This window comes from Balaenoptera borealis (genome assembly GCF_965194805.1).
Source record: "Balaenoptera borealis genome assembly, chromosome: 12".
NCBI lineage: Eukaryota > Metazoa > Chordata > Mammalia > Artiodactyla > Balaenopteridae > Balaenoptera > Balaenoptera borealis.
Genome location: NC_138869.1, coordinates 84,871,649 through 84,996,790, shown reverse-complemented (window position 1 = coordinate 84,996,790; position 125,142 = coordinate 84,871,649). Strand labels below are relative to the sequence as shown.

Genomic DNA, 125,142 nt, shown 5'->3' with positions numbered 1-125,142 from the left:
AAAAATCATCAAATAGCTGTAGTTTTAAACCACTAAGTTTGAGAATGATTTGTTAATGCAGAAATAGATCATGAAATTTGTTGTCTTTCAATAAATTTCATCTAAAATATCAAATCTGCTGCCACAAAATTCTTTTTTTTAAGTTTTTTTCTTTTTATTTTATTTATTTATTTATTTATTTTTGGCTGTGTTGGGTCTTCATTGCTGCACGTGGGCTTTCTCTAGTTGCGGTGAGTGGAAGCTACTCTTCACTGTGGTGCGTGGGCTTCTCATTGCGGTGGCTTCTCTTGTTGTGGGGCATGGGCTCTAGGAGCACAGGCTTCAGTAGTTGTGGCCCACGGGCTCAGTAGCTGTGGCCCACGGGCTCAGTTGCTCCACGGCATGTGGGATCTTCCCGGACCAGGGCATGAACCTGTGTCCCTTGTGTTGGCAGGTGGATTCTTAACCACTGCGCCACCAGGGAAACCCCACAAAATTCTTTATAATATTCTCTTAGTATCTTTTTAATGCCTATAGGATCTGTAAGAGTGGCATCTTTTTCATTCCAGATGTTAATAATTTGTAATTTGGATTTTTTCTGTTTTTCTTCCTTATCAGTCTTGCAAGTTTATCTGAAAAAGAAAAGGAAAATCTTCTGGCTCTGTTGATTGTCTTTAATATACATTGATTTTCAATTGTATTAATTTCCTCTCTTACTTTTTCTGTTTCAGTTCTTCTACTTTTTTTTAGTTAAATTCACTTTTTCCTGATTCTTTTTTTAATTTATTTTTAATTTTTTAAAACATCTTTATTGGAGTATAATTGCTTTACAATGTTGTGTTATTTTCTACTGTATGACAAAGTGAATCAGCTATATGTATACATATATCTCCATATCCCTCCCTCTTGTGTCTCCCTCCCACCCTCGCTATCCCACCCCTCTAGGTGGTCACAAAGCACCGAGCTGCTCTCCTTGTGCTATGTGGCTGCTTCCCACTAGCTACCTATTTTTCCTGATTCTTAACTTAAGCTTTCAGATCTCTGATTTTTATATATTTCTCCTTTTATAATTTAAGCATTTAAACCTATAAATTTCTCTCTAGGGACAGTTTTGGTTTCATGTCACAAATTTTGAAAATCTGTTTTAATATTTCTTTAAAATATTTTCTAATTTCTCATCTGATGTATTCTTTCATAAGCCATGGATTATTTACAAGTGTTTACTTCACTTCCAAAAACTTGGCTATTTTCTTAGTCTTATTGATTGTAATTTAATTGGATTGTTGTCAGAGAATATATTCTGTGAGATTTTATTCCTGTGAAGTTTTGTGCAACTTGTTTTATGGCCATAAAGTATGGTTTATTTTGTAGATATTCTTTGTAAAACTTAAAGAAATACATACCCTGTGGTTATTGGATGTAGTCAAAATATGTGTCAATTATAAATAAAAATTTGGTAAAGATGGTTCGCATCTTTAATTTCTTTACTTATATTTGTTTGCATGAATCTATAGAGATGTTTTTCTGCCTTCTATCTACTTCCCAATTTCCCACGCCACCACAATGAATGTTACCAAACTTAGGTTTGGCTGCTCACTGCTCAAGAGCCAATACTTGGACGACAAGTGTTGGATGGAAAGGAAAATTTGCTTTATTCAGGAGGCTGGCAACTTGTGGTGGGAGTAGGCGGACTCGTGTTCAAGCAAAAACTCTGAAGATTCTGCTTGGCCATGACAGTTTTTAAAGGGAAAAGGGGAAATAATCTCAGTCGATCATTAAGGTAGGGGGTTAGCTTCTTCATCATTTTCCATTCTGTGCAGACTTGCTGCCTCCTGTGATCTTCCTCTAGATGTTATCTTGTTCACATAGTTTTCTCACAGGATTACTGAAGGGGAAGCTGTGGAAAGGGTCTAGTCACCCATTATTTGTTTATTATTCTTTCCAACTTCTTTAGTCTAAGAAAAGAATCAACAATGTTAGGTGAGGCAGTGTGTGATCAAAAGATTTGAGAGGTATGCTTTTAGGGGCTGCTTACAAATCCCCACTATCAGACATTATTCCATTTCTGTGAGATTAGGGGCCAAGATCCATCTTCTGTAGCTAACAGATAATAGACTTCACCAAGCTATATTTTAACTTAATCTTTACACCAGGTGCCCCATGCTTCACTAACCTCTGGCCCTAGCATACCTCTCAAATCTTTTGATCACACAATTCCTGTTTTTTGACTTTGACATTGTGTTCAAATGACCATCACTTTAAAATAAACTTCTGAATTATCTACTCTTTAGAGTTGATTTACATTTGAAACTGACTCTTAGGATGGAATATGATAGCAGAAGCCACCATCTTCTTAACCCATTTAGTGTTTTCTTTGAAACCTATCCAATTCCTTTATATTATTGAAGTCTTTGGAATTTAGAACTATATACTGATTTACAGTTGTAGATCCACAGTGTTTTATGAAAGGTCAAAGAAAGTTTGATTTACTTTTCTAGCTTGTTTCCCATCATATACTTTTTGTCAAGTTTCTTTTGATGGAACGAAATTGTAATAGGAAAGAACAAGTCTGATTCCATATTTGGGTCTTTTTCTTTAACCTTTGCATTCTACTGCCTTTGCTCAAGGTAATCACTAAAGGGAGGTTGCCTATAGCTTAAAACATGCATAATGGCCCATCTCTAAGAACCCTGGCCCCCAGGCCTGAGCATTAAGCTAAAATACCTTAGTTTAACTCACAGGAAACATCCTGACCAGACCCAGCTGTGAATGGCTGCAGGAAAGAATTTTAACACATCCCCTCCAGAGTCTGGCTGGAACCAGGAAGCATTTGCAGCAACCTATTGCCTTTTTAACTTTACCTCCTCACCTCCCCCTCTTTGCTTTATAAAAGAAACTAGCATGCAAAACCAGGCAAGATGGGTCTTTAGGACATTAGTCCACCATCTTCTTGGGCTGCTGGCTTTTTCCAAATAAAGTCCCTACTCCTGGCTCCAACACCTTGTCTCTCAATTGACTGGCCTGTTGTGTGGCAAGCTGTGTGAGCTTAGACTCAGTAACAAAATTATTTTAAGACAGGACAGGAAAAATTTGACATAAAATCTTTCTGCCATTTGAGCCACTATCTCTCCCCCTTATGTGTGCATTGTGCATTATACATTAGCTAGATCCCATTATAAGACATCGGAATGCCTATTCACCCAAAAAGAAAAAAAAAAAGCAATTTTCTCCTGGTGTCAGCAAGGTAGCTCCTTAGGAAGTAACATTCATTCCTTAATTCTGTAAGGGGTCACAATGACCCATTACTTGCCTTGCTGGACTCTGTAAACTGACAATATGTTACTTTGATATATAACCCTTTGTCTCAAAAATTTATATAACTGTGCTTTGACCTCTAACAGGTGGAACAGTCCTCAGAGGTATCTGAAAGACTATCTCTCAGGTTATAATCATCAGTTTGGCTGGAATAAAATTCTCTTTCTTAGATTGACTATTGATTAGTTATTTTTCCATCAACAGTTTATATCCTTGCAGTTTGTTTTCAGTTTTTATGTATCACCTTTTTAAACTTTTGATTTAAATTTTTTATTACATAAAATATTTGAATGTGCCTCAAGTTAAAACTATTAAAAAGACATAATAGGAAAAGTCCAGCTCTCATCTCTGTCCTATTTAACCTATTCCTTTCTTTTGCCTTATAGGCAACCATTTAAAAAATCCTTCCATTATTTCTATTTACAAACAAAACCAGATGATAGATAGATGATAGATAGAAAAATAGATAAACAGATAAAATGAATGGTGTATCTATATATTCCTATTCTCCTCCTCTATCTTATTAAACAAAATGTTGTGTACTATACACACAGCCCTGTACATACTGAAAGGGCATTTTGGATATTATTCCACAGCAGGTTATTCTATTTTTTCCTCCAACTGCAGAGTATTTCACTGTTTGGATGTACATCAGTGAATTTATATAATCCCTTTTCTTTCCCAGAACTGTCCCTGATTTCTGCTAAGATAAGGTCCATTAAGGATTTTCCTGTAACAGACAGTAGGTTTACTGCACAATCTGGAGGGTCTCAGAAATGTACCTTTTCCAATAGTTTCAGCTTTGTCCTGAAGGCCTTCTGAACCCTATTTATGGGGAAGAATGCATCTCAGCCAAAGAGCCAGCATGCCACTGCCTTTTATCTGAGAGACAGTAAAAGACTGAAGTGTTGAAGCCCACCATTAGTCTAATAAAAGAGGAGTGCAAGAAGTACCCAGGATTAGATATTTTCTTCAAAAAAAACAAAAAAAAAAACAGGGAAAAAGAGAAAAAAGAACATGATTACAAAAATTGTCAGGGCATCACATCCTTACAAGTCACCTGTATTTCTTATATTTTTTGCCCCTTTCTGTATCCCATGGTGTGAAGAAACTTGCATGCTTGTCTTTGAGAATGCAAAGATGTAGGAGACAACCATGAAATGGGTTCAACAAGGTTTTTATTCTAGTTCAGGAAAACATTCCTAATTAGAGAATACAGAAAACCCAAGAAAAAAACAGGGAAGGAAGCAAGGAAATCTTTCAGATCCCCAAGTGACCAAATTTCAGTAATGTTAATGAAAACCATTATTGTTATATGATGCAATTCTCCTTTTTTCTTTTCTTTCTACTTCCTTCCTTGGAACTGTATGAAGCAGATGATTTTCATCCATATTTATTTGAGAAAGACTTTAAAAAGAAAAGTGGGCAGAAGATGAGTTCAGATGCACAGGAGGCAGTAATGGTTAAAAACAAAAGGGACCAGGAAAAAATGAAGATAAGGTATTGCAATCAATATTGGGGACTTCCAGGTCAAGGATAGGGGCTGAGGAAGCCATCAAGAAGGACATTTTCTGCAGGGTCACTCAACCAAGAGCAAACTAGATCCTGAGAAGTACTATCGTTGTGGAAGAATTACAGCAAAGCAGGAAACATTTTCATGCTGCGAAGAAGCCGGGACAGAAGGTTTTTGCTTGAGTGTCACCATCCTCCCTTCAGCTCAGGAGTCCTGCAAAAGACAGAGGAGAGGGTTGTTTCCAGATCTAACTCTGCAAGCAGTTTTTTTCTCCTCTTTCAGGGTCTCATGTTAAAGCATTGAATTAAGAAGGAAAACAAATTCTTAAGTCTCCCTGAGCCAAAGTTACTTCAGAGCACAGGCCTTCTGTTTAGTGGACAGAAGAAGCTTTAGTGGAAACTGCCTGATCCAAAGTCAGATCCAAGGTCTTTCCCATTATTTCTGTCACCTGTCTTGTCACCTCTACCATCTGTTCTAGGGAGACTAAGTATGTCTCTAAAAGAGAGTTAAAGAGCATTACCTGTTGGCTGAAGTCCAGAGTGTCCTGGGAAAGAGAAGGGAAGATATATACTTAAAATATATGGAGGTTAATCTGTCCCCAGACACAATGTTCCCAACCCCCGACCCCCACCTCAGATTCCCCTAATACCACAACCTAATCACACGACGCCAGGGCAGGGAGGAGAGCAGACACTGAGAGTTGGTAAGCTATGAAGCTTCTGTCACACAAATCCAGTATAACTTCATCAGTCTTAGTGTCTCTTCCTGCATTTGCCCCAGGATCTCCACCCAAAATCTCCAAGCATGTTAACATTTTTCTTATCTCTGCAGGCCATCACCTCTTATATTTTAACCGTAGCTAACCATGGACTGTCAATTTCTGGATTTTCAGGAAATTGGAGGTCAACTAAGCAAAGAAAGACTTTACACAGGGTCATTGATATACAGAGAACTAACTGAGTAAAGTCATATTTCTTCCCCCAAAAGTCTGTGGGGAGGCTCAGCTGCCAACAGGCTCCTTACCTTTCTGATTCCTGAAGTAGATGAACAGCCCCACCCCAAGGAAGAGCAGACCCAGAACAAAGCCTCCGATTCCACTCATCATCTTGCTCTGAGCAGATTCAGACTGTGCCCCTGAGAAAAGAAGCTAGTTTTAGTGATATTTTACCCCAGTTCTTACTTCTCTAATTGAGACTCTGAGATTCAGAACTGTGACAATGGGGGAAAAAAGCCTGCCCTGGAAGAAATAGAATAATTGGCCATTTCTGGAAAAGAGGTTTAAGAATCACACTAAGTAGATACACACTGAGAATTAAACTCATTTAAATATCACAGCCTTGACATAAGGCCACTACTTCAACATCTTAAGGGTGAAGTGCCAGGAACTCAATGAGGTTAAGTAGGTTGCCTAGGGTGGCAGAGCTAATAAAAGGCAGAGCTGAGGTTGGACTCCCTTCATGTCAGGAAGGTCCCTACATCGTAGAGGACACACCTCTTCTCAGATCACAATGAACAACTCAGAGCAACAATGTGAGAAGTACGAGCCCAGCCTGAAGAAGGGGACTGGTGCCCAGGGCCAAAGAGGTGTCCATGACCTGAGATAAGATGGGAGGCTCAAAACAGGGACACCTCTATTCTGCTTGTCAGGCATAACTGCCTTCTCAGGGGGTACAGGTCTTTGTACAAACTATCACAGGATATCTAAAAATATCAGAGGATCTCTATCACAGGATATTCACATGACTACCCTCCTAACCTAAGCTGAAGGATAGGAGAGAATAGAGCAAATGAACATATGCTGTGGGGAGAGGAGAAACCTGACACTCAGGGGTAAGCAAGCCCCCTCCATGGTGGGTGAGGAACTTATGAGGTCAGAAAGCTTCTCACTCCATTCCACTGTGAGAGGGCTCGTCCGGCTGGGGTGCTCCACATGGCAGGTGTAGACCTCTCCACTCTGAGGGACTGTTTCAAGCATCACCATGGTCTGGAAGGTCCAGTCCCCATTAGGGATCAGGCCTGTGGACACCACCCCAGCCTCCTCTTCCTGGCCGTTCCGGAACCACCTGACTTCAATGTGGCCTGGATAGAAACCATTCACAGAGCAGACCAGGAGGTTGTGGTGCTGCAGGGGCTGTGTCTTTGCAGGATACACAGTGACTGTAGGCGCCACTAGGAGAGAAAATGGTAGAGGGGATAAGTGAGGGAGACAGAGTAAGTCTCGTTGGTTGGCTGCCTTTCTGCATCCACTCTCCAGTCCCAGACTGCAGCCTTGGGCAGGTCTCCCTCAAAGGTGGCCACGTGGCCCAACTTTAGGAGTTAGTACCATGATCCTTAATTTAACCCTTACCGCATGGACCCATTAGATTTTATAGATGCTGAGGATACTTGTGTGTCTTTTTTTCCCATTGCATGAAACAGTTTTTTATTGTTGACATGTTTACAAATCTTTGCAAGGCATTTAATTAGAAGTGTCATTTCTGAATTCATGTTGCATGGGTTCAAATCCAGGCTCTGTCTCTTACAGATTCATCCCAGGAGAATTTTTCCATTCCTCTGTGTCTCATCTTTCTCACCTATAAAAAGGAATAATAATTCTAATTCACCTCATAGGGTTATGTGAGGATTAATGAACCTGAAGTATATAAAATCGTAACTGGAATTTAGCCTTCAATATATCAGAGCTATTTATTACCCTTGTTTTATTTGAAAGAATATATGATTCAAAGCAGTGTGGATAAATTAGGGAACAGCGGGGGGGGGGGGGGCACTGTGTGGAGACAGAGGATGAAATCCTGGGAAAGCTGTCTCCAGGCACTCACACCTTAGAACACCTCAGAAAAGGTTCTACCCCAGGAAGAAGGAAAGACGCAAGTGAATCTCTAACTCTGAGTTGAATTCCAAAAAAACCCATGAGTCCTGAAGGAGAAGGAAAGAAGGAAGAAAAGTCATTGTTTAAAAAAATTTTTTCTTATAATTAAACTCTGCTAATCAATCCCTCTCCTTTGCAAAACAAGTGAATTTACTACTGGAATTGTTATCAGTTTGCAATTGTCTCTCTTTTTAAGCTGACACATAAGTTCAGGCAAGGGTCTGGGACTCATTAAATATGTGTGCTTAGTGCCTGAGACAATCTGACAGTATCAGCCTTAATAAACACAATTTTTTTTAAATGATGGAGAAACTTGGTGAAAAACATTTTTACAATACTCTAAAATGGTAAGTTTAAAATTGATGGTAAATCTTTCCTAACAATTTTGCAGTTTATTTTATTAAGTAAAATGTTTAAATTTCTATCATGGAAAATAATAAACTGAATCAAGATATAAACCTCGAACTGGACAGAAAGCTGAATCAAATATCAACAGAGTTAATTTTGCTGCATAGAGAATCTATATCACTGAGAAAAACACCAGGACCCCAGAAATAATAGAGAATAAATAATAGTTAGAGCAGTAACAAGGGGCCAATAAATATGTGAGAGATATTCAAGAACTTTAGGAATCAAAGAAATATAAATTTAAAATAAAAAATGTAACTTTTAAACTGAGTACTTGGCACTATATATCTTTGAAAAAAGATCTGATAAAGGAGATTGTGAGGTGAATTGTTACACTTATAAAAAGAAATATTATGTAACTACTCGAATACTATTAGCGTTATAAAAATAGTAACATCAGTGTGTTAACATAATTATAATTCAAAAGCTGATTACACAGTCATCTCAACTATGTAAAAATATATAGGCTAAGGGAAAAAAAAAAAAAAAAGGCGAAAAATTTAGACCTAGAAGAAGTCTCAGGAAGATCAGAGGTGCCTCAGAGGCTCCCCTGCCCGCACCTGTCAAAAAGTAGTCTGACACCTTTTTCTCAGTGAAGTGCTCCTGCACACAGACAGACGCGGCACACTTATTTCTGGGGTGTCAGGAGTAAGAGGGTGTGTGCCCAGAGCACGCTGTGACTCTTCTCCTCACAGGCTCCCAATCCTTTCACTTTCCTCACCTCTCCTCCCCCAAACCTTCCCCCAACCACAGACACCTTGAAGTCCCTCCCGCATCTCTAACCGCCCACCCCAGTGGGGGTTTCCTCCCCTCCCCTCCTCTCCCCTCCCCTCCTCTCCCCTCCCCTCCCCTCCTCTCCCCTCCCCTCCCCTCCTCTCCCCTCCCCTCCCCCTCCCCTCCCCCTCCCCTCCCCCACAGGGACCACCAAGGACGCCCGGAGCCTCCCTCCTGCACCCCTCCCGCCACAGCTCCCCTCCCTCCCGGGCCTCCCCACACCACACACGCTCTGTCCCCTCTCACAGTCACTGACAAAATCACACACTGTCTCCAGACAACAGGAACCCGCCTAACTCGTACTTGCTCGCAGTCTTACACACCCCCGCCCCCCGAACGCAGTCTCCTCTGTCCCCGTCTCTGTGTCTCCCTGTCTCTGTCTCTGTCTCAAACACACACCCACATACACTGCCCCCCGCCCGCTGGCCGCCCAGCCCCGCGCTCACCTCGCCGCTGCACCGTGAAGCTCTCCACAGCCCCGTAGTTGTGTCTGCAGTACGTGTCCACCTTGGCCCGTTTCTGCTCCAGGAGGTCCTTCTGGCTGTTCCAGTACTCGGCGGACGGCCGGCCCAGCTCGCTCACCGCCCGGTACTCGCCCACGTCGCTGTCGAAGCTCACGTACTCCTCCCGGTTATAGATGTATCTGGTCACGTACCGCACCCGCTCCGTGCCGTTGGTGAAGTAACAGTAGCTCTTAAACTGGTACAGGAAATCCTCTGCGGGAGACACCGCCGCTCAGTCAGGCCTCAGCCCCACGCGGCAGCCGACATTACATTTGTTGAAAATCTTGGTCCCACTGAAATTTATATTTTTTAAGAATCTGGACCCACTGAAGAGCTGTTTTTCCAGGAAAATTAAGTTGTTCGGGACCCAGGCTTATTTATTTCTTTGCTTGCCAACCAATTGCAAAGTCATAGTTTATCCTTCACATCATCTTTTTTCTTAATTTCTCTGCCTCTGGTCCACTACTTATCTGTAGTAGTAAATTACAGCCACAGACATCTTATTCCTGTTCGTGCCTCAACGATTTCATTTTCTAACTTTGTCTCCTAGTTCCAACAATACAAGTAGGCATCAAATTACCACCCTTGGCCAGATGTACAACTTGTTTCTGTAGTCAAGCCTCCTCAGGGGAGAGAAGGGGAGAAACTAAGAAGAAGATGACATTCTCATATAGACAGTTTACAAAAAACTGAGCAGGTCCCCAGACTTTAAGTAGAGACCATCACCTAGAAATGATGGCGGAAAGAAGGGTACTCTGGGTCAGACCAGGTCTATTTTACTATTCAGAAATTCTCAAGTATCTTATCGACACATGACACCAACGTTACAAAATTAAAAAGTGTGAAGTTACTGTTCACTGTAGCTTGTATGGTTAGCACTGTTTGTCCAGTTCTCGTCCCCAACTTAAGGTTGCCAGATTTAGCAAATAAAAATACAGGATTCCCAGTGAAATTTCCATTTTGATAAATTACTGTTGTTTATCAGAACTTCAGATTTAACTGAGCATCCTGTATTTAATTTGGCAACCTTAGCCCAACTTGCTAATGTAGCCTCAGAAGGAGGAGGATATTTAATACTTCTTCTTTGTATTCTTTAACACATGCCCATGGCAGGCTGCAGGAAGTGTGAACACATATGGACTTTTCAACTAATAAATGCAGAATGAATGTAAATGTCTCTTTTTTGTCAACAACAACAAAAAAGATACATTTACATCTTATTTTTTATTTTATTATTTTATTTATTTAACTTTTTATTTTATATAAGAGCATAACCGATTAACAATTTGTGATAGTTTCAGGTGCACAGCAAAGAGACTCAGCCCTACATATACATGTATCCGTTCTCCCCCAAACGCCCCTCCCATCCAGGCTGCCACGTAACATTGAGCAGAGTTCCCTGTGCTATACAGTAGGTATGTCTCTTTTGTATTGGATCTAGCAGCCCTTGCAGCGCCCCTCCACACACACACACACACACACACACACGCCCAAGACACACACTGTGCATATGAACATCAGAAATTTTGTCAGTAATTCAGACACAATCAAGCCACTATCCGCTAATGGGGGTTAGAATCCCAAGCTGTAGAATCAGAACTTCTGAATTTGAACATGAGCTCTTCTACTTAGGTCAGTTTTAGCATCCATGAGCCTTTTTTCTTGATCTCCAAAACAGATCTGATGATAGTATATCCCTCACAGTATATTTTTAAGTGTGAAATTAAAGAGTGGCACTTCCTAGTGCTGATCATATAATAAATACTCAATAAATATATTGACATTTTTATTTTTATAACCCTATGAAAGCAAGCTCACAAGATCTTTCTATTCCTTAACTTCCTAAAGCAAGTAATATCTTCATCATCATTTGGCAATTGTCTTCAATTAATATAATCACTAATTACCATTTTGAGCAAATAAGAGCAGAACATTTTATATATAATGATGTGGTATATATAAATCTAACACAAAAGGGGTATGCTGACTTAGAAGAAAGGGAATTTCTATATACTCAGACTTGATAATATAATCTAAGTTCTAGAACTAACAATGTGGCACTGGGTAAATAACTCAAACTTTTTGAATTTTAGATTCCATAGATATACATGTTTTTTGTTTTTTGGGTTTTTTTAACACCTTTCTTGGAGTATAATTGCTTTACAATGTTGTGTTAGTCTCTGCTGTATAACAAAGTGAATCAGATATATGTATACATGTATCCCCATATCCCCTCCCTCTTGCGTCTCCCTCCCACCCTCCCTATCCCACCCCTCTAGGTGGTCACAAAGCACTGAGCTGATCTCCCTGTGCTGTGCAGCTGCTTCCCACTAGCTAGCTATTTTACATTTGGTAGTGTATATATGTCCATGCCACTCTCTCGCTTCATCCCAGCTTACCTGCCCCGTGTCCTCAAGTCCATTCTCTACATCTGCGTCTTTATTCCTGTCCTGCCCCTAGGTTCATAAGAAGCATTTTTTTTTTTTTTTTAGATTCTATATATGTTCATTAGCATACGGTATTTGTTTTCCTCTTTCTGACTTACTTCACTCTGTATGACAGACTCTAGGTCCATCCACCTCACTACAAATAACTCAATTTCGTTTCTTTTATGGCTGAGTAATGTTCTATTGTATATATGTGCCACATCTTCTTTATCCATTCATCTGTCGATGGACGCTTAGGTTGCTTCCATGTGATATATATGTTTTTAATTGCTACAGATATGATAGGATAGTTATAAGAATTACATACTGAAATTTATAGGCCTGGTACAGAGTAGCTGCAAAATGTTATGAGGCTCCACGTTGACAGAAGCCAGATTTGTTTGGTGTGTTACTCCAACATTACCGCCTAAGGTAAAATAACTGGTGTATTCTAGGACATGAATAAATACTGGCTGCATTAATTAATGTTTTTTTGCATAACCTTGGCATTCAAGGGCACTCTAATGCTTCCTTGCTGATGACTAACTAAACACGTCTGATTCTCAGGTTTTCCCAGCTTCTCATCGGGCTCTTATTTTTATACTTTAGGTCCAGCTGATTCCCTTATGCTAGAGCACAGTCTGTCCCTGAGGACAGCTAGTCGAAAGAGTCATCTGTCATCCATTCTTCAGTTCTCCAGCTCCCATTCTCTCCTCAAACGATCCAATCTAGCTCCTGTCTTGTATACTCAACTGACAGCAAATGCCAGGTCCACCATACCCAGTGCTCACTTCTCTGTCATGTTTTCTCATTTCACCCACCTCTTTGTCATACTCACCACAAATCGCCACTCTCTCCATCCTTGAAAAATCTAAGTTCCCTCACTCTCTGCATCACATTCTCTTGGTTTTTGTCACTATCCCTGGTACTCCTTCCCACTCCCCTTTGCTGACTTACTGACCCTGGCCCTCTCTTTGCCTTCTACTACATTCTCCCACACTCCTTCTTTATGTGCAACCTCTTCTACTTTCCTGAAATTTAACACAGTTGTCAATGACTGCAACATATATGTCTCCAGCCCTGGTCTCCCCCTGAATTCGTCTCATAAATTCAATTGGCCTCTTGACAGCTCCACAAAAATGTCAAAAAATCATTTTAAACTTAAACAAAACTTTTATTCCTAACCACCCACCTCAAAGTTTTTCCTCCCATAGTCTTCCTTACCTCAATAAGCAGCACCATTATGTTTATTCCAGTAATTCAAGACAAAATCCTGAGGGATAAGCTTAATTTTCTACCCCTTCCTAATATAATTTATTAACAAGTCATACAAATATCTATTTCAAATCTGTTGCCTTTCTCTTTATTACTGTCTTTGTCACTACTACACTAAATCAGGCCACAAGCACGTCTTCCCTGGAGAATTCTACCATGATCCTAAAAGGTCTCCCTGATGAATCCGTACAATCCAATCTCCACATGGTAGCTAGAATTGTTTTTTTAATAAACATAAACTGACACTCCTTGTAACCCCTCAGTAGCTTCACATATCTTTTTCAATAAAATTCAAAAATCCTACCTTAGCCATCAGGGCCAAAATGATTTGGCTCCTGATTTCCTCTCCGATCTCATTTTATTCCACGTGCTAACTTGCTTGCTCTGTTTCAGCCACTCTAGCCTTTTTCTGTCCCTTAAACACAGCAAATATCTTTCCACACTTTGTTCTTTCCCTGTTCCCTTGCACCCTTTACGTAACTGCCTCCTTCTCATCACTCATGTTTCAACTAAAGGTCACTTTCTCAGGGAGACCTCCCTAGCCACTTGAACCAACGTCAAGTGAATCCCATTTTCTCTGTCCCATAGCCCTGATACATTTTTTTCAGAGCACTTACTGCTCTTTGAAATGTTTTTCTTTGTTAATTGGGTTGTTATCTTTCTCTCCTGTCATTAGGTAAGTTCCATGATAATTGAGACTTTTCTAGCTTTTATTCATATAGAATTCTGAGTCTAGACAGAGCCTAGTATATAATAGCTGCTCAAATAAACATTTGTGGTCTAAATGAATGAACTCATGGTTTGGGGAATTGATTATTGTGAGGATCTTGGAAAGCAAGAAGGGGCTCCAGCTCCAACACTCTTTTATTCTGATGACACATTATATCCCTTCCACTTTCTGTGACAAATTCAGACAAACGTCCTCTTTCTTCTTCTACTAGTTGTAAGAGGCATTCACAGGAAAGAAAAAGGTGATTTTAAGCAAGAGGGAAAATTTCATAAGTTTTAGCTCATCCAATGGATCTATTATAGTGCTGGGGTCTGTGCAAACGTTGGGGACTTTCAGTAATGCTGATGACATAGCTGGGGAAAAATAGGGACAAACTTGAAGGAGAGGTAACCAAACATGGCTAATTAAGGAACATAGACAGCACAATGGATGAACCTATAATTTATCCTCTACTAGTTGAATCTCTTCTCATATGCTCGGGCCAAAGAACGGGGAGATGTAGGAGAAACTGATCATCTAGAAAGGTTCAAAATAGATTCACAGTGAACACTAACCTGTGTCAGGTTTTCAGAAGATGTCCTAAGTTCTTTAAGGCATCAAAGAACACCCCATGGATGCTCCTGATCTAAAGAGTCATTTCAAGTACTAAGGATTACGAAGAGTCGTTTCAGCTCCAGGGTGTTTTACCCAGGAGAAATAGAGAGAAAACGAATCCCAGCTTCTGTCAGAGAACCTCCAGGGCAGGGATACAGGCATTTTAAACATTGGGGTTCAGGAGAAAGAAAAGATATGGGGGAAGACCCTTTGATACATTCTCACATATTAGAGAGAGGCACCAACATCACAGGTCTTCTTGAGGATATAACACAGGATCTTCTAGGAGGGATCTTTCTAATTCCTTGCGATTTCCCATAAAATTCTCAGAGAAACTTTCCCTTTTCCTGGCATAACTCAACATAATAAAGGGAAATGCCAAATGGGGAGTTATCTTTATTTCTAAATCCTCTTAAGACAATGAAAGAATGGGATGCAAGGCTAGGGAGGTTTCATTGGAGGAGAATTGAGAAAAATAAATGTCTTATACATATGGAAGTCCCTGATGCAGCTCTCATAGAGAGGACAAATATCTAGACACCTTTTGTTGTGGAAAGAATTGGGGATCCCTATGGTAAAGATAGCTGGTCACTGAAGAATATATCACAATTTTTAAGGGACATGGCCTGGACACAGTGACAAAACTAAGTACCTTCCATCCCCCACCCCATGATAGCTCACCATCCAAGGTATACACTTACGTTGGGTCTCCCTGGCCCAGGCCAGGGGAGGGCTCAGCACCATCAGTATCACTGTCAGAGCTGCCATCCAGGAGCCTCCGGAGAAATACAGAGACACCATGCTGGAGAACAGGAGAGGACAGGGTGTGAGGGGAGCAGGCAAGCCCCACTCAAATGGGTACTGTGACTCTCCTCCACCCAAGTGACACCAACCAAGGAATTCAGTATTTGATCCTGGATTGGATGTTCTCGGTGTTAGAGAACCAATCAGCATCACAGACGAGAAGCATCATCAGTGACTGGTCAGAGATTCAGTAGGAAGGTCCTCTTCTGAAGCTTAGAATTTCCTCCACTAAAAAGATTTTTTTTTTTTAAAGGGAATTCAGTGGATTTTTTTTTTTTAAGGAATTCCTTTATTTTTATTTATTTTTATTCATTTATTATTATTTTTTTTGGCTGTGTTGGGTCTTCGTTTCTGTGCGAGGGCTTTCTCTAGTTGCGGCAAGCGGGGGCCACTCTTCATCGCGGTGCGCGGGCCTCTCACTATCGTGGCCTCTCTTGTTGCGGAGCACAGGCTCCAGACGCGTAGGCTCAGTAGTTGTGGCACACGGGCTTAGTTGCTCTGCGGCATGTGGGATCTTCCCAGACCAGGGCTCGAACCCGTGTCCCCTGCATTCGTAGGCAGATTCTCAACCACTGCGCCACCAGGGAAGCCCCCTAAAAGGATTGTTTTAATTTAGTGCTTTAGAGGTTTGATCCAGCTGCATCTGAAACACTTTAACTGGGCCTCTATTGTGAGCCAGCTCCATGCTGGTCAGTGATGTGTCTGTCACACGTTTGAGCCTTTTAGAAGCATTCATTCCTCTCTGCTTGAGACAAAGCTATTTTGACAAATGTATGTGTGATTGTGTTTAGGAGTTGAGTTCCTGGAGAGAAAATGATTGCAAGTTAATCATTCAACTTGGAGACCTTTAATCCGGTCCTTATTGCACCGTAACCTAGTGTTGTAGATTTGGGGAAGTTACTTAAGCTCTACAGTTGAAATGAAGGCACTGTGATCTTGCAGTTATTTCAATACTGAAAGATTCTGTGGACTCCTCAAGGAACAGCATCCCCTGGTAACGGATGATGTGACAGAATTATAGCTGTTGATTGGAGAATAGTCTGTACCTCCTTACAGGTCGAGATGTCCCTGATAAACTAAAGGAAATTTAAAGTTAGTGAATAATTTAACCTGAGTGAAAAGGTTTTTCAGGTCTGTCTTCTGGTGCTGTCACTGAGTTTAGTGGCACCTCCAGAAAACACTTAGAGAAAGGGCTTAGAGGAGACAATTTATGTGGAATGGAGGGTCTTGAAGGTACCTTTGTAGAGCACATAATGTAACAAGGTGGGAAGGCCAACTGTCCAAAGCAAAATGTGCAGGGGGCTGAGAGGTGGATAAAGGACTCAAAGTCACCCTTTGGCACAGCAACTCTGCCTTAGAATAACAAATATTTTATGTGAAAATGTGTTCAACCCCTTACTTCTGCGTTCCATTTTGATTTCCACATTTTATTGGAGATGTGTCTCCTTATTATTCAACATCTTTTGCTTTATTCTAAGAAAAGATATAAGAAGACCTTGCTAATGAATACATTACAGAATGTTCAGGAAATAGAACACTTTGGAAAAGCTATGAGTTGCATCCTTTGATATAATCATATAATTTAACATGTAATTCTATTTTTAGATAAATATTACACATTAATGTAAATGTAATATCTCAGATTTAGAATGGAATTCAAAAGTCAACTATCATCCTGAAATTCTGCATTAATTCATGCTCCACTGCAGTTCTTATAAGCAGCCCTTCTTTATGTACCTCAATAGTTCTTGTAACAGTACCAACCATGCCACAATAAAAATTACTAAAATTTATTGAACAAATTTAAGCATTTTACTTTCTACCAGGAATTAATTATACAAGGGCTTTTTTATACATCTTTTAAAAATTTAATTCTCACATCATCTCAGTGATTTAAGTACACTTTCATTCCTACAGATAGAGATAATAAAATGATGGGTGGAAGATAAACAGCTTTTGCAAGGATGCAAAGCTGGTAAATGGTACACTCCAGATTGAGCAAGTTATATGTGATTCCAAACCCCACAAGCTCGGACATTACACCATACCAACTCACATTCAATTTCTGAAGAGAATAGTGTCCCTTATATTGAATCTATTTTTGTCACTTTAATGCAGAGATATGCGTATCAATAAAACTACTCCTTTTAATGAATGACAGCATTTGATATAAATTGAAGCAGCTACTTGTAGCAATTCTAGTTACTTAAAAGACTCCTTTCATCAGCTTTGTTACTCTCCTCTGGAAATAACAAAATTTGCATTGATCTTATGTAGTGATACCCACAGCTCCCCACAAGTCTCCTTCTTATTGAAGACAACAGAGGCCTTAAAATTCCTAAATCCAATCTATTGTTCTCAATCATTATTTCAGACTTCTCAGCATAATGTAATGCAAGTTTGAACATTTTTGAAGAGAATATAAATAGTATGTCCCTTATTTTGGAAAAATATATTTCTATTAATATGGAAAGTTCAACATTTCTTAGAGAGGTTGGGTAAAAGTCACCATTGTTTCTGGATTTGAGAAGAATCTATGTCCCTAGATGCCAACAATAATTAGTACTATTGGAAGTTGTGCAGTTGCAGCCATGGGAAAGAATATCATGTTGAATTTGACAAACGGAAAATCATAATTTACTCAGAATTCACTACTTGTGACATGGTAATCAGGGAAAGCCAAGCTAAGGTTCACCATATATTACAGGATAATAGGAATGGCCAAAAAAAAGTAGTTCTATATCAAGCACATACTGAAATATAGTAAAAGAGAACACTATCAAAACTTGTTTAGATAAATTTCACATACAATTTACAAATCATACAAATTTATTTTTAAAAAGAATGAGCCAATGACTATGACCTAAATTCTGTATGTTGTATACATTTATGAGTAACAAAAATGTGCTGTCTTAAATATTATATATCTCACACTTTTCTGCAATACTGATTCAACGTAAGGACAGTTCGGGTGAAATAATGCAGCAACTGTCACCAAAGTTGCTTTGGTGACAACTGTATCTTACAGGTGATCTCAAGGCAGAGCTTCTTCCCTGAAAGCAAGAGAAGAAATTCTGCACAACTCTTGTATGTAAAACAGGTGTCAAATAAAGGCCTATTTCCTGAGTAAAAGGCAGTTAAATTGGTTTTTGGAAGAAAATGTTTCTTGGTACTAAAGTTCTAATCTCTGTTCTTGAGGCATGAGAGCATAGTCTTGCTTTTACGAAAAATAAATCACAACACTATTAGGAACAATCAAGTGACATCAGATGCACAGAATTTTGTTGAACAACAGGTAGGTTGAAATTTGTAGCATTATGGGATGTCTTGAGTCCTACCAATTGTCACAGAGTGGGAAGCCTGAAAGGTCACAATACACCTGGGGTAAAGTGGGCTCTTAGATATCAGCAAGCCATTTAGTATAGAATGTCTCTCTCTTGTCCGAGTAGTCTGGATATATTCTCTGTAATTTTCAGAAGCTACCACCACTAATCTGGAACTTAGTGAGAAGCAGGTCCGTGGTCCCTTTATCTAAGGAAAAAATATTAATAAGAAGAAATGAATAAACAGGTCCAATTTTTTCTTACCATGAAAGACATGTATCCTCAACAGATGACTGTGCCATTTACAGGCCATATCATCCCTCTGCAGGCTTGGTAAGACCCTTTCCAGTTAGATCTCAGGGATCTCCTCCATTAGTAACTTCGGATGGAGCCAGTATTTACACCATGGTGCTATCTAAGTCAGTTGACAGGGTTTCTTTAACTTCCCAATGTCATTCTTTGATTCAACTTACCTGTGTTTTATAAAACTTTAAAACAGCACTTAAAAAAAACCCAGAATGTTTGCAATTGAGTCGTCACAGATAGACAACTGGAATTTTCATAGGCCCATCCTTTAATGTTGTATGTAGGAAGAGTTTTAGTTTTCTTTCTCTGTGATCTAGATCTTGTGTTAATTGTGTTGTAGCCACCTCTTTATCCAGTACAAATACTGGCCAGATTATTTTTCAAACTTTCACTTTGCTTTTCCACTGGCAACTACCTAGTGATTCCAGGTGTGTGTCTGGAATGTTGTCTGCTTTATTCAAAATATATTAAAAAAATCTTTCAACAGTTCTTCTGCTATTGGTCCATTCTTATAGATAAACAAGTTTCTACCCTCAAAAAGTAAACTTACTAGTAATTATTCTTTCACAGTGAGAGAAGGAGCTACTCCCTCTGTATTGACATCGCTTTCTACATTGTGTGCCTGTCAAATGAATCAATTCTTTCAATATTGTAGACCAATTTTGAGAATATTGAAGCATATGACCCTCACAAATTGTTGCTAGCATCCATATTTATGCGAGATAAAATAGGAAAACTTGTTGCTATTACACATCCACCTAGAGATGCTAAAGATAATCTGGGTGTGAAAAATGGCCTATCAGCCTCTATAGTTCAGAATATGGGACCTGGTCTTAAAAACACAAAAACAAAACAAAGCAAAACAAAAACTTTCAGAGGAGAAAGGAGTATGGTCATGTGTTAAAATAAAAACAAAGGGGCCAGTTAATAAAAAAAAATTATCTACACCATGGCTACATTATTAACCAGAGGAAAAAAGCTATCTAATTACCAAAGCAGAAGATAGTACAATGACTATGAGCAATAATCAGCTTCTCCAGAAATGAGAAATACTTGCTGCTTTTATGAATTGTAAGGTATGAAAAACACAAAGGCCTAACAAGAATTAGTCCTACAGAAATTGGTTCTGCTTCCTAGGCAAAATACATAGTTGTTAGTTTATTTTCCACTCCGAACAGGAGTTAAACACGAAAATCTTTTAACCATTAACATTTTCTTCAATGCTATTGCTGTTATGAACTACAGTATCTCTAATTTGACCATAGTAGTTTCACCTATAATTCTTTTTTTTTAAACATCTTTATTGGAGTATAATTGCTTTACAATGGGGTGTTAGTTTCTGCTTTATAACAAAGTGAATCAGCTATACATATACATATAACCCTATATCTCCTCCCTCTTGCGTCGCCCTCCCATCCTCCCTATCCCACCCCTCTAGGTGGTCACAAAGCACAGAGCTGATCTCCCTGTGCTATGCGGCTGCTTCCCACTAGCTATCTATTTTGTATTTGGTAGTATATATAAGTCCATGCCACTCTCTCACTTCATCCCAGCTTACCCTTCCCCATCGCCGTGTCCTCAACTCCATTCTCAACATCTGCGGCTTTATTCCTGTCCTGCCCCTAGGTTCTTCCAAACCATTTTTTTTTTTTTTTTAGATTCTATATATGTGTGTTAGCATACAGTATTTGTTTTTCTCTTTCTGACTTACTTCAGTCTGTAGGACAGTCTCTAGGTCCATCCACCTCACTACAAATAATTCAATTTCTTTTCTTTTTATGGCTGAGTAATAGTCCATTGTACATATGTGCCACACTTTCTTTATCCATTCATCTGTCGATGGACAATTAGGTTGCTTCCACGTCCTGGCTATTGTAAATAGAGCTGCAATGAACATTGTGGTACATGTCTCTTTTTAAATTATGGTTTTCTCAGGGTATATGCCCAGTAGTGGGATTGCTGGGTCGTATGGTAGTTCTATTTTCAGTTTTTTAAGGAACCTCCATACTGTTCTCCATAGTGGCCATATCAATTTTCATTCCCACCAACAGTGCAAGTGGGTTCCCTTTTCTCCACACCCTCTCCAGCATTTATTGTTTGTACATTTTTTGATGATGGCCATTCTGACTGGTGTGAGGTGATACCTCATTGTAGTTTTGATTTGCATTTCTCCAATGATTAGTGATGTTGAGCATCCTTTCATGTGTTTGTTGGCAATCGTATATCTTCTTTGGAGAAATGTCTATTTAGGTCTTCTGCCCATTTTTGGATTGGGTTGTTTGTTTGATATTGAGCTGCATGAGCTGCTTGTATATTTTGGAGATGAATCCTTTGTCAGTTGCTTCATTTGCAAATATTTTCTCCCATTCTGAGGGTTGTCTTTTCGTCTTCTTCATGGTTTCCTTTGCTGTGCAAAAGCTTTGAAGTTTCATTAGGTCCCATTTGTTTATTTTTGTTTTTATTTCCATTTTTCTAGGAGGTGGGTCATAAAGGATCTTGCTGTGATTTATGTCATAGAGTGTTCTGCCTATGTTTTCCTCTAAGAGTTTGATAGTGTCTGGCCTTCCATTTAGGTCTTTAATCCATTTTGAGTTTATTTTTGAGTGTGGTGTTAGGGAGTGTTCTAATTTCATTCTTTTACATGTAGCTGTCCAGTTTTCCCAGCATCACTTATTGAAGAGGCTGTCGTTTTTCCATTGTATATTCTTGCATCCTTTGTCAAAAGTAAGGTGACCATATCTGCATGGGTTATCTCTGGGCTTTCTATCCTGTTCCAATGATCTATAGTTCTGTTTTTGTACCAGGACCACACTGTCTTGATTACTGTAACTTTGTAGTATAGTCTGAAGTCTGGGAGCCTGATTCCTCCAGCTTTGTTTTTCTTTCTTAAGATTGCTTTGGCTATTCGGGGTCTTTTGTGTTTCCATACAAATTGTGAAATTCTTTGTTCTAGTTCTGTGAACAATGCCATTGGCAGTTTGATAGGGATTGCATTGAATCTGTAGCTTGCTATGGGTAGTATAGTCATTTTCACAAAGTTAATTCTTCTAATCCAGGAACATGGTATCTCTCTCCATCTGTTTGTATCATTTTTAATTTCTTTCATCAATCAGTGTCATAGTTTTCTGCATACAGGTCTTTTGTCTCCTTAGGTAGGTTTATTCCTAGGTATTTTATTCTTTTTGTTGCAATGGTAAATGGGAGTGTTTCCTTAATTTCTCTTTCAGATTTTTCATCATTAGTGCATAGGAATGCAAGAGATTTCTGTGCATTAATTTCATATCCTGCTACTTTACCAAATTCATTGATTAGCTTTAGTAGTTTTCTGGTAACATCTTTAGGAGTCTGTATGTATAGTATCAGGTCATCTGCAAACAGTGACAGCTTTACTTCTTCTTTTCCGATTTGGATTCCTTTTATTTCTTTTTCTTCTCTGATTGCCATGGCTAAAACTTCCAAAACTATGTTGAGTAATAGTGGTGAGAGTGGACAACCTTGTCTTGTTCCTGATCTTAGAGGAAATGGTTTCAGTTTTTCACCATTGAGAATGATGTTGGCTGTGGTTTTGTCATATATGGCCTTCATTATGTTGAGGTAAGTTCCCTCTATGCCTACTTTCTGGAGGGTTTTTATCATAAATGGCTGTTGAATTTTGTCGAAAGCTTTTTCTGCATCTATTGAGATAGTCATATGGTTTTTCTCCTTTAATTTGTTAATTTGGTTTATCACATTGATTGATTTGTGTATATTGAAGAATCCTCACATTTCTGAGATAAACCCCACGTGATCATGGTGTGTGATCCTTTTAATGTGCTGTTGGATTCTGTTTGCTAGTATTCTGTTGAGGATTTTCACATCTATGTTCATCAGTGGTATTGGCCTGTAGTTTTCTTTCTTTGTGACATCTCTATTGGCTTTGGTATCAGGGTGTTGGTGGCCTTGTAGAATGAGTTTGGGAGTGTTCCTCCCTCTGCTATATTTTGGAAGAGCTTGAGAAGGATGGGTGTTAGCTCTTCTCTAAATATTTGATAGAATTCACCTGGGAAGCCATCTGGTCCTGGGCTTTTGTTTGTTGGAAGATTTTTCATCACAGTCTCAATTTCAGTGCTTGTGATTGGTCTGTTGATATTTTCTATTTCTTCCTGGTTCAGTCTCGGAAGGTTGTGCTTTGCTAAGAATTTGTCCATTTCTTCCAGGTTGTCCATTTTATTGGTATATAGTTGCTTGTAGTAATCTCTCATGATCCTTTGTATTTCTGCCCCGTCAACTGTTAGTTCTCCTTTTTCATTTCTAATTCTACTGATTTGAGTCTTCTCCCTTTCTTTCTCGATGAGTCTGGCTAATGGTTTATCAATTTTGTTTATCTTCTCAAAGAACCAGCTTTTAGTTTTATTGATCTTTGCGATTGTTTCCTTCATTTCTTTTTCATTTATTTCTGATCTGATCTTTATGAGTTCTTTCCTTCTGCTAACGTTGGGGGTTTTTTGTTTTTCTTTCTCTAATTGCTTTAGGTGTAAGCTTAGGTTGTTTATTTGAGATGATTCTTGTTTCTTGATCCACCTATAATTTTATAGCCATGTTACTTCAGACTACAAAAATGGAACTTCCTGTTATGCTCCTCTATGGACAATTCACTGAAGTTTTTGCCTGGATCAGCTTCTAAGGGAACCTGTATTTTCCCTGTCTATTAGTTAATGATAGAAGCACTAACATGATAAAGATTTGAACTGTTAAGTAAGTTGTAAAATTCTAGTTTCAAGAATGTTCAAGTAGGCAAAAAAAACCAAAAAACAGAAAACGTTGGTACTAACTTGTGACATTCGGGAATCTTTGGCACAACTCTGGCAGATCAGTGTTATGATATCACCTGTGAAGTCCAAATAGAAACTTCTTGGAATAATGAAGAGATGTTCTCAGACTCTCCACAGGTTTCCTAACCAAGAAGTGTTGGAAATTGTGGCTGTACAAACTTACCAAAAATAAAATCAGGAAATTTGGCACAATTCAGGCTGATCTCTTGGGGCACAAACTGATCATGACAATCCTCTCTGTAGTAGACCTCAAGTTTATAATTTACACCTAGGTAGAAACTCAGAAACTTTCGAGAATTGCAGTCTGATATAGTCTCCAGAGAGTTCAGTGACAATGTTCTTGAAATGCAAAACTTCAAATATCTTCATGTCCCTGTTACCTTTGTGAGAGATGCATCGAGTTCCACTAGAAAGCAGGTTTCTGTCATTTAGTCCTTAAGGTGTTTTCTAAGGGTCTCTGCATGAGTTAACAGAGTAAACATCAGCTTGCCATATACCCTAATCAGAACAATGAAAAACATCCTTGGTAGGTATATCATTATCCCTTACTGTGCCCTAAATATTATCCGCAAAACCACACCCAAAAAAAGATTTCTAATATGGACAGCAGGATAGTAATAAAGGGTTTCCTGTGTTAAGAAGCCTTATATAAAAGGAAATCCTTTGGGTAAATCCATCAAGACGCACCTCTGGTCTCAGCTCCCATGAAACCCTGAAGTTGAGAGTTGTCTTCAGGAATCATCTTCAATTTCTTTTTCCACCTAAAACATGTAGCTCTGCAGATCATATATTTTAATAATATTTATGTTATAAAACTACCCCAGAGGAACTGGGCCACAATGTTCTCATCTTTTTACAATGGTAGATGTGGTCAAAATGAAAAGAAACAGCCATTAAATTCAAAGGCAGTTTTGTTACCGTTAATCATTATAGCAGCATCCTCCAAACAGGGGCCACGAGCCATCCCAGTGGCATGAAAAGCCTTCTATAGCCCTAAAGCCATATACAATAGCCATTAGACAGAAGGTGCAGAACTCCTCTGTGGTAACCATGGTAGCCATCAGCTGGTGATAGGTCAATTGCTTCTCTAGTAAAAACCATAAATAGATAGTTTTCTTAATTTCTCTTACTGACAGTTTGTTATTAGTATAAAAATGCAATATATTTGTGTGTATTGATTTTGTATCCTGCCACTGTACTGAATTTATTTATTAATTCTAACAATTTTTGGTGGTGTCTTTAGCGATTTCTATATATAAAATTATGTCATCTGCAAATAGTGAGAGTGTTACTTTCCTTTCCTATTTGGATGACTTTTTTTTCCTGGCCTAATTGCTCTGGCTAAGACTTCCAGTACTATGCTGAATAAAAGTGGTGACTATCGGCATTCTTGTCTTGTTTCTGCTCCTAGAGGAGAAACTCTCAGATTTTCACCATTGAATATGATGTTAGCTGTGGGCTTGTAATATATGGCCTTTATTCTGTGAAGGTACGTTCCTTCTATTCCCGCTTTGTTAAGAGTTTTTATCATAAATGGATGTTGAATTTCGCCCAATACCTTTTCTGCATCTATTGAGACTATCATTTAATCATCATCTACCTCTCCCAGTCTGGAAGAAGTAGCTTTGGGTAGGAGATGAAGTTTATGGTTCAACCTTATCCTAGCTCTTGGCTGTCTCTCAAACCTTTGTGATTTCTAAACAGCCTATTATATTTTTACAGCTCTCAGTAGTTGAGGGTGTGCCAAGTCCTGCCAGTGTCCCAGTGGGGGGATCTGAATCAGCACCTAGATTCAGACCGATTGGAAGTCAGACCCTCAGGTAGCAGCTTTTAAAGTATGCAAATATATATAGTCCTGTAGGACCACAAGCTAAGCTCTGCTGGCCATCAGACCAGGTGAACTGGAGGTGTCTCCTGAGCAACAGTCACAAAAATCAGGGCTCCCTTTCTGGGAGATCTGTAGCAAGGCAGAGGAAGAGTGCAAAGATGGCATCCCCAGGCCTACATTCCCTGAGAGCACATCCATAACCTCTAGATGGGGACCAAACCTGAAGCTTGCCCCTAAGGCTGAAGGTCCAGGATAAGAAAATAGGCCTTTTCCATAAAAAGGCTGGGGTACATTTCAGTCTGGCGTGTGTGTAGTGCCCTGGGGGTGGTAGCCCCTCAAGGACTGTCTCTGATTGTTACAGTCCCATAGGAACCTGGAACACAAGTCCCCCTAGCAGAGCCAAGAGATGAAAGGGTGTCTCCTGAGTTACAGCTACAAAAGCCAGGGAACCAGATGAGAAACCAGAGCACCAGACATGTGTAAGAGCTCCCCTCCAAGAGATACTGGCACTCTGGAGTGTGGCAGAGTGCAAGATAGTGCCTGAGTTTTGAGGTCCTTGGAAAGGTCTACAGTTAGCCCTTTGATGTGTGTTTAATTTAAAAACCCTGCCCCTCAGGCCGAAGCCATGATGATAAACATACAGGCTTCTTTCACATAAAGACTCAGCTCCTGAGTCTGTTGCCTCTTGCTGTGCCCTGAGGGTGGGAGCTGGTTAAGAAATCTCTCTGTTGGTTACCGTCCTGTGGGACCTGTGAGCATAAGCCCTGATGGCCACCAGAGCCAGACAACGTAGAGGTGTTTCCTGGCCATAGTTGTACAAACTGGAGCACCAGACGTGTGTAAGAGCTCCCCTCGGGAGATACTGGCACTATGGAGAGTGGCAGAGGCAGGGCATGAAGATGGCACTTCCTGAGGGAAAATATATATATGGTGCCTACCAGCTTTAGCAAGGCAGAGGGAGAGCTCAACAATGGTGCTGGCCCATGCTTCTGTCCCCAAGAGTAACCCAACAGGCTTCTGCACCTCCAGCCAAAGCTTTAAGATATGTGACCACCTAGAGGGGTGGGATAGGGAGTGTGGGAGGGAGACGCAAGAGGAAGGGGATATGGGGATATACGTATACATATAGCTGATTCACTTTGTTATACAGCAGCAACTAACACACCATTGTAAAGCAATTATACTCCAATAAAGATGTTAAAAAAAAAAAAAGATTAGCAATAAATCTTTTTCAGTAAAGTCTGGGCCCTTTTGAAATGACTGCGTCTGTGTTAGACCCTGGCCACGTGAACCTGTGCATAAGCCCTTTAAGGGTGTCTTCTCAGTTTGCCACTGCCCCACAGGTCTTGTTGGTTCTCAAAGCCAGATGTTTTGGAGGATTGTCTGTCAGGTACAGGTCCTAAAAGTTGGATGCCTTATTGAGGTACGAACACTTTGCTTCTCAGAAAGAAGCTCTAAGCCTGTGGGTTCCCTCCCTGTTACGGTTGCTGTGTCAGGGTTGGGGTTTATGGCGAGACCTGTCTCAGCCTCTCCTACCCACCTCCATGTGGCCCTTTTCTTGTCTGCAACGTGAAGTAGCTGCTCAGCTAGTCTTCAGGTCTTTTTCAGAGGGAACTGTTTCATATGGAGCGGTAGATTCGGTGTGTTCATGGGAGGTGAGTTCAGGGTCTTCCTACATGGGCATCTTGGACTGCCTCAGCATGTTTTTTTCATGAAAGGTCCCAAGAGAACTGGAAATATTTTTGTGAATACTAGGGCAGATAAAAGAAGGTAAGTGTAGAAAAGGGAGATAGAGAAGAAACATTTCTTTAAATGCAAATGTTTGGGAGAAGGAATAGGACCTGGGGAAAAAGCTGAGCATTGTGTTCTGTGACCAAGAGCACAGATGGTTCACAGGAAGTAGCACATGTGAGCCACAGAAGGACAATAAGATATGGAGAGTGAACCAAGATGGTGCCATGGGCCAGGATTACTAAAGTCTAGTCAAGAAAAGAAGAAATACCTCAGCAGCAGCATTAAATAGGGATAGTGAATAATGGGAAAATAACGGGAAAACACTGGGACAAGGCTACTGATTCCCACAGGATATTCTAGGAAAGCTCCTGACCAGAGGCCCAAAATAAGCACATGGCTAACACTAGCCCCTTTGCACTTCATGGACTCCAGCATTTGGTACAGGAGAATGAGGAGATGAGAGATCACTCTCAAGAGGGTCTGAAATAGGTAATTCTATAAAATATCAGAATACAGTTTTGATGAGACCTTCTGTGGATATATTGAGGACTGGGAGAAAGTAGAATAAAGGACATTCAAAAGACCCAAAGAGTAAGCATCCAGAAAATCTTTTGTGATTAATAATAAACTATGAAATAAGGAGCACAGAGTATCATCTGGGACATGATACTGGGACTGGTTCACCCTTGGTCACTAGTCAGTTCATCCTCTCATTTTCTAGGAAGAAATAGTTATCTGTGTCTATGTAGGAGAAATTGTTGGAGCCACATGCTAGGGATGAAAAGATATATATGATTTAGATCGTACTTGTAAGAAAACTAGAACCCACAATAAAGATAGACATATAAAATTAAAGGAAAACAATGTTACAAGACCTACAGTAGAAACATCTATAAAAAAAAAAACAATCAAAACACAAATTGATACAACAAAATAATTAAAACCAAGTAAAAACATAATTTACAATAACAAGGAAGCATTTGCAGAGACGTGAGTTCTGGAGGAAGTGAGACTTAGAACATAGAGGAAGGGGTTATGTTTCGGGTTGTTTAGAGACATCTGGGGAATAGGAACCACAGTGAAATCATATGTGTAGGAGGGAGGGAGTGGTCAGGAGGCAGTAGATGGTGAAGAGTCCTTTTTGAAAGAATTGTAATCCTACCTAAATAATGTTGGGCAATATGAGAGAGTGGCTATGCAGAGTTAAACGATGCTAGGTAAGTCATTGTAAAAATGGTAAAATTACATCTTTTAGAAAGATGGGAATGAGGTTAGAAAAAAATATTAACTAGGAAAACTTTCAGCAACCCAAGGTTAGTTATGAGGGGTTGGGCAAAGAGATTAGTGTGATGACAGTAGGAATAAACAATATAGGACTGCTAGACATGTATAATATAAAAAACTGATATTTGATGAATAAGGGAGGAGCATGAGATCTTTTAGAAGTATCTTTTCTTTCCTTTTGGAGATAGAAAGATCATCCCTTTTATCAGCCTGGGAGTTGGTTCTTTCCTTCTGAGTGAGACATTTTGGAGAAAGAAAGAGATAGAGAAAGATTTGCTGGAAAAACCACATCCTTCCTCAGATAACTGTTTGGTTTCTTTTTTCCTATAACCAATAGGGGTAAAGAATGAGGCAGCATCACTTATCTCCAGCAGATACATCTGACCAGAAGGTCTTATTTAAAGTCTTGGGTAGAAATCAGGAAAGGACAGAATGACTAAGTTAGATATTGATAATAAAAGCCAAAAATATCCTTTAGTGGAATGAATTAGGACATGATTAAGTGGTTAGCGAGGAAAGAGTATTTGCAGAGTAAAGCAAAGTGTGGAGTGAGGATTGGAGGAGATAGGCGTTTTGATAGAGATATGATGCCTGACTTTTCATACCTATGTAGGAAGTCCCTGGCTATGATTAAAAAGCACAAATAAAAAGCTATGATGCTGGTATCTCCCTGCTGTTCCTGACCTAGAAGAGATGGGGACTGTGAATGAGATCTACTATCCCAACTCTGGTTGCACAGACAAATGAAGGGAAAATCAAAGAATGAATTATCATTTATTTTCTACAAGGCACTGATTATGTACTTCCAGACACTTTAGTTCATTTAGTTCTCATCATAGCCTCGAAATGGCTATGTTGTATCACACTGTATTTTCAGTTAACTGCTGCATCCCCAACACACGGAAAAATGCTGATCACTTAGTGATACTCAATAATATTGACTACAAGGGTCTAGTCAGGAAATTAAACATTTTACATTTTTGATACTTTGTAGTGAAGTAGAACACACATATAGAAAAACACAGAAAGCATAAATGTACAACTTAATTTTTATAGTGCCAATATTCATGGAACCACTGCCCAGATCAAGAAATAGAACATTGGGGACATTGGGCCAACACCCTGTAAGTGCATAATGTGCCTCTTTCCATCCACACTCCTCTCTCTCTCTCCACCAGGATAATTCATTACCCAGATGTCTATACCAATCACTTCCTTGATTTTCCACGTACTTTCCCAACCTGACATTTATTTCTAAACGTGCTTAGTAGCATTATATAAATTGAATTATTACAGTATGTTCTCTTTTGTGCCTCTTTTGTGACCTAATCGTTTTCAACTGAGCAGCTAGGAAAGGATGGTCTTGTCAATAAATGCTGCTGAATCAGTTGGATACCCTTATTTAAAAAAAAGAAAGAAATTTGACACCTATCTCACACCATACACAAAATTAATTCCAGTTGAATTGTATATCTATATATAAAAACGCAATGCAATAAGATCTTTAGAAGATAATGTTAGGTGATATCTTTATGACCTTGAAGTATAAAAAGATTTTAAAAATAGGATACAAAGTTCACTAGTCATAAAGAAAAAGATTACCCGGAAGTCAGAAGTATAACATTTAAATAGGGATAGTAAGAATTTATTGGGTACAACTAGTGAGTATCATGGGATGTACTAGGAAAACTCCTGATGAGGACCTTCAACAAGCATATCATGCTGATTCTAGAAGCCTCTCACTAGCTGGGCTCCAGTTTCTATCGTTCTAGGAAAAAGAGGAAAAAGAACGACAGAGGAACACACTCTCGAATACTTTGGAAATCACTGGAAGGAAAGAGGCAGTTAAATCTGGGAAACAAGGTGACCTTTAGGAAGGTGATGAACCAAAGTGTGAAAATGCAAAGAGGGGAAGGAGAGTGGCGTGGCAGAGATTACCCCCCAAATCATCACTTCCAACGTCAGAAAAGAAAAGTCTTCCTTAATGTTCATCTTAATTTCTCCTTGACTCGATGATATCAATTAAACAGCAAATTTAATCCTGCTCACCTATGAACGTCAAGCATCACGCTAAGTGCTACGTGGACATAGAAGCATGGAGTACAACTGGTGAAATTCAAAGCGCAAACACTTACTGGATACCTCTTATATTCAGAAGAGTGCTAGTGGCTAGCAATACCAAGATAAAGATCTCAGGATTATCAATCTCCACCGGGAAAGAAAGAAAGACACGGAGAATAATCGCTCTGTGAGTCGGAGACTTTATCTTCTTTGTGTACCGTTCTTTCTCAGTTCCTGGAGAAACACCTGGTTCAGAGGAGGTAATCATAAATAGTTGTTGAATTAATAAACAATACATTATGAATAAACACAGTGAAGGGGAGGGGCAACATAGGGGTAAGGGATTTAGAGGTACAAACTATTAGGTGTAAAATAAGCTGCAAGAATATACAACCCGGGGAATATAGTTAATATTTTATAATAACTATAAAGGAAGTACAACCTTTAAAAATTGTGAATCACTGTACTGTACACATGTAACATATAATATTGTACAGCAGCTATACTTCAATTTAAAAAAAGAAAAAAGAAGACAGGCATTTATAATTACAATGAAAATACAAATGGGTATTATTTTAAAGTAATCAAGTTTAAACATAGTAGAAAAAGGGTATATTCATATAGGTTGGAGTATTTAGAAGAAACTTGAAAATGTAGTTCGTTTGCAGAAGTGAGACTTGAATCAGAGAAGGAGGAAGAAATGATTCAGAACAGCAGTGCAAAAGGAACAATCATGAATCATATGAGCAAAAACAGTACTGGCTTAGGGTTGGAAGTACTGGGGGAAAAAAAAAAAAGAACTGCCTCTTTTCTTTTTTCAGGAGTAATATCAAAAGACCCAGTCCTTCAATCTCAGGCTGCTTCTCTAGCCTGGGTCCTAGGCTCTTTCTTCTAGGACAAAGCAGGTCAATTTGCTGAACAAAGATACTTTATGGAAATTCTCATTTCTATCACTTTCCTTCCTATACAACCAATAAGTGAAGTAACATCATTTGTCTCCACCAAATAATGTTACTGTAATGGTCCTAGTATTACTCTGGTTTCAAGATCCTGTGAGAAAGTGGAGTCAGGACAAGTTATGAGTTATGTGGTGAGAGGAAGGTCTAATACCTAGAGTTTGTGAGAAGAAACAGGATATGGCTATGTGGATTGCCAAGAACTCTCTCCTTTTGGTTTTCAAGTATGATTTAGATGGGTCTAGAGTGCTACTTAAAAAATCCTTCCATTATTTCTATTTACAAACAAAATCAGATGATAGATAGATGATAGATAGAAAAATAGATAAACAGATAAAATGAATGGTGTATCTATATATTCCTATTCTCCTCCTCTATCTTATTAAACAAAATGTTGTGTACTATACACACAGCCCTGTACATACTGAAAGGGCATTTTGGATATTATTCCACAGCAGGTTATTCTCATTTTTTCCTCCAGCTGCAGAGTATTTCACTGTTTGGATGTACATCAGCGAATTTATATAATCCCTTTTCTTTCCCAGAACTGTCCCTGATTTCTGCTAAGATAAGGTCCATTAAGGATTTTCCTGTAACAGACAGTAAGTTTACTGCACAATCTGGAGGGTCTCAGAAATGTACCTTTTCCAATAGTTTCGGCTTTGTCCTGAAGGCCTTCTGAACCCTATTTATGGGGAAGAATGCATCTCAGCCAAAGAGCCAGCATGCCACTGCCTTTTATCTGAGAGACAGTAAAAGACTGAAGTGTTGAAGCCCACCATTAGTCTAATAAAAGAGGAGTGCAAGAAGTACCCAGGATTAGATATTTTCTTCAAAAAAAACAAAAAAAAAAACAGGGAAAAAGAGAAAAAAGAACATGATTACAAAAATTGTCAGGGCATCACATCCTTACAAGTCACCTGTATTTCTTATATTTTTTGCCCCTTTCTGTATCCCATGGTGTGAAGAAACTTGCATGCTTGTCTTTGAGAATGCAAAGATGTAGGAGACAACCATGAAATGGGTTCAACAAGGTTTTTATTCTAGTTCAGGAAAACATTCCTAATTAGAGAATACAGAAAACCCAAGAAAAAAACAGGGAAGGAAGCAAGGAAATCTTTCAGATCCCCAAGTGACCAAATTTCAGTAATGTTAATGAAAACCATTATTGTTATATGATGCAATTCTCCTTTTTTCTTTTCTTTCTACTTCCTTCCTCGGAACTGTATGAAGCAGATGATTTTCATCCATATTTATTTGAGAAAGACTTTAAAAAGAAAAGTGGGCAGAAGATGAGTTCAGATGCACAGGAGGCAGTAATGGTTAAAAACAAAAGGGACCAGGAAAAAATGAAGATAAGGTATTGCAATCAATATTGGGGACTTCCAGGTCAAGGATAGGGGCTGAGGAAGCCATCAAGAAGGACATTTTCTGCAGGGTCACTCAACCAAGAGCAAACTAGATCCTGAGAAGTACTATCGTTGTGGAAGAATTACAGCAAAGCAGGAAACATTTTCATGCTGCGAAGAAGCCGGGACAGAAGGTTTTTGCTTGAGTGTCACCATCCTCCCTTCAGCTCAGGAGTCCTGCAAAAGACAGAGGAGAGGGTTGTTTCCAGATCTAACTCTGCAAGCAGTTTTTTTCTCCTCTTTCAGGGTCTCATGTTAAAGCATTGAATTAAGAAGGAAAACAAATTCTTAAGTCTCCCTGAGCCAAAGTTACTTCAGAGCACAGGCCTTCTGTTTAGTGGACAGAAGAAGCTTTAGTGGAAACTGCCTGATCCAAAGTCAGATCCAAGGTCTTTCCCATTATTTCTGTCACCTGTCTTGTCACCTCTACCATCTGTTCTAGGGAGACTAAGTATGTCTCTAAAAGAGAGTTAAAGAGCATTACCTGTTGGCTGAAGTCCAGAGTGTCCTGGGAAAGAGAAGGGAAGATATATACTTAAAATATATGGAGGTTAATCTGTCCCCAGACACAATGTTCCCAACCCCCGACCCCCACCTCAGATTCCCCTAATACCACAACCTAATCACACGATGCCAGGGCAGGGAGGAGAGCAGACACTGAGAGTTGGTAAGCTACGAAGCTTCTGTCACACAAATCCAGTATAACTTCATCAGTCTTAGTGTCTCTTCCTGCATTTGCCCCAGGATCTCCACCCAAAATCTCCAAGCATGTTAACATTTTTCTTATCTCTGCAGGCCATCACCTCTTATATTTTAACCGTAGCTAACCATGGACTGTCAATTTCTGGATTTTCAGGAAATTGGAGGTCAACTAAGCAAAGAAAGACTTTACACAGGGTCATTGATATACAGAGAACTAACTGAGTAAAGTCATATTTCTTCCCCCAAAAGTCTGTGGGGAGGCTCAGCTGCCAACAGGCTCCTTACCTTTCTGATTCCTGAAGTAGATGAACAGCCCCACCCCAAGGAAGAGCAGACCCAGAACAAAGCCTCCGATTCCACTCATCATCTTGCTCTGAGCAGATTCAGACTGTGCCCCTGAGAAAAGAAGCTAGTTTTAGTGATATTTTACCCCAGTTCTTACTTTTCTAATTGAGACTCTGAGATTCAGAACTGTGACAATGGGGGAAAAAAGCCTGCCCTGGAAGAAATAGAATAATTGGCCATTTCTGGAAAAGAGGTTTAAGAATCACACTAAGTAGATACACACTGAGAATTAAACTCATTTAAATATCACAGCCTTGACATAAGGCCACTACTTCAACATCTTAAGGGTGAAGTGCCAGGAACTCAATGAGGTTAAGTAGGTTGCCTAGGGTGGCAGAGCTAATAAAAGGCAGAGCTGAGGTTGGACTCCCTTCATGTCAGGAAGGTCCCTACATCGTAGAGGACACACCTCTTCTCAGATCACAATGAACAACTCAGAGCAACAATGTCAGAAGTACGAGCCCAGCCTGAAGAAGGGGACTGGTGCCCAGGGCCAAAGAGGTGTCCATGACCTGAGATAAGATGGGAGGCTCAAAACAGGGACACCTCTATTCTGCTTGTCAGGCATAACTGCCTTCTCAGGGGGTACAGGTCTTTGTACAAACTATCACAGGATATCTAAAAATATCAGAGGATCTCTATCACAGGATATTCACATGACTACCCTCCTAACCTAAGCTGAAGGATAGGAGAGAATAGAGCAAATGAACATATGCTGTGGGGAGAGGAGAAACCTGACACTCAGGGGTAAGCAAGCCCCCTCCATGGTGGGTGAGGAACTTATGAGGCCAGAAAGCTTCTCACTCCATTCCACTGTGAGAGGGCTCGTCCGGCTGGGGTGCTCCACATGGCAGGTGTAGACCTCTCCACTCTGAGGGACTGTTTCAAGCATCACCATGGTCTGGAAGGTCCAGTCCCCATTAGGGATCAGGCCTGTGGACACCACCCCAGCCTCCTCTTCCTGGCCGTTCCGGAACCACCTGACTTCAATGTGGCCTGGATAGAAACCATTCACAGAGCAGACCAGGAGGTTGTGGTGCTGCAGGGGCTGTGTCTTTGCAGGATACACAGTCACTGTAGGCGCCACTAGGAGAGAAAATGGTAGAGGGGATAAGTGAGGGAGACAGAGTAAGTCTCGTTGGTTGGCTGCCTTTCTGCATCCACTCTCCAGTCCCAGACTGCAGCCTTGGGCAGGTCTCCCTCAAAGGTGGCCATGTGGCCCAACTTTAGGAGTTAGTACCATGATCCTTAATTTAACCCTTACCGCATGGACCCATTAGATTTTATAGATGCTGAGGATACTTGTGTGTCTTTTTTTCCCATTGCATGAAACAGTTTTTTATTGTTGACATGTTTACAAATCTTTGCAAGGCATTTAATTAAAAGTGTCATTTCTGAATTCATGTTGCCTGGGTTCAAATCCAGGCTCTGTCTCTTACAGATTCATCCCAGGAGAATTTTTCCATTCCTCTGTGTCTCATCTTTCTCACCTATAAAAAGGAATAATAATTCTAATTCACCTCGTAGGGTTATGTGAGGATTAATGAACCTGAAGTATATAAAATCGTAACTGGAATTTAGCCTTCAGTATATCAGAGCTATTTATTACCCTTGTTTTATTTGAAAGAATATATGATTCAAAGCAGTGTGGATAAATTAGGGAACAGCGGGGGGGGGGGGGCACTGTGTGGAGACAGAGGATGAAATCCTGGGAAAGCTGTCTCCAGGCACTCACACCTTAGAACACCTCAGAAAAGGTTCTACCCCAGGAAGAAGGAAAGACGCAAGTGAATCTCTAACTCTGAGTTGAATTCCAAAAAAACCTATGAGTCCTGAAGGAGAAGGAAAGAAGGAAGAAAAGTCATTATTTAAAAAAAATTTTTCTTATAATTAAACTCTGCTAATCAATCCCTCTCCTTTGCAAAACAAGTGAATTTACTACTGGAATTGTTATCAGTTTGCAATTGTCTCTCTTTTTAAGCTGACACATAAGTTCAGGCAAGGGTCTGGGACTCATTAAATATGTGTGCTTAGCGCCTGAGACAATCTGACAGTATCAGCCTTAATAAACACAATTTTTTTAAATGATGGAGAAACTTGGTGAAAAACATTTTTACAATACTCTAAAATGGTAAGTTTAAAATTGATGGTAAATCTTTCCTAACAATTTTGCAGTTTATTTTATTAAGTAAAAATGTTTAAATTTCTATCATGGAAAATAATAAACTGAATCAAGATATAAACCTCGAACTGGACAGAAAGCTGAATCAAATATCAACAGAGTTAATTTTGCTGCATAGAGAATCTATATCACTGAGAAAAACACCAGGACCCCAGAAATAATAGAGAATAAATAATAGTTAGAGCAGTAACAAGGGGCCAATAAATATGTGAGAGATATTCAAGAACTTTAGGAATCAAAGAAATATAAATTTAAAATAAAAAATGTAACTTTTAAACTGAGTACTTGGCACTATATATCTTTGAAAAAAGATCTGATAAAGGAGATTGTGAGGTGAATTGTTACACATATAAAAAGAAATATTATGTAACTACTCGAATACTATTAGCTTTATAAAAATAGTAACATCAGTGTGTTAACATTATTATAATTCAAAAGGTGATTACACAGTCATCTCAACTATGTAAAAATATATAGGCTAAGGGAAAAAAAAAAAAAAAAGGCGAAAAATTTAGACCTAGAAGAAGTCTCAGGAAGATCAGAGGTGCCTCAGAGGCTCCCCTGCCCGCACCTGTCAAAAAGTAGTCTGACACCTTTTTCTCAGTGAAGTGCTCCTGCACACAGACAGACGCGGCACACTTATTTCTCGGGTGTCAGGAGTCAGAGGGTGTGTGCCCAGAGCACGCTGTGACTCTTCTCCTCACAGGCTCCCAATCCTTTCACTTTCCTCACCTCTCCTCCCCCAAACCTTCCCCCAACCACAGACACCTTGAAGTCCCTCCCGCATCTCTAACCGCCCACCCCAGTGGGGGTTTCCTCCCCTCCCCTCCTCTCCCCTCCCCTCCTCTCCCCTCCCCTCCCCTCCTCTCCCCTCCCCTCCCCTCCTCTCCCCTCCCCTCCCCCTCCCCTCCCCTCCCCCACAGGGACCACCAAGGACGCCCGGAGCCTCCCTCCTGCACCCCTCCCGCCACAGCTCCCCTCCCTCCCGGGCCTCCCCACACCACACACGCTCTGTCCCCTCTCACAGTCACTGACAAAATCACACACTGTCTCCAGACAACAGGAACCCGCCTAACTCGTACTTGCTCGCAGTCTTACACACCCCCGCCCCCCGAACGCAGTCTCCTCTGTCCCCGTCTCTGTGTCTCCCTGTCTCTGTCTCTGTCTCAAACACACACCCACATACACTGCGCCCCCGCCCGCTGGCCGCCCAGCCCCGCGCTCACCTCGCCGCTGCACCGTGAAGCTCTCACCAACCCCGTAGTTGTGTCTGCAGTACGTGTCCACCTCGGCCCGTCGCTGCTCCAGGAGGTCCTTCTGGCTGTTCAAGTACTCGGCGGACGGCCGGCCCAGCTCGCTCACCGCCCGGTACTCGCCCACGTCGCTGTCGAAGCGCACGTACTCCTCCCGGTTATAGATGTATCTCTCCACTAGCCGCACGCGCTCCGTGCCGTTGGTGAAGTAACACAGGCCCGTATGCTGGAACAGGAAATCCTCTGCGGGAGACACCGCCGCTCAGTCAGGCCTCAGCCCCACGCGGCAGCCGACATTACATTTGTTGAAAATCTTGGTCCCACTGAAATTTATATTTTTTAAGAATCTGGACCCACTGAAGAGCTGTTTTTCCAGGAAAATTAATTTGTTCAGGACCCAGGCTTATTTATTTCTTTGCTTGCCAACCAATTGCAAAGTCATAGTTTATCCTTCACATCATCTTTTTTCTTAATTTCTCTGCCTCTGGTCCACTACTTATCTGTAGTAGTAAATTACAGCCACAGACATCTTATTCCTGTTCGTGCCTCAACGATTTCATTTTCTAACTTTGTCTCCTAGTTCCAACAATACAAGTAGGCATCAAATTACCACCCTTGGCCAGATGTACAACTTGTTTCTGTAGTCAAGTCTCCTCAGGGGAGAGAAGGGGAGAAACTAAGAAGAAGATGATATTCTCATATAGACAGTTTACAAAAAACTGAGCAGGTCCCCAGACTCTAAGTAGAGACCATCACCTAGAAATGATGGCGGAAAGAAGGGTACTCTGGGTCAGACCAGGTCTATTTTACTATTCAGAAATTCTCAAGTATCTTATCGACACATGACACCAACGTTACAAAATTAAAAAGTGTGAAGTTACTGTTCACTGTAGCTTGTATGGTTAGCACTGTTTGTCCAGTTCTCGTCCCCAACTTAAGGTTGCCAGATTTAGCAAATAAAAATACAGGATTCCCAGTGAAATTTCCATTTTGATAAATTACTGTTGTTTATCAGAACTTCAGATTTAACTGAGCATCCTGTATTTAATTTGGCAACCTTAGCCCAACTTGCTAATGTAGCCTCAGAAGGAGGAGGATATTTAATACTTCTTCTTTGTATTCTTTAACACATGCCCATGGCAGGCTGCAGGAAGTGTGAACACATATGGACTTTTCAACTAATAAATGCAGAATGAATGTAAATGTCTCTTTTTTTGTAAATGTCTCTTTTTTGTCAACAACAACAAAAAAGATACATTTACATCTTATTTTTTATTTTATTATTTTATTTATTTAACTTTTTATTTTATATAGGAGTATAGCCGATTAACAATTTGTGATAGTCTCAGGTGCACAGCAAAGAGACTCAGCCATACATATACATGTATCCGTTCTCCCCCAAACGCCCCTCCCATCCAGGCTGCCACGTAACATTGAGCAGAGTTCCCTGTGCTATACAGTAGGTATGTCTCTTTTGTATTGGATCTAGCAGCCCTTGCAGCGCCCCTCCACACACACACACACACACACACACACACACGCCCAAGACACACACTGTGCATATGAACATCAGAAATTTTGTCAGTAATTCAGACACAATCAAGCCACTATCCACTAATGGGGGTTAGAATCCCAAGCTGTAGAATCAGAACTTCTGAATTTGAACATGAGCTCTTCTACTTAGGTCAGTTTTAGCATCCATGAGCCTTTTTTCTTGATCTCCAAAACAGATCTGATGATAGTATATCCCTCACAGTATATTTTTAAGTGTGAAATTACAGAGTGGCACTTCCTAGTGCTGATCATATAATAAATACTCAATAAATATATTGACATTTTTATTTTTATAACCCTATGAAAGCAAGCTCACAAGATCTTTCTATTCCTTAACTTCCTAAAGCAAGTAATATCTTCATCATCATTTGGCAATTGTCTTCAATAATATAATCACTAATTACCATTTTGAGCAAATAAGAGCAGAACATTTTATATATAATAATGTGGTATATATAAATCTAACACAAAAGGGGTATGCTGACTTAGAAGAAAGGGAATTTCCACATACTCAGACTTGATAATATAATCTAAGTTCTAGAACTAACAATGTGGCACTGGGTAAATAACTCAAACTTTTTGAATTTTAGATTCCATAGATATACATGTTTTTTGTTTTTTGGGTTTTTTTTAACACCTTTATTGGAGTATAATTGCTTTACAATGTTGTGTTAGTCTCTGCTGTATAACAAAGTAAATCAGATATATGTATACATATATCCCCATATCCCCTCCCTCTTGCGTCTCCCTCCCAACCTCCCTATCCCACCCCTCTAGGTGGTCACAAAGCACTGAGCTGATCTCCCTGTGCTGTGCAGCTGCTTCCCACTAGCTAGCTATTTTACATTTGGTAGTGTATATATGTCCATGCCACTCTCTCACTTCATCCCAGCTTACCTGCCCCGTGTCCTCAAGTGCATTCTCTACATCTGCATCTTTATTCCTGTCCTGCCCCTAGGTTCATAAGAAGCATTTTTTTTTTTTTTTAGATTCCATATATGTGCATTAGCATACGTTATTTGTTTTTCTCTTTCTGACTTACTTCACTCTGTATGACAGACTCTAGGTCCATTCACCTCACTACAAATAACTCAATTTCGTTTCTTTTATGGCTGAGTAATGTTCTATTGTATATATGTGCCACATCTTCTTTATCCATTCATCTGTCGATGGATGCTTAGGTTGCTTCCATGTGATATATATGTTTTTAATTGCTACAGATATGATAGGATAGTTATAAGAATTACATACTGAAATTTATAGGCCTGGTACAGAGTAGCTGCAAAATGTTATGAGGCTCCACGTTGACAGAAACCAGATTTGTTTGGTATGTTACTCCAACATTACCACCTAAGGTAAAATAACTGGTGTATTCTAGGACATGAATAAATACTGGCTGCATTAATTAATGTTTTTTTGCATAACCTTGGCATTCAAGGGCACTCTAATGCTTCCTTGCTGATGACTAACTAAACACGTCTGATTCTCAGGTTTTCCCAGCTTCTCATCGGGCTCTTATTTTTATACTTTAGGTCCAGCTGATTCCCTTATGCTAGAGCACAGTCTGTCCCTGAGGACAGCTAGTCGAAAGAGTCATCTGTCATCCATTCTTCAGTTCTCCAGCTCCCATTCTCTCCTCAAACGATCCAATCTAGCTCCTGTCTTGTATACTCCACTGACAGCAAATGCCAGGTCCACCATACCCAGTGCTCACTTCTCTGTCATGTTTTCTCATTTCACCCACCTCTTTGTCATACTCACCACAAATCGCCACTCTCTCCATCCTTGAAAAATCTAAGTTCCCTCACTCTCTGCATCACATTCTCTTGGTTTTTGTCACTATCCCTGGTACTCCTTCCCACTCCCCTTTGCTGACTTACTGACCCTGGCCCTCTCTTTGCCTTCTACTACACTCTCCCACACTCCTTCTTTAGGTGCAACCTCTTCTACTTTCCTGAAATTTAACACAGTTGTCAATGACTGCAACATATATGTCTCCAGCCCTGGTCTCCCCCTGAATTTGTCTCATAAATTCAATTGACCTCTTGACAGCTCCACAAAAATGTCAAAAAATCATTTTAAACTTAAACAAAACTTTTATTCCTAACCACCCACCTCAAAGTTTTTCCTCCCATAGTCTTCCTTACCTCAATAAGCAGCACCATTATGTTTATTCCAGTAATTCAAGACAAAATCCTGAGGGATAAGCTTAATTTTCTACCCCTTCCTAATATAATTTATTAACAAGTCATACAAATATCTATTTCAAATCTGTTGCCTTTCTCTTTATTACTGTCTTTGTCACTACTACACTAAATCAGGCCACAAGCACGTCTTCCCTGGAGAATTCTACCATGATCCTAAAAGGTCTCCCTGATGAATCCGTACAATCCAATCTCCACATGGTAGCTAGAATTGTTTTTTTAATAAACATAAACTGACACTCCTTGTAACCCCTCAGTAGCTTCACATATCTTTTTCAATAAAATTCAAAAATCTTACCTTAGCCATCAGGGCCAAAATGATTTGGCTCCTGATTTCCTCTCCGATCTCATTTTATTCCACGTGCTAACTTGCTTGCTCTGTTTCAGCCACTCTAGCCTTTTTCTGTCCCTTAAACACAGCAAATATCTTTCCACACTTTGTTCTTTCCCTGTTCCCTTGCACCCTTTACGTAACTGCCTCCTTCTCATCACTCATGTTTCAACTAAAGGTCACTTTCTCAGGGAGACCTCCCTAGCCACTTGAACCAACGTCAAGTGAATCCCATTTTCTCTGTCCCATAGCCCTGATACATTTTTTTCAGAGCACTTACTGCTCTTTGAAATGTTTTTCTTTGTTAATTGGGTTCTTATCTTTCTCTCCTGTCATTAGGTAAGTTCCATGATAATTGAGACTTTTCTAGCTTTTATTCATATAGAACTCTGAGTCTAGACAGAGCCTAGTATATAATAGCTGCTCAAATAAACATTTGTGGTCTAAATGAATGAACTCATGGTTTGGGGAATTGATTATTGTGAGGATCTTGGAAAGCAAGAAGGGGCTCCAGCTCCAACACTCTTTTATTCTGATGACACATTATATCCCTTCCACTTTCTGTGACAAATTCAGACAAACGTCCTCTTTCTTCTTCTACTAGTTGTAAGAGGCATTCACAGGAAAGAAAAAGGTGATTTTAAGCAAGAGGGAAAATTTCATAAGTTTTAGCTCATCCAATGGATCTATTATAGTGCTGGGGTCTGTGCAAACGTTGGGGACTTTCAGTAATGCTGATGACATAGCTGGGGAAAAATAGGGACAAACTTGAAGGAGAGGTAACCAAACATGGCTAATTAAGGAACATAGACAGCACAATGGATGAACCTATAATTTATCCTCTACTAGTTGAATCTCTTCTCATATGCTCGGGCCAAAGAACGGGGAGATGTAGGAGAAACTGATCATCTAGAAAGGTTCAAAATAGATTCACAGTGAACACTAACCTGTGTCAGGTTTTCAGAAGATGTCCTAAGTTCTTTAAGGCATCAAAGAACACCCCATGGATGCTCCTGATCTAAAGAGTCATTTCAAGTACTAAGGATTACGAAGAGTCGTTTCAGCTCCAGGGTGTTTTACCCAGGAGAAATAGAGAGAAAACGAATCCCAGCTTCTGTCAGAGAACCTCCAGGGCAGGGATACAGGCATTTTAAACATTGGGGTTCAGGAGAAAGAAAAGGTATGGGGGAAGGCCCTTTGATACATTCTCACATATTAGAGAGAGGCACCAACATCACAGATCTTCTTGAGGATATAACACAGGATCTTCTAGGAGGGATCTTTCTAATTCCTTGCGATTTCCCATAAAATTCTCAGAGAAACTTTCCCTTTTCCTGGCATAACTCAACATAATAAAGGGAAATGCCAAATGGGGAGTTATCTTTATTTCTAAATCCTCTTAAGACAATGGAAGAATGGGATGCAAGGCTAGGGAGGTTTTATTGGAGGAGAATTGAGAAAAATAAATGTCTTATACATATGGAAGTCCCTGATGCAGCTCTCATAGAGAGGACAAATATCTAGACACCTTTTGTTGTGGAAAGAATTGGGGATCCCTATGGTAAAGATAGCTGGTCACTGAAGAATATATCACAATTTTTAAGGGACATGGCCTGGACACAGTGACAAAACTAAGTACCTTCCATCCCCCACCCCATGATAGCTCACCATCCAAGGTATACACTTACGTTGGGTCTCCCTGGCCCAGGCCAGGGGAGGGCTCAGCACCATCAGTATCACTGTCAGAGCTGCCATCCAGGAGCCTCCGGAGAAATACAGAGACACCATGCTGGAGAACAGGAGAGGACAGGGTGTGAGGGGAGCAGGCAAGCCCCACTCAAATGGGTACTGTGACCCTCCTCCACCCAAGTGACACCAACCAAGGAATTCAGTATTTGCTCCTGGATTGGATGATCCCGGTGTTAGAGAACCAATCAGCATCACAGACGAAAAGCATCATCAGTGACTGGTCAGAGATTCAGTAGGAAGGTCCTCTTCTGAAGCTTAGAATTTCCTCCACTAAAAGGATTTTTTTTTTTAAAGGGAATTCACTGGATTTTTTTTTAAAGGAATTCCTTTATTTTTATTTATTTTTATTCATTTATTATTATTTTTTTTGGCTGTGTTGGGTCTTCGTTTCTGTGCGAGGGCTTTCTCTAGTTGCGGCAAGCGGGGGCCACTCTTCATCGCGGTGCGCGGGCCTCTCACTATCGTGGCCTCTCTTGTTGCGGAGCACAGGCTCCAGACGCGTAGGCTCAGTAGTTGTGGCACACGGGCTTAGTTGCTCCGCGGCATGTGGGATCTTCCCAGACCAGGGCTCGAACCCGTGTCCCCTGCATTCGTAGGCAGATTCTCAACCACTGCGCCACCAGGGAAGCCCCCTAAAAGGATTGTTTTAATTTAGTGCTTTAGAGGTTTGATCCAGCTGCATCTGAAACACTTTAACTGGGCCTCTATTGTGAGCCAGCTCCATGCTGGTCAGTGATGTGTCTGTCACACGTTTGAGCCTTTTAGAAGCATTCATTCCTCTCTGCTTGAGACAAAGCTATTTTGACAAATGTATGTGTGATTGTGTTTAGGAGTTGAGTTCCTGGAGAGAAAATGATTGCAAGTTAATCATTCAACTTGGAGACCTTTAATCCGGTCCTTATTGCACCGTAACCTAGTGTTGTAGATTTGGGGAAGTTACTTAAGCTCTACAGTTGAAATGAAGGCACTGTGATCTTGCAGTTATTTCAATACTGAAAGATTCTGTGGACTTCTCAAGGAACAGCATCCCCTGGTAACGGATGATGTGACAGAATTATAGCTGTTGATTGGAGAATAGTCTGTACCTCCTTACAGGTCGAGATGTCCCTGATAAACTAAAGGAAATTTAAAGTTAGTGAATAATTTAACCTGAGTGAAAAGGTTTTTCAGGTCTGTCTTCTGGTGCTGTCACTGAGTTTAGTGGCACCTCCAGAAAACACTTAGAGAAAGGGCTTAGAGGAGACAATTTATGTGGAATGGAGGGTCTTGAAGATACCTTTGTAGAGCACATAATGTAACAAGGTGGGAAGGCCAACTGTCCAAAGCAAAATGTGCAGGGGGCTGAGAGGTGGATAAAGGACTCAAAGTCACCCTTTGGCACAGCAACTCTGCCTTAGAATAACAAATATTTTATGTGAAAATGTGTTCAACCCCTTACTTCTGCGTTCCATTTTGATTTCCACATTTTATTGGGGATGTGTCTCCTTATTATTCAACATCTTTTGCTTTATTCTAAGAAAAGATATAAGAAGACCTTGCTAATGAATACATTACAGAATGTTCAGGAAATAGAACACTTTGGAAAAGCTATGAGTTGCATCCTTTGATATAATCATATAATTTAACATGTAATTCTATTTTTAGATAAATATTACACATTAATGTAAATGTAATATCTCAGATTTAGAATGGAATTCAAAAGTCAACTATCATCCTGAAATTCTGCATTAATTCATGCTCCACTGCAGTTCTTATAAGCAGCCCTTCTTTATGTACCTCAATAGTTCTTGTAACAGTACCAACCATGCCACAATAAAAATTACTAAAATTTATTGAACAAATTTAAGCATTTTACTTTCTACCAGGAATTAATTATACAAGGGCTTTTTTATACATCTTTTAAAAATTTAATTCTCACATCATCTCAGTGATTTAAGTACACTTTCATTCCTACAGATAGAGATAATAAAATGATGGGTGGAAGATAAACAGCTTTTGCAAGGATGCAAAGCTGGTAAATGGTACACTCCAGATTGAGCAAGTTATATGTGATTCCAAACCCCACAAGCTCGGACATTACACCATACCAACTCACATTCAATTTCTGAAGAGAATAGTGTCCCTTATATTGAATCTATTTTTGTCACTTTAATGCAGAGATATGCGTATCAATAAAACTACTCCTTTTAATGAATGACAGCATTTGATATAAATTGAAGCAGCTACTTGTAGCAATTCTAGTTACTTAAAAGACTCCTTTCATCAGCTTTGTTACTCTCCTCTGGAAATAACAAAATTTGCATTGATCTTATGTAGTGATACCCACAGCTCCCCACAAGTCTCCTTCTTATTGAAGACAACAGAGGCCTTAAAATTCCTAAATCCAATCTATTGTTCTCAATCATTATTTCAGACTTCTCAGCATAATGTAATGCAAGTTTGAACATTTTTGAAGAGAATATAAATAGTATGTCCCTTATTTTGGAAAAATATATTTCTATTAATATGGAAAGTTCAACATTTCTTAGAGAGGTTGGGTAAAAGTCACCATTGTTTCTGGATTTGAGAAGAATCTATGTCCCTAGATGCCAACAATAATTAGTACTATTGGAAGTTGTGCAGTTGCAGCCATGGGAAAGAATATCATGTTGAATTTGACAAACGGAAAATCATAATTTACTCAGAATTCACTACTTGTGACATGGTAATCAGGGAAAGCCAAGCTAAGGTTCACCATATATTACAAGATAATAGGAATGGCCAAAAAAAAGTAGTTCTATATCAAGCACATACTGAAATATAGTAAAAGAGAACGCTATCAAAACTTGTTTAGATAAATTTCACATACAATTTACAAATCATACAAATTTATTTTTAAAAAGAATGAGCCAATGACTATGACCTAAATTCTGTATGTTGTATACATTTATGAGTAACAAAAATGTGCTGTCTTAAATATTATATATCTCACACTTTTCTGCAATACTGATTCAACGTAAGGACAGTTCGGGTGAAATAATGCAGCAACTGTCACCAAAGTTGCTTTGGTGACAACTGTATCTTACAGGTGATCTCAAGGCAGAGCTTCTTCCCTGAAAGCAAGAGAAGAAATTCTGCACAACTCTTGTATGTAAAACAAGTGTCAAATAAAGGCCTATTTCCTGAGTAAAAGGCAGTTAAATTGGTTTTTGGAAGAAAATGTTTCTTGGTACTAAAGTTCTAATCTCTGTTCTTGAGGCATGAGAGCATAGTCTTGCTTTTACGAAAAATAAATCACAACACTATTAGGAACAATCAAGTGACATCAGATGCACAGAATTTTGTTGAGCAACAGGCAGGTTGAAATTTGTAGCATTATGGGATGCCTTGAGTCCTACCAATTGTCACAGAGTGGGAAGCCTGAAAGGTCACAATACACCTGGGGTAAAGTGGGCTCTTAGATATCAGCAAGCCATTTAGTATAGAATGTCTCTCTCTTGTCCGAGTAGTCTGGATATATTCTCTGTAATTTTCAGAAGCTACCACCACTAATCTGGAACTTAGTGAGAAGCAGGTCAGTGGTCCCTTTATCTAAGGAAAAAATATTAATAAGAAGAAATGAATAAACAGGTCCAATTTTTTCTTACCATGAAAGACATGTATCCTCAACAGATGACTGTGCCGTTTACAGGCCATATCATCCCTCTGCAGGCTTGGTAAGACCCTTTCCAGTTAGATCTCAGGGATCTCCTCCATTAGTAACTTCGGATGGAGCCAGTATTTACACCATGGTGCTATCTAAGTCAGTTGACAGGGTTTCTTTAACTTCCCAATGTCATTCTTTGATTCAACTTACCTGTGTTTTATAAAACTTTAAAACAGCACTTAAAAAAAACCCAGAATGTTTGCAATTGAGTCGTCACAGATAGACAACTGGAATTTTCATAGGCCCATCCTTTAATGTTGTATGTAGGAAGAGTTTTAGTTTTCTTTCTCTGTGATCTAGATCTTGTGTTAATTGTGTTGTAGCCACCTCTTTATCCAGTACAAATACTGGCCAGATTATTTTTCAAACTTTCACTTTGCTTTTCCACTGGCAACTACCTAGTGATTCCAGGTGTGTGTCTGGAATGTTGTCTGCTTTATTCAAAATATATTAAAAAAATCTTTCAACAGTTCTTCTGCTATTGGTCCATTCTTATAGATAAACAAGTTTCTACCCTCAAAAAGTAAACTTACTAGTAATTATTCTTTCACAGTGAGAGAAGGAGCTACTCCCTCTGTATTGACGTCGCTTTCTACATTGTGTGCCTGTCAAATGAATCAATTCTTTCAATATTGTAGACCAATTTTGAGAATATTGAAGCATATGACCCTCACAAATTGTTGCTAGCATCCATATTTATGCGAGATAAAATAGGAAAACTTGTTGCTATTACACATCCACCTAGAGATGCTAAAGATAATCTGGGTGTGAAAAATGGCCTATCAGCCTCTATAGTTCAGAATATGGGACCTGGTCTTAAAAACACAAAAACAAAACAAAGCAAAACAAAAACTTTCAGAGGAGAAAGGAGTATGGTCATGTGTTAAAATAAAAACAAAGGGGCCAGTTAATAAAAAAAAATTATCTACACCATGGCTACATTATTAACCAGAGGAAAAAAGCTATCTAATTACCAAAGCAGAAGATAGTACAATGACTATGAGCAATAATCAGCTTCTCCAGAAATGAGAAATACTTGCTGCTTTTATGAATTGTAAGGTATGAAAAACACAAAGGCCTAACAAGAATTAGTCCTACAGAAATTGGTTCTGCTTCCTAGGCAAAATACATAGTTGTTAGTTTATTTTCCACTCCGAACAGGAGTTAAACACGAAAATCTTTTAACCATTAACATTTTCTTCAATGCTATTGCTGTTATGAACTACAGTATCTCTAATTTGACCATAGTAGTTTCACCTATAATTCTTTTTTTTTAAACATCTTTATTGGAGTATAATTGCTTTACAATGGGGTGTTAGTTTCTGCTTTATAACAAAGTGAATCAGCTATACATATACATATAACCCTATATCTCCTCCCTCTTGCGTCGCCCTCCCATCCTCCCTATCCCACCCCTCTAGGTGGTCACAAAGCACAGAGCTGATCTCCCTGTGCTATGCGGCTGCTTCCCACTAGCTATCTATTTTGTATTTGGTAGTATATATAAGTCCATGCCACTCTCTCACTTCATCCCAGCTTACCCTTCCCCATCGCCGTGTCCTCAACTCCATTCTCAACATCTGCGGCTTTATTCCTGTCCTGCCCCTAGGTTCTTCCAAACCTTTTTTTTTTTTTTTTTAGATTCCATATATGTGTGTTAGCATACAATATTTGTTTTTCTCTTTCTGACTTACTTCAGTCTGTAGGACAGTCTCTAGGTCCATCCACCTCACTACAAATAATTCAATTTCTTTTCTTTTTATGGCTGAGTAATATTCCATTGTATATATGTGCCACACTTTCTTTATCCATTCATCTGTCGATGGACAATTAGGTTGCTTCCACGTCCTGGCTATTGTAAATAGAGCTGCAATGAACATTGTGGTACATGTCTCTTTTTGAATTATGGTTTTCTCTGGGTATATGCCCAGTAGTGGGATTGCTGGGTCGTATGGTAGTTCTATTTTCAGTTTTTTAAGGAACCTCCATACTGTTCTCCATAGTGGCTGTATCAATTTACATTCCCACCAACAGTGCAAGTGGGTTCCCTTTTCTCCACACCCTCTCCAGCATTTATTGTTTGTACATTTTTTGATGATGGCCATTCTGACTGGTGTGAGGTGATACCTCATTGTAGTTTTGATTTGCATTTCTCTAATGATTAGTGATGTTGAGCATCCTTTCATGTGTTTGTTGGCAATCGTATATCTTCTTTGGAGAAATGTCTATTTAGGTCTTCTGCCCATTTTTGGATTGGGTTGTTTGTTTGATATTGAGCTGCATGAGCTGCTTGTATATTTTGGAGATTAATCCTTTGTCAGTTGCTTCCTTTGCAAATATTTTCTCCCATTCTGAGGGTTGTCTTTTCGTCTTGTTCATGGTTTCCTTTGCTGTGCAAAAGCTTTGAAGTTTCATTAGGTCCCATTTGTTTATTTTTGTTTTTATTTCCATTTTTCTAGGAGGTGGGTCATAAAGGATCTTGCTGTGATTTATGTCATAGAGTGTTCTGCCTATGTTTTCCTCTAAGAGTTTGATAGTGTCTGGCCTTCCATTTAGGTCTTTAATCCATTTTGAGTTTATTTTTGAGTGTGGTGTTAGGGAGTGTTCTAATTTCATTCTTTTACATGTAGCTGTCCAGTTTTCCCAGCATCACTTATTGAAGAGGCTGTCGCTTTTCCATTGTATATTCTTGCATCCTTTGTCAAAAGTAAGGTGACCATATCTGCGTGGGTTATCTCTGGGCTTTCTATCCTGTTCCATTGATCTATATTTCTGTTTTTGTACCAGGACCACACTGTCTTGATTACTGTAACTTTGTGGTATAGTCTGAAGTCTGGGAGCCTGATTCCTCCAGCTTTGTTTTTCTTTCTTAAGATTGCTTTGGCTTTTCGGGGTCTTTTGTGTTTCCATACAAATTGTGAAATTTTTTGTTCTAGTTCTGTGAACAATGCCATTGGCAGTTTGATAGGGATTGCATTGAATCTGTAGCTTGCTATGGGTAGTATAGTCATTTTCACAAAGTTAATTCTTCTAATCCAGGAACATGGTATCTCTCTCCATCTGTTTGTATCATTTTTAATTTCTTTCATCAATCAGTGTCATAGTTTTCTGCATACAGGTCTTTTGTCTCCTTAGGTAGGTTTATTCCTAGGTATTTTATTCTTTTTGTTGCAATGGTAAATGGGAGTGTTTCCTTAATTTCTCTTTCAGATTTTTCATCATTAGTGTATAGGAATGCAAGAGATTTCTGTGCATTAATTTCATATCCTGCTACTTTACCAAATTCATTGATTAGCTCTAGTAGTTTTCTGGTAACATCTTTAGGAGTCTGTACGTATAGTATCATGTCATCTGCAAACAGTGACAGCTTTACTTCTTCTTTTCCGATTTGGATTCCTTTTATTTCTTTTTCTTCTCTGATTGCCATGGCTAAAACTTCCAAAACTATGTTGAGTAATAGTGGTGAGAGTGGACAACCTTGTCTTGTTCCTGATCTTAGAGGAAATGGTTTCAGTTTTTCACCATTGAGAATGATGTTGGCTGTGGTTTTGTCATATATGGCCTTCATTATGTTGAGGTAAGTTCCCTCTATGCCTACTTTCTGGAGGGTTTTTATCATAAATGGCTGTTGAATTTTGTCGAAAGCTTTTTCTGCATCTATTGAGATAGTCATATGGTTTTTCTCCTTTAATTTGTTAATTTGGTTTATCACATTGATTGATTTGTGTATATTGAAGAATCCTCACATTTCTGAGATAAACCCCACGTGATCATGGTGTGTGATCCTTTTAATGTGCTGTTGGATTCTGTTTGCTAGTATTCTGTTGAGGATGTTCACATCTATGTTCATCAGTGGTATTGGCCTGTAGTTTTCTTTCTTTGTGACATCTCTATTGGCTTTGGTATCAGGGTGTTGGTGGCCTTGTAGAATGAGTTTGGGAGTGTTCCTCCCTCTGCTATATTTTGGAAGAGCTTGAGAAGGATGGGTGTTAGCTCTTCTCTAAATATTTGATAGAATTCACCTGGGAAGCCATCTGGTCCTGGGCTTTTGTTTGTTGGAAGATTTTTCATCACAGTCTCAATTTCAGTGCTTGTGATTGGTCTGTTGATATTTTCTATTTCTTCCTGGTTCAGTCTCGGAAGGTTGTGCTTTGCTAAGAATTTGTCCATTTCTTCCAGGTTGTCCATTTTATTGGTATATAGTTGCTTGTAGTAATCTCTCATGATCCTTTGTATTTCTGCCATGTCAACTGTTAGTTCTCCTTTTTCATTTCTAATTCTACTGATTTGAGTCTTCTCCCTTTCTTTCTCGATGAGTCTGGCTAATGGTTTATCAATTTTGTTTATCTTCTCAAAGAACCAGCTTTTAGTTTTATTGATCTTTGCGATTGTTCCCTTCATTTCTTTTTCATTTATTTCTGATCTGATCTTTATGAGTTCTTTCCTTCTGCTAACGTTGGGGGTTTTTTGTTTTTCTTTCTCTAATTGCTTTAGGTGTAAGCTTAGGTTGTTTATTTGAGATGATTCTTGTTTCTTGATTCACCTATAATTTTATAGCCATGTTACTTCAGACTACAAAAATGGAACTTCCTGTTATGCTCCTCTATGGACAATTCACTGAAGTTTTTGCCTGGATCAGCTTCTAAGGGAACCTGTATTTTCCCTGTCTATTAGTTAATGATAGAAGCACTAACATGATAAAGATTTGAACTGTTAAGTAAGTTGTAAAATTCTAGTTTCAAGAATGTTCAAGTAGGCAAAAAAAACAAAAAACAAAAAACGTTGGTACTAACTTGTGACATTCGGGAATCTTTGGCACAACTCTGGCAGATCAGTGTTATGATATCACCTGTGAAGTCCAAATAGAAACTTCTTGGAATAATGAAGAGATGTTCTCAGACTCTCCACAGGTTTCCTAACCAAGAAGTGTTGGAAATTGTGGCTGTACAAACTTACCAAAAATAAAATCAGGAAATTTGGCACAATTCAGGCTGATCTCTTGGGGCACAAACTGATCATGACAATCCTCTCTGTAGTAGACCTCAAGTTTATAATTTACACCTAGGTAGAAACTCAGAAACTTTCGAGAATTGCAGTCTGATATAGTCTCCAGAGAGTTCAGTGACAATGTTCTTGAAATGCAAAACTTCAAATATCTTCATGTCCCTGTTACCTTTGTGAGAGACGCATCGAGTTCCACTAGAAAGCAGGTTTCTGTCATTTAGTCCTTAAGGTGTTTTCTAAGGGTCTCTGCATGAGTTTAACAGAGTAAACATCAGCTTGCCATATACCCTAATCAGAACAATGAAAAACATCCTTGGTAGGTATATCATTATCCCTTACTGTGCCCTAAATATTATCCGCAAAACCACACCCAAAAAAAGATTTCTAATATGGACAGCAGGATAGTAATAAAGGGTTTCCTGTGTTAAGAAGCCTTATATAAAAGGAAATCCTTTGGGTAAATCCATCAAGACGCACCTCTGGTCTCAGCTCCCATGGAAAGTCTGAAGTTGAGAGTTGTCTTCAGGAATCATCTTCAATTTCTTTTTCCACCTAAAACATGTAGCTCTGCAGGTCATATATTTTAATAATATTTATGTTATAAAACTACCCCAGAGGAACTGGGCCACAATGTTCTCATCTTTTTACAATGGTAGATGTGGTCAAAATGAAAAGAAACAGCCATTAAACTCAAAGGCAGTTTTGTTACCATTAATCATTATAGCAGCATCCTCCAAACAGGGGCCACGAGCCATCCCAGTGGCATGAAAAGCCTTCTATAGCCCTAAAGCCATATACAATAGCCATTAGAAAGAAGGTGCAGAACTCCTCTGTGGTAACCACGGTAGCCATCAGCTGGTGATAGGTCAATTGTTTCTCTAGTAAAAACCATAAATAGATTGTTTTCTTAATTTCTCTTACTGATAGTTTGTTATTAGTATAAAAATGCAATATATCTGTGTGTATTGATTTTGTATCCTGCCACTGTACTGAATTTATTTATTAATTCTAACAATTTTTGGTGGTGTCTTTAGCGATTTCTATATATAAAATTATGTCATCTGCAAATAGTGAGAGTGTTACTTTCCTTTCCTATTTGGATGACTTTTTTTTCCTGGCCTAATTGCTCTGGCTAAGACTTCCAGTACTATGTTGAACAAAAGTGGTGACTATCGGCATTCTTGTCTTGTTTCTGCTCCTAGAGGAGAAACTCTCAGATTTTCACCATTGAATATGATGTTAGCTGTGGGCTTGTCATATATGGCCTTTATTCTGTGAAGGTACGTTCCTTCTATTCCCGCTTTGTTAAGAGTTTTTATCATAAATGGATGTTGAATTTCGCCCAATACCTTTTCTGCATCTATTGAGACTATCATTTAATCATCATCTACCTCTCCCAGTCTGGAAGAAGTAGCTTTGGGTAGGAGATGAAGTTTATGGTTCAACCTTATCCTAGCTCTTGGCTGTCTCTCAAACCTTTGTGATTTCTAAACAGCCTATTATATTTTTACAGCTCTCAGTAGTTGAGGGTGTGCCAAGTCCTGCCAGTGTCCCAGTGGGGGGATCTGAATCAGCACCTGGATTCAGACCGATTGGAAGTCAGACCCTCAGGTAGCAGCTTTTAAAGTATGCAAATATATATAGTCCTGTAGGACCACAAGCTAAGCTCTGCTGGCCATCAGACCAGGTGAACTGGAGGTGTCTCCTGAGCAACAGTCACAAAAATCAGGGCTCCCTTTCTGGGAGATCTGTAGCAAGGCAGAGGAAGAGTGCAAAGATGGCATCCCCAGGCCTACATTCCCTGAGAGCACATCCATAACCTCTAGATGGGGACCAAACCTGAAGCTTGCCCCTAAGGCTGAAGGTCCAGGATAAGAAAATAGGCCTTTTCCATAAAAAGGCTGGGGTACATTTCAGTCTGGCGTGTGTGTAGTGCCCTGGGGGTGGTAGCCCCTCAAGAACTGTCTCTGATTGTTACAGTCCCATAGGAACCTGGAACACAAGTCCCCCTAGCAGAGCCAAGAGATGAAAGGGTGTCTCCTGAGTTACAGCTACAAAAGCCAGGGAACCAGATGAGAAACCAGAGCACCAGACATGTGTAAGAGCTCCCCTCCAAGAGATACTGGCACTCTGGAGTGTGGCAGAGGAAGAGTGCAAGATAGTGCCTGAGTTTTGAGGTCCTTGGAAAGGTCTACAGTTAGCCCTTTGATGTGTGTTTAATTTAAAAACCCTGCCCCTCAGGCCGAAGCCATGATGATAAACATACAGGCTTCTTTCACATAAAGACTCAGCTCCTGAGTCTGTTGCCTCTTGCTGTGCCCTGAGGGTGGGAGCTGGTTAAGAAATCTCTCTGTTGGTTACCGTCCTGTGGGACCTGTGAGCATAAGCCCTGATGGCCACCAGAGCCAGACAACGTAGAGGTGTTTCCTGGCCATAGTTGTACAAACTGGAGCACCAGACGTGTGTAAGAGCTCCCCTCGGGAGATACTGGCACTATGGAGAGTGGCAGAGGCAGGGCATGAAGATGGCACTTCCTGAGGGAAAATATATATATGGTGCCTACCAGCTTTAGCAAGGCAGAGGGAGAGCTCAACAATGGTGCTGGCCCATGCTTCTGTCCCCAAGAGTAACCCAACAGGCTTCTGCACCTCCAGCCAAAGCTTTAAGATATGTGACCACCTAGAGGGGTGGGATAGGGAGTGTGGGAGGGAGACGCAAGAGGAAGGGGATATGGGGATATACGTATACATATAGCTGATTCACTTTGTTATACAGCAGCAACTAACACACCATTGTAAAGCAATTATACTCCAATAAAGATGTTAAAACAAAAAAGATTAGCAATAAATCTTTTTCAGTAAAGTCTGGGCCCTTTTGAAATGACTGCGTCTGTGTTAGACCCTGGCCACGGGAACCTGTGCATAAGCCCTTTAAGGGTGTCTTCTCAGTTTGCCGCTGCCCCACAGGTCTTGTTGGTTCTCAAAGCCAGATGTTTTGGAGGATTGTCTGTCAGGTACAGGTCCTAAAAGTTGGATGCCTTATTGAGGTACGAACACTTTGCTTCTCAGAAAGAAGCTCTAGGCCTGTGGGTTCCCTCCCTGTTACGGTTGCTGTGTCAGGGTTGGGGTTTATGGCGAGACCTTGTCTCAGCCTCTCCTACCCACCTCCATGTGGCCCTTTTCTTGTCTGCAACGTGAAGTAGCTGCTCAGCTAGTCTTCAGGTCTTTTTCAGAGGGAACTGTTTCATATGGAGCGGTAGATTCGGTGTGTTCATGGGAGGTGAGTTCAGGGTCTTCCTACATGGGCATCTTGGACTGCCTCAGCATTTTTTTTTCATGAAAGGTCCCAAGAGAACTGGAAATATTTTTATGAATACTAGGGCAGATAAAAGAAGGTAAGTGTAGAAAAGGGAGATAGAGAAGAAACATTTCTTTAAATGCAAATGTTTGGGAGAAGGAATAGGACCTGGGGAAAAAGCTGAGCATTGTGTTCTGTGACCAAGAGCACAGATGGTTCACAGGAAGTAGCACATGTGAGCCACAGAAGGACAATAAGATATGGAGAGTGAACCAAGATGGTGCCATGGGCCAGGATTACTAAAGTCTAGTCAAGAAAAGAAGAAATACCTCAGCAGCAGCATTAAATAGGGATAGTGAATAATGGGAAAATAACGGGAAAACACTGGGACAAGGCTACTGATTCCCACAGGATATTCTAGGAAAGCTCCTGACCAGAGGCCCAAAATAAGCACATGGCTAACACTAGCCCCTTTGCACTTCATGGACTCCAGCATTTGGTACAGGAGAATGAGGAGATGAGAGATCACTCTCAAGAGGGTCTGAAATAGGTAATTCTATAAAATATCAGAATACAGTTTTGATGAGACCTTCTGTGGATATATTGAGGACTGGGAGAAAGTAGAATAAAGGACATTCAAAAGACCCAAAGAGTAAGCATCCAGAAAATCTTTTGTGATTAATAATAAACTATGAAATAAGGAGCACAGAGTATCATCTGGGACATGATCCTGGGACTGGTTCACCCTTGGTCACTAGTCAGTTCATCCTCTCATTTTCTAGGAAGAAATAGTTATCTGTGTCTATGTAGGAGAAATTGTTGGAGCCACATGCTAGGGATGAAAAGATATATATGATTTAGATCGTACTTGTAAGAAAACTAGAACCCACAATAAAGATAGACATATAAAATTAAAGGAAAACAATGTTACAAGACCTACAGTAGAAACATCTATAAAAAAAAAACAATCAAAACACAAATTGATACAACAAAATAATTAAAACCAAGTAAAAACATAATTTACAATAACAAGGAAGCATTTGTAGAGACGTGAGTTCTGGAGGAAGTGAGACTTAGAACATAGAGGAAGGGGTTATGTTTCGGGTTGTTTAGAGACATCTGGGGAATAGGAACCACAGTGAAATCATATGTGTAGGAGGGAGGGAGTGGTCAGGAGGCAGTAGATGGTGAAGAGTCCTTTTTGACAGAATTGTAATCCTACCTAAATAATGTTGGGCAATATGAGAGAGTGGCTATGCAGAGTTAAACGATGCTAGGTAAGTCATTGTAAAAATGGTAAAATTACATCTTTTAGAAAGATGGGAATGAGGTTAGAAAAAAATATTAACTAGGAAAACTTTCAGCAACCCAAGGTTAGTTATGAGGGGTTGGGCAAAGAGATTAGTGTGATGACAGTAGGAATAAACAATATAGGACTGCTAGACATGTATAATATAAAAAACTGATATTTGATGAATAAGGGAGGAACATGAGATCTTTTAGAAGTATCTTTTCTTTCCTTTTGGAGATAGAAAGATCATCCCTTTTATCAGCCTGGGAGTTGGTTCTTTCCTTCTGAGTGAGACATTTTGGAGAAAGAAAGAGAAAGAGAAAGATTTGCTGGAAAAACCACATCCTTCCTCAGATAACTGTTTGGTTTCTTTTTTCCTATAACCAATAGGGATAAAGAATGAGGCAGCATCACTTATCTCCAGCAGATACATCTGACCAGAAGGTCTTATTTAAAGTCTTGGGTAGAAATCAGGAAAGGACAGAATGACTAAGTTAGATATTGATAATAAAGGCCAAAAATATCCTTTAGTGGAATGAATTAGGACATGATTAAGTGGTTAGCGAGGAAAGAGTATTTGCAGAGTAAAGCAAAGTGTGGAGTGAGGATTGGAGGAGATAGGCGTTTTGATAGAGATATGATGCCTGACTTCTCATACCTATGTAGGAAGTCCCTGGCTATGATTAAAAAGCACAAATAAAAAGCTATGATGCTGGTATCTCCCTGCTGTTCCTGACCTAGAAGAGATGGGGACTGTGAATGAGATCTACTATCCCAACTCTGGTTGCACAGACAAATGAAGGGAAAATCAAAGAATGAATTATCATTTATTTTCTACAAGGCACTGATTATGTACTTCCAGACACTTTAGTTCATTTAGTTCTCATCATAGCCTCGAAATGGCTATGTTGTATCACACTGTATTTTCAGTTAACTGCTGCATCCCCAACACACGGAAAAATGCTGATCACTTAGTGATACTCAATAATATTGACTACAAGGGTCTAGTCAGGAAATTAAACATTTTACGTTTTTGATACTTTGTAGTGAAGTAGAACACACATATAGAAAAACACAGAAAGCATAAATGTACAACTTAATTTTTATAGTGCCAATATTCATGGAACCACTGCCCAGATCAAGAAATAGAACATTGGGGACATTGGGCCAACACCCTGTAAGTGCATAATGTGCCTCTTTCCATCCACACTCCTCTCTCTCTCTCCACCAGGATAATTCATTACCCAGATGTCTATACCAATCACTTCCTTGATTTTCCACGTACTTTCCCAACCTGACATTTATTTCTAAACGTGCTTAGTAGCATTATATAAATTGAATTATTACAGTATGTTCTCTTTTGTGCCTCTTTTGTGACCTAATCGTTTTCAACTGAGCAGCTAGGAAAGGATGGTCTTGTCAATAAATGCTGCTGAATCAGTTGGATACCCTTATTTAAAAAAAAGAAAGAAATTTGACACCTATCTCACACCATACACAAAATTAATTCCAGTTGAATTGTATATCTATATATAAAAACGCAATGCAATAAGATCTTTAGAAGATAATGTTAGGTGATATCTTTATGACCTTGAAGTATAAAAAGATTTTAAAAATAGGATACAAAGTTCACTAGTCATAAAGAAAAAGATTACCCGGAAGTCAGAAGTATAACATTTAAATAGGGATAGTAAGAATTTATTGGGTACAACTAGTGAGTATCATGGGATGTACTAGGAAAACTCCTGATGAGGACCTTCAACAAGCATATCATGCTGATTCTAGAAGCCTCTCACTAGCTGGGCTCCAGTTTCTATCGTTCTAGGAAAAAGAGGAAAAAGAACGACAGAGGAACACACTCTCGAATACTTTGGAAATCACTGGAAGGAAAGAGGCAGTTAAATCTGGGAAACAAGGTGACCTTTAGGAAGGTGATGAACCAAAGTGTGAAAATGCAAAGAGGGGAAGGAGAGTGGCGTGGCAGAGATTACCCCCCAAATCATCACTTCCAACGTCAGAAAAGAAAAGTCTTCCTTAATGTTCATCTTAATTTCTCCTTGACTCGATGATATCAATTAAACAGCAAATTTAATCCTGCTCACCTATGAACGTCAAGCATCACGCTAAGTGCTACGTGGACATAGAAGCATGGAGTACAACTGGTGAAATTCAAAGCGCAAACACTTACTGGATACCTCTTATATTCAGAAGAGTGCTAGTGGCTAGCAATACCAAGATAAAGATCTCAGGATTATCAATCTCCACCGGGAAAGAAAGAAAGACACGGAGAATAATCGCTCTGTGAGTCGGAGACTTTATCTTCTTTGTGTACCGTTCTTTCTCAGTTCCTGGAGAAATACCTGGTTCAGAGGAGGTAATCATAAATAGTTGTTGAATTAATAAACAATACATTATGAATAAACACAGTGAAGGGGAGGGGCAACATAGGGGTAAGGGATTTAGAGGTACAAACTATTAGGTGTAAAATAAGCTGCAAGAATATACAACCCGGGGAATATAGTTAATATTTTATAATAACTATAAAGGAAGTACAACCTTTAAAAATTGTGAATCACTGTACTGTACACATGTAACATATAATATTGTACAGCAGCTATACTTCAATTTAAAAAAAGAAAAAAGAAGACAGGCATTTATAATTACAATGAAAATACAAATGGGTATTATTTTAAAGTAATCAAGTTTAAACATAGTAGAAAAAGGGTATATTCATATAGGTTGGAGTATTTAGAAGAAACTTGAAAATGTAGTTCGTTTGCAGAAGTGAGACTTGAATCAGAGAAGGAGGAAGAAATGATTCAGAACAGCAGTGCAAAAGGAACAATCATGAATCATATGAGCAAAAACAGTACTGGCTTAGGGTTGGAAGTACTGGGGGAAGGAGGAGTGAAGTAATTTTAGGAGAAGCCCTGATTGAATGGAGTGAATGTCCACATTGAAGAACAGTGTGGAATAAGTGCGTATAGGCAGAGAGGACCTGTTGTATGAAAGGCCTTAGAGGCTGAGCAGAGCAGTTACTTCTTTAGTAAAGTGATGAACTGAGATACACAAATGCAAAGCAGCAAAATCAACTGTTGGTAACCCAGGTGTCATATAGGTATAAGAAGAGCTTCAATTCCAGGGAGGTGAGGGTGAGACTGGAGGGCTGGTATCACTGAATGTCTTGTGTCTTCGCAAACTTGTAAGGGTACTACTATTGGATGAGTAGGGAAAGTAAATGCAGAGCTTTTTAGAACCATCTCTCTTCTAGACTCACAGACATAGAAAACAAACATATGGTTACCAAAGGGGAAATGAGGGGAAGGGGAGGGATAAATTGGAGTTTGGGATTTACATATACACACTACTATATAAAAAATAGATAAACAACAAAGAGTTACTGTATAGCACGGGAACTATACTCAATATTTTGTAATAACCTGTAAGGGAAAAGAATCTGAAATATATATATATATATTTATATAAATATATATATATATATGTCATATATATAAACTAACATGACATTGTAAATCAACTATACTTCAATTTTAAAAAAAAGAACTGCCTCTTTTCTTTTTTCAGGAGTAATATCAAAAGACCCAGTCCTTCAATCTCAGGCTGCTTCTCTAGCCTGGGTCCTAGGCTCTTTCTTCTAGGACAAAGCAGGTCAATTTGCTGAACAAAGATACTTTATGGAAATTCTCATTTCTATCACTTTCCTTCCTATACAACCAATAAGTGAAGTAACATCATTTGTCTCCACCAAATAATGTTACTGTAATGGTCCTAGTATTACTCTGGTTTCAAGATCCTGTGAGAAAGTGGAGTCAGGACAAGTTATGAGTTATGTGGTGAGAGGAAGGTCTAATACCTAGAGTTTGTGAGAAGAAACAGGATATGGCTATGTGGATTGCCAAGAACTCTCCCCTTTTGGTATTCAAGCATGATTTAGATGGGTCTAGAGTGCTATAATCAGGATATTTATTCCTTTTCAGGCATCTTTGGAAAGCCCCTGGACAGGATTAAATGGAAAGGAAATTGCTATGATGCTAGTATCTCATTGCTGGTAAAAATTTAATCTCTGTGGTGGAGAGAAGACTGAAAGAAGAGAGAGTTATTAAGGGCCACCTCTCCACCTGCTGGTTATCATGAGAAAGTGCAGGGACAATGATGGAAAAAGAAATCAATAGTTCTGGGCCCTGATTAAGCAGTTTTCAATTATCTCATTTAATCTTTGTAACAACCCTACAAATAACATTTCATACTATTTTTAGAAGTGATAATAGGAGTACAGGAATTCTATTCTGACTTCAAAAAAGAAAAGAATATTCTCTCTGAAGACTATAAATTTAGTAAAAATGTATTAGTGCTGAAAATTGTGCGAAGCATTCTTCAAGGTGCTGGCATTGCCAGGATGAAAGGGATTTGTAGATCTTGTTCCTAGGAGTTCAGAGCCTACATAGTCTTGCTATAATACACTACAACAAGAGCTGCAATAGATTTGTTTATAACGTATAGTTAGAGCATAAATTGGTGGAGCCATATGTTGTCAAAAGTGGGAAAAAATTGATAAAATGTTTTACAAATCTATAAGAACATTAAAAATTAAAGATTGGAGTTCTCCATTTATGTGAGGTAGTAAGAGTCATGAAAAGAGGAAAGGGGGTATGTTTCAGGTTAATTACAGAACAGAAGAGGCAAATAAAATATAATGGAAGGATATGCAGGGACAATAAAGGATGAAAGATGCAGGCAGGGAGAAGAGTCCTGGCCGATGTGAGAGAATAGTCTTCCTTAAGGAATAGAAGGGAAAATACAAAGTGAAGCTACCCCCAACAAAGCAAAATTGTATAGCTGCAAATAGAAGGGGAAATGAACCAAGCTTTTCTGGTAATCCCAATGCAGTTACAAGGTTAAGAAGTGACAGTTAGAATGGAAGGAAGGTTTGAATTTACTGAGCACTAATGTTCTCATAATTGCACTAGGAAATATCATTTGATAAAGAGGGAAAGATGAGTCCTTTTAGAAGGAATGCATCTTCTCTCTTTTCAAAGGCAGCACCTACAGGCTGAGCCCTCAAACCCAGAATCTGCCTCATCTGTTAACTCAGGCCCAGGTTAATTCCTTTTTAGGAAGGCATTCCAGCTTTTCATACTGAAGCTTTTTTTTTTTTTCCTGGGTTTTTTTTTTTTTTTTTAACATCTTTATTGAAGTATAATTGCCTTACAATGGTGTGTTAGCTTCTGCTTTATAACAAAGTGAATCAGTTATACATATACAATATGTTCCCATTTCTCTTCCCTCTTGCATCTCCCTCCCTCCCACCCTCCCCATCCCACCCCTCTAGGTGGTCACAAAGCACCTAGCTGATCTTCCTGTGCTATGCGGCTGCTTCCCACTAGCTATCTATTTTACATTTGGTAGTGTATATATGTCCATGACACTCTCTTACCCTGTCACATCTCACCCCACCCCCTCCCCATATCCTCAAGTCCATTCTCTAGTAGGTCTGTGTCTTTATTCCCGTCTTGCCACTAGGTTCTTCATGGCCTTTTTTTTTTTTTTTTTTCCTTAGATTCCGTATATATGTGTTAGCATACTGTATTTGTTTTTCTCTTTCTGACTTACTTCACTCTGTATGACAGACTCTAACTCCATCCACCTCATTACAAATACCTCCATTTCATTTCTTTTTATGGCTGAGTAATATTCCATTGTATATATGTGCCACATCTTCTTTATCCATTCATCTGTCGATGGACATTTAGGTTGCTTCCATGTCCTGGCTATTGTAAATAGAGCTGCAATGAACATTTTGGTACATGACTCTTTTTGAACTATGGTTTTCTCAGGGTATATGCCCAGTAGTGGGATTGCTGGGTCGTATGGTAGTTCTATTTGTAGTTTTTTAAGGAACCTCCATACTGTTCTCCATAGTGGCTGTATCAATTTACATTCCCACCAACAGTGCAAGAGTGTTCCCTTTCCTCCACACCCTCTCCAGCATTTATTGTTTCTAGATTTTTTGATGATGGCCATTCTGACCGGTGTGAGAAACTACCACTGGCATTTTTCACAGAACTAGAACAAAAAATTTCACAATTTGTATGGAAACACAAAAGACCCCGAATAGCCAAAGCAATCTTGAGAACGAAAAATGGAGCTGGGGGAATCAGGCTCCCTGACTTCAGACTATGTTACAAACCTTCAGTAATCAAGACAGTTTGGTACTGGCACAAAAACAGAAATATAGATCAATGGAACAGGATAGAAAGCCCAGAGATAAACCCACACACATATGGTCACCCTATCTTTGATAAAGGAGGCAAGCATATACAGTGGAGAAAAGACAGCCTCTTCAATAAGTGGTGCTGGGAAAATTGGACAGGTACATGTAAAAGTATGAAATTAGAACACTCCCTGACACCATGCACAAAAATAAACTCAAAATGGATTAAAGACCTAAGTGTAAGACCAGACACTATCAAACTCTTAGAGGAAAACATAGGCAGAACACTCTATGACATACATCACAGCAAGATTCTTTTTGACCCAGCTCCCAGAGAAATGGAAATAAGAACACAAATAAACAAATGGGACCTAATGAAACTTAAAAGCTTTTGCACAGCAAAGGAAACCATAAACAAGACCAAAAGACAACCATCAGAATGGGAGAAAATATTTGCAAATGAAGCAACTGACAAAGGATCAATCTCCAAGATTTACAAGCAGCTCATGCAGCTCAATAACAAAAAAACGAACAACCCAATCCAAAAATGGGCAGAAGACCTAAATAGACATTTCTCCATACTGAAGCATTTTAAGAAAGAAAAGCGTTCCTGGAAATCCCCATCCCTTTAACCTTTCTCTTCAACCAATAGGGATAGAAAATGAAGCAGCATCACTTGTCTCCAAGCAGATGTATCTTTTAAGAAGGTCTGATCTGATCCCATGTCTTGGGGAGAAGATGGAGAAGAGGCAGGATGACTAATATGTAGTGAGAGGAGTGGCTGACAACCTAGTTTCATGGAAAAAAATGATAGTCCATGTTAGAGAACAAAAAAACCCCCCACATTTTGTAGTTGTGAAGCAGAGTGGAGGGTATCTAAGCATTTGGTGTTGGATGGAAAAAGGAGAGGGAACCTGATATTTTTCATGCATCTGTGGGAAGTCCCTGCTCAAGTTTTAAAAAGAAGGAAATGGCTATGACACTGAACTCTCCTTGACACTGACGCATGAGTACCTGTGGTGGACGAGATGGAAATTGTGAAAAAGTCCATGAACCCACCTGCTGATTGTCATAGGGCAATTTAAGGGAAAGTCGTATTACCATACCACATGCTGACAGTTTTTCTCTAGAGAAGCAGCACTTCCAGATGTATTATCTCTCTATTTATCATCATGACAGTCTTGAATTTTTCTTAACGGCTGAATTTTCAGCACCCAGAGTAGTTCTTAGCATGGAATAACCAGCTAGGCAATTAATTAATAAATGAATAGGAGACTAAGATTTAGTGAGTTTAAGAAATATAAGGTCATAATTATTAGGATCCAAACTTAGTTCTGCCTAAGTCCAAAACCCAGGAAATAAAATACTAGTTTTTCTGAGGTCAGAAGAGTATCTGGAGTAAGAGTTGAGTGAACCTTCATTCTACGAATTTCACGCACCTCAACTTAACATTTCCTCTTTTAATATTCTTCCAATACAAAGCAACTTTCACTTGATCAGAGTTATCCTGTAGCTCAGTTAGTGAATATACACTGGGGTGGGAAAAGCAGTGTTCACTGTCATAAGGTCAGAATTCTGGGACCTGATCTGTAGGCTAGTCCAATGACTTACTCTTTTGAGCTTCTCATTCTTCATCATTGAAATTAAGGAATTGAATTACATGATTGCCCATGTTAACACTGAACTGATTCCTCAAACATGATAAATGTTAATAAACATTTAATTTTTATTCCACTGTCACTGATCATTTCAATTAACTGAAAATAATTACAGAAAGGCACTCTCATGAGCAGTAGATGTTGTGATGAAAGGCAATTGGGAGGCAATTCATGGATCTAATGAAGACACATCCTAGGCTATAGGTTGGCTAGTTTGCAGGTAAAAACCAGGCAATAAGAGAGCTGAGGGGTGCCCTCCTGGCGTCAGAACAAATATCAAACACTGACCTCAGAAACTATCCCATAGAAAGAGTCACAACTTTATTGGATTAGTTTATAGAGGAATTGATGCCCCAGGGCACTGTTGAAATAGATGGCTGTTGGAGCACCTAAATATATAAAACAATTATTAGCAGATCTGAAGGGAGAAACAGAAAGTAATGTAATAGAGTAGGTGACTCTCAAGTCCATTACCCCACTTTCAACAATAAATAGATCATCCATGTAGAAAATCAATAAGAAAAAATGGACTTGAGTGACAACTTAGACCAAATGAACCTTACGGACATATATAGAACATTCCATCCAACAGCAGCAGAATACACATATGTTCTTCTCAAGCACAAACAGAACATTCTCCAGGATAGATCATATGTTAGGTCACAAAACAAGTCTTAACAAATTTAAGAAGATTGAACTCATATCAAGTATCTACTCTGACCAAAATTTTGTGAAACTTAAGTAAAAATAAGAGAGTAAGATTGGTGCAGGGACAGACATGTAGGCAAACGAACACAAACAAAGGGCCCAGAACCAACCCATCCATCTACTGGAGTTGGCATTGGAATTCATTTAGGAAATGGTATAGTTTTTAATAAATCATCCTGTGAGGTTGATTATCCAGAGGGAAAACTCAGCATTGGATCCAGACCATATAACACATAACAAAAATTAATTCCATGAAAAATAAGTACTTAAATGTGAACAAGAAAAAATTTTAACTTCTAGTGAAAAATTTAGAAGTTTACTTTTATGAGCTTAGGTAAGGAATCATTTCTTAACAGGAATATAATAGCAAAAAAATGTAAAATATAGATAAATTGACTTTATTACATGTTTCTTAAAATTATATCAACCCTAAGACACTTTTAAAAATATGTAGCAAATTGGGAGAAATCATTTTAATGCATATAACTTATATAGGAAATTGAGATAGTAAAAACTAAAATCTAACCCCTACAAACTTATTTCTATCTAGACATATTTTTATATATTTATAAAAATAATGAGGAATTATTGTCACTGGAAGGGCTAGAGCTAGATTATGAAAAGGAAACAGAGTAGACCAATACACATGTGAAGATTCCCAACCTTATTAGTAATCAGTAAAATGCATTTTAAAAGCACCAAGAGGCACCATTTAATACTCAACAGATGGACAAAATGAAAAAGTCTGAAAATACCAACTACCGGCAAGAAAGTCAATTAGTTAGATTAATTATACACTGATAGTGGAGGTGTAAATTCATACAACTAGTTAAATCTAGTAAAGCTATAAATACGCATACAATACAGAGCAATTCTACCCTTACATATGCTCTAAGGAACTTTACACATGTGGACCAGGAGACATGCACAAGGATGTTCAGAGAGGCAGGGATCATAATAGCAGACAAAGAAGAATAGAAGTAACCAGAATTCTGTTACGGGAAATGTTCTCAGAAACATTCTCAGAATCTCCGGGGATCCCCAGAGGTTTGATATGAAGAAGTCCTTCAGATCAAAATGCTCAGAGTAGGGGAAGACATCAGCGCCTTTCACCGAATTACTTGACACAGTGCAGCTGATTTCCCATGACCAACACCACAAAGCCAGTCATGTCCTTCATTTTCCCCAAGGGACATAGTAAGGACTTCCATATTAAGGAGATCTCAATAACTGAGGTACCTAGCAGGGAGATTTATTACTTCCAGTTTGTACTTTAACCTCCAGACTCACCAGCTCATAGAAAGGTTGGTAAGTAAACAAAGGAAGAGAGAGATGCTTCCTTTCAGTGTCCAAGGGTCAGAAAGGATTCCTAGTCTTAAATTAAAATTTAGACATAGAAAATCTACTGGAAGAAAGAGATTTCAAAATTTACAAGCTTAGTTGATACTGCCTTGGCAAAAGTAAGAAAGATACAACAAACTTCAAGAGAGAAAACCCTAGAGAGCTAAAATTGAGCATTTCGTGGTACCAATCTTGTTACAAATTGCTTACTATTGTGTAGATCTTTATTCAGCACTAGAAAAGAACAGGTATATGAATAGACAGTGAGACAGATTATCTGTCACTGGTAAATCTGCATAGCAATGCATAATAATTCTATTCTTATACTCGAGTTACCATTACACATTGCTCTTGAGTCAGCAACAGAAGCTACTTGGCTTAAAGTAACAGCCATCACATTTAGCAAATCCTATAATGCAAAGCAAATTAGGGCTGCTTTACTGGATTTACCATTGGGTGGGGTGAAGGGAGAGAGGGCGCTGGCTAATTTAGTCCAGGCCCTGAAGTGTTCACTGTTCCAGAAAATATACCTGTGCCCTTAGTAATGGGCCAGTATATGCACAGGGTTTGAGGTCTGGCCTCCAGCAGGGGGCTCTTTCACTGCTTGGGCCCCAGAGCTGGCAGTAAGCATGCTTCCAATCTCTGTCCAAATGTGAACTCTAAGATCCGGCGCTCTGGATAATGCAGTCCTCACCATTCAAAACCCCATTCTCTGTCAAATATTGAAACAGTGGCCCTATTTCTGTCTGACCCAGAGCTGGACACAAGCCTCACTGTTATACCAAACAATTACAGATCCTTCTTATCGCAATGGGTTTCCCAAATGCTTTTTTTCTCTTCTTGAGAAACTTCTACGATGTTACTAATATGTTGGATTCATATGCTAAGAAGGTGCCCTGTAAAATATTGTGCCTTAGTGAAAATTTCCTTCACAATTGGGAGGGTTAACCTACAATACATTCCTTTGATAAACTTATGTATAAATAATTTGTTCTTATGTTCTTCACATCTTGTATGAAGATTGTTGGAGGATTGACCAAAGACTATATTGCCATCTAAAGTTTACATTGAAAACCTCAGAAAAATGAATAATCTATTTGATGCTTGTAGGAAGAGAGGAGTTGTTTGGGAAGTGGTTGTTAGACCAGGGCTGTGGTTCAACAGGAAGGATGATGACATAAATCTTTGCATAAACCACATTTACATGAAATCGTGATGTATCATAAAATACTTTTCTTTCCAGCTAGTAAGAAGAAGGAAGGAAGGCAGCATCATTTGTCTCTGGCAGATTAAAATGTCCAAAAGGCATACTCAAAGTTGTGGTGGAGGGCAGGGATGGGGGGAAAGAAATTCCATTTACATCTCAGTTCAGTGAAATTAGTATATGGAATATTTGAATGTGGACCATTATACAGAATTTCTGAAGTTATCTGCCCATGCCGTCCCCACTGTGCCTATTCCCTACCTTTCTTCTTCTCCCACAGGTATTCATGGTCCCCCTAGGATTGTGGCCATAAACATGTAAGTCTCCAATCTTAGCTGAGCTCTCAAGCCCACTTTTCAATCCTTTTACATACATTTGGTCTTTTTTTTTTTCCATTGAAGTATAGTTGATTTACAATAACATATTAGTTTTGGGTGTACAACATAGTGATCTGATATTTTTATAGGTTATACCATACTTTATATAAAGTTATTATAAAATATCTTTAGCCATTTCTACTTCTCATTTCCCTCCAAAATGTTCTTTTTTTAATCAATCACCTCATGGAACTTAAATAATTACCACTTTGTTCCTCAGAGATAAAGAGGAGAGAAAAAACATGAACACTCCCCAAATCTGATGGGCCTTAAATACACAGCCCATGATTCCTGTGATGCCCAAGCAAGCAGACAGAAGAACGCTATTGAGATTCACACTCTTTTTGCTGCAAAAGGAAACTTTCAGAAGAAGTGTCCAGTCTGTAGTTAAAATACAGCAACTTTTGTGTTGGAACTTCTGGGGTTAGGTGTAGCCTTGACTCTTTGGCCATGTTTAGCAATGGTCTCAGCTCAGGAACATTTCTTTGGTTTTTGATAAAGTTGGAAAGATTTTTTAGCCTCAATGTGTTTGAGACTATAAGATTTCTAAGTCTAACTGTATAACATTTCAGATTCTTCAGCTGATCATGAAGACTCCAAAGTATATCATCTCTTTAAATAACTGGAAGATAAATGATCCTGGATCTCGTCAGGAGTGTTCATACGTGCATGCATTAGTCAAATACTGTGTTAAGTATGAGAAACAAAGGGATACAGAAGACCCCTTTTCTACCCATAGGGAGTCCACAAGAAGAGCTTAGTCAGCTGCAAAAATACAACTTTCCACTTCTTTAGAAGAATTAAGTGGGTGGTTTAACAACTGGTCCAGTGCCTGTGAGGGGAAGTACGGCATCAATGGCCTTCTGTGACACAGGGTAGCACAAAGGCCCTCTGGCACATCACTCTGGGGTTAGACTGCCTGGGTTTGAATCCTGGCTCCACCTCTTATTAATGCTGTAGCCTTAGGCAAGGATTCAACTCCTCCATGCTACAATTTCCTAACTGATAAAATGAGGAAGGGAAGTAATAATAATATACCTACCTCATGATATCATAAAGATTAAGTCAGTTAATATAGTAAAAACACTTCAAAGAGTGTCTGGCATATAGTAAGCTCTCAATATATTAGGCATTATGGTTATTATCATTATTATTAATTACCATTATCACCATGGCTGGAGGGTAATCTCGCAATCTGTCTTCATTTTCTCACCAGTCTGGCTAATAAGGATCCAACACGTCTGGGGCAGGATCAAAAGCCAAAAGAAGCCTGGCTTTCTTTATGTTTGGGGAGAAAGGGGAAAAGAGAAGGAATTTGAGAGAAATAGCCATTTCATGTTTTAGATTCTGACGTTGTTCTAGCCACCTCCAGGAAACTCACCAGATCCCAGACATCAGGGGAAATAGCTGGGTCCATCCCTTCACCCTGTCCGGATTTCCTTTCCACCATTTACACATCCCAGAATTTGTTGGTTGATTCTAAAACTGCAAAAATCAGGTTCACACCGGTAGGTTGAACTCACAGTCGATTTTATGAGTGTGTGCTGTTTAGTAAACAGAGTCTACACCATAAGACCCAACTGGCATATCATGAAATTCACTTGGGACTGAGTGGACATAAAGAAATTAAGTATCCTCAGCATTTCCAGAAGTAGAAACACTTTAAGGTGTTAATATTTACGGTTCTCATTTCTCTACAGGTGTATGGGTGTGAACCCATCCTTGGTTTAAGTTCTTGATCATGACCTAGATAACAGGGTAGTACAGTACATGTGGTCTCAGCTGACTGCTAAGCCCTTCACTTCTCTGTTCATGTGGAACATTTTTCTAGACAGAGAAGCAGAGCGCCCTAGAAGGCACACCCATGGAGTAACTTCCTCACCCTCAGTCTCCACAATGCCACTCCTCTCTAGCCAGACTGTGGTGACAAACAAATTTTGCAGAAGTTGGGTTTAAGTGAAACCAAAATGAGACATTGGAAAGTTTCCTCTCAGGCAAATTAGAACCATGTGGAAGGCAGCATCCTTTGTTTCTGGCAGACTAAGCCATGAAAGACTATAAGAAAAAGTAGTTATAGAAAAAGAAAAAAGTATCTATTTTAAAACTGTAAAATACTAAGTCATACATTTAACAAGGAGTCATTAGTGAAAATATTACAAAACTTTTCTGAGACCTCAAAAGATGAATAAGTGAGGGAGAATATGTTGTTCCCAGAAAGGAATATAACACATAGATTTAATGCAGTTTCAGTCAAAATCAACATGTGATATTGTGTTTCCAAAAATCAATATGAAAAGTACCTATTTATACAAGGCTGCTACTGTATTGAGCAATTTTTAAAACATAATTAGCTTTCCTCTCTACTATGCTGCTTAATTTTCAAAAGTGTTTTTTTGTGTTATTTTGTTCTTATATGGAGATGATTTATTCCATTAGCTCTGATCACCATATTAATAATTATAGTTTGGGTCTAAAGAAATAAATCCTAGAGACAGGTTCAAGGTACCAGAGGGAAAAAAGAAAACATCCAGAGTGGTTTTGCAGTCCTGCCTTGCTCTGCTCAACTCCCACCCACCACCACCTCTTTTCCACAAAGAGATCCTAAGCTAAAGTAGAATTCACTGATAAAGAACATTTGGAGAAGTTGTGTTTAAGCGGAACAGCAAATCTGGCATTGAATGTGTTCTCTCCAGCCAATGAGGATCAGGTGTAGGGCAACATCACTTGGCTCTGGAAAACTAAGCTATTCAGAGAACTCACAAGAATAGAGCTAACTGTGTACAGAAAAAGTGTCTGTCTTCACAATACCAACAAAACGTAATATGTAGGAAGCAAAGAATGTAACAGAACTTTACTAACATATTTAATGTAACATGAAGGGCTGAAGAGATAAAAATATAAATCAAATGCCACATGAAACTGTAAAATTAACAATGCACTTCTAAAATTCAGTAGGCGTGATAACTAGGCAAGACCAATGAACACTTTCTCTTTTTTTATTTTTTATTTTTTTTCATACACACACACTGTATTTTATTTTTACAAGAGATAAATAGACTGACACCAAGCATTGTACATGGATGACCACAACAAAAACAACAATGATTGCAATTACCAAACATGAAACACACTCACACTATGTCATAATATTGACATTCAGTCCAGTAATCCTCCACTGTAACAGCTCCTTTACTTTGCAGTGAAAATTGATTTGTATATTCTTTGCCTCTGAGTCCTTGTGGGATTTTTTTTTTTTTTAATTCAGACAGAAAGTCACAAAAATTATACTCATCCTCATCAGTTCACTCAGTCCCATGTAATTAATTTTTTTTTCATCTTGATCTTTTGTTAGCACTTTTATGAGTTCATCAGTTTTTCATTAGAGTTCTGAAAATGCTTATTCATTCAGTTCAGCAGTACAGTCAGTTACCAGAAACCTGTACTTGTCAGAGTCTTTTCCACGAATTTCTTGAAGATGAAACCCTTTTATAGGAACATATTTGCAAAAGCATCAGAGTACACCCAGAACTGTCTGTAAATGACAAAAGACTTAAAAAATGACCACAGTTAAAGATTTGATGATAGTTCATAATAATGCAGTTGACAAGAAAATTAGTTATTTCTGAGATATACATTTTAAAGTAATAACTAGGATTATGACTTATAACATTATACCAGAACATATAAGATTTTTAGAAATTTCATGTAATGTCTAAAACATTTATATTAACATATTTCCATACAAATAACTCAATGAAAGTTTAGTATTAGTTGTTTTGTTTTTTTTTTTATACTGCAGGTTCTTATTAGGCATCAATTTTATACACATCAGTGTATACATGTCAATCCCAATCGCCCAATTCAGCACACCACCATCACCATCCCACTGCAGTTTTCCCCCCTTGGTGTCCATATGTCCGCTCTCTACATCTGTGTCTCAACTTCTGCCCTGCAAACCGGCTCATCTGTACCATTTTTCTAGGTTCCACATACATGCGTTAATATACGATATTTGTTTTTCTCTTTCTGACTTACTTCACTCTGTATGACAGTCTCTAGATCCATCCACGTCTCAACAAATGACTCAATTTCGTTCCTTTTTATGGCTGAGTAATATTCCATTGTATATATGTACCACATCTTCTTTATTCATTCTACTGTCTATGGGCATTTAGATTGCTTCCATGACCTGGCTATTGTAAATAGTGCTGCAATGAACATTCGGGTGCACGTGTCTTTTTGAATTACGGTTTTCTCTGGGTATATGCCCAGTAGTGGGATTGCTGGGTCATATGGTATTTCTATTTCTAGTTTTTTAAGGAACCTCCATATTGTTCTCCATAGTGGCTGTATCAATTTACATTCCCACCAACAGTGCAAGAGGGTTCCCTTTTCTCCACACCCTCTCCAGCATTTGTTGTTTGTAGATTTTCTGATGATGCCCATTCTAACTGGTGTGAGGTGATACCTCATTGTAGTTTTGATTTGCATTTCTCTAATAATTAGTGATGTTGAGCATCTTTTCATGTGCTTCGTGGCCGTCTGTATGTCTTCTTTAGAGAAATGTCTATTTAGGTCTTCTGCCCATTTTTGGATTGGGGTGTTTGTTTCTTTAATATTGAGCTGAATGAGCTGTTTATATATTTTGGAGATTAATCCTTTGTCCGTTGATTCGCTTGTAAATATTTTCTCCCATTCTGAGGGTTGTCTTTTCATCTTGTTTGTAGTTTCCTTTGCTGTGTAAAAGCTTTGAAGTTTCATTAGGTCCCATTTGTTTATTTTTGTTTTTATTTCCATTACTCTAGGAGGTGGATCAAAAAAGATCTTGCTGTGATTGATGTCAAAGAGTGTTCTTCTTATGTTTTCCTCTAAGAGTTTTATAGTGTCCGGTCTTACATTTAGGTCTCTAATCCATTTTGAGTTTATTTTTGTGTAGGGTGTTAGGGAGTATTCTAATTTCATTCTTTTACATGTAGCTGTCCAGTCTTCCCAGCACCACTTATTGAAGAGACTGTCTTTTCTCCATTGTATATCTTTGCCTCCTTTGTCATAGATTAGTTGACCATAAGTGCGTGGGTTTATCTCTGGGCTTTCTATCTTGTTCCATTGATCTATATTTCTGTTTTTGTGCCAGTACCATATTGTCTTGATTACGGTAGCTTTGTAGTATAGTCTGAAGTCAGGGAGTCTGATTCCTCCAGCTCCGTTTTTTTCCCTCAAGACTGCTTTGGCTATTCGGGGTCTTTTGTGTCTCCATACAAATTTTAAGATGATTTGTTCTAGCTCCGTAAAAAATGCCATTGGTAATTTGATAGGGATTGCATTGAATCTGTAGATTGCTTTGGGTAGTATAGTCATTTTCACAATGTTGATTCTTCCAATCCAAGAACATGGTATATCTCTCCATCTATTGGTATCATCTTTAATTTCTTTCATCAGTGTCCTATAATTTTCTGCATACAGGTCTTTTGTCTCCTTAGGTAGGTTTATTCCTAGATATTTTATTCTTTTTGTTGCAATGGTAAATGGGAGTGTTTTCTTAATTTCACTTTCAGATTTTTCATCATTAGTATATAGGAATGCAAGAGATTTCTGTGCATTAATTTTGTATCCTGCTACTTTACCAAATTCATTGATTAGCTCTAGTAGTTTTCTGGTGGCAGTTTTAGGATTCTCTATGCATAGTATCATGTCATCTGCAAACAGTGACAGCTTTACTTCTTCTTTTCCAATTTGTATTCCTTTTATTTCTTTTTCTTCTCTGATTGCTGTGGCTAAGACTTCCAAAACTATGTTGAATAATAGTGGTGAGAGTGGGCAACCTTGTCTTGTTCCTGATCTTAGAGGAAATGCTTTCAGTTTTTCACCATTGAGGACAATGTTGGCTGTGGGTTTGTCATATACGGCCTTTATTACGTTGAGGTAGGTTCCCTCTATGCCTACGTTCTGCAGGACTTTTATCATAAATGGGTGTTGAATTTTGTCAAAAGCTTTCTCTGCATCTATTGAGATGATCATATGGTTTTTCTCCTTCAATTTGTTAATATGATGTATCACGTTGATTGATTTGCCTATATTGAAGAATCCTTGCATTCCTGGGATAAACCCCACTTGATCATGGTGTATGATCCTTTTAATGTGCTGTTGGATTCTGTTTGCTAGTATTTTGTTGAGGATTTTTGCATCTATGTTCATCAGTGATATTGGCCTGTAGTTTTCTTTCTTTGTGACATCTTTGTCTGGTTTTGTATCAGGGTTGTAATTTTCTTTTTTTGTACTGTCTTTGTCCGGTTTTGGTATCAGGGTGATGGTGGCCTCATAGAATGAGTTTGGGAGTGTTCCTTCCTCTGCAATTTTTTGGAAGAGTTTGAGAAGGATAGGTGTTAGCTCTTCTCTAAATGTTTGATAGAATTCACCTGTGAAGCCATCTGGTCCTGGACTTTTGTTTGTTGGAAGATTTTTAATCACAGTTTCAATTTCATTACTTGTGATTGGTCTGTTCATATTTTCTGTTTCTTCCTGGTTCAGTCTTGGAAGGTTATACCTTTCTAAGAATTTGTCCATTTCTTCCAGGTTGTCCATTTTATTGGCATAAAGTTGCTTGTAGTAGTCTCTTAGGATGCTTTGTATTTCCGTGGTGTCTGTGGTAACTTCTCCTTTTTCATTTCTGATTTTATTGATTTGAGTCCTCTCCCTCTTTTTCTTGATGAGTCTGGCTAATGGCTTATCAATTTTGTTTATCTTCTCAAAGAACCAGCTTTTAGTTTTATTAATCTTTGCTATTGTTTTCTTTGTTTCTATTTCATTTATTTCTGCTCTGATCTTTATGATTTCTTTCCTTCTGCTAACTTTGGGTTTTGTTTGTTCTTCTTTCTCTAGTTTCTTTAGGTGTAAGGTTAGGTTGTTTACTTGAGATTTTTCTTGTTTCTTTAGGTTGGCTTGTATAGCTATAAACTTCCCTCTTAGAACTGCTTTTGCTGCATCCCATAGGTTTTGGGTCGTCGTGTTTTCATTGTCATTTGTCTCTAGGTATTTTTTGATTTCCTCTTTGATTTCTTCAGTGATCTCTTGGTTATTTAGTAAAGTATTGTTTAGCTTCCATGTGTTTGTGTTTTTTACATTTTTTTCCCTGTAATTCATTTCTAATCTCATAGCATTGTGGTCAGAAAAGATGCATGATATGATTTCAATTTTCTTAAATTTACTGAGGCTTGATTTGTGACCCAAGATGTGATCTATCCTGGAGAATGTTCCCTGCGCACTTGAGAAGAACGTGTAATCTGCTGTTTTTGGATGGAATGTCCTATAAATATCAATTAAATCTATCTGGTCTATTGTGTCATTTAAAGCTTCTGTTTCCTTATTTATTTTCATTTTGGATGATCTATCCATTGGTGTAAGTGAGGTGTTAAAGTCCCCCACTATTATTGTGTTACTGTCAACTTCCTCTTTTATAGCTGTTAGCAGTTGCCTTATGTATTGAGGTGCTCCTATGTTGGGTGCATATATATTTATAATTGTTATATCTTCTTCTTGGATTGATCCCTTGATCATTATGTAGTGTCCTTCCTTGTCTCTTGTAACATGCTTTATTTTAAAGTCTATTTTATCTGATAGGAGTATTGCTACTCCAGCTTTCTTTTGATTTCCATTTGCATGGAATATCTTTTTCCATCCCCTCACTTTCAGTCTGAATGTGTCCCTAGGTCTGAAGTGGGTCTCTTGTAGACAGCATATATATGGGTCTTGTTTTTGTATCCATTCAGCAAGCCTGTGTCTTTTGGTTGGAGCATTTAATCCATTCACGTTTAAGGTAATTATCAATATGTATGTTCCTATGACCATTTTCTTAATTGTTTTGGGTTTGTTTTTGTAGGTCCTTTTCTTCTCTTGTGTTTCCCACTTAGAGAAGTTCCTTTAGCATTTGTTGTAGAGCTGGTTTGGTGGTGCTGAATTCTCTTAGCTTTTGCTTGTCTGTAAAGCTTTTGATTTCTCCATCAAATCTAAATGAGATCCTTGCCGGGTAGAGTAATCTTGGTTGTAGGTTCTTCCCTTTCATCACTTTAAGTATATCATGCCACTCCCTTCTGGCTTGTAAAGTTTCTGCTGAGAAATCAGCTGTTAACCTTATGGGAGTTCCCTTGTATGTTATTTGTCATTTTTCCCTTGCTGCTTTCAATAATTTTTCTTTGTCTTTAATTTTTGCCACTTTGATTACTATGTGTCTCAGTGTGTTTCTCCTTGGGTTTATCCTGTATGGGACTCTCTGCGCTTCCTGGACTTGGGTGGCTATTTCCTTTCCCATGTTAGGGAAGTTTTCGACTATAATCTCCTCAAATATTTTCTCAGGTCCTCTCTCTCTCTCTTCTCCTTCTGGGACCCCTATAATGTGAATGTTGTTGCATTTAACGTTGTCCCAGAGGTCTCTTAGGCTGTCTTCATTTCTTTCCATTCTTTTTTCTTTAGTCTGTTCTGCAGCAGTGAATTCCACCATTCTGTCTTCCAGGTCACTTATCCGTTCTTCTGCCTCAGTTATTCTGCTATTGATTCCTTCTAGTGTAGTTTTCATTTCAGTTATTGTATTGGTCATCTCTGTTTGTTTGTTCTTTAATTCTTCTAGGTCTTTGTTAATCATGTCTTGCATCTTCTCAATCTTTGCCTCCATTCTTATTCCGAGGTCCTGGATCATCTTCACTATCATTATTCTGAATTCTTTTTCTGGAAGGTTGCCTATCTCCACTTCATTTAGTTGTTTTCCTGGGGGTTTTTCTTCTTCCTTCATCTGGTATATAGCCCTCTGCCTTTTCATCTTGTCTATCTTTCTGTAACTGTGGTTTTTGGTCCACAGGCTGCAGGATTGTAGTTTTTCTTGCTTCTGCTGTCTGCCCTCTGGTGGTTGAGGCTATCTAAGAGGCTTGATGGGAGGCTCTGGTGGTGGGTAGAGCTGACTGTTGCTGTGGCGGTCAGAACTCTGTAAAACTTTAATCCACTTGACTGTTGATGGGTGGGGCTGGGTTCCCTCCCTGTTGGTTGTTTTGCCTGAGGCAACCCAACACTGGAGCCTACCTGGGCTCTTTGCTGGGGTTAATGGCAGACTCTGGGAGGGCTCACGCCAAGGAGCACTTCCCAGAACCTCCGCTGCCAGTGTCCTTGTCCTCATGGTGAAACAGAGCCACCCCCCGCCTCTGCAGGAGACCCCCCAACACCAGCAGGTAGGTCTGGTTCAGCCTCCCCCAGGGTCACTGCTCCTTCCCCTGGGTCCCGATGTGCACACTTCTTTGTGTGTGCCCTCCAAGAGTGGGGTCTCTGTTTCCCCCAGTCCTGTCGAAGTCCTGCAATCAATTCCCACTAGGCTTCAAAGTCTGATTCTCTAGGAATTCCTCCTCCCGTTGCCAGACCCCCAGGTTGGGAAGCCTGACGTGGGGCTCAGAACCTTCACTCCAGTGGGTGGACTTCTGTGGTATAAGTGTTCGCCAGTCTGTGAGTCACCCACCCAGCAGTTATGGGATTTGATTTTACTCTGATTGCGCCCCTCCTACCATCTCATTGTGGCTTCTCCTCTGTCCTTGGACGTGGGGTATCCTCCTTGGTGAAGTCCAGTGTCTTCCTGTCGATGATTGTCCAGCAGCCAGTTGTGATTCTGGTGCTCTTGCAAGAGGAAGTGAGAGCATGTCCTTCTACTCTGCCATCTTGGTTAATCCCCCCAACACTTTCTCTTATTAATTTCACCACTTGGTTTATAATTACTCTCTTCTCAACTATGCTGTTTAATTTTCAAAAATGTTTCCTGTTTAAGAATGCATTTCCTTTTCTTAAGGAGACAATAATTTCTGAAATATTTCTATAGTTTGAGGGGTGAAATATTTCCTAAAGTCAGTAGCTGGAAGGGACACACAAGTACAAATTAACTCTCCAGCCCCACACAATAAGACAAAGGCAAGCGGGATTTCATGGTGTCTGCATTTATCATGGAAGTGACCTGGACACTTGAGTAGTGAATTTCACCTTAGTTATGATTGTAAATTTACAATCCCTTGTCACCTCACAGCTAGCCAGTAATGTCAGCAGTATATGCGAGGTATTTGAGAAATACAGAGCTGGAAAAAAGCCTTCCCAAAACTCTATGATTGCCTCACATGTTTGCAGCCTGGAGGTGAGACCCTGTTGACAAACATATCTACTCTCTCCATACCAGATGCTCAAGCTGTCACCTACAACACTTATATCATCAGTCTTTTAAACTCCATTGCCAAGGTATTTTAAAGAAGTAAGCTCTTCCAGGTTTATGACGGCTTGTATTCAGTTATCTGAAGGACCAAGAATCTCTCCTTTTCAGCCCCAAAGATCTAGATGGCTCTAAGGAAAACAGATGCTCATTTTATTCACTACATTAATCCATGGGATAGGGAGTGAGAAAACAAACTTGCATATTATAGAAGAGTAATTGCAACATCATCTTTTTTATGTGATTAAGGCGCTAAGAACACTGGATCATTGCTAATTGGGCTGTTCACTACCATGTCCTAAAAGCTCATGACTTACAGGTCACATGATCTTCTAGACTCAGAAAGGAGAAAGCCCAGGAGTAGGGGAAGGAAAGCTGTGTACTTGATCGACATGGTTAGTTGAATCTGGGTTCTAGACTTGTATATGTCTCTTGTCCAGACTTCACCCACTTAACAAAAATAAGATCCATAGGTCCTAAAGCACAACCTCTATGTTTAAAGTATCTAGGTGATTCTACAAAAGTGATTATAGTTCACGGAGAACCTCTCACAATTATCAGAGGCAATAAATACATGGGCTACTAATATTTTATTTCGAACTTCAACAGCTTGACTAACATCCTTCTCACCTACCCGCCCAACTCACCTACCACCCCCCTACTCTGGCTGCCATCAGTCTCCTGATAAAGAATCAGAATTCACCTGAACTCCAGCCATACCCTATGTGCTGTGAAATGCAAGGCATCTCTTAATATAGTCCAACCGGACACACCTGTACATATTGGAGACAGATGTTTCAACTATTAGGATGACCCAGATCTGTGTACATTATTGACCAGAGACTGTATCTTGTACTTATTTCTCCCATTAATCAACACCAGAGAATCTACATTACTCATTACGAGGGGGGAGCTTGAAGTAGTAAACAGCTTTGAGGCAGAGAAGCTTTGGATACAAGAAGCTTAATATGCCTAGAATATCAAGTACCACTATGCAAACGAGAACTATCATCTCCTGCAAGCCATCATCAGTATATTCCTCCATGGATCTCCTCTTAAGGAAACTGAAAGGTAAGAGCACCCTGGAGTTCCCACTATCCAAAGGAGATTCAGTATGTGATGCCCAGATGCACTCTAGATCAATTAATTCATGACCTATGAGAGAGAGAACCAAACATCAGTATCTTTAAAGGTCCCCAGGTGGTGCCAGGATACAACCAACTTGGGGGACTAGTACTATAGAGCAGTGATTCTCAAAGGCAATCCACACTTACCCTCTGCCAGGAGGATATTTGGCGATGCTGGAGACGTTTTTGGTTTTCACTGGCATCTAATGGATAGAGGCAAGGGAGGCTGCTAAACATCCTACAATGCACAAGACAGCCCCGCAACACCAAAAAATTATCCTGCCCCCAATATGAATAGTTTTAGTGAAATAAAAGTTTAAAACTAAATTTTAATTAAATAAAATAGTGCAGAGGTTGAGAGATCCTCTTCTTGAGCGTTGCCCCTGAAAAAGTGATCTGTAGACTTTGGGAATTTGTTAGAAATGCCAAATCTCAGGACCCACCCAGGCCTAGTGAGTAAGAATCTGCATTTTAACAATATCTCCAGATGATTTGGATGTACAATAAAGTTCTAGAAACCCTGCTTCAGAGCAGTGGTCTCAAACAGAGCTGCACATAAAAATCATCTGATGCTCAGCCCTCTTTCCTAGGTAATTAAATGAGAATATCTGAGAGTAGAGCTCAAGCATATTTTTAAATCTCCCAGGTGATCTTTATGCCCAGCCAGGGCTGGGAACTACTCACTACACTAAAGCCATAAAAATGCGTATGACGTGTACTTCACAATCAGTCACAATCAGAGGAGAGGAAAGACCCCTGAGCTACAGGCTTTGGGATCCTAGTGAACACAGCAGGAAACACAAAGGGTAAAGTATCAAGTGTTAGTGCAGACGCAGAGTCAAAGGCAGAGCTACAGGAAAGGAAGGAAGGAGCAGAGCCCTGACCTCAGGCTAAGGTAGCTGACACAGACTGCCTGATCACAAGGTCTGCCTCCAAAAAGCTAAAAATAACACTTCAACAAATCCTCTCCCTAATTTGTCTGTTCCAGAAACTCAGAGCAACTAATTGGCTGTATGTAAGATAGAAACACATCATTTGTTACTCTGGGAAAGGGAGGAGGGGCAATACCAATTACTTATCCCTGCTGACTAAAGGTGTTGAACATTTGTCGTGCATGTGTTGACAATTCATATAATGTCTTTTATGAAATATTTTGCCTTTTATTTTTATTGGCTTCTTTGTCTATTTATTACTGAATAATTGGAATCCTTGATACAGTTTGGATACAGTTTTTTATCAGATGTATGATGCATGTGTTTTCCCCTAGTGTTAGCCTGCATTTAGATTTTTAAAATAGTGTTTCTTAAGAAGTTCTCAATTTTCATAAAGTGCAATTAACCAGTCTTTTTAAAAATCAGTCTCTTATGGCTAGTGGTTTTACACTCTAAGTCATTGACTACCTCAAGGTCCAATGCCATTCTCCTGAACACTCTATAGTTTTAGCTAATAAGTTCAAGTCAATTTTGAATTAATTTTTTGTGTACATTAGAAGTCAGAGTTCATTTTTTTCTGTACAGATAATAATTTATACAGCACCAAATATTGAAAAGATTATCCTTTCCCTATTGAATTGTCATGGTACCTATGCAAAATATCGACAGTATATAAGTAGCTCTATTTCTAGACTATTCTGTTCCATTTATTGATTTGTCTATCTTATGCTAATACCAAGCTCTCTTTTTTATTGTAATTAGATACTTTAACCCAATACATCCAAAATATTATCATTTCAACATACAAGCAGTACAAAAATAATGAGTTTTTTTTGTTCATACTAAGGCTTTGAACTTTGATATGTATTTGACACTGTGCATCTCGATTTGGATTAATCACTTTGCAAGCATTCAGTAGCCACTCTGGTGAACGTACTGGACAGTGCAGGCATTGATTATAAGTGAAGAGAGTTGCAGAATAAGTTATATGAGGATCTGGGGTTTCAAAGCTGAGCATTTCTGCTTTTAGGACAATGAGTTTTAAGCCTAAACTCAGAGGATCTTGTTGACCTTCATCTGTCATTTTTCCATAAATTAAGGGTTATGCTGTACCTGACTGATAATGCGAGTATGAGACTTTAACAAGATAATATCCCTAAAGCACCTGCCATGCCATAGGTTATCAAAAAACAATGGTTCTCTCACTGGCTGCTCCCCTGCTCTCAAACATCCACGAGCAGTCAGCAACCTTAGCCAGGACTGAGGCTCACAAGGTTTGAAAGCAATACCAAAAGCATCTTTATATAGAGTTGCATTTGTGTGCCTTTTACAAAATCTTGACCAATTTTCCAATACAAATCCGGAAAGGAATTGTTCAGAGAAAGTTATAATGCTATGTGTTCCTTTAAAGCGTAAAACACTTAATTAGATGCCAAGGATTGAAAACCTTTGATTCAGGGCCCAAAAAGGCTCTAAGGGTTTTTTCCTCCAGCTCTACTGAGATATAATTGACTTATATTTGTAAGTGTAAGGTCCAAATTCTCTTGATTACTCTAGCTTTTTTTTCCTAGTAAGTCTTAAAACCAGATAATTTAAGTTCATCAATTTTTTTCTTCTTTTCTGAAAATTGTTTTGACTGCTTTAGGTCCTTTGCATATGCATATCTATGTAAATTTCAAAATTAGTGCAGCAATTTCTACGGAGGAGAGGGGGTGAGAATCCTGCTGAGATATTGATTGTAACTGCATTGACTCTATAAATCAATTTTAGAGAATTGACATATTGAGTCCTCAAGGTCCATCTACGTTGTTGCAAATGGTGGAATGTCCTTTCTCATTTTATATATATATATATATATATATATCTCACATCTTTATCCATGCATCTGTTGACGGGCACTTAGATTGTTTCCATATCTTAGCTATTGCGAATAATGTTGCAATAAACGTGGGAGTAACTATATCTCTTCGATGTCTTGCTTTAATTTCCTTTGTGTAAATACCCAGAAGTGGAATTGCTGGATCATTGGTAGATCTATTTTTACTTTTTTGAGGAACCTCCATATTATTTTCCATAGTGGTTGAACCAATTTACATTTCCACTAACAGTGTACAAGGACTCCTTTCTCTCCACATTCTTGCCAACACTTGTTATCTCCTGTCTTCTTGATGATAGCCATTCTAACAGGTGTAAGGTGATATCGCATTGTGGTTTTGATCGTGTACTTCCCTGATGATTAGTGATGTTGAGTATCTTTCCATGTACCTGTTGATCATTTGGATGTCCTCTTTGGAAACATGTCTATTTAGTTCCTCTGCCCATTTTTTAATCTGATTGTTTATTTGGTAGGTTTTGTTGTTGTTGTTATTGAGTTGAGTTCTTTATATATTTTGAATATCAACCCTTTATCTAATATATGGTTTGCAAAAATTTTTTCCCACTCTCAAGGTTGCCTTTTTATTTTGCTACTTTTTCTTTTTCTGTGCAGAAGCTTTTAAGTTTGATGCAGTCCCATTTGTTGATTTTTGCTTTTGTTGTTTGTGCTTTAGGTGTCATATCCAAAAAATCGTTGCTGGGACCAATGTCAAGGAGCTTCTTCCGCATGTTTTCTTCTAGGAGCTTTACACTTTCAGATCTTATGTTTTAGACTTTGATCCATTTCTAGTTAATTTTTGTGAGTGGTGTGAGATGGGGACCAATTTCATTCTTCTGCAAACATTTGTTCAGTTTTCCCAGCATTAGTTGTTGAAGAGTATATCCTTTCCCCTTTGGATGATCTGGGATCCCTAGGCAAATATTCATTGACCGTTTATGCAGAGGTTTAATTCTGGGCTCTCTACTCTGTTCCATTGCTCTATGTGTCTATTTTTATACCAGTACTATACTGTTTTTATTTCTATAGATTTGTAGTATAGTTTGAAACCAGGAGGTGTGACACCTGCAGCTTTGTTCTTCTTCCTCAGAATTGCTTTGGGTATTCAGGGTCTTTTATGGTTCCTTACAAATTTTAGGAATTTTTTGCTTGTTTATGTGAAGAATGTCATTGGTATTTTGATGGGGATTCCACTAAATCTATAGATGACTTTGGCTAATATGGAGATTTTAACAATATTAATTCTTCCAATCCATGAACACGAGATGCCTTTCCATTTGTTTGTGTCTTCTTCAATATCTTTCAGCAAAGTCTTACAGTTCTTGTTTTACAGATGTTTTTACTTTCTTGGCTAAATTTATTCCTATGTATTTTATTGGTTTTATGCTACTGTGAATGGGATAGTTTTTTTATTTCTTTCTCAGATGTTTCATTATTACTGTATGGAAATGCAATTGATTTCTGTATGCTGATTTTATAGCCTATAACCTTACTGAAATCAATTAGTTCCAACAGTTTCTTGGTTGAGTCTTCAGAATTTTCCATATACCAAATCATATCATCTGTAAATAGTGACATTTTACATCTTCCTTTCTGATTTGGATGCCTTTTATTTCTTTCCTGGGACTAATTTCTCCAGCTAGGACTTCCAGTACTATATTGAATAAGAGTGGTGACAGTGAGCATCTTTGTCTTATTTCTGATCTTAGAGGTGAAGCTTCCAATTTTTCTTCATTGAGTATGTATTAGTTGTGGGTTTGTAGTATATGGCCTTTGTTATGTTGAGGTATATTTTTCTTCTTGAAAGAGCTTTGGAAGTTTTCATTTTTTAAAAAAAAATGTCCAATTCATCTACTTTATTGAATTTATTGCCATGAAGTTGTTTGTTGCATGTCATTATTATTTTAATATTTGTATGGTCTACAGGAATGCTCCCTCTTTTTTTCTGATATTTGTAATTTGCATCTTTTTAATTTTTTTCTTAGTTCATATGACTAGAGGTTTAGCAATTTTATTGATTTTTTTAACATTCTGATTTTATTTAATTGATTTTCTGTATTGTTTTTTGTCTGTTCACAATTTCATTAATTTCCTCTTATTAATATTATTCCTGCCTTCTACTTGCTTTGAGTTTAATTTGCTCTTTTTTCTAACTTCTTATGGTAGAATTTAGATCATTGATTTAATACCTTTCTTTTTTTCTAATAAAGGTATTTAATTCTGTAAAACTTCTTCTCAATATTGTTTTAGCCACATTGAACACATTTTGATATGTGGCTTTTAATTTTCTTTCAAGTTAAAATCTTTTCTAACCTCCTTTGTAATTTTCACTTTGATAGGTTATTTAAAAGCCTTTTCTTTAAATTCCAACTATTTAGGGATTTTCCAAATATTTTTCTTCTATTGATTGCTGGTTTAATTCCCTCATGGTCCAAGGAAGTATAAACAGTATATAATTTCAATACTTTTAAGTTTTTAAGATTTGTTTTATGGCCCAGAATATGGACTATCTTGGGAAGTATTCCACATCCACTTGGGAAAAAATGGATAGTCATTGCTGTTGTTGGGTGGGGTGTTCTATAAATGAGTCTTAGTCAAGTTAGTTGATAGTATTGTTGAGATATTCTATAGTCTTACTGACATTCTGTTTTATTTTTCTAACAAATACTGAGAAGCAAGTATAAAATCTCCAACTCTAAATTTGGATTTTTCTATTTGTCCTTTCATTTCTGTCAGATTTTGTCTCATGTGTTTTGAAGCTCTGTTGTTAGGTGCACACACACTTAGAATTCTTAAGTCTTTTTGGGGAAATAAACGCTTTATCAATAAGTGATGTCCCTTTTTATCATGCATAATGTTCCTGTCTTAGACATTGACTTTGTCTAGTATTGACATAATTATTCCAGCTTTCTTTCGATTTTGTTTCCAAGGTATATATTTACCCTCCTTTTAAGTTTAATGTAGCTATGTCTTTATATTTAAAATGGGTTACTCATAGACAGATTATAGTTTGATAATGCCATCTTTATTCAACCTAATCATATCTGTCATTTAGTATATGTTTATATTAATTACATTTAACAAAATTCTTAATATGGTTGGATTATTTTTGCTGGATATTTTCTATTAATTCTATTAGATATTTGTTCATGTTTTATTCTTTTCTTGCCTTCTTTTGGATTAGCAGTTGCCCTAGGATTTACTATGTATAAATATAAAATCTACCTTCAAATTCTAATGCAAGGAATTTAGATTAGTATACTCCAAATTCCTCTCTCCCATTTTTTGTGCAATTATTATCATATACTTCACTTTTTCATATTCCATAAACACACAACACTTTGCTACTATTTTTGCTTCAGAGAATCTGTCACCTTATAGAGCAGTGATCCCCCAAGTGACATTTGGCAACATCTGGAGATACTTTTTGTTGTCCCAACTGGGAAGGATGCTACTGGAACCTGTTGGGTAGAGGCCAGGGATGATGCTAAACATTGTGCAATGCACTTGAAAACCCCCTTCAAAAAAGAATTATCCAAATCATTGCACCAAAAGGTACAAACTCCCAGTTACAGAATAAATAAGTCATGGGATGTAATGTACAGTATGGTGACTATAGTTAATAATTTACTGATTAGTTATCAATAGTAAACTAATTAGTATCAATAGTTAACTATTATATAATATTAAGATATCAATAGTATCAGTAGTTAACTATTAATTGTTAACTAGTAATTGATTGATTGATTGATTAATACTGTATTGTATATTTGAAAGTTGCTAACGGAGTGGATCTTAAAAGTGGATCTTTTTCTCACCACAAGAAAAAAATTTGTAACTGTGTGGTTATGTATGTTAACTAGACTAATTTCAGTGATCATTCCACAATATATACAAAAATCAAATCATCCTGTTGTACACCTGAAACTAATATAATGTTACACGTCAATTATATCTCAGTAAAATAAAATTTAAAAAAAAAGAATTATGCAGCTCAAAATGTCAATAGTTCTAAGGTTGAGCAACTTCTTTTTTTTTTTTAAAAAAGAGGAGTTTGGTTCAAGATGGCGGAGTAGAAGGACGTGCACTCACTCCCTCTTGCGAGAGCATCGAAATCACAACTAATTGCTGAACAATCATTGACAGGAAGACACTGGAACTCACCAAAAATGATACTCCACATCCAAAGACAAAAGAGAAGCCGCAATGAGACGGTAGGAGAGGCCCAATCACAATAAAATCAATCCCATAACTGCTGGGTGGGTGGCTCACAAACTGGAGAACACTTATGCCACAGAAGTCCACCCACTGGAGTGAAGGTTCTGAGCCCCACGTCAGGCTTCCCAACCTGGGGGTCTGGCAACAGGAGGAGGAATTCCTAGAGAATCAGACTTTGAAGGCTAGTGGGACTTGATTGTAGGACTTTGGCAGGATTGGGGGAAACAGAGACTCCACTCTTGGAGGGCACACACAAAGTAGTGTGCGCATCGGGACCCAGGGGAAGGAGCAGTGACCCCATAGGAGACTGAAGCAGACCTACCTTCTAGTGTTGGAGGGTCTCCTGCAGAGGCAGGGGGTGGCTGTGGCTCACCATGAGGACAAAGACACTGGAAGCAGAAGTTCTGGGAAGTACTCCTTGGCATGAGCCCTCGCAGAGTCCACCATTTGCCCCACCAAAGAGTCCAGGTAGGCTCCAGTGTTGGGTCGCCTCAGGCCAAACAACCAACAGGGAGGAAACCCAGCCCCATCCATCAGCAGACAAGCAGATTAAAGTGGAACCTAGAAAAATGGTACAGATGAACCGGTTTGCAGGGCAGAAGTTGAGACACAGATGTAGAGAACAAACGTATGGACACCAAGGGGGGAAAGCCGCAGGGGGTGGTAGTGTGATGAATTGGGCAATTGAGATTGAGATGTATACACTCGTGTATAAAATTGATGACTAATAAGAACCTGCTGTATAAAAAAAAATTAAATTAAAAAAAACAATTATTAGTTCAAATCTCCTTTGAGAAAGCTGTGCTGTGCTTTCAACGGGGATGCAGTAAAATTTAGTAGGTGCGCGGGAGGAATTGAGTCCGTATATGGAAACACTCCAACTCTTACATTCAAAGCTCATTTATATATACCCAAAAGCCAGAGGACATTTATGGTACATTGCAAAAATAGCTACGGATTCTTTGCAGCTCATCCTATCAAGAAATGCAATCTGTTAACCCACTTCTTGATTTGAGCCAGTGCTCGACTTGCATCGGCTAATAGAATGTAAATTTAGGTAGAAGAAGCCCTGCCGTTTCTCTCGCGCTAGGGAGCCTTCCAGCACCTGATGGGGAAGCCTCAGCCAGCCTACTGGATGGTGAGCCCAAATGGAAAGAACCTCAGTAATCCCAGCTGAACCAACTGATGCCACAGATGGGTGAACACCTGAAAACATCTGAGCTGGCACAGACACAACTGCCCAAGGGGACCTAGCACAATTTACTGTCTTACAGAATCATAAGAAAATACTAAAACATTGTTTAAAGTTATTAATTATGTTTTGGAGTAGTTAGCGACATTAAGAAAATATGACTGATACAACACTCCTCAAAGTGTCCTATTTCCTAGTGACCAATTGGTGCTTCTGTGACTCACAGGCTCCCACATACCTAGACTGCCACAGGGAGAAGGTTGGCTGAAAAAGAAAAAAGCTATAGGCTGTCCCTGGCCTAGGCACAGTTAGTATTTGTCATTATATAGTTGCTCTCATTTGGAAATAATTGCTATGTGCCAGGCACTGGACTGTATTTAAACCTTATAATTTGTACTTAGTTACCATTTTACTTTATCATATTAACTATCATGTAGCAGTTTTTATCCCATTTTATAGTAAAGTACCCTAAAGCTCATGTATTTTGAGTGACTTGCCCAAGATGATGCAGCTGATAAAATCATTATTGAACACTTATTCATTTGATTACAAAGCCCATCTTCTTTTTACTTTACTACTCTGGACTCTGTTGTTGTTGTGAAGCATCTTTCATTACTGCAAGATGGTAGAGGCTTGGCATTTTCAGTAAAACCTCACCAATGCATAATAACTAGGGTTGTGTCAGGAGAAAACAGTTGAAAGTCAGAACCAAAGAATTTGAAAATACACAGTTTCTTAGAGAATGATATAAATGTTAATTAGAAGTAACATGAGTTCTATCTAAATAATTTCTTAGAGGACGCCCAAAGATGTAAGGTATAATGACACATTCCAATTACACTGACAGTTTTAGTTACTAAATCAATGGCAGGAAATTAATGATTTTTAAGAAAATTATTGGGGGGGGGACCTTCAAAATGGCAGAGGAGTAAGACATGGAGATCACCTTCCTCCCCACAAAGACATCAAAAATACATCTACATGTGGAACAACTCCTACAGAACACCTACTGAACGCTGGCAGAAGACCTCAGACTTCCCAAAAGGCAAGAAACTCCCCACGTACCTGGGTAGGGCAAAAGAAAAAAGAAAAAACAGAGACAAAAGAATAGGGACGGGACCTGCACCTCTGAGAGGGAGCTGTGAAGGAGTAAAGGTTTCCACACACCAGGAAGCCCCTTCACTGGCGGAGACAGGGGATGGGTGGGGGTGAAGCTTCAGAGCCATGGAGGAGAGCGCAGCAACAGGGGTGCAGAGGGCAAAGCGGAGAGATTCCTGCACAGAGGATCGGTGCCAACCAGCACTCACCAGCCTGAGACACTTGTCTGCTCACCCACTGGGGCGGCTGGGGGCTGGGAGCTGAGGTTCAGGCTTCGGAGGTCAGACCCTAGGGAAAGGACTGGGGTTGGTGTGTGAAGACAGCCTGAGGAGGCTAGTGCACCACAGCTAGCCGGGAGGGAGTCCAGGAAAAAATCTGCACCTGCTGAAGAGGCAAGAGACCATTGTTCTGGGGTGCACGAGGAGAGGGAATTCCTTCCCTGTGTACCCACAGAAGGCAGAACACAGACTAAGCAAGCTCCAGAGATGGGCGCAAGTTGTGGCTATCAGTCCAGACCTCAGAGACGGGCATGAAACACTAACGCTGCTGCTGCTGCCACCAAGAATCCTGTGCGCAAGCACAGGTCACTATCCACACCCGCCCCCTGGGGATCCTGTGCAGCCCACCACTGCCAGGGTACCAAGATCCAGGGACAACTTCCCCAGGAGAACACATGGCATGCCTCAGGCTGTTGCAATGTCACGTTGGTCTCTGCCACTGCAGGCTCGCCCCACATTCCAATTATGACTATCCTACCCCTCCCTCCCCCTGGCCTGAGAGAGCAAGAGCCCCCAATGAGCCGCTGCATTAACCCCCTCCTGTCTGGGTGGGAAACAGATGCCTGAGGGCGACCTACATGCAGAAGTGGGGCCAAAACCAAAGCTGAACCCCAGGACCTGTACAAACAAAGAAGAGAAAGGGAAATTTCTCCCTGCAGCCTCAGGAGCAGCAGATAAAATCCCCACAATCAACTTGATGTACCCTGCATCTGTGGAATACCTGAATAGACAATGAATCATCCCAAAATTGAGGCAGTAGACTTTGGGAGCAATGGTAGACTTGGGGTTTGCTGTCGGCGACTGATTTGTTTCTGAATTTTATGTTTACCATAGTTTAGTTTTTAGCTCCTATTATCATTGCTGGATTTGTTTATTGGTTTTGTTGCTCTCTTTATTTTTAAATTTTAATAATTTTCCTTTTCTTTCTTTTTTTCTCCTTTTTCTTCTGAGTCGTGTGGCTGACAGGGTATTGGTGCTCCAGCCTGGTGTCAGGTCTGAGTCTCTGAGGTGGGAGAGCCGAGTTCAGGTCATTGGACCACCAGAGACCCCCCAGCCCCACATAATATCAATCGGCGAGAGCTCTCCCAGAGATCTCCATCTCAATGCTAAGACCCATCTCCACCCAATGGCCAGCAAGCTTCAGTGCTGGACGCCCCATGCCAAACAACTAGCAAGACAGGAACACTACCCAACCCATTAGCAGAGAGGCTGCCTAAAATCATACTAAGTTCACAGACACCCCAAAACACACCACAAGACATGGCCCTGCCCACCAGAAAGACAAGATCCAGCTCCACAAACCAGATCACAGGCACCAGTCTCCTCTACCAGGAAGCCTACACAAGCCACTAAACTAACCTCACCCACTGGGGGCAGACACCAAAAACAACGGGAACTATGAACCTGCAGACTGAGAAAAGGAGCCCCAAACACAGTAAGTTTAACAAAATGAGAAGACAGAGAAATATGCAGCAGATGAAGTAACAAGGTAAAAATCCACCAGTCCAAACAAATGAGGAAATAGGCAGTCTACCTGAAAAAGAATTCAGAGTAATGATAGTAAGGATGATCCAAAATCTTGGAAATAGAATGGAGAAAATACAAGAAATGTTAAACAAGGACCTAGAAGAACTAAAGAGCAAACAAACAATGATGAACAACACAGTAAATGAAATTAAAAATTCTCTAGAAGGAATCAATGGCAGAATAACTGAGGCAGAAGAACAGATAAGGGACCTGGAAGATAAAATAGTGGAAATAACTACCGCAGAGCAGAATAAAGAAAAAAGAATGAAAAGAATTGAGGACAGTCTCAGAGACGTCTGGGACAACATTGAATGAACCAACATTCGAATTATAGGGGTCCCAGAAGAAGGAGAGAAAAAGAAAGGGTCTGAGAAAATATTGGAAGAGATTATAGTTGAAAACTTCCCTAACATGGGAAAGGAAACGGTCTATCAAGTCCAGGAAGTGCAGAGAGTCCCATATAGGATAAATCCAAGGAGAAACATGCCAAGACACATATTAATCAAACTATCAAAAATTAAATACAAAGAAAAAATATAAAAAGCAGCAAGGGAAGAGCAACAAATAACACACAAGGGAATCCCCATAAGGTTAACAGCTGATTTTTCAGCAGAAACTCTGCAAGCCAGAAGGGAGTGGCAGGACATATTTAAAGTGATGAAAGGGAAAAACCTACAACCAAGATTACTCTACCCAGCAAGGATCTCATTCAGATTCAATGGAGAAATTAAACTTTTACAGACAAGGAAAAGTTAAGAGAATTCAGCATCACCAAACCAGCTTTACAACAAATGCTAAAGGAACTTCTCTAGACAGGAAACACAAGAGAAGAAAAAGACCTACAAAAACCAACCCAAAACAATTAAGAAAATGGTAATAGGAACATACATATCAATAACTACCTTAAATGTAAATGGATTAAATGCTCCAACCAAAAGACATAGACTGTCATACAGAGTGAAGTAAGTCAGAAAGAGAAAAATAAATACTGCATACTAACACATATATATGGAATCAAAAAAAAAAAAATGGTTCTAAAGAACCTAGGGGCAGGACAGGAATAAAGACGCAGATGTAGAGAATGGACTTGAGGACATGCTGACTGGGAAGGGTAAGCTGGGACGAAGTGAGAGAGTGGCATGGATTTATATATATACTACCAAATGTAAAATAGATAGCTAGTGGGAAGCAGCTGCATAGCACAGGGAGATCAGCTCAGTGCTTTGTGACCACCTAGAGGGGTGGGATAGGGAGGGTGGGAGGGAGACACAAGATGGAGGGGATATGGGGATATATGTATACATATAGCTGATTCACTTTGTTATACAGCAGAAACTAACATAACATTGTAAAGCAATTATACTCCAATAAAGATGTTTAAAAAATAGAAAAATTTTGGTCTAAATTAATATTTTAAACTGCAAATTTCATTTCCACCATTAATTTATGAAAAGGGTCTTTTATTTTCCTTTTAGACAGAGGTAACAAATTGGTTTTTGTCAAAGTGGTACACCATTCCTCTGAGTTTAATTCACTAATAATTTTACTTTATGTTAAAATTATGACCTGAAGAGAGAAGAAACTAGAACAAGGTTCATTGTGTGATTGCAGGAAAAGGACGGACACAGAATCAGGTTAAAGACAGAAAGCTCATCTTCTATCTCTTAGCTAGTAACATTGCCTTGCTTGGACTTCCCCTGCATCCCACTGGATGTGAAATCTGAGACTGGTCTTCAACTTCCCATCCAAGATACAATTCTAATCCTGAGTGTTTAACATCCTAACTTCCTAATTTGAGTTGAATTCTTTTAACTGTAAAATTAGTAGGTGAAATTCTGAAGCACCATCAAGAAAAGTTTTGACCATTTGCCAAACTGTAAGTGATTTATTTAAGATATAAAGCAGGTAAGTCTGGATCCAGAAAAAAAGCATAGAAACATGTTATTTACTGCATAGAAAGGAGGATGCTGCATGGTAAAAGGAACACATCTCAAGTAGAACCTCAAAATTTCTCTTGGTCCATAACGGGAGAGACTAGAAAGAACGATAAGACCACCTGTAGGGTCAAATATTTATCCTAATTATGTCAGGACACTGTATTCTGAATCCATGCAGGAGACGCCTTCCCTCCCTCACAGGGCCTCGTGGCTTGCCCTTGTCACATTTCAGCTCTGCACTCACCAGCTGTGTGACTTTGGGCAAATTCTTTCACCTTTCTGAAATCTGATGTCCTCCTTGTAAAATGGGGATGATATTAATGTATTACAAGTATAAAGAGCCGTGGGAATTTTTCATTCCAGGTGGAGTACATCTATGCTCCTCACAACAATCTAATGAAGTGCTGTTAACGTCTTCAGCCAAGGATCATCAGAAGCACATCCATGGATGAACAAGTTGGTTTTATTGTTCATACACTCACCATGGGGAATCAGGGGCATCTCAATATGAAGATGTTGGAACCAAAGAAGCAGAACCTGTTGGAGAGATCTTTTAAGAGATTCATTGCAAAGAATTAGTTTACACAGTTGTGGGGTGGACTAGGCAAGTCCAAGACCCATAGGGAGGGCTATTGTCAGGAAAGGCAGGCTGGAAATTTCAGCACAGGCTGAAGCTGCAACCCACAGTGAAATCTCTTCCCCTCAGGGAAACCTCAGGTCTGCTCTTGAGACTTTTCACCTGATTCGTCCAGCCTCACCTAGATTATCTAGAATAATCTCTCTTGCATAATGTCAACTGATTTTGGACCTTAATCGCATCTATAAGATAACTTCAGAGCAACACCTAGGTTAATGTTTGAGTGAATAACTGAGGACCATAGCCTAGGCAACACATGAAACAGACCCTTAAACTATTATAGGATTTGGGCTTGTGTTAGGTGATCTTGAGGAGGATTTAAGAAACAGAGACTTTATTCTTAATTGGATTCTGTCAAGAAGTGGGTGGTGAGGTGGGGTAATTCTGTAATCCGGCACCTTAATAAATCTTACCTAGGAGGAAGGAAGATTATACCGAGGCTAACGCTGTAATTAGGAAAGAAGCAGAGGTCATTCATATTATCTAGGAGAGAAGTAGGCTTGGTCATTTTTGTGATTTGGACACAGTTCATGTTTTGTCTGTGTTGAGACATGATTACTGAGTGGCCTTGTTTTCTGCTTCGATGGTCAAAGCAGAATGGCTGATGGTCACAGAATGGCTGTCTAATGCTGTTGCTATACGACGTTGCTTATGTTCAGCAAGAAAACACCAAAACCTAGTTGTGAGTTGCAGGCCAGCTCCTGGCAACACCAAGGTCTAATAAATAGTCCCAGGCAGCTCCCAGATGCCAGGGCTTTTTCTGTCTCACTCTTCTTTATAGTCTTTGTCACTGTGAGGTAAGACAGTGCTGAGAAACTGGAGGCCATCTAACAGGCACAGGGTGATTGATTCTAAATGGAACCCCCATTAACCCGTGGCTTCCATAACACACAGAAAATCAATTCTTCTGAAAAAATAAGTTCCCCTCTAAAAATTGTCTTTGACCTTAGCTCAATCCTTAGTCCCTCACAAATACCTGGGGTTTTAATGTGGCAGGATAAAGAATATTAAAATATCTAGTAGATTAAAGGAAGAAAATTTTCGAAGTCAGGACAATTCCCTGAATTCTACCCTTAATATTTGACTTGACATTCTTAAGTTTAAAAAAATTATACAGCATGCCAGCCAGAGCTTTCTTTAAAGTAGTCAATGCTCCCCAAATTCCTTTAAAAGTAGATAGGTTCACTAAAATATAGAGCATAAAGAATACTCAAGGCAGGGAAAAAATTCAAATGAAAGATCATGCAGTTACTTTACGCAGCATTACGCGACATTACAAGTACTTTTATTGCCCTGGGTAATAAAAGCTTTTGAGAGTACGAAAAGAATAACTTACTCAACTGGATTTCTATAAGTAGAAAAGGCAAAGGTATTCCTTGGCTACCACCAGCAGAAATCACTTGGATCAACTCAATATTTAGAGAATTCCATATGCACTATGGAAACAAAGAGAAAGACAGTTAACCCACATAAGGGGGCAAGAGAAATGGGAGGAGGTGGGGCCTGCCAGGGAGGGGGACGAACTCAGGGGAGAGATCCTGGAAGTTATAGCCCAGAATATCCTGTCGGACACCAAATTAGTGAGGACCTCATCCGTCCACGAGGCTGCTCAGAAATTCCCAGCCCTCTTGTCACCAGCAGGCATACACATGTGTGAGAAGATTCTGATTTAATACCCTCCCTCCTTTCATAGAAAATTCCCTCAGGTCCACTCTGAGTGGAGGCCGCATCAGAACCGGGAGATTTCCCAGTCCCTTCGAGGCCTCTTAGTACAAAGTCTTCATCTGGCAACTGAGGTGTCATCATAGGGGATTTTTCTGATTGGCCAAATCCTGACCTGGCAGAGTGTGGTTTGGGTGTCTACAGAGTTCCTTCTCAGCTCAACCCTCGTCATTGCTCTGCAACTCAGAACGGCAACTGCTGAGACCACCTTAAAAGAGGATGGTCCTGAACAGAGCTCTGATTCTGGGGGCCCTCACCCTGACCACCATGATGAGCCCCTGTGGAGGTGAAGACATTGGGGGTGAGTGCACGCTTGAGGGATGTGGGGACTAGAGTTGGGGAACAGGGAATTGGAGGGAAAAAAAGATAGAGTTTGGCCTAGAAATAATAGTGACTCCTCAAAGCGTTCTCAATATTAAGCAAATCTAAAACCTACAGTCATTCCTCCTACAGGAAACCAGAGTCCAGACCCACTCTCTTTGCTACTTGTGCTGTTGCAGAGTTCACCAAGGACATTATTCTGTTTCTGATATTGGATCCAGTGAATATGTCCTGGAGGGCTCTAGGGCATTCATTCATTATTGCCTCAAAGATTAGAAATGTTTCCATAAGTGGATATTTTGTTACTAAAATTTTATGAACTATTGCTCCCAAATTTCTCTGAGCAAATCTTGAAGCTTTTTGTATATTTCTCCTAAAGTGTATCTTGGGGTAAATAGTTCCATGAATTCTGTATACTGTGTAGATACAAAGAAGGGTGACCTTTTCAGTCTCAGATCTACATACATTTTCATGCTGTCATCTGGCACAGGTGGGGAGAGGGTAAGCGAGCCCAGCAGAATGCCTTTACACGAGGCGTTTTACCGCAGGGTCCTCACTTAACCTCAGTTACCTCATACGTGTCACCTCACAAATAACCAAGTAAAATAGGTGTGTAGAAATGCTTTCTAAGTGATTAAGACACACAAATGTCAAAGATTATTCTTATTTTTTTAGTTTTACCGTTACAAGTGTAACTTTGCTTTATTTTCTTTAACAAAGTAAGAAATTTCCTTATTTTTATTTTAAAATTGAGAACTTTATGATAAGAAACTTGATGAATCAAGTTATATTGTTTTCAAATTGTTAGCCCGAATTACCAGTTCTTCGCCCCATCTAAGGAAGTCCTTCAAGAAGAATGGGCAAGCACAGATTATTTATTTGGTCCCTTAGGCCCCTCTGCCTTTGCTGTCCCCCTCCTTCCACCCTCTTTTCATACATTCCTTCGTCTTCCTTTCCTTCCAAGATCCATCCCTGGCCCACATCTTTGTTATTTTATAGACATTGAGTGAGTTTGTAAAAACCAAAGTAGAAAGGCCAGACAGTTCAAAAGGGAAGTGAAATGGAGGGTACTCTAATCTTCAGCAACTTTGCTAACCATGGCTGCTCCCATTCTAATTGTGTGTGGTAGTGGAAGTTTCACGTACTTCTCCAGAGCACTTCTAAATTTTGTTTCTTCACCGTTACACTAGAGTGTCCTGGTCAGGCTCGACTTCCCCATTAGGCACAGGGGACACAGGCCAAGGGCCTGCTGTGCTTATAGAGCTCCATGAAAATATTTTATTATTTTAATTAGAAGAAAAAATGAACTTTTATGTTTTAATTTTTAATTTAGCCTAGATTATATTTGTCTTTATACCAGTATGGCCATAAAATATGACTTTTAATATTTTTATGGAGGAAAGCTTGCCTAAGCAACAGTGCTTAGGGCTCACAATCATACTGCAGGCCTGGGCACTGCTGATTCTGATTGTCATATAATTCTGCTACCTCTGTGTTTGTCAGTCTTCCCCAAAGTCTCTGTGATCCTCAAGAATAGTAATTGACATTTTGTATACATTTTTAAACACGCAGCAAGCTAAGTTTGGGGGATGCAAAAATGAAAAAACATGCTATCTGCCCCATAGAGTGTACTAAGATTAGTAATGCTAAGAAAATGGTGCAGAAAAACAGAAGGAGTATTGCTGAGCAGGGCAGTGGACGCAGCTGAGGCTGAAGCTGTAAAAGTGAATTGGTTCCAGTTGGCATAGCAGTGCGATGTTCTTCAGTGCTGGCAACTCAGGACAAGTAGCCGATGAAGAGAATAATTGCATATATTCATGATTGAAAAGGAGTCAAGAATATTCACTACAGGGATAAGGAGGCTATGTTGGAAGATCAACCAAGGGGTCATGCTGGTAACGTTGAGGAATAGACTGACTTGAAAGCAGGACACTGGGATGGAGAGGTTGGAGGTTATAAAGTGAGCAAAAACATGTGTAATGAGAGAACTTAGCTAAAAAGTTGGTAACTAAGCAGAAACTTCAAGAATGAACTGGGGCTTCCCTGGTGGCACAGTGGCTAAGAATCCACCTGCCGGTGCAGGTGACAAGGGTTCGATCCCTGGTCCGGAAAGATCCCACATGCCGCGGAGCAACTAAGCCCATGTGCCACAACTACTGAGCCTGCACTTTAGAGCCCACGAGCCACAATTACTGAAGCCCAGGCACCTAGAGCACGTGCTCCACAACAAGAGAAGCCACCACAATGAGAAGCCTGCTCACCTCAACGAAGAGTAGCCCCCACTGGATGCAACTAGAGAAAGCCCGTGCGCAGCAACAAAGGCCCAACACGGCCAAAAATAAATTAATTAATTAAATAAATAAATTTTAAAAAAAGAATGAACTGGAGGTGTCCAGGAAATCCTAACAGATAATTTCATTTCAGGGGGAAAAAAAAAAAAAACACAGACCCCTGCAAAGACCAAGGAACATGAAAGGATAATGTCATTTGGTTTTATTAATAGATAAGGTCAGATGAGGATGTTGGATACATCCATCCCAGAACTCGGCACAGTACACTGTACTTGCTCCTTTACTCACCTGACTCTCCCATTAATCAATATTCTCCTTGTCGGCAGAGACCATGCCTGATTGATGTTTTACTCTTTGCCTCCCACAATGTCTGAAACCCTGTTGATGCTCAGTGATTGAGGAAGGAAGGAAAGAGAAAATGATAAAAGGCTTGTATGTGTCTGGACAAAATTGTCCAGTTAGGCTTACTTGAGTAGAGTCAAACTGAACTGGTTGCCATTCTGCTTTGGCATCCTCAGAAAAGTATATTGTCCATTTGAAGAAAACGGCAGAAGAGTATCTTGAGTCCTCAACAAATATGTGTTGAGTCAGAAAAAGAACTTTAGTAACCTCCTTAAAGAAAAAAAATAGAGGTGGGAAATAACAGAAATCCAGAATAAAACTTCCATTTCTTACTTCAGAAGCAACCAGGCACTCTCCTTTAAGGATCACTACTGTTAACAAAACAGACAACTTAAAACCATTGTTTATTCTTTATATATTTTGTAATACTCTCACTGTCCTTGTCGTACTCGTTCTTACACCCTGTAACAGTTAGAGGAAACTCTTTTAAAATAATAAGATTCCGTGTGCTTTTCCTTGGTTTAGAAAAAATAAAAAATGAATCCTGTATAGAAAACGTTCTGCTCTGAGCCAGTCCTGAGGGGAGAGGGACCATAATGAACGTGTCATTACCTGATGAAAGAATTAAATGAGAAAGAAAACTTATGAAGCAAAGGGAAGTAAACTAACACCATGATCATTCATTCATTCCCATCTTTCTTCTTTCTTTCCGTTATGATATTTATCACAAGCCTACAATGTGCCAGGCACTGAGCTGGACATGCAGGAAATAGCAGTAAACAAGGCCTGTGAAAGTTCCGCCCTTCTGAGCATATGTTATAGTGGAAAGACAGACTGGATTCTAACAGGACAGCTACCAACACTGAGGGCGAAGGAAACAGGTGCTGGGAATTTTGCTTAGAGACTGTGCAGAAATATGGCTACTATCACTGCAAGGACGGCAACATCCGATGGGAAAGTGCCTACGTGTGGTGTGTACAGGGCACTAACAAGGTTTACTACAAGCAGTTTTGCAGAACATGTCAGAAGTCTTATAACCCTTACAGAGTGGAGGATATCACCTGTCAAAATTGTAAAGAGACTAGATGATCCTGCCCAGTAAAAGTTCGCCACGTGGACCCCAAAAGGCCCCACCGTCAAGAGTTGTGTGGGAGATGCAATGGCAAATGCCTATCCTGTGACAACACTTTCAGTTTCAAATATGTCATTTAAATGAATGTGAAAAAACCAAAACACTGGTCCTGCTGAACGTGTGCTAGTGGAGCAGACAAGTGAGCTTTTTTCCCTGCCCCTCCTCCTCCTCTCTGCTGCTCCCTCAGAATACTTCTTGAAAGGCTGTATTTGACAAAGCTGTCAAATAAAAGCATTGCAAAACAAACAAACAAAAAGAGGTGAAGGCTACAATGTTTGAGAGTTAAGTTTCTTCCGTTACTTTGTTTAACATGGTTCTTTCCTCTCCCTCTGTTCTCCACCTTCCTTCTCCTCACCCTCACTTATCAGCTGACCACGTTGGCACCTATGGCACAACTATCTACCAGTCTTATGGTCCCTCTGGCCAGTACACCCAAGAATTTGATGGAGATGAGCTATTTTATGTGGACCTGGAGAAGAAGGAGACTGTCTGGCGGCTGCCTGTGTTTAGCAAATTCGCAAGTTTTGACCCACAGGGTGCCCTGAGAAACATAGCTGTGGGGAAGTATAACTTGGATATCCTGATGAAACGCTCCAACTTCACCCCTGTTACCAATGGTAGGTGTCCACCATTCTGCCTCTCTTTACTGAATCTATTCTTTCATACCAGACCTCACTCTCTTGTTCCCTAAGGAGAGATACCCTTCACCACTCTATAAAACTCTCTCCTTTTCAAGGAGTCCCCAGATCTTCTCATAGTAATTACTGAACCCTCATCCTCCCTCTTCTCAAAGATCACATATTTCCATGTAATATAAGGATCCCTACTCCCATAACATATTCCTTGAATCCCTCAAGGAGGAGTCCCACAGACCTCCCTCCTTAACAAGCATGCCCACGGAGAACATGGGGATAAAGCAGAGGCAGTGAGTAGCATCTCCCAAGCAAAAGGGAAACAAGAGCTCTTCCACTGTCAGACTGGGAAATGGTGGGAGGGCTCCCCCAGGATTCAGTGGAGAACCTCAGGGCAGAGCTATCCTCATTTCACATCAGTGCTGTTTTCTCACCACAGAGGTTCCTGAGGTGACTGTGTTTTCTAAGTTCCCTGTGTCGCTGCATCAACCCAACACCCTCATCTGTCTTGTGGACAACATCTATCCTCCTGTGATCAACATCACATGGTTGAGGAACGGACACTCAGTCAGAGAGGGTGTTTCTGAGATCAGCTTCCTCCTGAAGAATGATCTTTCCTTCCTCAAGATCAGTTATCTCACCTTCCTCCCTTCTGATGAAGATGTTTATGACTGCAAAGTGGAGCACTGGGGCCTGGATGAGCCACTGCTGAAACACTGGGGTACGTACGAGTTCCACCCCTTTGATACTTTCTCTTCTCTATCAAGTACAGAATGTCCTCCCTCTTAGCCCCTAAATCACACGGTCCAGAGCTTGTTTTTCACACTTCAAGTGTTTCTAAAGATATACTTCCCTCTCTTCCCTAAGCCTGGTGCCCTGAGTCTTTGTAGAATGAACACCACACCTCCTGTCCCATCCCAAACACATGCACGTGAACCAACACTCTGTATTCTGAGCTTTACAACTTCACTTTTGCAGAGGCTGAGATTCCAACCCCTATGTCAGAGCTGACGGAGACTGTGGTCTGCGCCCTGGGCTTGACTGTGGGCCTCGTAGGCATCGTGGTGGGCACTGTCTTCATCATCCAAGGCCTGCACTCAGGTGGTCCCTCCAGACACCAAGGGCCCTTGTGAGTTGCACCCTAGAAGGGAAGGTAAGGATTCAGATTTGTCAGCATTGGAGACAGTACAGGAGGAAAGAAAGTGGGAAGAGGTTTGTGGACTCAAATGTGGTTGAAAAGTTGAGGAGAACTGGGAAAGGGCATGATGATTGCACAGAAGCCCCCTAGGACTCATCAATCTCATGTCTATCCTGTTGCAGGTGCACTGCCCGTCTACCAGAGCAGAAGAGTGGACATGCTAGATGACCTAGAACTTTCTTCATATAGCTTCTCTCCTCTTACACTCCTCCTCTCACCTCTTCTCTGGGACTTAAGATGCTTATCCCTTAAAGCTCACATATACCTCGGAATCCTCCCCCTGACTACCTGATGATTTTTTTCTGTTCTCAATAGTTACATACCATGGGATCACTGGCATATTCCACCCAGTTACCTAATGCCTAGTGACCCTGATCCAGTATCATCATGGAAGCAATAAATCCTCCTTTTATTGAAACTTTTCCTGTCTTTCATCTCAGAGCTGACTAGGGCCTTGTTCCCTTATGCTTTAGGCCCCTTAATTTCATTTCTCAGATCATGTTTCATGCCCAGTAACACAGGAGCAACCTGTGTAGACTAATAATATGTTGATATCTTAGCTGCGATTATTATTTCTCTCTTCCTTCTGTTCCCACTCTTGGCACTGTCACCCACCCCCCTAATTCAGGCATCACTGAAGATAATATATACTCTTCTCCCATGGTGTAGATTTGTTATAGCAGAAATACAAAAACCAAGAAATAAGTCTGTACTCATCTTAATATAGCTTTTAAAAGTTATGACAGAGAAATAGGAGAAAGGAATTTTGAATCTTAAAAGTACCAAAAGCCAAATTTTTGGTACCAAAAGTCAAAATTTGTTCCCAAAACTTTAAATTTGTGAAGAATGAATGAGGATAGTAAAAGCATTCCTCTCTCCTCCCCACCCTTAAGGAGCTAAGGATTCCCTAGGCAGAGAAAGAAATGAAAGTCAGTTAGGAGAGGATCAGAATACAACATAATGCAGGTATCTGAGAAGGACCAAAAACTTTGTCCTTACTTAGGGTTAGTAACAATGGGAAAAGGGATGGGGTAGAAACCACAGGCATATTTAGGGTCCCTAGAGCACAGGTGTAGTTTGCCTCACCTCCTACATGAATTCCTGCTAGATAATCACGCAGACTTTCCTGACATGGCATGTCAGGGACAGTAGAGCGAATATAGCTGCAGAATGTTTCTAGGCAGATAAGTCTAAGTCATTTTACTGAATCCCTGTGCATCCTTGTTTGCCCTGAGGCACAGCAGAACATTTCAGTACCCCCAGCCCCTGCCCTTCACCCTCCTAGCTAAGGAAATGAGAGAGAAATCCCAGGAAGGACAACATCATTGAGATAATGTAGCAGCAGCTATGAGTGTTATATTCTCCTCCAGATTCACTGTCTCCAGTGGAAATCTTTGTGGAGGAAATGGATCAACAGATGGATTCTCTGGCTTTCCTGAGTGTGTCCAAAACCTCACTCTTGAGAGTACATGTGACTTGACTTGGAGTCATTTTGCCCTTTGAAAATGTTTCAGGCACATTGTCTCAGTCTTTCCATTCTTCAGTTACTAAGTCCATACATTGCATCTCGGGTGGTATTATGGAACAACTATGAAATTTTTGAGACTGTCCCTGTCCATGCCATCTGCATCAGTGAGCTTAAAATGTAATTGAGAAAAAAGACACAATATTAACACAACATGATACAGCTTGGTTTGGTGGAAAGAAACCTAAATCCAAATCCAGAACTCAGCACTTCATAGCTAGTAGTTAAAATTTATAACACTGGGGAAAATATCTAACATTTCTGAGCTGTATTTTTCTCATCCATTATGTGGGGTGATGATACTTTCCTTGCAGAGCTATTGACAGCATTTGAATAAGCTTGTTATACAGGAAGTGCCTTATGCATACTATACAAATACATAAGAAAACATTGCTAGTTACATTCACAATTTATTAAAAAGAGTAGATCATATCATAAGAAAGCACTTTTGTTTTCCTGAGACTTTTAATGATTTAGGAGATTCAAACATGGAGCTATGGATAAATTCTTTTCATATGTTAATTGGAGGATTTTGTTTTCCTGAACGAGAAAAGCTGAGATTGGGTTAGGCTGAGAGAATAAATAGGGTACAGTTGCCAGTGATGAAAGGGTTGCTAAGAGAACTCTTAAGGAAAGAAGTTGTAATATTTGACTTTGGATATTTTTACTCTCTAATAAAAAATATGTCCCCCCTACGGCTCATAAATTTTAGTCAAGGTATGTTATATGCAAATGGATATTTATGCACGTTTACTTTGGGGAAGAGGTAGGGAAGATTCAAGGAGAAAAAGCTAGCTGTGAGGTAGAAGTAAGAGGATAATTTAAAATGCAGAGTAGGAATTAGTCAATACAGGGAACCTGAACCAGAGGTGATCATAAAAATGTAGGTAACCGAGCACAGATGATTTTTAGGGTATTGACACTACTCTGATACTATAACGGTAGATACATGTCATTATACTTTTGTCCAAGCCCATAGAATATACACCAGGAGTGAGCCCTAATGTAAGCTATGAACTTTGGGTGATACACATGTGTCAATGTAAATTCATCAGTTGTAACAAATGTAGGGGATGTTGATGGTAGCAGAGGATATGTTTGGTGCAGGCAAGGATATGTAGGAAATCTCTATGCCTTCTGCTTAATTTTGCTGTGAATCTAAAACTGCTCTAAAACAAAGTGCATTTTTTTAAAATTAAAGAAAATGTCAGCAATTATGATCCCAAATGTATAAAATAAAAATTTCAGTGTAAAAAAAATATAGGTCCCTCATTATGCACAAATGTGCTGAGAAGACCTTTTGGCAGTAGGATTTTTTTGTCCTTTGAATAGGAAATTTTAAGTAAATTTCAATGATTCATAAAGTAAGAATTCAGCAATTTGGAGGGTGTGTGTTTGTGTGTGTGTGTCTGTGTCTGTGTGTGTCTGTGTGTCTGTGTGTTTGCAATATAGGGTTATACTGAATGGCATTATGACCAGTGGCACAGAAATATACAAATGCTGACCTACTCAGGCTCCTTCCTCGTCAAGTATTCAGGAAAGCAAATTCAATGTTAGTCGCATTTTGTTAAAGCATTCATTCATAAAGTCTTCACATAATTTTAAATAGCAGGACCAAAATTAATTCTAGAGTATACCCCATTTAAAGTTGTTGTAAAATATTGGTCACATTCTCTGTGCTGTACATTACATCCTTGTATCTTATTTATTTTATACTTGGTAGTTTGTGACTCTTAATTCCCTTCCCTTATCTTGCCTCTCCCCACTGGTAACCACTAGTTTGTTCTCTCTATGAGTCTGTTTCAGTTTTGTTGTATTCAGTTGTTTATTTTTAAAATTCAACATATAAGTGAAAACCTACAGTATTTGTCTTTATCTGATTTATTTTACTAAGCATAATACCATCCAGGTCTATCCATTTTGCTGTAAGAGGCAAAATTTCATAATTTTTATGGTTGAGTACCATACCGTCTTTAGCCATTCATCTGTTGATGAACACTTAGGTTGCTCCCATATCTTGGCTATTATAAATAATGTTGCTATGAACATTGGGTGCATATTTTTTGAATTAGTTTTTTTTTTCCTTCAGATATATAGCCTAGAGTGGAGTTACTGAATACTTTAAATGAAGTATAATCTATAAAAATATCAAATCACTATGTTGTACACCTGAAACTGATATAGCATGGTAAATCAACTATACTTCCATTTTAAAAAATAAATAAAAATTTAAAAATAAAAAATAAATAAAATAAGTGTTATATAACAAATAGTTTAAGGGGCTGGAAATAATTAATATACAATAGAAAACTAAAATTAACTAATTGGAATTTATTTTGCTCTGAATGACTAATGAATGTATAATAAAATTAACTGTAAACTAATAAGCTTACACTATTTAAAAACATGTTCCTTATATTAAAAAGTCAGAAATAAGGAAAAAATTAATTAATACAAACTTTAAAAATTTAACTCTAAAAAATAAGAGCAATCATTTCATCACCTAAAAGTAAAAAGTAGGATCACCACATGACATTACTGGAAACAAAATTGGCTATCAGACAACATGATTTTTAAATTACGTGATTCTTTAAAAAATTATTTGAGTTATTTGAATTAATTCAGATTGTATGCATAAAGTAAGACTTTATTAATATCTAATATAATACTATTTAAAAGTTACATAACTGAAAAATCACATTTCTTCAGCAAATAATTTGCAAGGAAAAATAGAGAATAGAGAAACTATACATTTTAAAAAACCGAAGAAACATATCAACCAAATGCTAGGCTTTATTTGGATTCATATTCAAACAAAACAACTTTAAAAAATTATTGTGAGACAATCAGAAATAATTTTAGGTGTGGTAATGGCATTGCTGTTATATTTCTAAAAAGTTGCTATATTTTAGATTTTCATTGTAAAATATTTGCCAATGAAATTATATATTGTCTAAGATTGTCTTTAAAATAATCCAGTATGCATATAATATTAAATGGGTGGATTTACAAAATTGTCCATGAACTGATCATTTAAAAACTGGACTGTTGATACATGGTACTATTCTCCCTACTACTGTATATAGTTGAAATGTTCCATAATGCAAAGTTTTTTTTTAGATATACCAGGAAAGCCAAAAGAAAAAATAAGCAGAGAAGCATTCTGTTTGAAGTTATTTTGGTTTTTAAGGTTTTCCTTATTTTTATTGCAGTTAAGAAACACTGAGTATCCAAATCCTGTTCTACACCATAGAACCTCTCAGAAATGTAACCCTAAAGAGTGTGTATACAACAAAGAATAATAGCAAAAGAAAGCAGAGTAATGCTCACTTTATTATCGGTTGGGCTAAACCCCAAACTTTCTTAAATATAATTACTAGTTCAATCTATAAGGTAAAAATGGTCACTTAGAAGCGATGCTGTTGATACATACCATACTACATTCTGAGTGTATTAAAGTAATGTGAGAATAGATACATTTATTGTCTTTGAAGAATTTACATTCCAATAGGAGGAAGCATACATATATGAAATAATTTCACAAACATACAATTACAAACTCTGAAGAATTTATAAAGGAAAAGAACAAGGTAATGTGAGAGAGTATTGCACAGGAACCAAGTATAATTTGGTGTTTAGAGAAGGCTTGTATAAATGTCTGAGATGAAACAAGATGGTTTACAGTAAGTGAAGGACAAGGTTAAAGAGGGCAGAGCAAATGTTTGAGAAATCTAACAGTATGAAAGAGAGTATGAGGAACTTCCCTGGTGGTCCAGTGGTTAAGAATCTGCCTTCCAATGTAGGGGACGTGGGTTCGGTCCCTGGTCGGGGAACTAAGATCCCACATGCCACAGGGCACACCACAACTACTGAGCCCATGTGCCACAACCAGAGAAATCTTCATGCTGCAATGAAGAGCCCGCGTGCCACAATGAAAGATACCGCATGCCACAACTAAGACCTGATACAGCCAAATTAATTAATTAAATACTTTTTAAAAAGAGAGTATGAGGGGCTTCCCTGGTGGCGCAGTGGTTGAGAGTCTGCCTGCCGATGCAGGGAACACGGGTTCGAGCCATGGTCTGGGGAGATCCCCCATGCCGCAGAGCAGCTGGGCTCGTGAGCCACAACTACTGAGCCTGCGCGTCTGAAGCTTGTGCCCCGCAACAGGAGAGGCCGCGACAGCGAAGGGCCTGCGCACCGCGATGAAGAGTGGCCCCCACTTGCCGCAACTGGAGAAGGCCCTCGCACAGAAGTGAGGACCCAACACAGCCAAAAATAAATAAATAAATTTATAAAAAAAAAAGAGTATGACAATAAAATAAAACAAAAATTATTACAGTTTAGTAGAGAAAGTTTATGTAAGAGCAAGCAAGCTATTTAAATTCTTTCTAATTAGAATCCTTAGAGAAAAGATACTGCCTCTATAAAAGTAATAATGAGGGGCTAAAAAATTGGAAAATGTAATAGAAAGATTAAAAAAATAATAGAATAATATAAAAATTATAATAATAGAATGATTGTTATGTAATAGAAAAATTAAATCAAGGAAACCTCCTTGAAATTTTCTCCCTGAAAAAGAAGACAAAGAAATGTAATATATGGTAGAAAAGATAAGACGCAGAGAATAGACCTGGCAACATCAAGTAACAGAGCTAGAGAGAGAAACAGAAAAATGAAGGGGGAAATTTATGAAAACAAGTAAAAGAAAATTTTCCAGATATAAAAGACCTAATTCTTTACATGGAATGGGGACTTTCAGATATTTAGCAAAATTAATGAAAAAAACCTCATTCTTAGATACATTAAAAAATTTTTAAATTATTTTTAGAATTTCAGAATCTCAAGTGTTGAAAGAAGATCATAAGATATCCCAATGAGGGAAACAAAACAAACTTACAACAGACACTGTTAAACCGTCAGATACTTATATCATTAAGATAATGAGAAAGGCCTGGAAGTTCTAAAGGAAAATTATTTTCTATTAATAAATGTATATCTTTTCAAAATCACAATTAGGCATGAAGAAAGGATAAAATACTGTTAGACATAAAAGAATATAAAATGTACCTAGCACACATAGCTTTATTGGAAGTTGATTAAGTATATGACTTAGTTAAGTGAGGTTGTTAATCAGGAAACAGGAACGTACTTGGGGAGTGACATCAGCAACATGGTCGAACAAGAAGTCTCTCGTTCATATCCCCCTTTCAACAACAATTTGGTATCCATTCCTGGATAAAGATACCTTTGGGGGAACTATGGGATCCAACACCATATGCTAAGGAATCCAGGAGGAGTCTTGCCCACCATGCATCAGATAACAAGCATACAGACCTCAGTCATGGCTAGGGACCCTGCAATGGCCCATGAACTGGCTCAGCCCCTCTTAGCTATTATCTGGGAGCCCCTGGAGAACAGTCTTAGACAATTACTCATAGGTGAGAGAGCCTTTGTGGAAGTCCCGGTTTCCAGTGGAGAACTTCCAGCATACCACTGGAGCAAAGAAATACAAGTTGGACACACTGGAGAGGGTAGGAGGAACAGCATCACTCCTCCCCAAGGCAGCACAGCTTGGTGCCAAGAGAGGCCTTCTCAACTCACGAATTATCCTGTAAGGGAAAGTGAGAGCATGTGAGTGAGCACCTGTCTTCCTCAGCTGTGCGGGAAACTGCCAAAGAGGCCCATTTCTCTCTCACCCCATCCAGAGTAGTGAGTTATAACTTACATTACTGGGGGTGGGTAGAGGCCAGCAAAGTGGCAGATAGAACTCTTGGAAGATATGAAAGAGGCGCAGATCCCTCAAGAAGTCCACCAACAAGCCACTGGGGATGCCTCACCGTTGAATCCCATCAACTTGCCCACAGGCACTCCCAACACGCCATGCCCCTCACCCACACACACCCCACACTGTGGCCAGCTCCCCGTGTGCACTCCTGACAGCAGCAAGAGTGAGCTTTGGCAGACAACTAATGAGTAGCACAGAAAGCCAGCCCAAATCTGTAGGCCAGGGAGAGAACATGAACCTGAGCTTCAGCTCCATTCTTGGGAAAACAAAAGGGAAGCTGTCAGCAGCCAGCCTGGTACATTGCAGAATCAAGAGAAGGCATACAAGTTTAAGCATTCTGCCACGAGGGAGCAAGAAGTGTGGTACAGGCATATCCATAAAAGGTCTGAGAGAGTCTCAGAATCCCTAGCAAGACTGACAGAAAGTGTTTCTCTCCCAAAGTCAGTTAGTAAAGACTGGAGAAGGTGATTGCTACTTCAAATGCAAAGACAGAAATGAAAGACTTCAAGAAACATGAAAAATCAAGGAAACATGACACACCAAAGAATCAAAATAATCTTCCAGTAACTGACACCAGGACATGGAGATCTATAATTTACCCAAAAATAGCTCTTTTAAGGAAGCTCAATGAGCTACAAGAAAACACAGAAAGACAACTCAATGAAATCAGGGAAACAATACATGAACAAAATTAGAAGTTTAATAGAGAAATAGAAATCACTAAAAAAAAAACCAAATAGAAATTCTGGATATGAAAAGTACAACAAAAAATGCTCTTTCTGCTTGATGGGAAGAAGAGGAAGATTCTTTCCTCTTCTTTCCATCAAGTGGAGGAAAGAATCTGTGAATTAGAAGACAGGAACCTTGAAATTATCCACTCAGAACAAAACAAAGAAAAAAGAATGAAAAAAAGTGAATAAAGCCTAGAAGATCTGTGGAATACAATCAAATGTAACCCTCTGTCAATTATTGGAGTCCCAGAAGGAAAAGAGAGGGAGAAGGGAACATAAAGCTTATTTAAAGAAACAATGGCAGAATCTAAAAAAGAGTGGATATATGTATATGTATAACTGATTCACTTTGCTGTACAGCAGAAAGTAACACAACATTGCAAATCAACTATACTCCAATAAAAATTTTTAATGCAAAAAAGTAAGTAAATAAATAATAAAATAGCCCTGCCAGTATCACTCTCTTTAAAAAAAAGAAAAAGAAAGAAAGAAAAAGAAAGAAAAAAGAAAGAAAAGAAACAATGGCTGAGAGCTTCCCATATCTGAGGTGAGATTTGGATATCTAAGTTCATGAAGCTCATAGTTAAGAAATAAATTCAACTTAAAGAGGTTTTCTCAAAGATATATTATGATAAAGTTGTAAAAAATCAAAGACAGAGATAATCTTAAAAGCAGCAAGAGAAAAGAAGCTTGTAACTTATGATGAAAACTATAATGTTATCAGATTTCTCAAAAGAAACCTTACGTTTAAGGACAGAAGGAGATGATATATTCAAAATTGCTGAAAGAGTTTGGTACCAGAGGTTGATGAAGGAAGATCATGAACTCACCTCTTCCAATGGACACACCCAGTCTACAGCTATAAATGGAACAATTTCCTCTGGAAGAAAAAATAACTAAACTAAAAACTGGCTTAACAACAACTGCACATCAGGCAAATGAGAGGGAAACCACATCAAGGCAAGAGAGGCTGAGTCATTATCTTTCCATAAACCCTACTCCAGGTACAGCAACCCACAATTGGGAAGGAACTCAAAATCTAGAGCTTCTCCCTGAGGAGAAAGGGATTTGAACACCACAATATAGACACCCCAACTTTTAAGACCTGCACCTGAGAGATGAGTCCCCAAAACTTCAAGCTTTGAAAGCCAATGGCTCTCATGTCTATGAGACAATACTGTAGTGAACCGAGAAATGGCTCTTAAAGGGCTCACACACAGACTCACTCGACCCAGGTCCCAGCACAGAAGCCATTTGAAAAGTGCCCACACTTTATGGGAATGAGGCTCATTTGATGACCTTAAAGTGTCAGCCTAAGGAGCAGGGGTCTGCTGGGATACTCCCCAGGGATGGAGGCTGGCAGCCACCATCTTCACACTCTCCCTGTGCTATGCTAAAGTGGGCAGACACCTTTTTATTTTTTTTTATTCTAGGCCTTTTTTTTTCAGGGATTCCATCTTTACACTCCCACTTTGTATCGCGCTAGCCAGCAGGTGCTATCTTCACACTACTCCTGTGCCACACTCCAGAGCACCAGTATTTCCTGCAGGGGAGCTTTTACATGGGTCTGGTGTCCTGGTTTTTGTGTCTGGTGTCCCAGTTTTTGTGGTTGCAATCCAGTGGGATGTCTTTGGATCACCTGGTTCTCGAAGGCAGGGAGGTTCACACTCCTAGGTCCAATAGGACTGTAAAAATCAGATACGGTTCTTGGCAGACTACCACCCCAAGGGTACTGCACAAATAGCAGACTGAAACACACTCCCAGTCTTTCTGAGAAAGAGGCTTATTTTTTGTCCAGGAGTTTTGGCCTGAGCGGCAGGTTTCTGGTTTGGCACAATTCTAAGGGGCTATGGAGGTACTTTCATGCAACAGAAGCCAGTGGACAAAATCTTTGCACTCTCCCCCTGCCTTGCTCCAGCCCACTGGTGCCCTCCAAAGAAGCTTATACCTTGGGTGCCGTGATTTTTCCAGCTGGTGCTAGGAGATGCCTCTACATTTTCTGGCTTTGGTGACTAGTGGGGTGACACTAGGCTCATGGGTGACAAAGAACTATAACAAATGTAGAAAAGTTCTTAAACAGCTACCAACCCAGGGCACAGTAAGAGGCAACAGACCCAGGAGATCAGTATATCTATGAAAGAGGCCTATTAGCTTACCATCATAGCTACAGCCTGAGGGGGAAGCTTCTAATTAAACACAAATCTAAGGGCTGACTGTAATCCTTTCCAGAGACCTTGGAGGGTGGGCACTATCATTTCACTCTCCCTTGCCACGCTCCACAGTGCCAGTAGCTCTCAGAAGGGAGCTCTTACACTCTTCTGGTGCCCTGGCTTTTGTAGCTGCAAGATTCAACATCTGCAAATCAATCTATGTGATACACCCCATTAACAAATAGAAGAATAAAAAACATACGATCATCTCAATACATGCAGAAAAAGCTTTTGGCAAAATTCAACACCTATTTATTATAAAAACTCTCAACAAAGTGGGTATAGAGGGTTCATACCTCAACATAATAAAGGTCATGGATGACAAACCCATAGCCAACGCCCTACTCAACATTGAAAGGCCAAAAGCATTTCCTCTAAGATCAGAATGAAAACAAGGATGACCACTCTAGCCACTTTTATTCAACATAGTATGAGAAATCCTAAAATCAGATTAAAATAAATAAATTAATTAAAGGAATCCAAGTTGGAAGGGAAGAAGCACTGTTTGCAGACGACATGACAGTATATATAGAAAATCCTGAAGGCACCACCAAAAAACTATTAGAGCAATAAATTAATTCAGTAAAGTTGTAGGATACAAAATTAGAACATAGAAATCTGTTGTGTTTCTGTACACTAACAACAAACTATCAGAAATAGAAATTAAGAAAACAATCTTATTTACAACTGCATCAAAAAGAATAAAATACCTAGAAATAAATCTCACCAAGGAGGTAAAAGACCTGTACTCTAAAAATTATAAGACACTGATGAAAGAAATTGAAGATGACACAAACAGATGGAAAAATATAACATGGTCATGGAATGGAAGAATTTAATATTGTTAAAATGACCAAAGCAGATTCAATGCAATCCCTATCAAAATACCAATAGCATTTTTCCACAGAATTAGAACAAATAATTCTAAAATGTGTATGGAACCACAAATGATCCAGAATAGCCAAAGAAATTTTGAGAAAGAACAAAGCTGGAGATATCAAGCTCCCTGATTTCAAATATATTGTAAAACTATAGTAATCAAGACAATATAGTATTGGCATAAAAACAGACACGTAGATCAATGGAACAGAATAGAGATCCCAAATATAAACCCATACACATATTTTCGATAAAGGAGCCAAGAATACACAGTGGGAAAAGAAAAGTCTCTTCAATTAAGGGTATTGGGAAAAGTAGACAGCTACATGAAAAAGAAAGAATATGGACCACTATCTTACACCATACACAAAAATTAACTCAAAATAGATTAAAGATTTGAATGTAAGACCTGAAACCTTGAAACTCCTAGAAGAAACAAAGATGGTAAACTCCTTGACATTGGCCTTTGTGATGACTTTTTGACACCAAAAGTAAAGGCAACAAAAGCAAAAATAAACTAGTCAGACTACATTAAACTAAAAAGCTTCTGCACAGCAAAGGAAACTATCAACCAAACGAAAAGAAAATCTACTGAATGGGAAAAAAATTTGCAAATTATATATCTGCTAAGGAGTTAATATCCAAAATATATAAAAATATCATACAATTCAAAGGCGAAAAAAAGTCTGATTAAAAAATGGGCAGAGAATCTGAATAGACATTTTTCCAAAGAAGACATACAGACAGCCAACAGGTACATGAAAAGATGCTCAACATCACTAATCAACAGGGAAATGCAAATCAAAGCCACAGTAAGGTATCACCACAAAAATAAATAAATAAATAAATAAATAAATAAATTTTTAAGATTAAATAAATATCTTTTTTAAAAAAGATATCACCTCACACATGTTAGAATGGCTATCATCAAAAAGACAAGAAATAACAAGTGCTGGCAAGGATGTAGAGAAAACGGAATCCTTGTGCACTGTTGGTGGGAATGTAAATTGGTGCAGCACTATCGAAAGCAGCATGGAGGTTCCTCAAAACATTAAAAATAAAACTGCCTGGGCTTCCCTGGTGGCGCAGTGGTTGAGAATCTGCCTGCCAATGCAGGGGACACGGGTTCGAGCCCTGGTCTGGGAAGATCCCACATGCCGCGGAGCGGCTGGGCCCGTGAGCCACAATTACTGAGCCTGCGCGTCTGGAGCCTGTGCTCCGCAACAAGAGAGGCCGCGATAGTGAGAGGCCCGCGCACCGCGATGAAGAGTGGCCCCCACTTGCCGCAACTAGAGAAAGCCTTCGCACAGAAACGAAGACCCAACACAGCCAAAATAAATAAATTAATTAATATTAAAAAAAAATTAACTTTGCATTCAAACTTTGTGTTAAACCACATATTTTTTAAAATAAATAAATAAATAAATAAAATAAAATAAAACTGCCATATGATCCAGCAATTTCTCTTCTGGGTATTTATCCAAAGGAAACAAAAACACTAACTTGGAAAAGATCTATGCACCCCATGTTCATTGTAGCATTAATTACAATAGCCATGATATGAAAGCAACATAAGTGGCCATTGGTGAATGCATGGATAAAGAAACTGCGGTGTGTATATACACATAATGGAATATTATTCAGCCATAAAAAGAATGAAATCTTGCCATTTGCAACAGCATGGATGGACCTTGAGGGCATTACGCTAAGTGAAATGAGTTAGACAGAGAAAGGCAAATACCATAAAATCTCACTTAGCTTATGTGGAATCTTTAATAAAAAAGAACTCATAGATAAACAGAACGAATTGGTGGTTGCCAGAGGAGGGCAAAAGTCGTGAAGGTGGTGAAAAGGCACAAACTTCCCGTTATAACATACATAAGTCCTGGGGATGTGATGTACAGCGTGGTGAATCTAGTTAATAATACTGTGTTGTATATTTGAAAGTTGCTAAAAGAGTAGTTTTTTTTTTTTTTAATTTGACTATGTTTTAATTGTTTAGACCCAAGATAACCCACAAACCTCTCTGTGGCGCAAAAGATTATCATGGTTATTCCCCATTTCATTCAAAATATTGTAAAGGTTCTACCATTTGCAATTCTGTTATTTAAAATAATAAAAATAAAATAAAATAATATAGTCCGTAAGTTTCTTTAAGAGGGTACAGTAAACTACAATACGTGGAGACATGCTAATGTGAGTGAACAAATGAAGATACAGCTGCAGCTTTCAGTGATGGAGTACTCCTGCTCTACCTACAGTATTCTATGTGACATCTCAGTTGTGACACGAGACTGTCTGATTCACTAGACCTCAAATATTAGTAAGCTTACTTCCTTTTTTTAACTTCTAGATAAAACGTAAATATGAAGGAGATGTCCTTTTTGTTCTTCCCACCACTGTGGAATCCACTGATCTGCTCCAGTGGTTTCCCAGCCGAGATTCTCGATTCTACCCAGAGCTGCTGAATCAGACTCCTGGGTACAGGCTGCTTCTCAACCAGCTCCCAGCCTGTGTGTTGGTCTGACAGTTAGATAACTATCTAACCTCCCCACAAGGGAGGCTTCCTTCCTGTAACCCTGACAGGTGGTCATTGAAAAGAGTAGATCTAAAAAGTTCTCATCACAAGAAAAAAATTGTAACAATCTATAGTGATGATGTTAATGAGACTTATTGTAGTGATCATTTTGCAATAATACAAATACTGAATCATCATGCTGTACAGCCAAAACTAATATAATGTTGTTTATCAATCATACCTCAATAAAAAATATATGATTAGCATAGGGACTTCCCTATGGTACAGTGGTCCTGTGGTTAAGACTCCACACTCCCAATGCAGGGGGGCTCGGGTTCAATCCCTGGTCAGGGAACTAGAGCCCGCATGCCGCAACTGAAGATCCCACATGCAGCAACGAAGATCCCATGTGCCACAACTAAGACCCGGTGTGAGTCTTAATAAATATTAAAAAAATATGATTAGCATAAGCTTAATAAAAAAGAAGGCTCAGGGTATAGATAACTCATATTCATGTTTAATTATGATATACCCTATAGCCAGGTAATGGTTTCAACATGCTTCTCTTGAGCAGTCTGCGGAGGGAGAATGCAAACAGAAAAATCCCTTGGGGTCTGAGTAGGCGCTCAGTAGACGCTGTTGGCAGTACACGGGCAGAGGCTCCGGGGTCAGTGCAGGAAGCAGCATCAGAGTCAAATCCTTGGGGCAGGGCAAGGGGTAACCTGGTGACTGTGTCAGAGTTAATGGAGGAACCTGATCTCAGAGGAACAGGTTGACAGGCAACTGGGAATTCTGGGCAAGAACAGGCAGCTATTACAGAAGAGCAAAAACCAATCCCCGTCAAAGCATCCTCAGGAGTCAGTGCACGAGCCCTGGAGAAGAGAGAGAGTGATCAGCACATGGCACCCTGAGGGACGCGCCCCCTCACCTCTTCTCGGCCTGCAGCATCTGACAGAGAAAGCTGAGGTCCGGGGCATATCACCATCACCTCCCCTAACATCTGTGTAGAGGTGAAATCAGCTAAAGAGGACACAACACTTCAGCCTGACGCAGATGTGTGGAAGGCTGGGGAGCAGCTGTTATCCTTCTGTGGGATACGAAGATGTCAAACTTTTAATAAATTAGATAATAACTCACCTTCTTTCCACCACTCATAGCCTCTTTCAGTCACTATAAATGCCCACAGGCAGTAACCACCAACATGTGGCACAAAGTGGGTATCACCCTGGTGTCTAGCACTAACACCACAGTTCTGGCTCCAAGTTTCACAGAAAGATGCCACCAAAGTTATGGCCTGATTCTGGAGAACAACCTCAGGAGCTTCCTACAGAAACTGGGTGAACTTCTCCCCTAACTCTTGATCCCATAGCAGAAAATAGGCCATGGACGAGACCACTGTGCCCAGGTATACTCACCTCACACCCTTCCCTCTTTTATCTGTCCCCATAACCCCCAGGGAAACAGAGCAAAAACAGTAGCTGCTGGTGGAGGCCCAGGAGGTCCCACAAAAGGTCTCATGACACAAACAGCAAGTGTCTCACCCACCCCAAAGGGAAAGGAGATAAGCAACTTAATTTGAAATATATTTCTTCCCTACCCATCCCCTCTACCCACAAGGCCTTAACTGCCCTAAAATAAAATCTCCCCAAATGAATGGAACTGTCACCAGAAGGAAGCCCTAGAATAAATCCCACCTGTCACCTCTGTGAAAGGGCTGCTTTCCAACCAGTAAAATCAGACTCCAATGTCTCCCTAGGTCGTTCCATTTCCGCCCACCACCAGCCTAGTCTCCTTCCTTTCAGGGTCAGGAGGAAAGAGCTACATCTAGAGGCACAGGCCTCCCTGAACAGAGGGTCTCAGTCACAGCCCATCTCCCCCTTTTCCCCAGGGTTCCTTACCCTTCTGGCTCCTGTGACGGATGACGAGGCCCAGCCCGAGGAAGATCAGCCCCAGCACAAAGCCCCCAACACCACTCAGCATCTTGCTCTGGGCAGATCCAGACTGTGCCCCTAGGGATCAGAGCCTGAGTGTCAGGGTTTGTCCCCACACCAAAGGGGGGTGTCCCTTTGAGAAGCCTGAAGTCTAGTCTGAGATACAGGAGGTGGAGGTGTCAGGGGAACCTAGTTCTCCATTCTGACTACCCCTAGGGGAGGGACCCGCCAACAGATCCTTGGACAGAGTGGGCGGGTGGGAGAAGGGGAAAGTGGATCCCTGCTCCTCAGGGACACATCCATAACCTTACGCCCTAAGACTCTGGTCACCAGTCAATCCTTCAGAGCTACCAGGGCTGGGCTCTGGGGCCCTGGTGTGTAGAGTGAGCTCCCTGTATCTGGAAAGACAATGAGATCAGGATTCTTCTGACGCCCTTACTATGAGGCAAGAGGCACTCTTGTATCCTGTAATTTCCAGCTCAGTAGTGATTCTGGGGACAAGGGATGAGATGGGATGGACCAAGGAAGCTCTATCTGCCCCTGTCCTGTGGGGCCCACGGTGAAAGGAAACCAAGTGCCCCTTACGCCACTCCACCATGATGGGGCTCTGGAGGCTGGGGTGCTCCACATGGCAGGTGTAGACATCTCCTTGCCGGGGAGTCATTTCCAGCATCACAAGCATCTGGAAGGTCCAGTCCCCATTTCTAATAAGAGGGGTGGACACAACGCCAGCTGTCTCCTCCTGGTCATTCCGGAACCACCGAACTTTGATCTGGCCTGGATAGAAATCTGCCACCGAGCAGACCAGCAGGTTGTGGTGGTTTAGAGCCTCTGTCTTGGATGGGGAGATGGTCACTGTAGGTTCCACTGAGGGAGTAACAGACAGGAAAAGACACAGTGAAATGTGAGACCACACAGCAAGTCTCCCCACCAGGAAGAGTCCTTCCCTGGTACCAGGGTGGAAAGATCCTTGGATTCCAAATCTTGGATTTGGATCTAACCTGGACCACTTTATTAGCTTGAATAAAAACATTAGTCAGTTTACTTTTCAGAGTCTCAAGAGACAGTTCTAATCATTCTATGGGAGTTACTCTGTTGACACTAATTGATAAAAATGAAGCACTTTAAAATTATAAATTGCTATATTATACAGGCCACTACTTATAACATTTTTTAAATAAAATAATAAACCTGGACTTGTTCCCCCTTGCTCTCCCACCTAGAAGTGACCATCACGATCAGCTCTAGTGACTTGTGCTAGGTCAGTGACACTGTTTTCTGTTAGTCTCCATGCTCCCCACAGTAGAGAAAATCCAGCAACTTTGACTCCCACCTGCTGGCCATGAGATGATCAACAGTAGTCATGGCCCCATGGACTGAGAATTAAGAAAGTACAGACATTTCTATGTCCAGTAAAATGGGACAACAGTGACCATCACATCCTTCCTACAAAGCAGTGTTTCTCAAACAGGCTACATCTATAATCCTCAGCCCTGTAATACAGAATTCGAGAGCGAGAGCACTTCTTACCCGTCAACAAAGCATCTCTCTCAGTTTTTAGCCTCATCTTAGCTCAAATGCCATTCTGTGGTGAACTCCCCACAAAAATTTATATAATTAAATACCTACACTTCTATCTCTAGTTCATTTATGCCACATATACTTTATTTGATTCATTCATTCATTCAACAAATATAAATTTGACAAGCACTTGGGACCCAAAGATAAACAACAAACTGTGGCCCCTGCCTTTACAGAACTTGCAATCTAGTAACAAAGATAAAACAAAAAATAAAAACAAAAAAGAACCACAAGTGTTATGTCAAAAGTTTGTAATTTTTGAAGGAAAAGAAAGGAAACCTTGAAAACAAGTAACACTGATAAAACATCATGTTTGCCCATGCCTTGATTCCTTTATCTTCTCACATTGCTACTCATGGTCAAATATGACACACCTCCCAACCTGTTTTACACATATTATCCTTTATCTCTGCAGCCATTTTATTGCATCTCCCTCATTCCCTTAGTGCAAAACTATAGTAAATATTTCATGTAGTGTTTTATCTATTTGATAATATATTATGTACTCTCATTTACTTTTTTCCCCTAATTTTCTTTTAACATTCAAGTGAGCTGCCAACACTACTCCATCCCTTTGCTATTAAGAATAACTGCCTTGTTCTGAAATCAGACATCATTATCATGTATGTTCTCTATAGAAAATATTCTGAGATTCTTGCAGAAGTTGGCCTGGGTTAGTGAGCATGTCACATGAACATACAATATAACTGGGACTCGCTGAGGTCGGCAGGCACTCTCGTCACCCCAATAACATAGTACTCGTGAGCCATCATCTGGAAAGAATCATGTTTTCAGTTTGGACTTTAACTCTTGATCAGGTTCTTCTTCCTGGGCTCTGACTAAAGTCATGGTCAGCTAGGTGGACTTATAAAATCTGTTCGTGTTAAACAGATTGGGAGTAAAAAATGGAGGTCACAAGTTCAAGAGAGAAATGTTAGAATAATTTTTATGAGAAAGAACTGAAATAGCAAAAATATAAGTATGTACTTGGTGGCATCAGGATGAAGGAGAAGGCAAGATTGGGTAAAGTAAGCTAAAAGTTATGTGAACATACACAGATAACACCGGGGTCAGACTAGGGATCAATCAGTGAGTTTTCAATCCCTCGAATGTATCATTTTGTCCCACTAACATTGAAAATAGGCAGGAACAGACTCATTGCTGCTTCTGGTCATAACTGGCTTAAACAAGGCTTTGCTTCCATTAGACTCTACATACATGTAGTAAAGAACATGATGACTATTGTGTATTTGGGGGAGGCTTCAAGGCAGTGAATAACTGTGTGTAATTACTTAAACTGTTTATTATGTACCAATATTAGCATATATAAAGTGGTGATGCTGATTGCTAACACCAAGGAAATTAAGTGGCATAATATAGGTAGTGTTTGGTAAGACAATTGTCTAGCAATAGGTGCTCCTGAAACTGGTATAATTAACTTTCAGAATGTCTACCCCTGCAGTGGATGTTGGGGGAGCTGGCAGGGAGAGAGAGGATAGGCAGGCCAAGGGAACCTGAAACAACTTTTATTCAGTAATTAAATGGCATCAACTTATTTACCCCAAAACTTCAGCTCTGTTATCAGCCATTTGTTGAGCTTTTATAAGAAATTAAAACTTTGCCTTATAACACCACTCAAGTACTGTTTCTATTTTTACTAAACACTTTTTTCCCTCAGGCTTTGCATTCACAAATTCTAAATCGTTAAGATCCAAGTCAATAAGAGTTTACTTTAAAGCATTAAGCAAAATCGTAAAGAATAATTAATACAGTCAGTTTTTAAGACCCCATTTACCTTTGTGCTTTCTCTTGAGCCTAAGTGGCTGGGCAACAGAGAACATTTATTCATTAATTTAAGCAAGGTTTATGGAGCTCATACTACCTGCCAATGTGTCAGGTACTAGGCACACAGGGATAATTAAGACAGTCCCTTGCCAGAAAGAGGGCCGGGACAAGTGATATAGTGACATCCATTTAAGAAACCAGGATTAAGATGAATAATGATTTGAAACCAAAAAGTGAAAATGTATTCTTTCGTGGCTGTGATGTATCACCACGTGCGTAAGGTGCCCTGAGGGCAGCCGTGGAGCAGCCCTCACTCCCCCAGGCTGAGCTCTTGAGCTTCGGGAAGCAAACAAGCCAAAGGCACGAGGCGGGAACGTGCGGAATTAGTGGAAAGAACTGCACAGGACGGGGCTCTCGAGAGCTGGGGCCATACTGAGCGGTCCCGGACCCGCCTCTTCGGGGAATGTTCCAGCGCTACCAACCTCCGTCTCCCTGCTGTGCCCTCGGTCCCCGGCCCTCCGCGCGGGAGGCCCGGCCTCGCTGTCCCCTCCGCGGGCCTGGGGATCCCACCCCCGAGGCCCCGCCCCTCCCCCCCGCGCGGAGTCTCGGCAGGTGGGGGTGGGCCCCGCGGAGGGCGGCCTGCGCTCACCTCGCCGCTGCACCGTGAAGCTCTCATAAGCCCCGTAGTTGTGTCTGCACACCGTGTCCACCGCGGCCCGTTTCTCCTCCAGGATGTCCTTCTGGCTGTTCCAGTACTCGGCGTCCGGCCGGCCCAGCTCGCTCACCGCCCGGTACTCGCCCACGTCGCTGTCGAAGCGCACGAGCTCCTCCCGGTTATAGATGTATCTCTCCACTAGCCGCACCCGCTCCGTGCCGTTGGTGAAGTAACACAGGCCCGTATGCTGGATCAGGAAGTCCTCTGCGGGAGACACCGCCGCTCAGCCAGGCGGCAGCCGCTCGGCAGGGCGGGGAGATGTCGGCCCGCGGCCAGCTGGGTCGGAAAAACCTGAAACCCGCCGCTCAACCCCGGGTTCCCAGCCCAGCCCAGCCCTGCGCCTCCTACTGCGAACCCGGATCCTCCAGGCGGCTCTTCCAAGCCCTCCCGCCCCGTCTGAGGGCTTCCAGAATGACCTTCGTGTGAGGAGGCTTGTCTCTGAGGGGAGCCCTGGGACCTGTGATCCCTGCCTGAGCCTGAGAACCGAGTAAACAGGGCTGTCGGGTGGGTTTCACATCCATCTCTCTACTTAGAGGGATCAGGACGTTCTCACATGAAATGTCATTTTCCCTCGAAATCCTGGGAACCTCAGAGGCAAACAAGTGTCTACATAAGCACAAGACTTCAAGGGAATAACAAAGGAGGTGTAGAATGGAGCTTGTCCTCGTCCTGACAGGCACATTCTCTTGGTCCCTGGCAAAGTGCCTGCCTTCCCATGCGTGGGTTTCCTCTGCGTTTCTGCCACCCTGACCCGACTCCTGTGTGGTTAGAAGGGACCGACACCGCCCCAGTCCTAAAAAGGATGGTTTATTCACGGAAGGAGCACAGACTTTCAAATTAGATAAATTGGATTCCAATTAAACTGAGACAGTTACCAGCTTGGGTGGGTTACTTAACAGAGTATCTGTATCTTAAGTATAACGGTGTAAAAAGTCATTATATCTACACATAGCGGTGTTAGGAAGACTGAGAGAGAATTTATATGAAGATACTAATCCTGTGTCTGAAATGAATGCTTTCTCAATATACATATTTCTCTTCTTACGTTCTCCTTTCTCCTAAACCCCGTCCATCCTCAACTCAAGTCTCTGAATACCACTCAAGTCACTATTTGACCGTAAGTCAGTGAAACTTGAGGTTAAGATTCTGTCGGTGGCCACCCAGTCAGCTCCACTCAAATACCAGGAGTTTGCTTCCGGGAACCCTCCACTCAAGAGTCAGGAATGTAGAGTCCTTTTCCTCAAATTCTGAGACTACAGAGACCACTGCTGCCCTACATTTCCCCAACCCAGGATCCCACAGCATTAAGTCCAGACAAGGTCTTGGGGGACCCTGAAATGACAAGTCCTGCTGTGTCTTCTTTGGAGAAATTCTTTAAAACAAAATACCCATGCTCACTTTGTCCCAGCACTTGTAGCAGATACACACTTTGTCTCCTCCTCCCTGTTATAATATCCCCAGGCTTAAGCCTGTGGGAGGGGGGGACTGTCCTCACCTTGTCATTAGGAGGTGGAAATGAGGACATCCCCGAAGAGAGGAAATATTCTTGAGATCACACCCCAGGCCAAGTGTCCCTCAGAGCCTGGTCCCCGGAGCGGTGGCTCTGGGGAGCAGCTGCCCTGCACTTACGTGGAGAGTCTCTGCCCTCAGCCCCCGGGCTGCCCAACACCAGCGTCACCATCACAGCTGCCGTCCAAAGGCCTCTGGGGACCTGCAGAGCCACCGTCCCAGACATCATTGAGAACAAAGGAAGAAGTAATGGTAGTGAACACAGCTCACACCCGCTGGATCTGGTGTGCCTACTTTAGAGAATAAAAGCCTATGAAAGCTTCCATGTATGGCAGGATTGGAGAGTCCCAAGGAAAGGAACCAATCAGCACTGGAGCTGAAGTACCTCATGTATCTCTGGGCAGACATCTTTTTTGAAGGTTCTCAATCTAATGCCTGGCACTCTGTCTTCATCAGATTACGCTGGATGAACATTTCGGGTGAAGAGTTCTTTCAGTTTTGAATGATCTGAAGATTAAATGCCTTCGGAGTTTAGAGAACGAAAAGAAAAAAAAAATGATTCAAGAGTAGACACCTCTGTGATATTTATTTAAAACCTATTGTTCTTGGGATTTGGGGTAAGGGAAAATAAGTGGGGATCATATTTCAGGGAGAGAAAATCATTGTCGCAAAGAAGTTCACTTTTATTATCTTAGACACTCTGAGGAGCCTTAAGCTGTGGTGGGAAGAGCAGAGTTCTTGAAGGAAATTGTTTTGAGCTGCACTGATGCAGCAAGTGCCTGCTTGCCACCCCAGGTATCTTGCTATGCCTGGCATTGTGGTTGTCCATTGCTGTCACCAATAAAGGCATGGAAGAACAAAAAAAAACAAAAAAAAAAGTTTTTTGTTGTTGTTGTTTTAAATTTATTTTAAATTTATTTATTTATGTTTTGGCCGCGTTGGGTCTTCGTTGCTGCACATGGGCTTTCTCTAGTTGCAGCGAGTGGGGACTTCTCTTCATTGCGGTGCACAGGCTTCTCATTGCGGTGGCTTCTCTTGTTGCGGAGCACGGGCTCTAGGCGCGCGGGCTTCAGTAGTCGTGGCTCGCAGCCTCTGGAGTGCAGGCTCAGTAGTTGTGGTGCACAAGCTTAGTTGTTCTGCAGCATGTGGGATCTTCCCGGACCAGGGCTCGAACCCATGTCTTCTGTATTGGCAGGTGGATTCTTAACCACTGCACTACCAGGGACGTTGTCTACCACTGATGTGCTTTTTGAGAGTCAACAAAATACTGAACCTTTTTGCCTCAGACTTCTCTTTGTAAAATGTGAGTCACGCTTCGTGCATTTTATATCTAGGCCTTCATATATACAAACTTAAGAGTAACATGACTTGCTTAGTATCGCAAAATGTTCCTCAGCTGCCAGGTGTAACTGTTGGCAGTACCAGGTTTATACGTGGAGCAAGAAAACAAACAAAATTTGACAACCAGTCCTGTTGGCAAGTGATTTTTTCATTACACAAGAATCTATTGCATTTATGCTCTTTGAATGAAAGTATTTGAAAAATTAAGTTGACTTTTCTCTTAAAATCTCTTCAGCTGCTCAAATCCTCCCTGAACCATCTGATGTCAGCAAAAACACAAGCCACAAACATTAACAGCATTCAGACACAGTCACCTTTATTTCTGAGGACAGAGAGCAAAAGATGTGGAGAAGCATTTCCTGGAGCTTGAATAGTGTTAATGAGGGAGCAAATACTTATAGTTGCAGATTGTACTACAGTACAATACTATTGTATTGTACAGATTGTGCCAGCCTAAGCATCAAATCCCCAGTGGCAGAAGTATCAATGTGTTTTTTTTAATAAATGTGTTATTTATCAGGCTCCTCTTGCCCATGACTAGGGGCAGTATTAAATGGTTATAGAGCAATTAGAACAGTGCCTGGAAAACATTAATAAACAAGACAATAAGTGTTTCTCCCTCTATTCTCTCTCTTCCTGAATTTTAGGTTCTTCTTTCAAAATAGAGGAAAGGATCTAAAAGCAGGACATAAAGAGTTTACCAGGTAAAAAGAAATAGGGAAGAGGCAACGACAAGAAGTTTCCATTAGTGGCACATGAAGACAATGAGTTAGTTCAATATTCTGAATTAGGTGCATAGTCCCAGAGCACCTGAGACTGGGAAATCTGTCACTGGGCTTCCACCAGCAGTGGTGCACTCAGGATCAGGGTAATTTCAGAGCAAGGGGGGCTTCCATGGTGGGATGAAAACATAAAGGAGGAACATCAAACTCAGACCGGTAATAGGGTTGGGAGGCAACAAAGAACAGTCAGAGAGGGATTTTGAAGGTGCCTCAGTTCCCTCAGACCTTACCTCAGGGTCCCTTGGAATAAACAGAGGCTTCTGGCCCATGTTCTCCCTCCTGTCCTAAGGGAGAAATTCCCTCCGTTCTGCTCTGGGGCTGTGCAGTGGATGGTGCCTCAGACCTGGGGATTGCCTGGTCTTACAGGCCTCTTCACACAGGCTTTTCAACTAGCAGCAGCAAGAGTGTCAGCTTAAAATCCTTTTTCTGATTGGCTAAAAACTCATCTGCAAGGCTCTGGTTTGAGCTTCTGCCTGCTGTTGCTCCCGAGCCAGGCAGCATTCTCTACATTTTCTAGAGTTCTCTGTACTGTCCATATCCCTGCTGTGCTACTCAGGGCAGTCACTGCTGGTCTGGCCTGAGAGAAGGCGACACGCACATACCTTCTGATTCCAGGTGTCTACCTGAATCACCCTGTGGAGGCAGAGCACCTAGGATGAGGCCAGAGTGTGTACCCCATGTGGGTAGACAGTGGCATCAAGAAACAGTCGTTGATATGGGTCAGGGTTCCTGTAGGAAGACTCTCGTGGTTCATCCTCTGTTCCCTCAGGATGAGACATAAAAGCTGTGGACTGTTTCCTTGTGGAAATTCAGGGAGAAATCATCTTCCTTGGTCAACATCCCTCGGAATCTGTACTTGGTCAGTTAACTGTGAAGGTACTAATCATCTTGTCACCAGAAGGGCCATCCAGGACCCTATTCTACATTCAATTCAGGAAACAAAATACATTGTACATTCTGAAAGGTTCCGTGACCTTCTTAATGCCAGTAGTAATATAATTAGTAATACTGCCCCCAGAATATTATTCCCTTCAATAAAAATTTGTAACACCACTATCCCTAAGTTTCTCCAAATCTTTGTGAAGCTACTCACACACGTCCCCTATATGAACACTTAAGTAACCAGTTACATGAATTTTCCATAAC

At 39.8% G+C, this 125,142-nt stretch overlaps 4 protein-coding genes and 1 long non-coding RNA gene across 6 annotated transcripts; 1 reads left to right on the top strand and 4 right to left on the bottom strand.

Annotated features, from left to right (window-relative positions):
* Positions 1-4,455: 4,455 nt before the first annotated feature.
* Positions 4,456-15,257, bottom strand: LOC309607589 (DLA class II histocompatibility antigen, DR-1 beta chain-like). Its single transcript, XM_082346292.1, has 6 exons — positions 15,088-15,257; positions 9,305-9,574; positions 6,695-6,976; positions 5,831-5,941; positions 5,328-5,351; positions 4,456-5,020 (listed from the first exon to the last, which is right to left on the bottom strand). The coding sequence occupies exons 1-6, from the start codon at positions 15,185-15,187 to the stop codon at positions 5,007-5,009; spliced, it is 801 nt and encodes a 266-aa protein (XP_082202418.1). The 5' UTR covers positions 15,188-15,257; the 3' UTR covers positions 4,456-5,006.
* Positions 15,258-29,236: 13,979 nt separating this feature from the next.
* On the bottom strand, positions 29,237-73,904 carry LOC309607606. Of its 2 annotated transcripts, none has more exons than XR_014232461.1 (2): positions 69,181-73,904; positions 29,237-30,783 (listed from the first exon to the last, which is right to left on the bottom strand). It is a non-coding gene; the product is annotated as an uncharacterized lncRNA (long non-coding RNA). The 2 variants fall into 2 exon arrangements; XR_014232462.1 differs by lacking the exon at positions 29,237-30,783 and adding an exon at positions 57,313-58,859.
* LOC309607585 (DLA class II histocompatibility antigen, DR-1 beta chain-like) lies at positions 32,515-43,291 on the bottom strand. Its single transcript, XM_082346278.1, has 6 exons — positions 43,162-43,291; positions 37,358-37,627; positions 34,754-35,035; positions 33,890-34,000; positions 33,387-33,410; positions 32,515-33,079 (listed from the first exon to the last, which is right to left on the bottom strand). The coding sequence occupies exons 1-6, from the start codon at positions 43,259-43,261 to the stop codon at positions 33,066-33,068; spliced, it is 801 nt and encodes a 266-aa protein (XP_082202404.1). The 5' UTR covers positions 43,262-43,291; the 3' UTR covers positions 32,515-33,065.
* A 21,025-nt stretch (positions 73,905-94,929) lies between the features above and the next one.
* Positions 94,930-101,119, top strand: LOC309607217 (HLA class II histocompatibility antigen, DQ alpha 2 chain). Its single transcript, XM_082345513.1, has 5 exons — positions 94,930-95,086; positions 99,240-99,488; positions 99,943-100,224; positions 100,482-100,656; positions 100,824-101,119. Exons 1-4 carry the CDS (start codon positions 95,005-95,007, stop codon positions 100,634-100,636), a joined length of 768 nt encoding a protein of 255 aa, XP_082201639.1. The 5' UTR covers positions 94,930-95,004; the 3' UTR covers positions 100,637-100,656; positions 100,824-101,119.
* Positions 101,120-114,849: 13,730 nt separating this feature from the next.
* On the bottom strand, positions 114,850-122,169 carry LOC309607734 (boLa class II histocompatibility antigen, DQB*0101 beta chain-like). The gene is made up of 5 exons (XM_082346628.1): positions 121,994-122,169; positions 120,299-120,568; positions 116,869-117,150; positions 116,251-116,361; positions 114,850-115,224 (listed from the first exon to the last, which is right to left on the bottom strand). Exons 1-5 carry the CDS (start codon positions 122,100-122,102, stop codon positions 115,211-115,213), a joined length of 786 nt encoding a protein of 261 aa, XP_082202754.1. The 5' UTR covers positions 122,103-122,169; the 3' UTR covers positions 114,850-115,210.
* Positions 122,170-125,142: the final 2,973 nt, after the last annotated feature.

Coding starts and splice junctions, on each gene's coding strand:
- LOC309607589 (XM_082346292.1), bottom strand. CDS start 15,187: ATGGTGTCTCTGTATTTCTCCGGAGGCTCCTGGATGGCAGCTCTGACA. Junction 9,575..15,087: donor CTGGGCCAGGGAGACCCAAC/GTAAGTGTATAC, acceptor TGTCTCCCGCAG/AGGATTTCCTGTACCAGTTT. Junction 5,352..5,830: donor CTACTTCAGGAATCAGAAAG/GTAAGGAGCCTG, acceptor TCTCTTTCCCAG/GACACTCTGGACTTCAGCCA.
- LOC309607585 (XM_082346278.1), bottom strand. CDS start 43,261: ATGGTGTCTCTGTATTTCTCCGGAGGCTCCTGGATGGCAGCTCTGACA. Junction 34,001..34,753: donor CCCTCTCACAGTGGAATGGA/GTGAGAAGCTTT, acceptor TTCTTTTCTCAG/GGGCACAGTCTGAATCTGCT. Junction 33,411..33,889: donor CTACTTCAGGAATCAGAAAG/GTAAGGAGCCTG, acceptor TCTCTTTCCCAG/GACACTCTGGACTTCAGCCA.
- LOC309607217 (XM_082345513.1), top strand. CDS start 95,005: ATGGTCCTGAACAGAGCTCTGATTCTGGGGGCCCTCACCCTGACCACC. Junction 95,087..99,239: donor TGGAGGTGAAGACATTGGGG/GTGAGTGCACGC, acceptor CTCACTTATCAG/CTGACCACGTTGGCACCTAT. Junction 99,489..99,942: donor CTTCACCCCTGTTACCAATG/GTAGGTGTCCAC, acceptor TTCTCACCACAG/AGGTTCCTGAGGTGACTGTG.
- LOC309607734 (XM_082346628.1), bottom strand. CDS start 122,102: ATGATGTCTGGGACGGTGGCTCTGCAGGTCCCCAGAGGCCTTTGGACG. Junction 117,151..120,298: donor CTTCACGGTGCAGCGGCGAG/GTGAGCGCAGGC, acceptor TTACTCCCTCAG/TGGAACCTACAGTGACCATC. Junction 116,362..116,868: donor CCCCATCATGGTGGAGTGGC/GTAAGGGGCACT, acceptor TCTGATCCCTAG/GGGCACAGTCTGGATCTGCC.